The sequence below is a fragment of the Pelecanus crispus genome, chromosome 8 (genome assembly GCF_030463565.1).
Source record: "Pelecanus crispus isolate bPelCri1 chromosome 8, bPelCri1.pri, whole genome shotgun sequence".
NCBI classification, from domain to species: Eukaryota; Metazoa; Chordata; class Aves; order Pelecaniformes; family Pelecanidae; genus Pelecanus; species Pelecanus crispus.
This window is the reverse complement of record NC_134650.1, coordinates 12,732,902-12,864,406: the sequence shown is the minus strand read 5'-3', so window position 1 is coordinate 12,864,406 and position 131,505 is coordinate 12,732,902. Positions and strand designations below refer to the sequence as shown.

General features: G+C 58.5%; 5 protein-coding genes across 5 annotated transcripts; 1 reads left to right on the top strand and 4 right to left on the bottom strand.

Moving 5' to 3' along the window:
- Nucleotides 1-33,383: 33,383 nt before the first annotated feature.
- Nucleotides 33,384-35,182, top strand: IL17B (interleukin 17B). Its single transcript, XM_009485942.2, has 3 exons — nt 33,384-33,404; nt 34,412-34,698; nt 34,924-35,182. The coding sequence occupies exons 1-3, from the start codon at nt 33,384-33,386 to the stop codon at nt 35,180-35,182; spliced, it is 567 nt and encodes a 188-aa protein (XP_009484217.2).
- A 1,327-nt stretch (nt 35,183-36,509) lies between these two features.
- Nucleotides 36,510-39,586, bottom strand: PCYOX1L (prenylcysteine oxidase 1 like). The gene is made up of 6 exons (XM_075715518.1): nt 39,496-39,586; nt 38,969-39,175; nt 38,317-38,491; nt 38,016-38,227; nt 37,777-37,917; nt 36,510-37,168 (listed from the first exon to the last, which is right to left on the bottom strand). The coding sequence occupies exons 1-6, from the start codon at nt 39,584-39,586 to the stop codon at nt 36,510-36,512; spliced, it is 1,485 nt and encodes a 494-aa protein (XP_075571633.1).
- Nucleotides 39,587-42,053: 2,467 nt separating this feature from the next.
- GRPEL2 (GrpE like 2, mitochondrial) lies at nt 42,054-55,067 on the bottom strand. The gene is made up of 4 exons (XM_075715033.1): nt 55,009-55,067; nt 49,350-49,518; nt 48,376-48,457; nt 42,054-46,399 (listed from the first exon to the last, which is right to left on the bottom strand). Exons 1-4 carry the CDS (start codon nt 55,065-55,067, stop codon nt 46,044-46,046), a joined length of 666 nt encoding a protein of 221 aa, XP_075571148.1. The 3' UTR covers nt 42,054-46,043.
- Nucleotides 55,068-57,308: 2,241 nt separating this feature from the next.
- On the bottom strand, nt 57,309-83,089 carry AFAP1L1 (actin filament associated protein 1 like 1). The gene is made up of 19 exons (XM_075715632.1): nt 83,074-83,089; nt 68,174-68,302; nt 67,519-67,602; nt 67,044-67,141; nt 66,775-66,886; nt 66,283-66,381; nt 65,380-65,591; nt 64,842-65,021; nt 64,045-64,131; nt 63,684-63,777; nt 63,384-63,536; nt 62,703-62,914; nt 62,128-62,273; nt 61,658-61,736; nt 61,410-61,524; nt 61,030-61,194; nt 60,624-60,802; nt 60,225-60,353; nt 57,309-57,332 (listed from the first exon to the last, which is right to left on the bottom strand). The coding sequence occupies exons 1-19, from the start codon at nt 83,087-83,089 to the stop codon at nt 57,309-57,311; spliced, it is 2,313 nt and encodes a 770-aa protein (XP_075571747.1).
- A 3,425-nt stretch (nt 83,090-86,514) lies between these two features.
- ABLIM3 (actin binding LIM protein family member 3) lies at nt 86,515-116,165 on the bottom strand. Its single transcript, XM_009482667.2, has 25 exons — nt 116,087-116,165; nt 111,597-111,666; nt 111,217-111,290; nt 110,420-110,557; nt 107,742-107,925; nt 107,224-107,336; nt 104,547-104,673; nt 104,308-104,401; nt 99,167-99,254; nt 97,663-97,721; nt 97,024-97,095; nt 96,458-96,613; nt 95,309-95,338; nt 94,620-94,749; nt 93,636-93,734; nt 92,150-92,200; nt 90,603-90,737; nt 90,283-90,347; nt 89,772-89,919; nt 89,057-89,086; nt 88,574-88,632; nt 87,993-88,053; nt 87,756-87,763; nt 87,105-87,185; nt 86,515-86,628 (listed from the first exon to the last, which is right to left on the bottom strand). The coding sequence occupies exons 1-25, from the start codon at nt 116,163-116,165 to the stop codon at nt 86,515-86,517; spliced, it is 2,265 nt and encodes a 754-aa protein (XP_009480942.2).
- Nucleotides 116,166-131,505: the final 15,340 nt, after the last annotated feature.

Genomic DNA, 131,505 nt, shown 5'->3' with positions numbered 1-131,505 from the left:
AAGTGATATTATCTAATAGCAGATAGAATATAATAATAGAATAATAATAAGTGATGAATTCAAGCCCTGGCTGTGTTGAAAACACTGCCAGTCTCTGAAAGCTAGATATGTTTCTGGTAGGTGTGTCAGGCCTTTCCAGTGTATGCCATCCTAACTTTTTTCTGATTTCTATTGAATTCTGTTTGTATGGGTTTTTTTTTCTCAAGCTTATGTGTTGAATTGCTTTGCTATTGCATTATTCTGCCTGTTCTCGCAGTTGGCTTTTTCAGGTGCGTTGCTTACAACTTGCGGGAACTTGTACGTGCTTTGTGTGCTGTGCTTTTCTTAAAACGGACTGCAGCAGAGGTGAAGGCGCCTAAGTTGTAGCTGCGCTGCTCTGAGCAGGAGGTTGGGCTAGATGCCTCCCTGCAGTCCCTTCCAGTTGGAATTTTTCTGTGATCCCAGGTTGGCTTTTTGCATACGGCTGTCATTTCTCTTGACAGCATTCTCTAATTTAGAAGACTTGTTGTTTAGCCAGTGCCATGAGCCCCGTCTGCTCCTTACTTAATTGCAGTGAAATCATCATCATTTCATATCAGCTTGATGTCATAAGTTTATGAGCATGGCAGGCTCCAGACAAAAAGGAAAAGTGGGCTGGGAGGAAGAGCTGCCTGCTCCGAGCACTAATGGCTCTGGAAACATGAGGCGAGCGACGACACAGAGGAAGTGCCCGCCCCACTAATAGGGCCTGAGTGGAAGGACTGCGTTCATGGCGTGTTCTAATGTGGAAATGGCTCTTTAATGTAATCCTTGTTATCCCGGGCTGAACAGGAAGGGGGGAGGGTGGTACCAGGTCTGGATGCAAGGAATTGAGACTGACTGTTGTGGCAGGACGCAAGGGTGTTCGTTGGTGTCGGCTGCATTAACAAAGCTTTTCAAAATAGACCCAGGACTGTGTTGTCCTTAGCCACAACGGAAAGGTGGTGTGTTAGGGGAAGGCTATGTCCAAGACACAGAACTGCGTCCTTGTTTTTAAAGGAACCACAGCAGGTTCAGCTGCTTTGCAAAGCTCAGGACTAAAGGTGTGAAATCTTTTAGTTTACGACACTGACTTGACTTTTTGTATCGTGTGAGATGTTCTTAGATGTGACTATTGCTAGTGCTGAATTCAGGCAGCTGGAAATTGGGAGGAGCTAGGGAGTATTCTCAGACCAGGCTTGAGTGATTAGGTTTCCAAGTATTTTTGTCCATAAAATAACTGCAGAAGTGATGTAGCTCCATTTTCAGAAAACAGCTTGGCATTTTGGTATCAGGGGCTGCTTCTGGAAGTACCTGAGCACACCTGTTCTGTTTTCCCTCCTCTCCCCAGGAGCCTTTTGTTCCTGTTGATAATGTGGATTGTTTTTTTTGTAAACACAGCTGGTCTTAACTTAATTTCTTTCCTCTGTGAGTTTGAAGGGTAGCATCAATACGCGTAGCTGGCGGAGAAGCTTTTTCAGAGCTGCTGTATGTACTGCTTGTGTCCCAAAGAGCAGGCTCCTGCCTCCCTGCGCTGCTGCCTGTTCTCCACCACCCTTGAAATAATAGTAAGCCTTGAGCTACTTTATAGATGACAGACTTTGAACTTTTTTTTTTTGAATGAAAGCAATCTGAGATTATCGGAAGACCTTGAAGGAGTGTACATGCCTTCATACGGCATCGACTGGCTTTTGAGCTTTGCTTGTTGCAGTCAAAGCCCCTGTGTGTAATGGTAGATCTGGGCCTTATCCTTTACAGCCTTGTAAAAACACAGGGCAGGTGCTTGACTCGGCACAATTCAGGTAACTTGCAGAGGTGGGGCAGTGGTGCTTGGATGACTCAGCTGTGCTTTGCAGGACCTCATGGTCCACAGGACCAGGGGCACAATGAACAAATCTTCCCTTTCCCTTCCTCGTACCTTGGATGAGTCCCTCCTGTGTTGCTGTGGTACACCGATGCCAAAGTAGTGCTGTGGGACTTTTCCAAATGAGGCCATGAGATGTGTTTAACTGAGAACCCCCAGGGTTTAAGGCTGGTCTTCTCGGCATAGCTTACCCTGATGTGTCTGTTTGGCTCGCCCTCTCTGCTGCACACGCTTCTCTCGTGGTTTTTGTACGCCAACTGGTAACTCCGCTTCTTGGCAGCGTGGGTAATTTTAAAGATCCTTGAGCCCATGTCTCCACGACTACAAGGACTGATGTTTCACAAATCCTGCTGTCCCCAAGTAGGTACAGTGGACTTGACCTCAGGACCAGCTTGGGGCTTGCAGCTGGCTCCGGTGTTCAAAAGCAGCTTCTCATTGCTGGCCTGCAGCCGGACCAAGCTGGCTGGCCTCTGCTGGAGGGTTTGCCAGATCTTCATCTGGTGGCAGCTGTAGGTAGGGCTTTGTCCAGGCCAGGCAGAGAGGAGCAAGGAAGCATTTGCCTGCCTTGGCATACAGGCAGGTACAGTCAGGCGGTGGGGGAGGAGAGCAGAAAGGTAAAGCTAGAAACTGGTGCAAGTCCTTTGAGCTGAGAAAAACCACTTAGGCAGCAAATAGATTCATTCTTGTGTGCCAAAGGCTTCCTGCCAGCACAGCTCTGACTTGTGCTGAGCTTGTTCCTCCTCCTCGGTGGCTGCCGGCGTGGCAGCAGCTGGTGTTGGGCCAGGACTGTTTGCAGCAGGCGTGTCTGGATTGGGGTTACCTGGTGGGACAAAGCCTGCAAACAGCATCAGGAGTGTTTGCATGGTGGAGCATGTGTTCATGTTCCTTCGGGGCTGGCACTCGCATTATGTGGGTCGGACCTTGGGTAACTCCTGCTGTATGGCACTGTTTGAACAGCAGGTATGGCCAGAAATTCCTGCTGACTCACATCCTGGAAGTGCTTGCCTTCCTTCCCGAGACCCTGTTCTTCTGGGGGAGGAAAGGCAAGGAACCCAGCTGTGGCCATTCTTCCCTTGGGCTGCCCAGGAAGTGTTAATTGATGGCTTTTATTAGGTGGGCTTGTGTTACAATGGCCCTGCTGTGCTGTTAGTGTCTGGGTAACTGAGGAGCATCAATAAACCCTGTTTGCGTTGCACCCCTGGCGTGGGAAGGTGCTGCTGTGCTAAAGCAGAGGTGACGCGGTCATGGCGAGTTCCTGGCTGGCTAGCCTGGAGCTGCTAACAAATCCCGTAAACTGATTATGGGCGTAAGCCACTGGGCAGTGACCTTCCTCCCTCTCACTGACAGCTTTTTACATTGCACCTCTTGACCTTCCCCCTACCTGCTGGCAGGGGGGCCCCCAGCCGCGGGGCAGCGCAGGTGGGATGTGAGCTGGGCATGGGGCTGTGCTCTGCCTGCTGCCGGCCGGGGCTGGCTCGCGTGCCAGCAAACAGCAGGCTCTGTCAGAGTCTGGCAGCGTGTTCCCGGGGGGCAAAGCACAGGCTTGGGAACTTGATGCTGATTGGAAGTGGCTTGTTTTTGCTTCCCAACATGCAAACAGCTTGCGGGGTCTGATATGTGCTGTGCTCAGCCTTTCCTAGTGAAAGCCTGTTAGGGTTTGTCAGCCTGCTGCTCCCACTCCTCTGTCTCCCAAAATGCCAGCTGCAGGCAGGGGTAGCTGCATGGGCAGGATCCCTTCGGTGGCTGTGGAGAGGTGGAATCACAACACTGGACAGACTGGCTCGGTTGTGGCCAGGCAGCTCTTCCTGGGCTGGCTTTTCCAAGGAAGGAGTTGAACATGGGTGACAAGGGACACCTGGGCGTCCATGGGACGTGCAGTGCGGGTGTATTTAAATGTATTTATGGCCCTTCACAGGGTGGGGAGCAGGGGGAGGAAGCAGTTGCTCTAACACAAGCTGTGTCCCAGTGCCAAGATCGTGCCGGCAGCTGCCTGCTCCTCTTTCCTAGAGGACTCTAGCGTGTCCTCCCCCTCGGAAAGTCCCGGGGGAGCTGCCCAGTCCCCACTCAGGTGCTGCCTGGTCCCTGTCTGCTGTCGAGGGAAAGTCTGGTACTGCCTGCTTGCTGGCCTCCCACCTTTTTCCCTGCCTTGCTGTTCCCAGGGGTTCAGCAGCCAGGCAGGCTGTGAAAGCGGAGCCGGTGCCGCTCTCCTCGGTGAGGTTGCTGGGTGACTGGTAAACACAGCAAAGGCAGTGGCGGGGGGGCCGGCTGCCCTTTGCCCACCCTTCCTGGAAACGGGACACAGCTGTGCCCGGTGGAGCCCAACAGCCGGGGCAGCAGTGAGGGACCTGGCTTGAAGGGCAAATGGCCCCGTGCTTGGGGCATGGTGAGCCCCAGCTTGCGGGCAAGAGCAGCCTGCCTTGCCCCGGCCAGGCGTGCGGCGTATGCTGGTGACCCTCTGCAGGGCTCCTTGCCCAAGGCCAGGGGGCTGTTGGCTGTGGGAGGTGGCTTGTTTCTTACCCCAGCATTCATTTTGGCTGCCCAAAGGAGCTCCACTGCCAGAGCAGCCGTGTGCTGAGCCTCCCTGGGGGCTGGCTGGCCCAACACAGAGGGTCCCGGAGCCCAACACAGAGGGTCCCGGAGCTGCAGCATCCCTTTGGGCCACGGTGTCTATCAAACACCCAGTTCACAACAGCTTCCCCGTAACCTCTAGGAAGAAGTTTAAATACAAGATACTGGAGCAAGCGGGGTACGGACAAGCCTATTGCATGCTTGGCTCTTCCTAGGTGTGACATGGTGGCTTGCATGGAGCATGGTGGCAAGCGTGTGAGGTTCTAGCACATGTGGGGCTGTAGTGGGGCTGTTCCCTCCAGTGCTGGCAGGCTGTGCCTCTGGCAGGTAATGGGAAAGCAAAGCGGTGCAGGGAGCAATACTGCTCCTCTAAATAACTTGCCAGTTGCTGATGTTTGTTAACATGGCTGAGCCGTGGTCCTGCAGGAATGTTGGGTACTCAGGATCAGTGTTGCGAGGGGAGCTTTGTGGGATGAGAAGGAATCCCAAACCCCAGGCAACACTTTCCAGGAAAGAAGTGCTTGTGCCCAAATCCCATTTCTAGAAGGGCAGGGCAGCCTCCTGTGTGGATCTATGGCTGCTTTTATTGTTGCTGTGGTAATTTGAGAGCTGGGGCTGAAGTCCTGATCTCAGCTTCTCTGCCAACATCCTGGTAGCTAGCTGAACCAGCTCCACGTCAGCTCTCTTGACAGCTCTCCAGCTGCCCTGGAGCTGACTGCTGGCATCTTCAGGGTGTTGTCCTGGTTTGGAGACCTGCATGTCTGTTCTGGAGTGGGTTCAGAAGCATTGGCCCAGCCCAGAGCTTGGTCCCATCTGCACCCTGGTCCCCTCCACCACAGCTGAGTCCTCACCCTGGTGCCAGGGAGCAGCTGTGAGCATCCTGGCTGTGTGCAGGCAGCTGCTGCGGAGATGGTACTGAAACTGCTGCGGCAGCTCTGTCTGCTCCCAGCCTGCATGTCAGCATGCTTGGGGGTCAGGAAAGCTGGGAATGTGCTCAGCAGAGCTGGCTCTGCAGGGCTTGCCCTGCTGTCCTTGGACCTGGAGCTGCGTGCCAGCAGCCTCTTCGGAAAAAGCCCTGATTCTGCTAAACCCCCCATGAATGACCTTAGGTGAACACAAAGCAGCTGAAGCCTTAAGATCATCCTTGTGCCTGGCTGCCAGGGCTGTGACAGTCCATGGAGCTGTGTCATAAGTGGGATGGTTGCTGGGGGACCTGCCATATCTCTTTCTCCCCCAAGAAAAAGGTTTTCTGCAGCACTTTGAGTGTGGAGGGGGGTTCAGAGGTGCTGCTTTGCCAGGCTAGCAATGGTGCCGGAGGCTGGCTGAAGTGTTTTAAGAGCTCTGCTGCAAGAGCCCATAAAGGAGACACAGGTGGTCTGGCAGCATGGGGCAGAGCATGGCAGAGCCGGGTCAGGGCTTGCCTCCTCTCTGGGTCTGCCAGGTCAGCTGTGTCTCTGCTAGCTTGGCTAACCTGCTGCTGCCGTTTGGGGCATAGGCAAATGTCTGTGGCGCTTTGCATGTGAGTTCAAAATGAAGTATTGAAAGAGACCATTTTATATCTGCTGGTTAACACAGCTCAGTCTGGCCATCCTCTCAAACCCACCCACCCAGTTCCTGGATCCCCACAGTCCAGCCTGATAAATAACACCGCTTTTCTTTCAGATGGAGAGAGAATAAGCAGCTCATTGCTTCAGCTTGCATCAGGACGAGTGTAAATCCCTAGCGTCTAGTCTGGCTTTGCCTGATAGCTTTCCATCAGCAACACCTCCATACTCCAGCTGAGCGCAGCGTGGGAAGTGCTTTGGCTTAAAACGTGTGAGCTGCCACCCAGTCTCCTTCCTGCAGAGAGGCCCCCAGGTGCAGTGTCTGCTCCTGCCGGGGTTGGTCTGGGGCAGGTGGCTTTCCCAGGCTCTGGAGCAGGAGGGGAGGCTGCCAGCTCGGGCAGCGCTGTCTCTAGAAGGAGAGATACACATCTGACTTGCACATCCTGTTAGATAAGCACTTCTCCTTTTAACACGCTTGCTGGGTAGGACCAACGCCTACCTTTCAAAGCTGCATCGAGTTGAAACACCACTCCTGCTGTCGGCAGGATTTAATCAGGCGAACACGTACTCTGGCTCTTCCACCCACTGGGGAACGTCCACTCCTGCAGTACCAGGAGGCTCCAGCCCCCTGCTCCCACCTCCTAGCTGAGAGCATCAACATGGCCCCTGGCAGCAGAGGAGCTGAGAGGATCCCTACCACTGCCAAATGGGCTGCCCCTGCCCCTGCATCCACCCTGTGCCTTGCTCCTGGTCCCTCTACCCACCTTTGAGGCACCGGGGCTGGCTGAGCCCTGGCTGGTGGCAGGGGATGTCCCCTTGCTGGTGGGCTTGGGAAGTAGGTTGCAGTGTGAGGTTGTTTTCAGACTGGGTTTCTCTTCCCCAGCTATAAAAACTTCTAGGGCGTTTCTTAAAATGCCCTGAACTGGCTTCCCTGTCCCATACAAATCTGGAGCTCCTGGGCTCAGCCTGTTTTGTGCTGTGCCACCCCTAAGCAGCCAGCTCTGGTTCCTTCATCCCACTTAGCCCAGATTTTCTTCTAAATAGGTCACTCATTAATTGAGGGCAAGTACAAAGTTGCTCTGTTTCTCCTAGTCCTACTAGGCTGGACAGACCCACTTGAGCTGAGAGACCCGGGGCAAGGCTGAGTGATGAAATCCTTGTTGGCTGCTGCAGCTCCGGCTGGAGTCTCTGACTCCAGGACTTCGGTTGCTGGGTGTGTGAAGCCAGGGAGGGCAGGTCTGGGCTGCCTCTTTCTCAACAGCCCTGTGAAAGCCTGACCCTTGCTCGTTTGCAGGAAGAAGATAGTAAAAGCAGGAGTCTGGGTTGTGGCTGTTACAAGGGAGAGAGGAGTGCTGGTCTAATGGGGTGGTGTACCTCCATGGTAGAGGGGAAACCAGTGCTGTGTGTATTCCTGCTCTTGAAAACTGCTTGGCATGGGGATGCTGGTGCTGTGCTGGGGGAGGTGACAGCTGGGGTGCAGACCCCAGCAAGGGCTCAGTGCTGGGGAGAGGGGACAGTGTGAGCTTTGCTCTTCAGCTCCCCGTGGTGTGTTTTCGCTGTGCTGTGAAGACCCCACAGGTGCCCCAGCTGTAAGGGGATCCTGGGGCAGCTGGACAGCCCACAGGGCCCAGGCCAGTGGCCTCTGTGTGTGTGTTTAGTTTTTCCCACTCGTCACCATGCAAACGAGGGCGGATAGAGGGAGCCAGCTGCAGCCTCTCATTCCCGGCTCCATGGACCAAAGTCCGTCTAGGAGCGCAGCCATATCCGGCTTGTGGCTGTGGGACCTTTTGCTGCCCAGGGAGGGGCTGCTGTAGCAGGACAAGCCATGGCTCAGGGTCCTGCCACCCTAGTTACGGCACTACCCTGCTCCTGGGTGGTCTGGGGGGGCTGAAGCAGCCCCAAGCTGTTTTATTCTGCGCTGGAGCTGATCCCCAGCCCTGGGGTTGAGGTTAATGCAGCCTCAGGACCCCATGCAAGGGCTTTGGTCCCTTCCCCAGAGGAGGAGGCAGCGAGGTAAAGCCGGAGCCCGGCCAGCGGGGCTGAGGTCAAAGTGTGCCTTGAATGAGTATTGGCTCCCGACAGCCTGCGGGCGATGCCGGTGAGGGGAGCGGGGCACGCAAGTTGCTGCCCACCTGCCCCCAGGGGCTGAGCCAGAGCCTGTGCAGCGAGTTGTGTGCGGTCTCTGCTCTCGGGGCAGGGCCAGCCAGAGGAGGATCAAAGCTGACCCTCATCCCGGGCCCCAAGGGGACTCGGGGAGGAGGGAAAGGTGGTGGGAAACCGCCCTGTCGGCGATCAGCTTGCGCTGCCTCGTCCTTCCCTGGGTGCGTTTTGCTTTCCCAGGGTGCTGGGTGGGAGCGGGGCAGGGCGAGCCCCGCCTGGGTGCCGTGCTGTGCCAAGCAGGTTTGGAGCTGTTGGGCCTGCTCGCCGGGGCGGGGAGGGCCGGGAGCTGCTGACGGAGGGGCTTTCGGGCAGCGCGTCGGTCTGGCGGGTGAGCATGCAGGGCCGTGCCTCCTGCCCCGGGGCTGGGCTGGGCACGCTCTGGGTGCTGGTGGGTCTGCTCCCCGGGCTGGCAGGGCTGTGCCGCGGGGGGCTCCCACCGCGGCCTCTCGTGCTGCCCCTGCGTGCAGCGGGGTGCGTGGAGGCTGGCGGTGCAGGTGCTGGCAGTGCCCTGCCTGCCTATGCTTTGCTCTGCCGGGACGGGGCCGCTGAGCTCATGCCCGGCCACATTTGGCACTGCAGGGGTTCAGGCACGCCGGGCAGGCCTGGCAAGCGCCGGCTGCCGACACGACCTTCCTGGGTGCTGACTCAGCAGGGTGGGTGCCTGCGAGCCTAGGCTGGGAGCCGGGGCAGCCGCAGGTGCCAGGCAGGCCGAGCCCTTTGGCGGGCACAAGCGCCCACATCCCCCAGCCCTGCGTGTGGGCTGGCACCCTCCTCCACGCTTGCACCCTCCTCCGTGACTCCTGCATGCTTGGACTCCTTGCGGCGGGAAGGCCGTACCTGCCCCTTCCTCTCCCCTTCCAGCTTCCCACACAATCCGGTCCTGCTGTGGCAGACAGAGCAGCTCAGCCCCAGTGGGGCTGGGTTTGCAGGTGCGGCTCGTGATCTGGGGGCCCTGGGTTGCTGTGACCCACCCTGGGTGCTGAAGGACACAATCCTGCCTGGATGGAGCTGCCCAAGTCCCCATCCTCGTGTTTCCAGCATAGCTCTGGGGAGCTCAGCAGCATGGCCCTGGGGGGCAGCTCTCTGGGGCTAGGGAGATGGCAGGTGTGGGGCAGGGGGATGTGGTTGTGGAGGGCTCCTGGAAGTGCCATGCAGAGCAGGCAGGACCAGGGGGTGCGTGGGATGGCCCCTGGGGATGCAGATGGGCTCCTCTGCTCCTCCGCCTCTCGCTGGGTGTGTGCGTGTCTGTGCGCGTGTGCACGCACTCTCGCCTCCATCCTAGCCCTGCTGAGCTCTTTGAAAATCTGCGTATGCAAAAAGCCCTAATCCCAGGAGCCTTTCCCTGGCTCAGGGATGTCTTGCCCTTGGCAAGAGATAAGCTGGGGTGCTCCAAACCACCTTGGGGATGAGCGCTGAAGCACAGTGGCATGGTGCTGCAAGGGCTGTGGTGCTGAGTGCGCCAGGCACCCAGGGGTGCCTGCCCCCAGGGCTGGCACTGGGGCACCTTCACGCTGCGCTGGTCTGCAGAAGCCTGGAGAGGGGCAATGGGATGCCCGGCTGCAGGTGCTGGTGAGAGCTGATGGGGTGCGGGCATCCACCACTCCCCTCACTTAAAGTCACCCTGTTTCCTTTCAGGCCCTGGCAGTGGGTGGCATCACCCGGCTCCCCGTGGGGGCCCTGTGCCCGAGGCCAGTGCAGGTCATGGGGATTAGCTTTAAGCCGATTGCTGCTGCCTGTTAGGGAAGCACCGAGAGACTCGGCTGCTGGTCCCCCAGCGGCTGGTGGGTCACGGGGGGAGCGCGGCCACTGTGGGGCTGGCACCACACTCTGGTGGGGTAGGATGAGGTGTTTGCCCCTTCCCCAATCCATTTGTTTTTGCCACCGCAGCTTATAAGGGCTCATCACCCCGATGGCCTCTAGGAGTGATGGCGACCAGCCCTTGTCCTGCCCCAGCTTGGTGGCTTGGTGAGACACCCAAGGGACCCCTCCTGCCCACCTCCACCGTGCTGGGGCAGGGATGGCTGCAGGCACTGGGGTTTGGCTTCCAGCACAGTGCCTCTTCTCTCTTTCGCTAGGCAGTAAGAGACCCTGGATGGTTTTTGGAGGGCTGTGGCACACCATGCATGGCTCTGGGAGGACATGGAGAGGAGGCAGGGAAGCACAAGTGGGCAGCCCCTGTGGGCAGAGGAGGATTTACAGCTGCCGAGTTTCTGCAAAACAGTAACTGTGCAGGGCTCTTGGAGGGGGCGGAGGGGGAAAAGCTGCCCAAAAAAGGGAGTGTGGCAGCTTGGTCTCCCCTCCTGGGCGCTTACCAGAAAGCAGGGAGCATGGTGGGCTTGTCCTGCCAGGAATAAGGGAGGAATGAGCGTGTCTGCTGCGAGCCTGGGGGAAGCAGCCCTGCTCTGCCACCGCTGCCCCATCCCAGCTCCCTCCTCCGTGCTCGGGCACGGGGCTGTGCCGGCAGGGGCTGCTCCCGCTTGGCACCGGCTCTGCCAGCCGACTCAGGGCAACACCCTTCCCGCACAGCGAGGCCTCGCCGCGGCAGCCGGCAGCACGGGAAGGGCTGGTCCTGCGCTGGCCGGAGCGCTGAGCCGGTGGCGGCTGAGCCATGCTGAGGGAGCGCTCCCCAGTGACTCTGTGCCGGTGCTGTCACCAGTGGGGAAACTGAGGCAGGGAACGTGTAACGCCTGTGGCTGATGCCAGGGTGACATCTTGCCCGGGGTGGCGTGACTCCCCTTGCTGTCCTTGCCACAAAGCGGCATGGCTGCCTGCCCCACCCCGGCCCTGGGCTCCGGCGCTGCCCTGCGTCTGCTCTGCCAACCCCGGCGCTGCCCACAGGCCCTGGCTGAGCCCCATGGAGGGACGGGGCTTTGATCCCCCATCCGATATGGCCCGGCCATCCTCACCCTGGCCATCCTGGGACAGGTAGCACAGCCCTGGCTGTGGTGTTCTCTAGGCAAGGGACAGCCAGGAGATGCGTGCCTCAGTTTCCCTATCAGGTAGATGGGGTCAGCGCTCCAAGCTTTATGCCCAGAGCTGTTGGAACTGCTGGTAACCCATGTGTACAGGGCTGGGGGAGACACGGGGTGAGTCCCAAAGGGGACATTTGCCGAGCGTGGGGTCTCTGCTCTCCTCCTGCAGCTGTCAGCACCGGTGCTGCTGCCCAGGTGGGCTCTGCAACCGCCTGGCTGGTAGCGAGGGGTGGGGAGCCAAACCCCAGCCCTGCTTTGGTGAGGAGGAGGAGGCTGGTGCTTCCCTGCAGTGGCTGGGGCAGCTGGTTCATGGGCAGGCTAGGGGCAGGTCAGCAATTCTTCAGTTAAAGGGCTTTTTTTGGCCAGAAATTGCCAATATTGTCCAAACCTAAATCTCTCTCGGGGACAGGGTCAGCCTTGATAAATTTTCTGGCTGAAAAGAAGGGGAGAAAAGAAAGGAGAAAACAGTCAAAGCTCTCTGAGTTGGCATTTCCTGAACTTAAGTGCCGTATTTTTTTAATTTGGGTGTGTGTGAGACACATGGCTTTCCATCCTGCACCAGCATGTCATGTAACCCCCCCAACAACTGAAATCAAAACAAACTGCTTGGAAAGGATTGAAACGGAGTGGCTGGAGCCACAGCAAACCAACAGTGCTGTTGGCGGGGGGGGGGAGGTTGGGTTTGGGTTTTGGCTTATCATTTCCAGAGAGGTTTTGTGATTCCCACTTTTCCTCCTCATGTAGGATAGGAAGGCCTTTCCCCATCCCTGCCCTCTCCTAGCTGGGTTTTGGGGTGGCCCCTCTGGGCAGGATCTCCTTGCCCTTCCAGCCCTGTCCCATCCACCTACCCATCCCAGGCACCCCAAACCCCGCTGGGAGGCTTGGGAAACCAAACAGCAACAGCCCGGTGCCCCTTCCAGCTCCCCAAAAGGCCTGCCAGCCTCCGGGTCCCGGCAGAGCGGGTGGCGAGCACCGCAGACAGCACCAGCTGCTGCATGGTTTGCCTGGCTCTTCCCTGCCAGCCGTGGGGAGGGGACACGGGCACGCGTGGGAGGGTGCCCGTGGGGAGGTGCCGGGCATGGGGAGCGCGGGCGATGCGCGGCTGTGCGTCAGCGGCGAGCCCCACCGGGGTGGGCTGGGTGCTGCCAGCTGCGCCCGGCTGAGTCAGCAGGATGGGCGCGGAGGCGGTTAGCCCTGTGGCATTTCGGCACAGGCTGGGGAGCTGGGAATGGCCGGGTGGGAACAGGGCTGCGTCATGTGTGCCATACCAGCGGCATGGCACGGCATGGCGGCTGTGTCGGCATCACGTGGCTGTCCCTGGGGGCCTGTCCCTGATGTGGGTGTCTGTCCGCTTTGTGGGTGGATGGGTCTGGCTGCGTTTGGGGTTGGGGGTGGCTGGAGGATTAGAGCCTCTCGCCTGTCCTGGCTGGGAGATGGGGACCAGCCCAGCCACCCCACTGTGTCCCCTGGTGCCCAGTGCTGCCCCTCGCCCTGCACTGTTCCTACAGCTGGGGGGGGGGCATCCATTGCTCAGCTGTGAACAGCAACCGGAGCAGGGGCAAGCAGGGTCCCTGTCACCACGGCACCCACCTGGGACAGCCTGTGAATCTCCCACATTCGCAGACAGGGCATGAGCTGGAGAGGGGACACGGGGACAGTGGTGTGTGGGGAAGAAGGGAACATTGGCTGCTTCTCCAGTGGCGTGGGGACAGTTCTGCTGCTGCATGGGATGAGGGTGCCCGGGCGGGCGGAAGTCAGGCAGCCCCAGTCCCTGCAGAGCCTGCCTGCTGCCTGCTCCCCCCCCTCCAGGGCTGGCAGGGGTCCAGGGGTAGGCAAGGCGGGCAGGGGTAGGCAGGGTGGGCAGAGTAGGCAGGGCTGGCAGAGTAGGCAGGGCTGGCAGAATGGGCAGGACTGGCAGCGTGGGCAGCCCAGCCTGCCTGCTCCAGCCTAGGCAGCACTGCCACCTGCCGTCTGCCCTACCCAGCCATGCTGCCCGCCCCTGCCTGCTGCCTGTGCCTGCCTGCTGCCCGCCTCTGCCTGCTGCACCTGTCTTCTTCCTCCACCGCCATCCTGCGCCTGCCTGCGCTTGCCCCTGTGCAGGCAGTCAGGGGCCCCGGGCAGGCAGTGGGGTGCCAGGCAGAGCAGGCAGCTCCTGCTCCCTGCTTGCTGCTCCCAGGCCAGGGGTCGGGTCAGGTCATCAAGCTGGGGGCTCCGGTGCTGGCAGTGCCGAGGGGGTGCCCCTGGGACTACGCTCCACCTTGTCTCTCTGCCCCAAACTGTGCTGGCACCAGACTGTAGGCTCCCACCCTGCTCCCAGCCCCAAAGGACCGGCCAGGACAGAGTCAGTCGCAAGTCGAGACCTTTATTGACCCCAGGTGGCTAGGTGACACGTGCAGGGCAGGAGCAGTGTGCAAGGCCATCTGCCCACCAGCCCACATCCTCTTGCGGTGAGCAGTGACCCATGGGGACATCTGTCACCCCACAGCATGGGGCAGCTGGGGCTGCCTGGGCTGGGTTGCCCACCTCCCCATGTTTGGGGTAGCCAGGGAGCTTCCCCTCCCACTCGCAGCCCCCCCCAAGCAGGCCCATACCTTGGTCACGGGCTCTTCTGCAGGCTGTGGCTCCCCACAGGATGGGCCGTCTCCAGCCGCCGAGCCGTGGCCCCAAGAACAGTATTTCCAGGAATCCCCAATGTAGCGCCTAAGGGATTCCTGGGAAAACTGGACCCTGAGGGCACGGCAACCCGGGGCTCTCCGCCAGCCCCGCGCGTCCTCGCCGCCAGCTGGGCTCCGCATGTGGCTGTTGCAGGGGCTGCCACTGCCGCGTCCCTGCTGTCCCCCACAGCACAAGGCTCCCAGATTTCTGTGCGACCCCTCCCACTGGTGCCCAGCACTGGGCCGGGGGTCCTGAGCAGACACAGGGGTCCCTCTCTGCTGCAAGGAGAAACCTCCCCACCCTCCTCTCCCCCCTTGCTGTCTGCAAGGATCTGGAGCTTTGGGGTGAGCCCTTTCCCGTAGCCAGGGGTCAGCTCTCTTTGTGTCACTCATCCCAGCGGGTGGGGGGTCCCGGAGGTTCCCAGGGTGCGCAGTTCCTCCCTTCCCGAGCTACAGTGCTTCATCTCAGACTCCCAATTGACCAGAGATGCAGCACTGCACCTTGGGCTGGGAGACATGGAGGAGCCCGCGGTCACCCTTGCTGCAGCTGGCGTGCGTCCATGGGTCGTGCCACGGCAAGGCTGTGTGTCTGCCTGCCTGGCTGGGTGCAGGCAAAGAGGTCTCCCCCACCTCCAGAGCCATGTGCCCACATCCCCTGTGCCCAGCCCCAACATGATGGCAGGACAGACCTGGGCTTGGTAGCTCAGCCTGGCCCCAGCTCTGCAGGGGCAGACAGGGATAGGGACAGATCGGGGCGGGGGGGGGAGGTCCTGCCTCCAAATCCGTGCACCCCTCCTGAGAGCTGGTGCAGAGCTGGGCAAGAGGGTGAGGATGACGGGAGTCCCCCCAGGGCCCAGGGCTGCCTTTCAGCAGGGCCAGGATACCCCAGGACAGTATGGGGCTGTGGGTATCACACAGCACATCCCTCCCTGCCCTCTGCCCCTTTCCCGCCCCAGGGGATAAGGAGCGTGTGAAAGCTCCTGCTATCCCTCCCCACCCCTGTCCCAGTCCCAGTCCCCATCAGAGGAGAGCCTGCAGCTGGCCAGCACCTGTGGGAAGGCTTCAGCCTCGCCTTCCCAAGCTCAGACATCAGCCCAGTCTGTTCCCAGGGTGGCAGGGCTGAGCCCAGCCCTTTCCATGGGCAAGGAGCAGGGGCTGTGGGAGGGATGCCCCCTGGACCTTCGCCCTCGGGTCCGGACAGGCTGAAGCCCATCTGGACCCAAGGGCGAGGATGCAGGGGGAAGCAGGAGGAGAAGGAGGATGGAGGGAGCGGCCAAGCCCAAAAATGTCTTTCGCAGGCAAACACTAACATCCTGAGCAGAGCCAAAACATGATAAACAGACCATCTATCACAACCGCATCCCGCTGCCGGGCCCCGGCAGCCGCGGCGCTCCCAGCAGCCTGACGAGAAGCAGATGGCGCATCTCTGGCGTGAGCCCCTGCATCCGGCACCAGCCCCCCCAGCCGGGTGCGCCCAGCTGGGAACCAGGGCAGAAATCACCCTATGTAATGTGCTGGACTCCCCCGTCTGCTGCCCCCGGTTCTTGGTAGGAAAGAGTGCAGAAAAGAGCCCCGTGGTGCCCCAAGCTTGCGGCATCCGTCAGTCAGGGAAGAGGTTTGGGAGTAGCCTTGGCTGGCATGGGGTTATCTCCATACCAGCCACAGCTGGGCCAGCCCTGGGCTCTGCCGTCTCTCACCGCTGGCCGTGTTTCCAGGACTGTACAGTCGTCATGTGCCTTCGGCAGCCTCGATGTCCCCAGGGACAACCATGGCTGAGCCTGTAAGAGACAGAGAGTGGCAGTCAGCATGGCGCTGCGGAGCCATGAGCTCTCGGGTCCTTTGCTGGGCAGCTGCCATGGGGCCCCCCTGGGTGCCCAGCACCCCACGGGACTGAGGACAGCAATGCCAACAGCTCTGTGCATGCAAGAAATCCTACAATAGCCACTCAAAGGCCTTCCTTTGATTGCTCGAAGCCATGTGTGCCCAAAGCCCCAGGGCGCGGGGCATGTTCCCCTCTCCTGCTGGGTGGCTGGCACGTCCCCAGGTGTGTCGGGGGTCCTGCAGTGGGGCCCGGCAATGGCCCACGTCCTCTCCCTGCCACCATTCTGGCCCTGGTGGGAAAAGCTGGGATGGAGCCTTCTCTGCCCCTGCGGCGCAGGGCCAGGAGGCCTCAGCTGCCATCCCTGGGGAGGTGGTGGCGGGGGAAGAAACGCCGAGAAAGGCTGGAGGAATGCGCCGGGCTCCACATCCCGCCGGGCTGGAGGCAAAACATCTGCAGGGACTCGCCCACCCCTGCCCGAGGGGAGATCCTGGGGGGGAGGCACCTCCATCCTCCCTCCAATGTCCCCATCACAGCCTCCCCATCCCAAAATGGGGCAAAAAAGCCAGGGCTGCAGGGCCTGACCTTTCCCCCTTGTCTCCACTCTCAGTTTTAATCCTGGTTTCCCAAGGAAAGGAGGCTGCCGCTAGCGTGCTGTGCGGCTGCCACCCTCTGCTCCCCAGCACACATGTTGCTGCTGCGGGACCTCCGTGTTGGGGGACAGCAGTGTCCCCCAAGCACTGCCTCCCAAGAGGAGAGCTCCAGCCCCAGGTTGCTCATCTCCTCACTCGTGTGGGTGCGAACACGCCACATGGCTTCGGAAGAAGAAAACAGAATAACAAATGGCTGGACTCGTGGTCCTGCCGATGCTGGGGTGACCACCCGCCGCCACAGCATCCCCTGGCCGAGGCTCTCTGGAGGGTGCCCGGGGCATGGCATGCATGCCCAGGACAGTCCCCCGGCTCCTTCTTTGGTCACACCAGCACTGCCTGGCATTGCCCTTGCTCCTACCCGCTGCTCACCTCCAGCCTTCGCCTCTGCCGAGCCGCTTCCCCTGCTCGCCCGCCCTGCCGCTGCCAGTGGGTGCCGGGAGGATGGGAGCAGGCGGGCGAGCGCTCGGTGGCTGCGAGCTGCGTCCCCGGCAGCGCTGGGCTGAGTCAGAGCTCGGCCCTCCCCGCGGTTACAACACAGCGCCCTTTCCCCTCTCCAGGCAGGCCGCCGCTGCAGGAAATGTCCTTTTTTAATAGCAGTTGGGATTTGTTTCCTCCTTGAAATTCCCCAGCCCTGCGAGGCCAGGCGCGAGGCCAGACCTGGGCTTTTGAGGAAAGCCTGAACCCCGCGGCCAGGCGGGCTCTGCCGCGAGCGGCTCCGGGCTGCCCTGCTCTCTGGAGGAGGGCAGAAGGCACTGGGTGAAGCTCGGCCCCACGCGGGCGCCCTTTCCCCTCCTCCTGGCCCCCAAAAGCCTGATCTCCACCAGCAGTTGGGGCTCCATCCCTGCCCTGGCCGAGCTTTGATCCAGTTCTGGTCATCAGCTACCCAAGCAGCCCTGATGCCACCTCCCGCTGGCTGGGGGACTCATTGCTGGGTGACAGGAGGCAGGGTAAATCCTGCCCAAGGACCCCCACAGGTGCCCCCTCCCAGGTGGCGACAGCTGGTGCTATGGTGGGGGGACATGCTCTTGCTGGAAGGACTCACTCAATTCTATAGAAATTTAAGGGACTGACCCCGGGGCAGCTTCTGCTGCCTGTTGGGTGTCCCTCACAGGCAAGCGGTCACACGGGGACACTGCTTGCTGTCGCTTTGCAGCACAAGCTGGTGGCAGGACAGCTCCAACATGCCTTCCCACTGGCGCCTTCCAGCTCTCCCAGCATCTCCCTCCTGTCCCCCAACATCTCCATTCCATCCCCCGTGGACAACGGTGGCCTCCACAGAGGAGAGGTGCCTCCTCCCTCTCTCCCTCCCTCCCTCCCTCGCCAGAGCTGGTATTAAATCAAAGGTTTATGAGAAAATGGAGGGGCCAAGGGAGATCCTAATCTGGTCGCAGGCTGATTAACCCCGAGTTCAGGCTGAGGTCCTGATGCTCAGCTATAAATAGATCTGCCTTCCCTTTCCCATCCTCCCACCGGGGCTGCGGCGTGCCTGTCCTTTTATGGTCAAAAAGGCAGATTTGGAGACCGAGCGGCCCCCATCTCCCATGCTGGGGGAGAGCCAAGGGGGCCCAGGGGGATGCTGCTCTTTCTCGCTGGGTTTTGCTGGGATAAATTATAATGCCAAAAACAAAGGAGCAGGTTTGGGGGGCTGAGAGCAGGGCATGGGTGCAGAGGGGAGAGTGCATCTGGTTTGTGGTCCTTCCTCCTGGGCAGGTGGCCCCTCTCCTGGTGCCAGCGCGAGGGAGAAATCGCCTAATTTGGTGCCTCTGTGGAGAGCTGGGATCCTCCACACCCCGCTTGAGGCGCAGGATGGCGGCACAGTGGGGACAGCAGGAGGGAGCCCAGGGACAGACGAGGCCTCTGCCACCTCCAAGCTGCAAACGCAAGCTTACACCTCCCCATTTGTCACCCCAGGGCAGGGGACAAACCCCACCATACCTGCCTGGCCACCACCATGCCCAGTCCTGTGCCACTATGCAGGACCCACTGGCTCCTGCAAAGCTGTTGGTGATGGCTGCTGCAGCAAGGGGCTGAAACCCTCCAGCAACACCGAAGCCTGGCTTGTGGATGAGAAAGAGCCTCTGGAAGGGCCGGAGTGGTGGGAAGAGCCAAGGCACGCAGCAGCCCGGTCATTGCCTTTCCCACAGCTTCAGCTCTTCCTTGCTGCCCCCAGCCCACCAACCATCACCTCCCCATCTTTAGCGGGTTTCCTCCTCCCAGGGCTGCCTCCCCCTCCACAGGGCAGCGCAGTCCCAGGCCCCCTCCCCAGCCCACGGCTGGAAGGCGTTTTGGGGGCACGGGGAGCCCGCAGACTAGGGCTGACGGCCCCAGTGCCGGCCCCGGGGCACACGGAGCGTGGGAGCGTGAGTCGGCACCAGCCCTCCCGCTCTGTTTACACGTCACATTCCCAGTCCGGAGGAAGTGGTGCAGGGGTGAAGTCCCAGCAGGGACAGGCCGTCACGTCACCGGCCTCCAGCCCTCGCTGGGAAGGGCTGGTGGGAACCCAGAGCACTGCGGGGAGAGCTCCCCACGGACACTGTTCCCAAGCGGTGCGGGGCAGCTGCTCCAGCATCCTCCTTGCTCCCAGGGCTCTAGCTCCTCACCCCCATCTTGCATGGCTCCCAGCCGGAGCTGGCCGGAGGAGCTGGCGGAGAGGACGCTCCTCAGGATGGTGGGCATGCAGGAGCTCACACAAGGCCAGCAAAGAGCCTGGAGCTGGAGCAGGCAGGGAGCACTGAGGCTCCCTCTCCTCTCGTGGAGGCACAGCCATGGTGTGGCTGGAGCTCATTAAGCTGCCAGTGCTCTTGGCTGCTTATCTGGGCTTTATCATCTTATCTCTGCTCCAGCAAGGGAGAGGGGGAGTGGCGGGGGGGGTGTGCAGCATTGCCTGGACATGAGAGGCGCCCAGTTAGTAAATCAGTTCCCCTGCAGGCCCCAGCTTTCCCAGCCCTGCCTGCTGCCCGCCCAGCCAAGCAGTGAAAGATGCTAAAAGAAAATGCCCTAAATGGGTTGAGTTCCCAGCAAGCAGGAGCTGAGATGTGGCAAAAGATCGAGCACAAAAGTTACATCAGGACTGATACTCAGGCGCCGTTTCCCTGCAGCGCCCGTGGAGCCAGGCTCCCCGTGCTGGCAGACCCTCCGGCAGGGCTGGCCAGGGAGTGCCCAGCTGCTGGGCTGAGCGGCGCAGCTCCACTGCTCAGGGGCGGCGGGGCTCATGGGGGTTGGAGGCGGGGAATAAGAAAAATGAAATGTAAAAAATAATGTTGAAAAGGGAGGGGAAAAAAAAGGAAGGGCAAATCTGCAATGAGGGATCCCAGGTAAGAATGCCAGGCTGGAAGAGAGAGATGTTGCCCTATGTACCAGCAACCAGCAAGTTGGTCTCACAGCGAGCACCAGGGTGACCTGTTGGCCACCACAGAGCATCTTCCCCACACGTGGCACGGCGGGTCCCACAGCCTGTCCCCAGGCCCTGTCTGCTGCTGTCCCTTGTCCAAGGGAAGCTGCTTGTCCACCTCCCAGCAGAGCTCACCCCAGGGAGAAGCAGTGCTGTCCTTCACCTCCTGGCCCTGTGTTGCCCACCATGACAGGGATGTCATAGAATCATAGAATTATTTAGGTTGGAAAATACCTTTAAGATCATCCAGTCCAACCATTAACCTAACACTACCAAGTCCACCACTAAACCAATTAAGGGTAGAGTAATAATTTCCTTGCAGAGCAGGGGACATGTGCTCCCTCCCAGCAGTCTCGGAGCGAAGACCTGGCTGCCTGCACACCACTGGCCGGCACCCACAGACCCTGCCGCCCTGGGGTGGGAAGCCTCCAGCATGGCCAGCACATCCCACCTCCCTGCCGCTGCTGGGGAAGGGGCTTAACAGAGCTCTTGCACCCCCCATCCCAACACAGCCTCAGCTGGGGCCAAGCCCCCCGAGATTCACGAGGGGCAGATCGCTGGGACAGGCAGCACTGCCTGCAGCCCGCAGCAGGACGGTACCCGGCAGGGCTGGCCATGCGCCAGGCAGCCCCATCAGCACACCGCCTCCGGCATGCTGACCATCTCCTGCGGCTCTGGCACTGCACGGCACTGTGCTTCCCTGCTTCAGCAATAGCAGGACAGAGAAGACGCTGGTGCTCAGCACCTTCTACTTCAATGTCTCACATCAAACACAGCCTGGGCAGGCTGGCTGCCTCTCGCACAGCCCGGTCGCACACGTGTCTGTTTGCCTGCCTAGCTGACAGCCACACACGGCGTGCACCTAATGTGGCCACAGGGCTGGCTCTACGGGCTTGTCGGCCCTCCAGAAGCCCCCTCCCCATCCCCATGGGCAGCATGACTGCCCCCAGCTTGTCCACCAGCACAAAGCAGCTTCGTCCCTTACCTCCACCCAGCAGCAGGAAGCTGCTCGCTTGCAGCAGCCACAGCCCAGGCGCTGGAGCGTGGCCCTGCTGCACCAGCACTGTGATGGGCTCCTGCCATGCTGCTCTGCAGAGGCCAGCTCTGCCCTGATGTCACTGCTTCTCCCTGCCCCAGAACAGCACTGGCACAGTTTTGCATAGCCCCATGAGCTCCAAGGTCAGCTCTGCTGGCTGCATAGGCCGAGTGTGCAGCGAGAATTTGGCTGGCACTGCTGGGGAGGGTCTCTGTCCATCCCTGGGGCAGCGCAGGGCACCCACCAGACCCTTTCCCTGCCCAGACTGGCGTCGCTGGGGTGTGGGACAGAAAAGCCCGGTTCCCCCGAGGTGACTGTGTCCCTCGCTCCACATGGGGTCTGACTCCAGCCTCTGCCCTTTGTCTCCATGACCGCACCAGATGAGCCTGGCCCCACACCTGCTGTCCCTGCCCTGAGCCAAAGGGAGGGGGCACCCTGAGGGGCTGGGGGAGCACCAGCACCTCCTGGCCAGTGACCCCCTTGGTGGCTGGTCGGGGAGGAGGAGGAGAAGGAGGGGGCCCTACTCCCCTGCGCCCTCCCTGAGCCCGGCTGGCGGGTGCTGCCTGCAGGCAGAAGTGCCCCAGCTCCCCAGGGCATCCCCAGAGCGGGGCAGGCACCATGTCCCCACCGCCTGGGGAGGCCAGAGCCAGGCATGGAGCCAGGGCTGAGACGAACCCTGTGAATGTACACGGTCCCGGGCAGGCAAAGGGGTTTGGGGTTCAGGAGCAGCGAGTGCTCCCCCAGCACCCGCTGGCCTGCAGCCACGGGATGTGTGTTGGGCTTCATCCCCCCTGGCTGGAGCCTCCCCCTGCACAGGATCTGCTCCGCTTGCCTCCTCTGTGTGCTCCCGGCCAAGGTCAAAGGATGGTGAAATGGCTCCAGAGCTCAGATTTCCAGCCTCTTGCCTCATCGTTTGCTGCTCGACTCCAGCTCGCTCATGAAGACAAGCTTTCGCTGCTTCTGCCCCGCACATGTTAAGGCTCTGGGGCTGCCCCGGGGAGCACGCTGGGGTCTGCAGCCCAGCGCTCAGTCCCCTGCACTGCCTGTGCTCCTGCCTGTGGGATGTCTGTGCCACGCCACTGCCCATCACCTTTGCCAAGGCAGGGTGGTGACCGGGGCACCGGCTTTCCCCGGCTCAGCCCCAGGAGAGGAGGAGCAGCAGGATGCTGGGGATGAGCAGAGGCAGGTTTCGCTGGGGGTGCAGAGGAACAAGCCTCAGAAAAGCCTGATCAGGAACAAGGCTGGTTCTTGGATAGAAAAGGAGACCAAGAAAAGAAAAAAAATAAAAAAAGCCCTTAATCATCTCCAGACTGCCTCTTGACAAGTGTGGAGGGAAATGCCACTCTATCCAGCAGCCACCCAGAGCTGCAGCCTGTCTAGACACAGCCTTCCCCAAATTCCTGATGATAACTGCTTGGGAAATCTTTGGCGAAGCCATCTGCCTGTGTTTGTTGGAAATTAACTCCTCTCCCGTTGGCCGGTGGCAGGGAGGCAACAGCGTTGCCCTTCGGCAAGGCACCCTGGCTAGTGCGCGCAGGCCAGGGAGCCGGGGCAGGCGCAGGCAGGATAGCCCCATGCTGGGGACACCGCTGCTGGGACGGGGACTCACGCCATGTCACACCAGTGGCTCCCTATCCCCATGTGCAGCATTCCAGTGCCGAAATGCCGCAACTTCCCTGGGAGCAGCCAGCGACAGCAGGAAGCCCTTGAGGCACAGCGGGAAGGGGACAGACTGGGACCATGGTGGCCACGGCTGCCTCGAGAGGTGACAGTGCCCTGGTTACTGCCACCATCCCTTTGCAGAGGGACACAGAGCCCATACGGGAGCTTGCACCCCAAGGGATGGCATTGCTCCCTGGCTGGACCCACTGTCCTGGTGCTGGACCCAAGTGACAGCTGGTGGTTGTCCCTGTGGCTGTGGGAGATGCCTTGCAGAGGAAAGAGGCAGGGGGACATGGCAGCTTGCTGCCACATGCCTGCCGGGCACGGTGTCCCCAGGTGACCTGCTGGGAGGGGACAGCCACTGCTGGCACCCTGGCAGCAGAGGGACGGTGCAGAGCCAGCCATAACCCAGGCAAAGGCAGTGCTGCGTCCTGCGAGGGACGGGCAGGGAGGAGACATGACCCGAAGAGCCTTGGGGAGCCTTTGCAAGGCCTAAGCTCAAGGCTGTCTAGGAACAAGCCGTGTCCATCCCCTCATGCCCTGTGGGGCCGGCAGCGCTGCCATCACCTGCTGCATGCCCTGTGCCCTCCCCACCAGCCCCATGGCCGGACCAGGGCTCAGCCGCTGGCTCCCACGGGGTGACCACGCTCAGCAGCCGCTGCTGCAACTCTGGGGGGATGAGGACGCAGCAACCATTCACCCAATGAGCGACGGAGCCAGGGAAACACCTGCGGCTGAGAGCACGCCAGTGGTGCCAGCTAGGGGCCGTGGCCAGCGGAGCAGGGCGAGGCAGTGGCACAGGCTGGGCCAGCGTCTGGGTCCCAAGAGCTGCGGGATGTGGGATGCTGTCGGTCAGCACAAGTGCACTGGGGCACTTGCAGCACCCTGCAAGCCTCTGGGGGTGAGCCCCGGCCACATCACCTCCCCAGCCTGTTTTCCCCAAGAAGTGGCAGCAGCATGGCTGCCCAGAGGAGCTGAGTGAGCGGCCCATGGCCCCCGCTGCGCGGGGAGCCCGCCTGCCCGGGCTCGCCTCCGGCTTCCCGTTTTTTTCCGTCCAAGATGTACACAAAGCAGAAAGCAATTCCTCCCCAAGCCCCGGGAGGGCCCTTCCCTGCCTCCAGAAAGCTGGGCAAGCCCCACCAAGCTCCCCTCTCAGGGCCAGGACAAAGCTGTAGGGACAGATTTTGGGGAACCTCTTTGCTCAGGACGGCCTGGCCCCGAGGTGACTCTGGCCACTCCCCGCCAGCTCCGTGCCCAGCAGGTTTCCCTGCCAGCACCCCGTGGCTGTGCTCTGCTCGCCTCCCTCCGTCCTCGGGCACAGCGTCCATGCACCTGGGGCGGGGGCACGCCTGCCCACCTCCCCGCAGCCGGCTGGGCTGAGCATCCCTTGGCTGGCAGAGGCGGATGCTGGAGGAGCCATGCTTTCCCCTGCCTCCTGCCTGCCTGTCCCTGCCCATCCCTGCCCACACCCGGGGCAGGCACCAGGCAGAGCAGGAGCACCCATGCTGCCGGGAAGTCTCAGGACCAGCTGCCCCCCAGCCCTGCCGCCCCACACAGCCAGCTGCCCCACGCACCCAGCACGCCCACCCACGTGCCCGCCTGCTCCCTCCATCCACAGGCACCTACCTGCCGCCCCACACCTGCGGTGGGGCACCGTGGGGACGCGGGCACACGCCCACCACCTCCTCCCGGCACATTATAACCCGCCACTGGGACCCCAGCGCTGCCAGCTGGGGTTTTTTAAGCGGCTGGCATGGGAGCCCTCGGCGAAAAACTCCTTCCAGGCTGCTCAGAAGCTGGAAAATCTTTTTCTTTTTACCTTATATGAGCTGCAGGAGGAGGCCAGGCTGCCGACGGGCACCGCTGTCAGGGGCGCCGAGGGGATCCATTGGCTGGGGTGCCGTCACGTGGCCCCGCTGCTGCGACCCGCCGCCGCGCAGCCGAGTGTTGCTTTTACCCCCTAAGGAAGGGCTGCTTGACAATTTTCATATTTCTTCTAAATTTGGAGATTTCAGACAATGCTGGGAGGCTTGGCTCGGGATGCCAGAGGCCCATGTGGAAGTCATTAAGTCGGAGAGGGGGAGCGAGGGAAGGAGGGCTGGGGGGAGCGGGGGGGAGGAGAGCGGCCAGGGCTGCGCCGGCTGCCAGCGACGCGCCTGGGAACCCAGGCCATCCCGCCCGGAGAAAGTTGTTTGCAATAACTGACTTCCTCCCAGTCCCAGGACCGCGCACGGGGGGGATGCGCATCCCACCCCGGTGGGGCGGGGGTCCAGCGGGGCAGGCTGGCCGTGGGGCCAGGGAGCCGGGGCGGCGCTGGCGTCTGTCCCGCCGGCCGGGGGAAGGAAGCAGAGATGCTCCCTGGCCCGGCTGGAGGTGGCTTGTGATTCCCATTACTTTGAAAAGCTCCATCTGGCCTGGGAAAAAAGGCGTTTTGGTGGCCACGGGGCTCTTGCTGGGCCACCCTGAGTGCTGGTGGGGCTGGGACCCCCATGGAATGGTGGGTGGTGAGGCCAGAGCTGCAGGGCTGGATGGACATGGCACCTTTCCCCAGGTTTTAGCAGCATGGGGAGATGGTGTGGGAGCTCCATCACCACGGGGCTGCGTCGGCCCTGGCTCCTCCCGGCCCCGCGTGGACCATGAGTCCATGTATGGCCTCCAGCCGGCACTGGGGCCCCATTAATGAGCAGCCAGTTGGCAGCTCAGGAGGGAAACACCCGGCACTGAAGCACCTTCATCCTCCTGCACCGGCCGTCAGCCGCCGGCATGGCAAGGAAGGGGGTCGCCTCTGCTCCAGACACCACTGCCCTGCCCCGAGCCCCTCCGGGCGATATGGCTGTTTGCAGGGCTGTGCTGGGCTCCCCCAGGGCAGTGAAGCCAGCAGCAGAGCACGGCTCCGAAGGAGGAGGAAGCAGCCGCTGCGGGGTCCTCTGCAGCAAGCGATGACTGAGGGAGAGCCGGGGAGCAAGGGTGGGGCACCAACAGCTTCTCCTCTGGGTTTTCCAAGGTAGTGCCACTCCCTGGGGGGAACAACGGGCTGGTCTCTGGGGTCTCATGCCCTGACAGGTCCCCTGGCTCGTGGGAAGGAGCCTGATCCTGAGCCATGCACAGGCACAGTGGTGGTGGTGGCTGCTGAGCACTTCTGGTGCCTGGGGATGTGCATGCACTGCCCTAGCCTCTGTGGGGACAAACATGGCGTAAGTCTGATGGGGCAGGATTTCCACCAGCAACACATCCCGCAGGGGCCAGGAAAGGAGAGGGATCCTACCATCCCTGGACTTCCGAGCCTGGGAGCTGGGGACAGCCCCAAAGCCAGGACCAGGGCCCCTCTGCCATTGTGCCGGGCTTTGTACAGGGACGGTGTGGAGTGCTTGGCATCCTTCTTGCTCCCTCCAGACTTACGTACCACCTCAGCACCAAAGCCACTGCTACAGGAGCCGAATGTCCCTGCAGCACCTCTGTCATCGTCCATCCCCCCCCCAGCCCCGGACATCCCTCCCAGGCTGAGCCTGTGGCCAGCCACCAGCCCCCTCCCCCCACTAGCCCCACGCCCCTGCAGACCGGGTGGCCGCCAGCCCCTGCACAGCTCTGGGTGGCTGCAGCCATCTCTGGAGGGTCGGGGCTGGAAATGAAGCCCTGCTGCCTGTGGCTGGCAGGGAGATGGGTGCTCAGAGTCATCCCGCTCACCTGGGGGAGGTGAAAGCAAGCAAGCTGGCAAAGCCAGCTCTGGACCGGCTGGCCTGGTTTTGCTCAGCTGCTGGAGAAACACCCACCACTGGGAAGAGAGAGCATGGGCTCCCTCACTTTGGGAGTTAAATAGGCAAAGAAGAGAGGCAGCGGCTGTCCAGGCTGCTGCGGAGCACCCAGCCACGGCAGCTGGCTCTGGAGATGGTGCCCCAAGGTGTGAGCGGGGGGACAGCGGGGAGCAAAACCAGTGCGGAGGAGTTGCACCAGCAACAGGGTTCAGCAGAGGGAGGGGGCGAGTCATCTGGGAGGTTGCTGCCCTGCCAGCTGCAGTGAAGGAGAAGCAGGGAACCAGACTCTGCTTTTTGCACCACTACACAAACAGAGTCACATCTCCCTCCACCCCAGGCACCCCGCAGCAATGAAGACCACGGCCAGGCCATCACAAAACAGGCAAATGTAGGAACCCCCGTGTGCTCAGCCCTGTTCCCTACTCCGCAATGGGGACCACAGGGCTGGCAGGCCAGAGCTACCTGGTGGGGGTGAGGACAAGACACACAGGAAAGCAGCCACCAGCACAGCCCTGGGGGATGCTCAGCATCTGCCAGGAGAGCCAGGACCGGAGTAGCAGTGCCTGGACCTGCCGGCAGCATGCCCAAACCCAGGGGAGAGAGGCAGCTAGTGTCCGCCAAGGAGCCAGAGCCACCGCTGAGGTACCTTGCCAGGAATATGAAGGACTTCCCTGGGGCTGCTGGCAGCAGACTGGGGAAAAAAAAAAAAACCAACCAACCCTGCTTGTTTCAATCCCTGTGCACACACAAGATCCAGTAGCCCCATGGCAGGACAAGCCTTGATCTTGCCATGTCCCAGGAGCAGCCATCTCCCAGCAGGTCTGCCTGTAGTCACTGGGGCATAGGGCCAAGCATGGGCTAGGCTGGGGGTACAAAGGGAACTGCACAGAGCACAGCCCTGCCGCATGCCACCCCGCAGCAGGGGCATCCCCCTCCCTCCGCTGCAGATAAGCCTTGGTGCCCAGCACAGAGCTAGAACAGCACGTGGTGTGTCCCCAGGACGCGCTGGGGCTCCTCCCTGGAAGAGGGAGCCCTCCCATGCCACATCCAACCCCCACACCCCTTGCTGTGTCGGGCACCCCATGCCCCATGGGTACCGAGCTCATCCCCATCCTGTGCCCTGGGAGCCCAGCAGCCTCCCTGGGAGCTGGCATGGAGCTGGCATCTCCTGGCCCCTACCACCCTCCAGCCCCTCTCCCCTCCACATGGCCACGCAGCCCCTGCTCTCAGTGGGCTGATTTTCAGTGAAGCACAACTAACTGCTGCCGTTAAACAAACCCTATAATTAGAAGCCAGGTTTCCTAAATGAAGTGAAAAATGTAACGTTAGCCTCTGTTTGTTCACTGGATGCTGCTCTCTTGTTCCATGACCCAGAAGGGTCGTGCCCTGTGGTTTCTGAGAAGCCTTAATAAGGTAATGTTTAGGAGGTTACTATCTTTACAACTCTTGTCTTATTACAACTCCATAAGAAAAACATTTGGGGCAAAGCAGGATTCCTTGGCGCGGGTTTGTTTTTGTTACTCCTTCGCTAAGATGCTGCCCAGCGATCCCTCTGCACGGCAGATTCAGTTTCAGTATCTCCACAAAAGTGATTTTTTTTTTTTTTTCCCCACCCCCTGCCGACCTCCAGCCCGCTCGGCTGGGCATGAGGGCCCGGCTGGTCCCGGGCGGCTGGGACAACCCCACTCCTGTCCCAGGCAGGCAGTGAGGGGACTGCTGGCTGCCAGCCACGCACGGGGAGATGCCACAGGGCAGCGATGGAGAGGGAGCCCCCGGGCAGGCTCTGTGGGGCTGCTCCCACCTTCCTGAGAGCCCAGGGAGCGATAAGAGAAACCCCTCTCCCACAAGCCCTGCTAACATCCAAACACGCTGGGTTTACAGCCTTTTCATCTGCTGCCCCACATCAGAGGGGGCTGCTGGGGGGCAGGCGGGCGTTTCTCAGCCTGTATGTCATTACACCCAAGAGCAGGCAGCCCCTGCCTCCCTCGCCCCCATGCATGTGCTGTCTCCATTGCAGGGCAGGATGGCGTGATTGATGGGCGAGCTGGGCTGGAGCCGCTCTGAAGGTGACCTTCAGGACTGGCCTGTGCTGCTTTGTAAATGCCTTGCCTCCACAAACTGCTAAAACAGCAGCGCATAGGGGCAGGGGATGGGAACCAGGGCAGGAGACTTTCTGCCCTGACTTCAAATCACCAGTTCCCACCTGGTGACGACTCCCCAGGAGCTTGGGGGTCCCCGCATGTGCTGCAGTGGCCCCGTGCCCAGGGCCGCAGGGAGGAGACGTATGACTTGAGCAGACGTCAGTGCCACCGCTGAGCTTTCCATTTACCTCCACCCTCTGCCTTGCCCTGGGAAACTGGGAACTTGGATGCCTGCCCACAAGCAAAAGCCACCAAAGCCCTAAAAATAAGAGGCTTTTTCCTCACAGACCTGGAGAGCATGGCTGCCCTGGAAGCACGTCCCTGGGAGCTCCCTCTGGCCCCGTGGCCTCGCAGGGAGGGCAGCGGGGACGGCTCCAGGCTGCTCTGTGTGCCCTGCGTGGGGCTGGAGGGCCAGCCCTTCCCGCGGGCAGGAGCTGGGATGCAGTGGGTGTCCTGGCAGGACCTTTGTAGTCCAGCATAAAATGCAGCCACCCCTCCAAGGTGCTCAGGGGTTCATGTCTGACCACCACGTTCACTGGCTTAGGCTGAAGGGGAAGCAAAACCGAGTTACTTGGAAACTCAGCATTACCTGCCCGTGCTCTGTGCTGGTGGGCAGCGGGGCCGCAAAGGGCTGGGGAAGGCAGGAGGGCAAGCATGGGGGACATCAAAAGAGCAGGGTGCGGGGCCAGATGCCCGTCAGGCTTGGCAGGCCGAGGCGACCCGTGCCCGGTCGGTGCTTCTGCGGTCCCTGCAGCCTCCCTATGTGGAGGAGGCCACAGCTCTGCCCTGCTCTGCCCTACGGGGAGCTGGGGCTACCCTGCGCAGAGCACCCTGAGGTGTCCCGCTGGGACGAGGGTCTGTCCCTGCCATGCCCTCACACCAGCCCCTCCCGTCCCCACCACTGCTGCCACGGGGCCAGCTGGGCACGGGGCAGCGGCCTGCACCGCACCGGGCGCTGTGCCGGGCAGGGGCGGAAGGAAGCGGTGTTTCCAGCGCGGAGAGCAGGAGAGCAGGCTTTTTCCATCAGGTGCTCTGTCTCCAGGAGCAGAAAGCAAAAGAAAACAAAAGGCAGGAGAGGAGCAGGGCAGGAGGAACCTGAGCGTCTGGATCGTGTAACCAGTGACGTGCTGTAAACGCTCGGCGGCTGATGGATGTGCCGGCGGGGCCGCGGCAGGATGTGCCGGACGTGCACCCTCCCTCCCGTTCCGCCGTCCCGGCGCTGACAGCAGCCGCTCTCCCGACGCCTCTGGCCCCCCGTGAGCCTCCTGCCCCAGGGCGGGCAGGCTGGGGTGCTGCGGGCCCCCAGCCCCAAAGGACAACCCTGCACAGCTCTGCTTCCCGACGCCAAAGCCTGGCTGTTATCTCACGCGTGTGATCCAAAGGGCGTGATTTACAGACAGCCCAGAGCATCACCCAGCTCCCTGCCAGAGGAGGCAGAAGGGCCGCCGAGACAGCCGGATTAGGGCTATATAAATAATACTGTCCTTTGATGCAGAACCCAGGCGCAGTGGGACCCCGGGCTGCCTACAGCTCGTCCGGCCCCTCACACAGCCGCCACGGTCGCCCCTCCTGCCTGCGGCACCCTGGCACCTCGGGGCGGCTCCACAGCCGCAGCGCTTGCATCGGGCGATGCTCTTCCCTCCCATGGGAAAACCCTTCTCACCAGGGTGGGGACTCCGGGGGCAGCGCTGGCATTACGGGGGTGCAGGAGGGGACGGGTCTGTGTCCCACGACAGCTGCCCGGGGGAGGGCACCCACCCCGCTTGATGCCAGCGATGAATTCCTGGCCACCCCGGCCAGCCGGGCTGTGGCCCTGTGTTTATGCAACGACAGGAGCCGGCAGAATTAAGCACTTTTTGTTTTTCCCTTTTTTGAGAACGAGGAGCTTTAATTCCCACCAAACAATGTTCTTTTTCCAGCAAGCTTAAAATAAGCCTTTTTGGCCCGGGCGTCTCTGGAGCCGCTCACGCGCTGAGCGGGCCTTTGTGCAAATATGGATGTGAGCGCCGCGCCGCCGGCTCGGCTGGGCGCTACCTGCCGGGGGGTGGCGGGGGGACATGGGAGGGCCCTGTGCTGGACCCCCACACCGGTGGCCCTGGCCCCAGCCCTCCTCCCTGCCACGGCGCGGGGCTGGCTCTGGCGAGGCCTGCTTGCGGGAACACGCTTATGTTTGATGAGTGGAAAATGTTGCTCAGGCAGAGATAGGAGGTGCTGTGGCCGTGCCGAAGGCCGCCGCCAGCCCCGGCCGCCTGGCCCACGGGTGGGTACGTGCTCAGGTGTGCTGGGGCCTCACAAACCCCACAGAGGACCCGGGCTTGGGAGCAGCCTGGTGCCCAAATAAGCGGCCATGCCCTGCAGCGTGGCACCAGCAGTGATGCTGCCCACCGCCTGTCACAGGTGGAGGGGACCACAGACCGCACAGCAGTGGCCACCGCCCTGGCAGGGACATTCCTGCTTGTGAAAAAAGGCAAAAAACTATTTTCTGCCAGCGTGGGAACTGTGGTCTGATCCCCCCCATTCCCTTACATGTGGCCCCCGTCATGTGCTCTGCCACAAGCTCCCAGGCCAGCGCATCCCTCCCACTGAGCCCGGCACGGCACAGCCACCCTGCATCCCTCTACCAGCAGGCTCAGCTGGGGGCACAGCAGCGGGGTCCGTGATAGTTACCCTGGGAAATAAGTGCCTGGGTTTACTCGGGGCAGGTAGAGCCTATCTTCATGGCCCCTCCTGCCCTGTTTGGGCACTTGTTCCCACTCTCCAGGCTCTGCTTTCCACCCAAGTTTCCCGTGGCAGTGGGGCAATACGGTGGAGAGGTAGCAGGGACAAGCACGTACAACAAAACCCGAAAGCATGTCCCCTCTCCCCTCTGGGTAACCCACTCCCAGGGGAGCCGTGAGGGGGTTTCTAGCCCTTCTCGGCCACCCGCTCCCTTGCCTCCTGACGTGGGGCTGACCCCAGCACACCCTGCTCCCGCAGGGGCAGCACCGCGGCTGGCACGGGCACGTGGAGCCCGTCAGCCACCCTGTCCCAGCCAGGCAGGCAGGGGCTGGCCACGACCCAGCCACCCGCGCACCGAGGCCCCTTCCCTCGCGCGAGGCTGGTGGGGAAAAGCCGCCCGCGCCCGCCCCCGCCTCCCCCGGCTTATCAAATTTGGCCATGTCTGAAAAGCCTTGGTTTCCTTTTCACCAAAAAAGATCAAAACTGGGTAATTGGCCGCCGGCGTGGATGCCTCTGAGCCTCTCTCATGTGTAAACAGCATTGCCGAGCGCTGACACAACGCAGGCGGCTGCGGCACACGCAGGCGGCCGGCACCCTCCGGGTGCCCCGGGTCCGGGGCTGCTCACTGGCCCTTCTTGGGGGACCACGGAATAGGGGGTGAAATCTCTGGGGTGCAGGCAGGGGTTGGCTCGGCACCCCAGAAAAGCCTGGTGGCAGAGGGCTGGGCGCTGCCGTACCACCCGGTGCAGCAAAGGCAGGTGGCTGCAGGGCCCCTGCTATGGCCAGGTCCCCTCTGCCAGGTCCCCGAGGTGACAAAAGGAACACACTGGCTCAGTGCACAGCATTAGACCTCACCCAAGAGGCTGGCAAAGCCCCCGACACACTGTGCTGGGGCCGTCCTTGCGGATGTCAACGTGGGCTGGGGCTGCCCTTCGGGTGGGAGCAGCCGGGCTGCGTTCCCTGCTGCATCCCGGGGATGGCGGGGCTGGGAGGGGGCGAGGGGCAGTGTGAGTTGCGGTTGCAGTGAGTTTACCCCGTTTGCAGGCTTTTCTAGAGGCCCAGTTTTCCCAGTGGAAAATTTCCCACTGCCCTACAAAGCACAAGGGCCCTCAAACCCCTGGGGCCGTACAGTGAGCTGGGAGGCAGAGGGAAGCTCAGCATCTAGTGCTGCCACAAAAGCCGGCAGTGCTGGGGAGGTGGCAGGGGGGTAAAGGGGAGGCAGAAAACACGGGAGAGAGGTGGAGCAGCCCCCAGCGCCGCCCGGCCTCCGGGGGCAGCAGCCCTAAGGATGGAGAGGGCCCCTCCAAGGGAGCAGGGCAGACCCTGCTGTCCGTGAGCGTGGGGAACAGCACCGAGCCCCCCCGCCTGCCGCGGCCGGCTGGGCGGGCAGGGGAGGCGGGATGCAGGGAGGAGGAGGATGGAGCGGAGGAGGGCCGGGAGGCCGGAGGGCCGGCGGTGCGCTCCGGTGGAGGACAGCACCATCGTGCGGCACAGCGCTGCCCGGCCGCAGGGACGGGGCCGGCCCCGGGCGGGGGGGCCGCCACGCCGGGCTGCTGCAGCCCCCGGCCCGCGCCCAGGGCCAGCCCCCTCCCGAGAGAGGCCCCTTCGGCCGCCGTCCCTGGGACGGGGCATCACGGCCGGCACCCCCCGTGCCTCAGTTTCCCCCACCGCAGCACCCTGCATCCCAGTGCTTGGCACCGGGAAGCCAGAGCAGGACGGCATGGGGCGGGGGGGGGGGGGACAGCACCCCACGACGACCACCCCGCAGCTCTGGGGCCCAGCCCCAAGGCAGCTGCAAGCAGAGCCGGTGTGTCCCCACTGCCAGGGGTTGAGGACAGGTTTGAGGAGAGCAGGAGGGGAAGGGTCTGGGGACAGAGAGACCAGGGGTGCAGGAGGTGATGGCTGCTGTTGCCTCACTGCTGGGCAGAAGGGTCTGGTGGCTCCTGGGGACAGCGGAGCTGGTGGCACACAGGTGATGGCGGGCCCTCAGCTTTTGCAGCAGGACAGCCCCAGGCTACCTGCACACCTTGCTACCAGCACAGGACGCAGCCCACCCCCGGTCCTCTGGCCAGCTCCTGCTCCCCCAGCCCAGCAGCCGTGTCCCTGTGGGCCCCAACTGGGCTGTGACCATGCCGCTGGCACCACCAGAGCCCACACCCCCTCCCCAGGGCAGGTTATTGCCCAGCGAGCCCCTCCAGGCTGCCCAGTCCAGCGGGGACCCGCCACCAGCCGCAGCTGCAGCCGCAGGTGGAGCCAGCGCCTGGGGAGGCGGCAGGTGGCCAAGTCCCAGACCACGCTGGCCCCCTGCCCTGCCGGCGCCCAGGCTCCCTGGCACCTCGGGGACCGGACACACCTCCGGCGGAGCGGGGGCTGGAGCTTTCCCTTTTTAGCTCCCTGGCTTGCTGGTGCCAGCCACACTGCAGGACGGCGGCCGGCAAGCCCCTCCGTGGCGATGGAGTGGGCTCCAAACCTGGTAGGTGACTGCACGGTGGCTCAGGGCTTGCTCCTTGTTTTCCTTCTTTAATATAATTATTTGCACGCTTGTTTACGGGTGGCTACCCGGGTTTGTTTGCTTTGGAGATGTATGCTGTGGCCTGCCAGGCCCATCATTCCCATGCCTGGCATGGCGAGGATGCAACAGCCTCGGAGAGCAAAGCTGCGACAGTCCAACCAGACAGTCCGGCACCAGAGGGGGAAAACAGCCCCAGCCGAGTGGTTCCTGCCCCGGGGCACTGCACAGCCATGGGAAGGGCTGCAGGATGGCAGGCAGGGCTGCAGGACAGCGGGCAGGGCTGTGGGACAGTGGGTAGGGTGCAGGGCTGCCTGCGGTCAGCTGCAGGGACACGAATAGCAGGGAGCAGGACTACAGAAAGCAACTTTGTTCACTGCCGGGCAGCCTGCCGGGTGTCAGCACACGGGAGCTCGGCCCTGCAAAGCCGGAGGGAGAAGGAAAGGAAAAAGCATCTTTCTTTCTCTCTCACCATCCCTGGAAGAGAGAGGGAGGGAGAGGAGCGTTTGGATAAAGATCACATTATTGACTGTCTCATCTCTAAAGCTCCTTTTAAACTAGAGGCTGCCCAGGTACAGCCTGAGCTAGGGGTGTACCCATCCCTTCCAGCATGCAGCTGGCTCAGGGTGGGGAAGGGATGGGGCACAGCTTGGGGAGCATGGGCAGGGGCACTCTGGGCAACACAGATTGCCAGCTGCAACCAGGGCAAGGGGCTTTGCAGCCACACACGTCAGCTGGGGCTTGGGCTAGGGGCTCACCACGACTGTGTGCCCACCAGCCCTGCAAACTGCCCTCATGTGCTTCCATGGGTCTCACTCACAGGCCAGCATTGCCCTTTGAGGGTTGCATGTGCCACCCCAAAGTCAACATGGCCCTGCTATCACCCGGTGTCCCATGGGAGGTGGGAGAGTTCCCCTTCCCTGCCAGCCCTGCAGCCTGGGCAGCCACGCACCATCCTCCTTCCTCCTCAGCTTCTCCTCTGCATCTTCACCTTTGCCATGGTCCTGCTCCCCGAGGCGAAGGACCAAAGCAAGGCAGCAAAGGGGAGGAGAAAGGGCCTGGCACGGCCCCCCACAGCCACCCCTGCCCTGGCCTGGGCCCCAGATGACTCCTACACCTCCATGGCAGACTACGAGCACAGCATCCAGGACATGGTACGCCAGCTGAGGAACAGCTCCGAACCGGGAGACACCAAGTGCCAGGTCAACCTGAGGCTCTGGAGGTCCAACCGGAGGAGCCTGTCCCCCTGGGCCTACAGGTGAGCTTGGGGCAGGGACCCTGGACACACGTGTGGTGGCTCCGTGCCGGCAGGTGCTGCGGTGGCCACAGCTCCAGCATTGTGGGGCTGCAGCGGCTGCCGGGGCTGCGATGTGATGCAGCACTGCATTTCACCCCACTGAGGCATTGCCCTGCCTGTCCCCAGCCACCCACCACCCCCATCTCACCATTTCTCCAGCCTCGTCTTGCTTTCCTTCTCCTCCAGCATAAACCACGACGCAACGCGGATCCCGGCAGACATCCCCGAGGCCCGATGCCTCTGCACTGGCTGCATCAACCCCTTCACGATGCAGGAGGACCGTACCATGGCCAGCATTCCCATCTACAGCCAGCTGCCCGTCCGCCGGCTGCTCTGCCAGGTGCCGGGCGAGGTGGGGCACAAGCCCTCCGGGAAGAAGAAGTGTCACAAGAAGTACCAGACAGTCATGGAGACCATCGCTGTGGGCTGCACCTGCATCTTCTGAGGTTGCAGAGCTAACCCCTGCAGCCACGCATGGGCATCTAACCAGCTTGCTCTTGCTTCCCGAGCTTGCCCAGCCCTCTGGTAGAGGGTCACCCGGCTGAGCGTCAGGGTGAAGAGAGCCCTTGTGCAATGCGATGGCAGCTCCAAGAGCTCCCCGAAATCCCCCTGCAGACTCCATCAGCCTCAGCCCAAGCAGCCACTTTGGGGACACCCAGCACGGGGGCAGCCCCCACCAGTCACCCAGCTACACAGTCCCGCAGCTGGCCTCGCAGCGACACCCCGCCCCGAGCCCCCTCACCTCCAGGGAGGAGCTCAGCAGAGCGGGCTGGGGGAACGAGGGAGGCAGCTGCCCCTCAGTCCTTCCAGCTGGGCAGGATCAGGCCTCCTCCCTCCCCAAAATCGACATTTGCCTTCGTTCGCTCCACCAGTGCAACAGCTCTGGGAGCGCCCGGTCCTCCCCAGCCCTCCCCCAAGCTCCTCTGTGCTGGGTCAGGCAGCACAGGGAGCGGGGGAAGTGGAGGGTGGTTCGGGTGGCTTCTGAGGTCCTCAATAAAGTGCATCGCTGGCCCCCGTCTGAGCTGCCCCCTGCCTCGGCCTGTCACACTGCCCCTCTGCCCCTGCCCGCCCGGGGGTGGGTGCTGCCCAGCCTTCTCCCAGGGAGGCTCTTCTGCCCCCCAAAACACAGCTGAGCCCCAGGCTCGGGGAAACCTGGACACCCCTGGAAACAGGGAGCACCCAGCAGCAGGCACCTCTCCTTGCAAGCCAGGACCTGCAACAGCCCACCCCGCATGCCCATCCCCGGGGTGCCAGGCCGGTGAGCAGGGCTAGGCTCCACGCACACGCGGCACGGGACAGACCACAGGACCTCCTGCCCCAGCCAGGGCCAGCCCTGCCACCGAGTTTCCCGGGGGCAAAGCCAGGAAGGTGGGAGAGGCACAGCGGGAGGCAGGCAGCTCGCCGGGGGGCAGGACCCTGTTCCTGCCCAGGGCCAGCACCCATCTGCTGCCGATGCCAGCCAGCCTCGTCCTTGAAAGTCCCCCTAGGTCCCTCCAAAAAATCGATGCGTGGCCATCTTTTTTCATAAGAAAAGGCACGGGCTCCTTCCAGCAGAGCCTGGGGAAGGGGAACAGGGAAACTGGGGCACATGGCAAAGACACGCAGCAACACTGGGCAGGGACTGTATTCCTGAAGGCAAAGCACGTTCAAGTCATCCGGGACACAGCCCGTCCCCTCTCCCCCAGCCCCAAACTCCCTGGTGTCCCCAAGGCAATAAATACTCCCCAGGCTACTACACACAGAAGCTCCCAGCCCACCGCCTCCCCTGGGTGTCACAGCTCGGTCTTCACCTTGTGCATCAAGTCCTTCTGGTCAATTTTCTCCAGGTCCTGATGCCAGCGGTTGTAAGCCAGCAGGGCCACGTTTTTGGCCGCCACCGCTATCATCTCCATGGAACTGGCCACCCACTCCACACCGCTGAGGTAGAAGAGGTTTTCGTGGAGCACGATGGGTGGGAGGGACTTGGCAGCATCGTAGCGGGGATATGCCTGCCACTCTGTCACCTGCACCGAGTAGTAGGACCTGAAGAGGGTCTTCAGCTGCTGCTTGTCCAGTGGCTGCTGGGAGAGGACACGCCACACCGCGGCCTCCTGGGGCTGCTTGCGACGGAAAGCTGCTGAGATGTTGACAGGACAGATGTTGTCCATGGCGTTGAAGAAGAGGTCGGGGGTGTCGGTGGTGAGGATGCTGGCAAAGGGGAAGAGCTTGGGGTCGGGGAAGCCGAAGTAGGAGGAATTGAGGTAGCCGTGCACCACGGAGGTGACGGAGGGCTGGAAGGCTCCGGGGAAGTTGGGGATGGGCGGCTCGAAGTTCTCAAAGGTGAAATTGCTCCTGCTGGGGTGCAGGGGAGTTGTCACAACCACCATGTCATAGAAAGCTGAGCCCTGGCCTTCACTGCCCTCGTAGTGCACCTGGTACAGGGCTCTCCCCTCTGAAAAGAGATGGTGGACAGTTAGGAGTAGCCCTGAGCCCCAGATGGTATTGCCCTGGCCCCCTTTTTTCTAGTATGCTCTCCATCCCCTGGTTTTCCAGTGCACACCAGTGCTGGATCATAGCGTCTGATGGTTATGGATGAGTTGCTGATGCTTTATGGCAGCGGAAAGAAGATTTTATCAAGCCTGTGGGAGAAAGTTTCCAGAAAAGCCCAGCCTAGTGGGGCAAGAAGGACTGGGACAGCACAGCCCACCCCCGAAACCCCAGCTATCCAGCCCTTCTGCTGTGCTGGGTGGGGAGCAAGCGAGCCTGCAACAAGGACGGTGCCACAGAAGAGACCTGAGGGACCTCAGGAGGGAGAGAGGGGAACCTCAGGGCCGAGGTCTGTACTGCAGGGCCCCCACTGGATCGGACAAGGGTAGGAGATGGACAGACCCCCAGGCCCTCACCCAAATGCTTTACCAGGACCAGGATACCCTCCAGCCTCCCAGCACCCTCTCTCTGCCCCAGCATGCCCATGCTGCCACCGCCAACCTCCCACCCCAGTGCCCCCAGACCCACGCCCAGGGTGGTGGCACCCAGAGCGGACCCTGTGCCCAGGCTCACCCGAGCTGTGCAGAGAGATGCCCGTCACCCTGGCCGGGATGACGTTGGCTTTGGTCAGCTTCAGCAGGCCTGAACACACCAGCTTGTTGCCTCCTTCCACCGCCCAGGTGCTACCCTGGGCCCCTGCCAGCAACATGGCTCCTGGGAAGAGGAAGAGGAGGGTGGCTCAACAGCCTGCCCACAGAGGGGACGCTGGGAAGGAGAATCACACGGGGAAGAGAGGGGGTCCCCGGTTTCACCTGCGAAGGCGGGCACCAGCACCGACTGCCCATAGCTGGAGCGCAGGACAGCCGCGATGACATCATCCACGAAGCGCTGCGTGACGCCCACCTCCAGCAAGGACTCGGCCACCGAGCGCTGCGTCATGTTGACAAAGGTGTCACCCCCCAGCGAGCGCAGCAGCTCCTCCAGGCTGGAGAAGGCATAGCCGTGTGCCTGGTACTTGTAGATCCTGGAGGGGACAGAAGCACAGGGTGCCTGGTGATGCCCTGGTGTTGAGGGAGACCTCCTGTGTCCCCCCAGCCCCATGGGCTCTCCTACCTCATGAACTTCTCCATCACCTCCTCCACCCACATCTGCAGGCGCAGGAAGCTGATGCCATAGTGCCACCAGAGCCGGAAGAGGTTGAGCAGGTACCAGTCGGTCTCCTCCAGGACGAAGTGCTCCCCGCTGAATATGGCACTCTTCCCTGCCACCTCACGCCGGTGCTTGAGGCCTGCAGGGAGCAGAGGGGCCCCGGCCCCAGCGGTCTGGCACACCTCGCTGGGGCTGGCTGGCCGCTGGGAAAGGCCAGCGCCAAACTCGGCCGCAGTGGGGATGTGGGCAGAGATGCTCTTTGGAGGAGCATCAGGGAGCACGAGACCCCAGGGCCCTGGGACCCCAGACAGACCCTATATGTTGGGCCATCCCGTAGAGTTGTTGTGCTGCTGGCTGGGACAAACCGGTGGGATTTTGCGAACCCCCTCCCACGCGCTAATTCCACCAGGACCCTTCACCCTGATGCTCTGCTGGGCCACCCCGTCCCTTTCTCTTCCAGGGCACAACAGGGCTGGGGCGCAGGGACAGCAAGGGGTCACCGCGTGCCCGGGGGTGCCGAGGTGGACTGGAAGCAGCCCTCCCCATGACCCCAGGGTGCAGCCCCCAGCCCAGGGAGGGCGGCCACGCAAGCAAGCGCTGGGGCGCCCATGCTCACCAAGGATCTTGACGAAGTCCTGCATGTGGAGGCTGAGGGCGTGGATGGAGGCTCCCCTGCTCTCGTACTGCTGCTTGTTGACGGTGACGGTGGCCAGCCGGCCACCCACGCCCACCGGCTCGTACACGTCCAGCTGCACCTGCGGCCCGAAGTGCTGCTGCAGGAAGTAGGCGACGGCCGAGCCGCCCAGCCCGGCGCCCACCACGGCTGCCGGCAGAGAGGGGCGAGGGTGGCCGGGTCAGCAGCGCGCCCCGAGAGAGCGGGGGCGGAGCGGCTGCCCCCCGCCCGGCCCCCCGGCGGGAAGGGAAGGGGCCAGCGCTGCGTGCGAGGGCGGGGCTGCAGCGGGGGGGGCGGCGGGGACGCCGAGGGGCTGCAGCGGGGATGCGCCGCAGCACGCACCGCTCCCGCCGACGACGGGTGCCGGAGCTCCCCTCTCCCACCCTCGGCGGGCAGGAGGCCGGGTGCCGCCGGTAACCGGGATGGGTGCCCCCTCCCCACCCCGCACGCCCCCCCTCCCCCGCTCCTACCGATGCTGCGCGGCGGGGCGCGGGCGGCGGCGGGCGCGGCCAGGAGGGCGGCGAGGGCCGGCAGGAGCAGCGCGGCGGGCGGCGGGGCCATGGCGCGGACGGCGGCGCGGAGAGCGGGTCCCGGCAGCGCCCGCCCCCGCCCGGCCCGCCCCTTACCGCAGGCTCGGCCCCCGCGCCCCCCGCTGCCGCCCCGCCCCGCCCCGCCCGGGCAGCGGCTCGGCCGCGGCACCGAGCCCGCTCCCGGCGAGCGGAGGCAGCCCCGCCCCGGCGCCGGGAGCCCCGAGCCAGCGCGGCTGCCGGCGGCGAGGCGGGGAGGAGCGGGGCGAGCTCGGGGAGGGGAGCGGGCTTTGTGCCCGCGGAGCGGGGGGTGCACGCAGCCTCGCAGCGGCAGCGGCACGAAAGCAGGCCCTGCGGTACCTTATTTCCCAGCGCTCATCCTCGGAGAGGGACACGGAGGCTCAGAGGAGACCCTCAACATCCAAAAGCGCTGGCTGCAGCACATGAACAACCCCAGGCGCAGCCACAGCGAGGATCCTCGGTGCCCTCTGCTCCTCGCACGCCGGCCGCGCATCAGCAGCATCGCACTTGTAGCCAACCCGATGGCGAACCAAGGCCCAAAATCAGGAGCTTCCTCCTGGCACCATCTCTCTCCCGCCGCAAGCGTGCTGGGGGCCGCGCTGTAGGGCAGTACTGGGCCAAGCTGCTGCTGGAGCGCATTTTCCGCGTGCTCAGTCTGCACACGGGCGACGGCATGGTGCTCAGTACCCGGCTGAGGGGAGCAGGCTGGGTCCCGCGTGGATCATGCATCAGCAAGGGCATTTCAAGCTTTTGCTTGCACTTTCTGCCCTGGGCAAAACAAGGTGCCCAAGAGCAAGCAGCTTGTGCCATGGGGAACCTACTTGGGAGCCTGCTGCTGCTCGGATTACAAAGGATAGCAAAGACAGCAAAAACTCTGGAACAGGTAGGACGTGTAATTACAGACTCAGAGTCTGCTGTAGCCCAGGGCTGGCTCCGTACCAAGTGACAAAATTTAGTTTGAGAACCCATCATCTGAACTTTGTCTCAGGAGAAACACAAGCACAGGCCCCTTCCTTTCCTCCAGCCAGGAGCCACTTCAGAGTTCCTGCGTGGAGGAGCAGGCGCAACCCAGAAACTCAGGCATGAACATTTTGGGGGGGCACAGACTAAAACTACCATTGCTCGGCTCACCCAAGTCCTTACAATGGGCGGTATCAACCCACCAGCACAGGGAGACAAAACAGTTTAAAACACAGCACACAAATATCTTTGCAGCATGCCTCAGGTTTTAACAAGCTCTTACTTAACTGGCCTGATTTCACCATGGCTGTGGGCGACAAGAAATCTGGCTGTACACGCAGCAAAGCTCCTAGGAGGCTGGGTGAGCACCGCTCCCGATCGCCCCAGCAGGAACGGCAGACCGTGCCCTGCTTGCAGGCGTTCTGCAATACCGTGCTGCAAGCAAAATGCTCGTCCCCTTGCTCACAAGCTCCGATGCTTTTCTGCAGATGGAGGTGGCTGCGGTTTGAAAATTCCCAGCTCTCACTGTTGCTGCAGAGAAAAACCAGCAGAGCCAGAAATTACTAACATGGCAGCAGTGTTTCCTGGTCTAGTCTGGTTAGCGAACACCGAGCAATGCCCACACATTTTAGGCAAAATGAGGAAGAGCACCTATAATGGGACATGACCTCCGCGATCATAAGGGCACTTTGCTGGCAGATCTTTAGCACAGAAATATAGAACTCACCCCATAAAGGCCTTTCGCAGAAGCTTTTTTTTTCTAGTGAGAAGCGCCCAGGGGCATTCAGAGCTTCAGGAGAACAAGGCAAGCAAGGCCCACTGACATGGCACCACGTGTTACAAGACTAAGGCAAAACCAGGAACGGAGGCCTGGCTATTTTTGCAGAGGACACGCGAAAGGCGAATGCGATCTGTTACAATCACACCCCTACAGGGAAAGCCTGTTCTTCTCTCCAACAAATCCCTGAAATCATATCCTGCCTGCGGATACCACGAGCGTTAATACACACTGTATATTGAGCCATCCTTAATGGAGCTGCCGTACAGTACGCCTGCTACAACACACTGCACACAAAAGGGGAAAAATGCAGCAAAGCGAAGCTGTGAGAGAACTGAATGGCAAAAATAAAACCAGATGTCAAGATTTCAACTGTTAGCAGAGTTCAGCAGAATGAACCACTGCCAAAGGCTGGCAGAGAGCATTCCTCTACACGATGGTCCATGAGTGGACTTACTGGGAACAGACACAAAAGCAGGCACAGAAGTACCAGAGAACGACACGCCTGGGCAGTTTATCAGTGCAGAATTCCCCAACAACTCACCTGCGTGAGGAAAGATGACATGTATGCATGTGGGCATTTCTTGGAGTCCACCTAAAGGACTGTTAATAACATGTTCAACAAAGTTCTCTAATGCCACGGACTATAGCCCTTATTTTAGACAATTGGATCAGGAATAGAGAGAAACCTTTCAATCCGCAGTCCCACCCAATTAAAGTGGCAGTCGGAATAAGCAGCAGTTTGGGGCAAGGGAAAAAAGGGAAAAGAAGCAACTGCAATTCTTCTTTTTATTAGCAAATGGACAGTATCTGGACATCTAAAGGGAATCAGCCCTTTCCAACATTAACTCAAATGTTGTTGTCAATTACTTGCACCTCTCCCACACTTCAGTCTCTGTCTTTCATACAGCCAGAACCTTTGGGTAAATAAAGAGCACAGAAACACAAAAAGATACAATATATACAGGCTTCCCACTGGCTAAATGGACTTAGATTTTTGGAGATTAGCAACGCTTTGTTCATTTGACTTTGCAAGTAATATCAAAACATCTCAAGTTTTAAAATAAAAAAATACTACAATATTCACATATAATACTTAAATACATTTGTTTAAAAATTAAAGGACTTCTAATAGCTATTGATTTATCACAGCTGTCTCTTTCAACAGAAGCTCTGCTGATGAAGCACTGAGAATTTCAGGTTCACGAAGCAACATTCACATTCTGCACTGCTCCTGGTCAGAGTTAAGACGCTGCCACGCTCACGAGACAGTGCCACTGGAGACTCGTCCAGGAGTTCAACTCAAACATGTCCCACTGATGGGGTACGGCAAGGTCACAGAACAAGGCAAACGCCCATGTTCAGTGGGGCTGCCCACTTCCCAAGAGCAGAAATGCAGGTCCACACATCACCATCACATGCATGTCTTATCTAGTTGTCTGCATTCCCAGCTTGAGCTCTTCAGTTCATGGCTGGGCGAACAGAGTGGAAACGAGTAAGAGGTATGTGACACTGCCTCTCCTCTGCTATTCCGTCCCTGCTAACCTACTTCTGTGTTTTATTAAATAGTCATTGAATAAAGTGACTGGAGAGAAAAAGCTCATGGGTCCGTCTCCTCTCTGGTGTAACTCTGCAGAGTGCAACGGAACCGCACCAACGGGGACTCTGCCCCACCGTGCTGAGTGTGCAAGCTTTACACAAACAGGGAAGACAAGGGAGCAAGAATCTACAAAGAAATTAAATCCACCCTTACGCAATCTCATCCACGATAAAAGAGATCATTAAGTGTGCTTGAAAGGCAAGAGAATCAAATTTTGCCTAAGAAATCCAGATTCTGTGATGGAATCCAGGTTTGGTTATTTCACTTTCACTTCACTATTCAAAGGAAGCAGAAATTAGGACAAACAACAGCTACAGTATTTATCTCTTTGGTAACTTCTGTAAAAGAGTCTCTAAGCAATGGGTACATCTTACAGTAATCATCATAAAAGCCCGATAAGATCCTGTAGAAGTTTCATAGACAGAAAAAACTGGGGCATGAACAGGGAAAATCGCTTGTCCAAGCTTAAATGGGGCCTGTAGGAGGGTGAGAAAGACTGCACAGCAACTGGATCCCTCAGATTCCTGCTCTAGCCACACACCAGTGCCTCAGTGAAAGCGGATCCCAGATACACAAGCTGAATCAATAACCTCTTATTACAGACAGAAGGTCTGGAGTGCATTTTAAGGTATTTCTTTAAGGCAAAAATGGGTGCATACTAGCTGAGGAGACAGGCAGGCTTGGCAAATAGTCCGAAGGCAGACCAAGCAGCTGTACTATACTTTCAGAGTCAAGTGGCTCCGTGGGTCAGTTTAAAGAGGGTTTGGATCCCATCACTTCTGTTCACACGCTACTTTTAAATCTGGCTCAGGTAAGCTGCAGCCTTTATGACACAAAACTACCTGTTGTGTAAAATGGCTTTGCTTTTGTTTAGTTCCTTATAAATGAAGTTTCACATTCAAAGTTAGTTTCCATAACCAGCTCTCCCCTCCTATTGCAAAAAGACTCAGCTGACATAGCAGGTGCTGAAGAAGCAGCAGAGAACCCAACTGCTCCTGCCAGCTGAAGACACAGTTTCCTCAGAACAGGCTGCAGGCAGTCTTGAGGCAGAACAGCAAGACTTGCATCGCCACATTTCATATTTTATCTGTTCTTTGTCTTGAGTAACAGCGTAATTTGGTGACCCAGTCAGCATGTAGACCAGCAAAACAACGAACAGGAAGTCCTGTGTATCTCTGAAATTTCCAACAGCATGATAAAACAAGAGCACTGAACAAGAGTTTTGTCCAAAGTGATCTAATGCTGCCATGAAGCACTGTTTCAGGGCTGAAATATGAAGTACCTGCCTGAAAACCTAACTACGCAGAGGCAGAAAACCGCACTTCAGAAAGCATCCACTACCGAGTCACGCACACACGGCTGTCACTAAAGCAGCTTGCATGGAGCATATTAGAAATGTGCATCTTCCTTAAATTTCTGGAATGACAACCAACTAGCTGCACATAGTCTCCCCAGATGAAAGACTGTCGATAGCTGCTACTTGAAGGCTGCAGTAATCTTGAAGTCCACCACAAAAGGATTATGCAACTGAAGCCTGCAAATGAATGGAAGAATAAGCTTTCTTCCAAACCAGTGATAGCATCCACCATAAGTAAAGAGTTTTTGGAAGTGCATCTCAAATAACTGTCAGGCCACAGATCCAATTCCAGAAAGTAGAAAGGCAGGAATTAATGAATCAGTAAGAAACAATCTGAAAACAACCATTCCTGCCTTGGTTTCACATAGTGCAGACCATAGGCTGGTTTATGTAACTCTTCTACCATTATACTGCTTGCTGCTCTGTAGAGGGTTAAATTCTGATCTTACTTGGTGACTGCATCCTTTCAGCTGAGATAAATGGACTCCCAGGCAAAAGGACCACTGGGAAATACATATGCCGTGCTGTGACAACATACCTCCAACTAAGAGGACGGCTTGAGGTCAGCTTTCACTTCCTCAGCCTTCTGCTTCTCTTGCTTTCTTGTCACTGCTGCTAGAATTGGTTCAAGGGCACTTGAGACTTTTAGTAGAAAAGATTTTTCTCCTTGCGTCAAAACCCAAGAGGTTTAATATTTACTATTGCCACACAAAAGTAGAATCTGAATGTGAACTGGAAGTTAGTGTTATCCAGCTACCATTACTGGAGAACTGAGAAAATAAAACAGTCCAGATTTCCTGCTCAAGGGCACATCTCCATTTTGCCAGCAGCTGCAACAAAGAGCATACAGTTTATCATGCTTGAAAGCTGCACAAATACCCATCAGGGAAGAGAGATTACTCTCCTCTAAAATATACTTTTTGGTTGGAGAAAGAGAGATTTGAGAACAGTTTTCTGGCTCCACCAGGAACCACAACTCCCTGTTTTACCTTTAGGAACAAGGAGGCAAGCTGAAGTTTTACCTGGAGAACAAATATTAACACGTTAAAGTCTGACCTAACAACTGAGTTCTCTTTAAAACCTCATCCCTATTCAACTGTAGTACAACCGAGAGTTCATCCATTTGGGATTGTTTTCCTGAAGTGACATGAGAAAAAGCTGCCCCTAAATGTCATTTCAAGTGATCATCTTCATCCCCACCTGAGGGGTCTGGAGACAAGGGAAGACACCAAAACCAGCCTGATAATAATACTCAGCCCTTTGGGCTTTTCCTCTTCTGAGTGCTTTGCAAAGAAAAGGCCTCACCACTTCCCTGTGAGGTAGGTCAGTAAGTATTATTATATTCCCTTAATACAGATATGGAAACTGAGGCAGAGAAGTTACTTTCCTGAAGGCCACTGCAGGAGTCTGTCTCAGAGATGGAACCGGGAGACAAGATTCCTTAGCTCTCAGAGAATTTCCCTTTCTCTCCCATATCTCCCCTCTTCCCCATACAAGCCTCAATGGAGAAATGAGCAATGGAGAAAGGGGCTACAGTGCCACGTTTCTGACAAATAGCAGGATTCCTAGTACTACTCCACATACTCCAAAAAGGATTCTTAAATATACAAGTACCTTAGAATTAATGGCAAAATGACTGCGCACGTTATAAAGAAGCCAACATACAATACAAACCTAGCTTAATAAATAAGTAAAGACATGCAGCTGCAGTTGCGACTGAGTGCTGAGGGACCCTCAGCTCAGTAAGGTCCCAGATGCCAACGGGTAAGCTCACGTCATTCCTGTGACTCTACTGCCACGCCGACGAGTGCGTGTCTGATAGTGCGACCATGGAGTTTATAGCCATCCTGAGTCACCAGTGCTATTGTGCCTGGCTGCATTCCCTCGGCTGGTACATGGCAGACTATTTCATGGTCATATGGATCATATTTGCCACCAACAGGGTTCATCTTCTGAAGGCCATGTTTGGCAAATACACTTTGCAATTTGGCCTCTATGAGAGAGAGGCCTTCATAGATTTTCTTCAGGGTTGGATTTGGATTAGTAGGCTCTGCTTCTTCTGCAGCACTCTCGGCAGTCTTCTCCAAGATATCTGCTACCTCCACAAGGTCCCTGCAGAAACTCTGGATCCCTATGGGCACAAAGAAGCAAGAAGTAAATGAAAGGCAGTTTAGAGAACATAAAGAGCTACAGCACCAATGACAGGCACAAAGTCACAGAAGTTTGAAAGCACCTTTAAAGCTGCTAATTGATTTGAACCATTACTTTAGTGAGAGCAGACAGTGTCTTCTATATCCTGTAGCCAAAGTTTTATCATTACATGGGTAGTAATCTGAAGAATCCCCAAATCAAGGTATATGCAGGAAAGGTACATCTATACACATCAACACACATACATATATGTTAACAAAGCAGAGCATTAGCATTTCACTCCAAAAAGTTCTTGCAACTAAGACGTGTCATTTAGGACACTGTTCCACAGTCCCACAGATATAAATGTTTTGCCACGCAACTCACACAACTGCCTGTGCACACGGAAAACAAACACAATGGGGGGAAGTAAAAATACTACATGACCACTCAAAAGTGCATCCACAATTTTGTTCATAAGTTAAAACCACTGTAGAAGGAATGAGCAAAATGGTCCTTGGGTTGGTCATGAAAAGTCATGCAGTCTTTTTCATTCGAAAAATGGGTTTAGATCAGATACCTTTCCAGAAGCGGTGTACTACACAGTGCAGAAATTTCAGGAAAACCAGCCTCCCTCAATTATATAGATGCCATAACTAACTTACTGGAAAGACACATTAGGAAAACAGAGAAAGAGAAACAATAGTTTGGTGCTGTCTATACCTGTACATACATGTTTAAACATGCACAGAATGAAAAAGCATGAAGAAGCAGCAATAAAGGAACAGACAGAAGCAGACCAATTACCAACCATTTCATAGAATCATAGAATCATTTAGGTTGGCAAAGACCTTTAAGATCGAGTCCAACTGTAAACCTAATACTGGCAAGCCCACCACTACACCATGTCCCTAAGCACCTCATCTACACATCTTTTAAATACCTCCAGGGATGGTGAGGCAACCACTTCCCTGGGCAGCCTGTTCCAATGCTTGATAACCCTTTTAGTGAAGAAATTTTTCCTAATATCCAATCTAAACCTCTCCTGACACAACTTGAGGCCATTTCCTCTTATCCTATCACTTGTTTCCTCTTGCACCAGAGTCTGTTTTAGTGCTCTACAGACCCCCATGCCTCACTCCATCAGCAACTTCTAATAAAGAACCTAATTTTTCTTCAGGTCTGAAGCATACTACATATAAAATTCAAAGAGCTCAAAAAAACCCTCTTAAAACCAACAGTGCTGATTATCCCAGAACTTGACAGCCATTTTACAGCACAATGGGTAGAACGGTAAGAAAAATACAGCAGCTCTAATTTCAAAGCTACTGGAACTAACTAATTTAAAACCTTTTGAGATTCATGCATTGTGGAGAATAACAGTTTCTCATTCTCAGAGATGATGCTGGCAGAGTGCAATGGCTAAACAGCAGTTTCTTCGCCCTTCACCTGCCTCCATTGCCAAAGCTACAAATCCAGCTCACTTCATTGATGCTAAAATAGTTATTATAGAAATTTTAAAGAACATCTGATATAGGAACTGACAACCTTTGTCCCAGGCAGGATCTACCTCCTAAAAGCTAGAGCAGAAGAGAAGAGGCTGTTAATACAGTAAAGGAAATCACAACCTGATGACACAGCTGAGATGAAATACACCCTGCCAGAGCCAATTCACAGCATACAGAAGAACTTGTAATTTCAACCAAGTCAGCAGAACTACACTCAATTGCACCAGGCCTATTTTATTAGAAAAAGATCACAAAACAGTCACTGAGATAAACCTGATAGGACACAGCTGGACGTACAGAAAAAAGAGCAAGTAAGCCCAGATATCAATAGTCCAGGCCAAACATCATGCCAGAGTTTACAATGAACAAGGGCAGGATGAGGGGAGAGAAAAGCTGTTGGTCAGCATTTTATGCTCAGGCAAGCAGGCAGGCCACCGCCGTAACCACAGCTCTGCCTCACTTTTCTTACCAAAGAGCTTGGCATCTTCCACAAACTTTTGCGTTCTTCTCCGGACATTCTCAGAATCTGCCAAGGCTTTCCGGTATCGCTCCTGTAACCACAATAGCAAGGGGAGATATCAAACAAGGAAGTAAACCTATTTTCTGACAAGTTGGCAATCAATCCCTTAGAAATACTTTAAAGAGAATCCACTTCATGTCAGAAGGTTGTGCTGGGCTCCTGCGTTTTCATTCCATGCAAACCTGAGTCCCTCTCCTACTGATTAATCAGCACAACTTCGACTCCCTCAAAAGACCCAAGTGAAGGCCAGAAGCCTTCAGGGCGCAAGCTCAATTGAACACCGCATTGTCAGGCTGATGCTTTTTGCATGACTCACTGTGGCTATTGAGACACTCTTTTCTCTAGCAGGCAAGTTGGCAGTCTCAGCAACAGATCTGCAACTAGCTGATTTATTGCTTGGTGCAGTAGTACTCTCAGGTCGACAATCTCCAGAATTGCCTGCCCAGTGCTGTGGTATTTAATCCTCTCCTTAGTCACATCTGTTCTTCAAAGTCCCTATTAACAGCATCCCTACCATTTCCATGGCATCACTGTCGCTAAAGAGGACTTTCCTTCTCGGACAATCTGGATCCGGTGTGACACAATATGCGATGCTAATCGGAATGAAGCTACTGCCATTCCCTCTGTATAATGCTGTGAAAGAATTGACCAGACCATCTCCAACACACAGGTTTGCCTGCCAGGATCATGCTATCAGTGTCTTGCTCCTAGGTACTACTGACAGATAGCATTTCTGGGGAAGGCAGCCTGTACTTTCACAGTGCACCCTCTCACACTTAGAGCACAGCTGCTTTGAAGGCTGCCATAGCACAGCGGCATTGTGTGCGTGTTATAGGGCTTACAGAAACAGCTAGGGCCGAGAGACAGACCAAGTCAAGGGGACTGAGCAAAAGACATCGTGATGCCACCAGCAGCATACTCACAGTTAAATCCCGGACTTGTTCTTCCAATTTGATGGCTTTGTGCTGTAAGGCACAGTCAGAAAGGGGATGCTTGGGCTCATCACGGGGATCTTCTGGGCCACACTCGTCTCCTGTACTTCTCTGCTGAGCTGCAGTGCTGAAAACACATGGGGACCCCCTGAAATACAAACTAGTGACAAAGAAGGATAGTTAAGTAACAACAGGGTCAAAAAGAAGAATTCTAGTTTAGAGTCATTACTAAAAGCAGGCTCTCTTAAAAAAGGTACGTAGGATTCTAGATAAAATTTTAGCTCTTTTCAGAAAATATGGACAACTAGCAAAGAAACACAGAGACACAGATGTTTTGAAAAATTCTTTTATTTTAGACTCACATGTCACTACAGAGGCTGACGCCACTTCTTCGACATACCTTGAAAAGAGTCATATTTTCACAGAAAAACAAGATGTGGGTTGCATTTTGGTGACCTCCTAGTACTGGACAACAAACTTCAGAAACATTTTTGCAAGGTAGTCTTGAAAAGGAGGCAAGTTTTTACAGTTATTTAAAAAACCCCAAATGTTCTGAGCAAAATTCAGTAAGATCCGCAAACACATGGCACTTAATAAGATAGGCAGGCAGAGCCTAGCCTGCTACCTAAGATGGTACGGTGACCGCAAAAGGGCAAGTCACACCAGTGGAATGGCTGTGAATTTCTGCGGAGCAATTCAACAAGCAAGGAAAGACATACACATTTCAAACTGCTGGCTAATGGAGGATCCAGTTCTCAGATGCTCTGACCCGTTTGTTCTCCTGGGTGCAAAAAGACATAGTATTTGGTGCATTCAGTTTTCCTCCTACTGAGTGAGAAAGAGGAAAGTTTGAACCTTTTGCCAATCAGTTCTTCTTACAAAGTAGCAATGCTAGACTGTACCCAGCTTTCACGTCCACAGCACAAACAAGTTAAGAAACCAAAGAGAACTGTCAGAGACGTGACCAAGTTGTGTGCAGCCCAAATATTCTGAGGCCTTCCGCCAGGACCTTCACAGCACCATTAGCTGTGTTTGGAAAAGGGACTGAACATGCCGACTAAACATGCCAACTGAAAATTGTCCCTAATATTCCCCAACTGTTCTAAGCACTTCAACTGTTTTTATCTCTGCTGGCAATGAAAGAGTCCCAAAGGCAAAAAAACTCAAAACAAGCCCAAGCCTCAAGTGCTGAAGCCTACCTTATTTCCAATGACTTTTTCATCTTAAATACGCTTTTCAACTAAAAAGCACACCCATCGCTGGTTCGTGTTGGTACAGCAGGTGGAGCTCATCCAGGAGGCTTACACCACAACTTGCAGATGAAAGAGTCAGATAATTGGATTGAGCTGTATAAACACCGCCTAGGTGCTTAGCAGCCTGTTCTATACTGTAACAATCTCACAGGTTTCCCAAAAACTAGATAATAGAAGTCTGGCTGAAAACAGTTTGGCCAGAAGATGATCAAACCCAGCATGCTAGACACTTTGAAAAATAAAGTAAATATTTTTCACTTCGTTCTGTTCTTTTCCAGAAAGCCCTTCACCTGTGGTAACAATGCTGTCACTCCAAGAGTGAAACCAAGAGTTTTCACTCCCCTTCCCACACCACTTGCTTTTACGAACCGACCTAGACAGGACCCATTCCCGCCAGCATGAGGCCAAAGCGTCAGTCCACCTTCCTCTCACACCTTACACCAGGAACAGAGTGCAGAAGAAAGTTCAATTTGCTCCCAAACCAGCTCCATTCAGGAAACATTTTAGTATGCACTTAACAAGGAAGGGTGTCTCCTTTTTTGGGAACACCTGGGCTCTTCCTCTGAGCAGGGCTTTCAACATCCCCTTTAATAGAGGGTTTTGCATATACTAAGTGCGCATCTACCGAGTGAAATGCAGCATGGCACAGAAATCACTGCACTGGCACAGACTCAAACTTCTGTGTTTATACAGCACAATTCAACACTGCACAGAGATGCTAATTTTCGCCCCAGAATCGATATAGCTGAGTTCATGTTACCAGGCCTGCACCATTAAGCTTTCTTACTTTTCAGCAAGGCTATATTGCTCGGGTACAATGTCACAGAAGTGCACAGCTTTTGTTTCTGGGTCTATCAAATAGGTCATGCAATGTAAGTGTTGTTCAGCAATCCAGCTAAGCTCAGCTTACAGTGGCAACTGGGAGGGACAGGTTTGCTCCCCTTATTCCAGTACTGGAGCTGTGCAGAACGAAGGTTCAGGGAGTTAAACCAGCTGAAAGCTAACCCTACAAAACAAAAAGACTTTTCTGTCTGTGTCCCTGAATAGGTTTGCTGACAGATCAGATGAGTGCAAGTGCCAGTACAAAAGAGAAGACAAACACGTGAAGTCTGGTGAGATGTGGGAGGGAGACTGTGGGGAAGGGAAGAGGTGTCCCCCTTTGGGTGGCAGCCAGGGCTTAGACTGGCTCAGCTCCATGACCAAAGCAGAGTTTAAGAGATTTATATCTGCCCAAAGACCTCCAAGCATCTCCTATCACTCCCTGCTTAGCAGCCCAGACGTTCCCTCATTTTGTCTTTAATACAAGGTTGCTACATGTCCCACAACTAATGACAAATTTCCTTTCCCCACCTGAAGACATTTGCATACGAAATTTTTTATGAAGTGGGTACTTCAAACAAAATCTGTATGTCAGACTGCTCCTTTTCAACACATTACATGCCAAATACAAGTCGGAAAGTGCTCTTGCTACATACACTTGCTCTGGAGTAGGACATTCCTCGCACTAACAGTTAAAGAACCAGGCGAGGGGCTGCCACCAGGCTCTTTTCAAAAAGCTGCCCAGCCACTGCAGTTCTGGGTACCAGGAACGCCAACACAGAAGAAACCCCTGCATTTTAACCCTGGTTGCAGAAAGATCTGTTTGGGGCATGAGACCCCATCTTGAATGATTTTTAAGATGCTTGTCACATTTGTGTTGTTGGCTGATTAACACAGCACTTTTTCAAAGTCAGACTAAACTGGAGGTGGGGACAGAGAAGTACCCCCTTCAACAAGCCTTCAAAAATCAATCCATGAAGCTTTTACCAACTGTAAAACTTTCTTTGTAAATAAAAGGTGTGTCTGTGGCAAGCACCAACTACAAGCTTTGTCCTTTAACACCTCACATTTCATTTACAGAGCTGCAGGGATGGAAATTAGCCATGCTACAGATGAACAGAAGAACCTGAAAGGCAGCTGAGAAAGCAGCCTTGCTAGGCACCTCACAGGTTAGATTCCTTGTGTCTTAGAAAAGCTATACAAATGAGTTAACTCTTTTGCATCCAAGAAGCAAAGGTTAGTGAGTCACTTCCCTCTGCAAGTGCTTTACACTACACGAATGGGTGTGTTTCGATGTGTAGGAAGGAGAGGGGCATGAATGAGCTGGTGCCTCAGCTACAGGGACCTGCCTACGTGAAGCAGAGAGCTGCCTGCATGGACTCCTTTCTCCAGCCTGTGAAACCAAGTCACAGAACACTCCCCCGTGCAGTGAAATGCCCCAGGTATCACGTGCTGTTCAGACAAGCCTGCCTTAAACGTTGTAGGCAAGAAACAAGAACCACATACTGACTCCAAAGGGAATTCTTAAGAAGGACTATTACGCAGAATTGAAAATGCCGCTCAATTTACTTCTTTCTCCCAGATGAAAGAAATACTCCACTAAAAAGGGCAAGTGCTATTTACAGTCCGTCCACTGCACTGTGCTCCATCTTCTAAACACAGTTGTGATCACAGCTGCCCTAAAAATAGCAGAAATCCCACTGGAGGAAGTTGACACATCCTGAAGTGACAGACACGTGGAAGTCCCAGAGCGTGTCAAGGGATTATACAACTAACTGGTTATACAAAAAGATTTACAAACTGATGTCACAGAAAGCCAAACAGACAGATGTAGCCGAGAAGTTGATTGTATCCATATGGCTTAAGCCAGTTGTCCTTGAAGATGAGAATTTAAATTATGAGAACAGGTCTCTGTGGTCAGACCAACAGTATCACCTCTTTCTGGAGCACAGGCACAATACCCCACCACCCCAAACTGCATCTGTCATGTTCCTTCTGAACACAAGGGTCCTACCCCACCTCTCCTTAAACACTTCCTCCTCCTCCTCCCAAATCAGCATGACAAAGAACACAAGTGCTGAGACACACAGAAACACCTGCATCAGTGTTTTAGCTCTGATGAGCGTGCCTTGGAAGGAAATCTCCTAATTACCCCCAATTACTGCACTCTGTTTCATCAGAGAGTGATACCAGAGATTAATACCATATGGATTCCTCTTTGATGAAACTGCAGAACAAACTTGCGCAGCGCACCTTAACACAGGATGGCTGTAAACCGGGCAGTAGGCTCCCAGACTACAGCTAGTCCAGGGTAAGAAGTCCCCGAGATGCGTACAGCGTGGGTGTCTGGGCCCCACCACCCAGCTGTACGGAGCCGCTCCTGTTGGCTGCGACGCAGGCACGGCTACGCAGAACTCGCCTACAAAGAGGAGTTTCACACTGACGGTCGGTTCTGGTGATCCTCCACAAAGGAAGCCTGTGCAGCTCCCATCAGGCAAAGGCACCTCTTTCGAGCTTGGCACACATTTTGAGAGGAGCAAAGCAGTTTTTGCACATATAAGAGCATATGAGAAAGGAAGGACTTTCAGACATGTATCTTTACATTTAGTCCCAAACACAGTTGCTTCTATTATGTGCCGCAGAATTATTTTATTGCACTTAAGCGGTCTTTTCAGGCTTTTTCCCAGGGGAAAAAAACCCTCTAGAATAAGCTAACATGAACTTTGATTTTTTTTTTTTGTTTCACCTGGCCACAAACACAGATGCTTCTATTATGTGATGCAGAATTACTTTATTGCATTTAAATGGTCTTTTGGGGTTTTTTTTTGTCCAGAGAAAAAACTCTAGGATAAACTAACATGCATTTTGACATTTTCTCTTTTCGCCTGCCCACATTTCACTCAAATAACCAAAGGACCTCTTATGGATTTCACTTTTATAAACCATACTCCACAACATCCAAAACTATGACTGGACAGCATTTTTCTGGCTAAATATTGACACAATTAAATGGACCCTCTTCCCTCGACTATCCAAAACACGCTGAAAGTACAGGTGCTGCACAGCTACCAAAAATCAAACCTGAGGAGCACGTTAAACATACAGCCCACAAATAAATGGTTGAGACGGGCAAGAAGAGGCGCAGAAATCACCCCTGGATACGTGTAACGGCAGGAAACGGCGTCGCAACGTGACTTAAGACTGACCACAGAAACGCTTTTCCCTGAAAACGAAAATGACTTTTTCCTCAAAACGTCACTTTTCCAGGGAAGAGCTGGCTTATCGAGAGCCTAGTTGCATTCCAGGCCTTCTGAGGAGCTAAGGGCCGGTAGAGACCTCCGGGGGGGATGGCGGCCTACGCCTCCACGGGCGCCCCGAGCCCGGGCCCGCCGCGGCGCCTCGTCGCCGCCGCCGCTCTACGGCGGCGGCGGCGGCGACGAGGCGCCGCGGCGGGCCCGGGCCCGGGGCGCTGCCACGTCTCGCACCGAGCCCGCCACAGGAGGGGAGGGGTCAGCGCCGCGGCCGTTGGCGACCGTTAACGGCTGAGGCGAGGGGACGACACAGCCCCCCTCACGTACCTGCCGCGCCCCGGCGCGCCGAGGACGGTCCCGAAGCGCCGCAGGGAGCGGGCGGCCATCGCCCCGCAGACCGACCGACGGACTGACTGACGGACGGAGGGGAGCGACGCGCCGGCGCCGCCCGCCAACTACAGCTCCCAGAAGCCCCTGCGCGGACTACGAGTCCCGGCAGGCAGCGCGGCCTCGGCGGGGGCCTGGTTCGGTGCTGCGGGCATGGCGGGCCCGGGACGCGGGGCTGGGGCTGGGAACTGCTCATGGTGAATAAACATTAAAAAAAACCTCAAAGCCTGTGCCAAGCGTGCCTTTTAACTGAGGACTAACTCCACGGGGGCCCTACGGGAAGGATGGGGAGGGACTCTTCGTCAGGGGGCGTAGTGATAGGATGAGGGATAACGGCTTTCAACTGAAAGACCGTCGATTCAGATCAGATAGAAGGAATAAATTCTTCACTATGAGGGTGGTGAGGCACTGGAACAGGTTGCCCAGAGCAGCCCCCTCCCTGGAAGTGTTCAAGGCCGGGTTGGATGGGGCTTTGAGCACCCTGGTCTAGTGGAAGGTGTCCCTGCCCATGGCAGGGGGGCTGGTACTGGATGGTCTTTAAGGTCCTTTCCAACCCAAACATTCTATGCTTCTATGATGTGCTTTCGTGCACTGTGGTGGTCCAGCTCCATTTCTTCCCACTGTGGGCACAGGCTCCTCATTTCTTTAGCAGGAGAGGTGATACTTTGAGGAGAGGCTTTTTACCCATTTCTGAAAAGTGACAGAGGACAGTGCGGCTCCAGGTCCCAGAGGGGACAGAAGCAGTGACAACCGCCATGGGGAAGCTGCTACTAAGAAGAGGACAAGTACCATCAGGAACGGAGCCTTCCTGCACCTCGTCCCTGGGAGATGGGGAGCCCCTTCAGCCTGGGCAGCAGGCAATTAAGCTCACGGCTCTGAGCCTAACTGCAGTCACTAACGTGGCATACGAGATTCACCCAGCCTGCCTGCCCCAGCAGCCACTGCCGCAGGGGTGCCGAGCCCACCCTGGCCCATTCCACTACGAGCAGGAGTAATTTACCCACTGTGCTCCCTACAGTCAGTGGAAGGGGCATGCCAGTGCCAGCGTTTTTATTAAAAGCTGCTTACCTAGTTACTAACAAGAGGGCTTTGAAAGAGTGAGCTCCAAAGGTTAATTGTGGCAGTTGTTAGCATGAGTGGGCGACGGGCCTGCTCCCTTGTTCCCGGCACAAAAGCCTGGGCCTTTCCTTTTTATTCCTGTCCCTTGTTTCTGCCTGTGCTAAATGACCTTCCTCTATTTCTCTTTTCTGTTCCAGTCCCCTCATTTGAAAGCACCTTTTTTTTTTTTTAATTTTTAAACTTCCCTTCACTCCATTTTGACCACATGCCTTGGCAAACCGTGTCTGACTGCAGCAGCAATAGTGAGAATGCGCTGTTGGCCAGGAGACAACCCCCTGCTTTCCCTGCTCCCCCGAAAGCTGGCATGGGGCTAGGGCAGAGAGAGCCAGGCTGCCTCCAGCCTCAGCCCTTTGCAGCACTTCTAAGCTGTTTAGCAAGGTTGAAAGGTATTCACTGTTAATTTGCTTTCAAATGCTGACACTCGAGCTTAGTTCATTCCCAAGGGAAGCCAGCGTGCCTTCACCCTTACTGCCTGGAGGACAAGAAGGAAACATTGGACAAGGGCACTTCGTCGAAGCACAGCGAGCTCAAGACGTGAGGAACCCTGAGATGAGGCCCTGCGGAGCTGGGAGCAGTGAGCAGGGCGAATGATCGGTGTCTCCAAAGTGTCTGGTCCTGAGCAGCTCATGAACCCCAACACCGAGGCAGCCAAAAATCCCCAACGAGTCCACGGTCACTTTGGAAAGTGTTAGCCTGGCCTCCAGCGTCCCCAGGGTGGCACACACTGATCCTGGTAAGTCGGAGCGCCTGCTGGGCAGCACCAACTGCCAGCCCCTGGCCTCTCCCCTCCTTCCTTATGCACCACCACGGGCACACACACCTTGTATCGAACTCCCGGCCCTGTGGGAGGCTTCCCCCAGAGATGGGTTTCCCAGTAGTATGCGACCCTGATCCACAAAGGACTCCCCCACCCGCCTCCCAAATCTCCCCCCCGCCCCCTTCCCCATGGTTTATAGAGTTGCCCACGAGGCAGACGGTGCCACAGTGGCGGGGCGTGGGAGGGTGTCTCTCCCCCCATGCCTTCCCAGCACCCTCCCGGCGCCTTGGAGAAAGGGGGCTTGTAGCTCCTCCGTGAGCCCCAGTGTCCGGTGGGGGCTTGGCAGGCATTCCTGCAGCCCGGCTTAAGTCTGCTTCTTTTCCCATTCCTGCAGAGAAAGGAAAAAAAGGGGGGGATGAGGAGACATCGCTGGAGAAGCGAGTGCTGAGCCCTTCAAGGACCTCCCTCCCTACTGGGGGCTTTGGACCACCCCAGCATCTTCAAAGCCTGAGGTCACTGCTGCCCCGGGCACTGTAGATGGATCAAGGGGAGCCTGTTGACGAAGCCTTCTTACTCCAGCTACAGGAGGCATTGCGCTCACAGGCTCTCGTCCTGCTTGGGGGATTTCAACCACCCTGACAACTGCTGGAAAAGTAGCATGGTGAGCTGCAGGCAATCCAGGAGACTCCTGGAGTGCACTGAGGATAACTTCTTAAGCCAGGTAATAGACAGCCCTGCCAGAGGGGATGCAATACTGGACCTGATGGTCACCAACACAAGTGAGCTAATTGGTGACGTCAGGATTGGAGGCAGCCTGGGCTGTGGTGATCACACACTGGTGGAGTTCACAGTCCTGAGGGGTATGGGTCATGCAAAGAATAAAGTCAGGACCCTGAATTTTAGGAAAGCAAATTTACAGCTGTTCAAGGAATTAGTCAGTAGGACCCCCTGGGAAACTGCCCTCAGGGACAAGGGAGCACAACAGAGCTGGCAGATCTTTAAGGATGCTTTCTATAGAGCACAAGAGTTCTTGATACCGAGGTGTAAGAAATCAGGAAAGGAAGGCAAGAGACTGGCATGGCTGAGTCGAGACCTGCTGGTCAAACTAAAGGGCAAGAAGGAACTGCACAGGCAGTGGAAGCAGGGACAGGTATCCTGGGAGGAGTATAGGGACACTGCCCAGTTGTGTAGGGATGGGGTCAGGAAGGCCAAGGCGCAGATGGAGCTGAACTTGGCAAGGGATGCAAAGAATAATAATAAGGGCTTCTACAGGTATGTCAGCCAGAAAAGGAAGGTCAAAGAAAGCGTACCCCCCCTGATGAGCAAGACTGGCAAACTGGGAACAACAGATGAGGAGGAGGCTGAGGTACTCAACAACTTTTTGCCTCAGTCTTCACTGGCAGCCTCTCTTCCCACACCTCTCGGGTGGGTGGACAGCAAGACAGTGACTGGGGGAGTAAAGCCCCTCCCACTGTAAGAGACGATCAGGTTTGTGACCACCTGAGGAACCTGAACATACATAAGTCTATGGGACCTGACGAGATGCATCCCAGAGTCCTGAGGGATTGGCCGATGTAGTTGCCAAGCCACTCTCCATGATATTTGAAAAGTCATGGCAGTCAAGTGAAGTCCCTGGTGACTGGAAAAAGGGAAACATTGTGCCATTTTTAAAAAGGGTAGAAAGGAGGACCCTGGGAACTACCAACCTGTCAGCCTCACCTCTGCGCCTGGGAAGATCATGGAACAGATCCTCCTAGAAGCTATGCTAAGGCACATGGAGAACAGGGAGGTGATTCAAGAAAGCCAGCATGGATTCACCAAAGGCAAGTCCTGCCTAATGGCTTTCTATGATGGAGTGACTACATCAGTGGACAAGGGAAGAGCTATGGATGTGGTCTACCTGGACTTCTGTAAGGCCTTTGACACAGTCCCCCACAACATCCTTCTCTCTAAATTGGGGGGATATGGATTTGGTGGGTGGACTGTTCTGTGGATAAGGAATTGGCTGGATGGTCACATCCAGAGGGTAGTGGTCAACAGCTCAATGTCCACATGGAGACCGGTGACAAGTGGAATCCCTCAGGGGTCCATACTGGGACCGGTGCTGTTTAACATCTTCATCAATGACACAGACAGTGGGATTGAGTGCACCCTCAGCAAGTTTGCAGACGACACCAAGCTGAGTGGTGCGGTTGACACGCCAGAAGGACGAGATGTCATCCAAAGGGACCTGGACAAACTGGAGAGGTGGGCCTGTGTGACCCTCATGAGGTTCAACAGGGCCAAGTGCAAGGTCCTGCACCTGGGACAGGGCAACCCCCGATATCAGTACAGGCTGGGGGATGAAGAGATTGAGAGCAGCCCTGTGGAGAAGGACTTGGGGGTACTGGTGGATGAAAAGCTGGACATGAGCCAACAATGTGCGCTTGCAGCCCAGAAAGCCAACCGTATCCTGGGCTGCATCAGAAGAAGTGTGGCCAGCAGGTCGAGGGAGGGGATTCTGCCCCTCTGCTCTGCTCTGGTGAGACCTCACCTGGAGTGCTGCGTCCAGCTCTGGAGCCCTCAGCACAAGAAGGACATGGACCTGTTGGAGCGGGTCCAGAGGAGGCCCACAAAAATGATCCGAGGGCTGGAGCACCTCTCCTACGAGGCCAGGCTGAGGGAGCTGGGGTTGTTCAGCCTGGAGAAGAGAAGGCTGCGAGGAGACCTTATTGCGGCCTTTCAGTACTTAAAGGGGGCCTATAAGAAAGTGGGGACAAACTTTTTAGCAGGGCCTGTTGTGACAGGACAAGGGGTAATGGTTTTAAAGTAAAAAGAGGGTAGATTTAGACTAGACATAAGGAAGAAATTTTTTACAATGAGAGTGGTGAAACACTGGAACAGGTTGCCCAGAGAGGTGGTAGATGCCCCATCCCTGGAAACATTCAAGGTCAGGTTGGATGGGGCTCTGAGCAACCTCATCCAGTTAAAGCTGTCCCTGGTCATTGCAGGGGGGTTGGACTGGATGACCTTTAAAGGTCCCTTCCAACCCAAAGCATTCTATGATTCTGTGATGCTCTCCCCTCTGCCCACCCAGCCCTGCACCTTCCAAATTTCCCTGCATTCTGGGCTCATGCCAGCAGTGAGTGCCACTGAGCTGGGCCAGCCTAGCTGCAGGGAACCCTTGCTTTTGGGGTAGGGAGCATCCCCGGTCCCCAAATTTCATGGTCAAGGAAGGGAGGCGAGACAGAGGATGAGATTTCACATGGGGCCGGGGAGGAGAGGAGGAGTGAAGCAGGACCTTGGCCTTCCGCAGCACGTTTCCCTTGTTGGCAGGGAGGATGGAGGGACTTCTCTTCCTCAGTTCGGCTGCACAGTTAACGGGGACCAAGTGCTCAGGGGGGCTCCCGTTTGGCTTGTTTGTAGCTTCCTGTGGAAAAGGGGGAGTAAGAAGCAAGAGGATTTAGAAGACCCAGGGAGCAGGGACAGACAAGGGGGGAAAAAAAAAGCACAAACTGTCATGAGGTCAAAACTGATGTGGCCAAACCTAATTGACACTTTGCTTCCCACCTCTGTCCACAGTGGGACAAAGCAGCAGGGATGTCCCTTCTTCCCCAAGTGCTGCTGTTCCCCCCGCCACCCCAAGCACCACTGCTGGGGGAAGCCGGAGCCACGAGAGCGAGGAAGAAGGGGTGCATACCCCATTCTCAGCCTTGCCAGTCACAGCCAGCCCCAGGGCCGGCCCTCCCGCCAGTGACTGCTTCAGCCGCTCCTTCACTTCGGTCAGCTTGAGCTCCAGGTCAACGCGGCACTCCTCCTTCTGCCGGCACTGCTCCTCCAGCACCGCCACCCGCTGCTCCAGGTCCTGCAGCTTCGACCCTGCTTGCACAAGTGTGCCCAGCTCAGCACAAAGCTACCCATCCTCCTGGGTAGGGACGCTAGATGGGGCTGCCAGCCCGGCAGCGCGCTGCAGCCAGCCCCGCTCACGGCCACAATGCCACCGCCAGCCCAGCGTCCCCATCCCAACCCAGCTCCGCAGCCTTCCCCCCCGTAGCGGAGTGCCTTTGAGCATCCTCAGCTGCAGCCCTCAGATGGCAGCAACCTACCTGTGCTGCTCTTCATGGCTTCCCGCAGCTCTCGTTTCTCTTTCCGCAGCAACACCAGCTCACTGCGGATCGACGCTTTCTCCTTCTCCAGCTTCTCCTTCTCCGTCAGAAATCGCCTGGCATCCTCCTCGGCCCGGTTCTTCCCGTACCTGTACTGGTTGGCATCTGCATGCACAAGGAGAGCCTGTCATGAAGGCTCTGGCCCCGGCTGCACCGATGCCACCCACTGTGCAGCTGAGTTGGCACATTAGAAACCATCACCCGTGTGCCAGAGCCAGCCAGCCCCAGCCTGGCCGCAGACCCCCAGGGGGGAGAACAGCGTCCTCCCATGCTGGCCAGGGTCCCTCCACTGTGGTTTGTGGCTGAGGGCCCCCACTCACTCGATGCGTGCCTCTTCACTTTGACTTGTGGGTCCACCCGCCGCGACTTCTCGCTGCAGGAGGAGGCATGGCGCTTCACCTGGGCTCCTGCTGGCCGCCCTGGCTCCTCCTCAGCCTGTGGCATGGATGGGAGGGAGAGCGTGCTGAAACACCCGTGGGGCCATCGCGGCCCAGCCAAGGCTCCCCGGGGCATCTTCTGTAGCCTGGCCACAGTGATGGGAGAGGGTGAGCCCCTGAGCCACACTCACCTGAACCTTCTCATAGGGGACGTCATCGTACACCACGCGGGAGGAGTCTGGCCGGTGGTCCTGGGAGGAGCTGGCCCACCTGTGGGAGGAGGGATGGGGTCTTCCTTTCCAGGACATCCCTGCCAGCCCCCCAGTGAGCCCTTCCATCTCAGAGGGCTTTCTGCATTGCTCTCCCAGCTTCACTCACAAGCACCCTACCCTACCCTACCCTACCATGCATATCCCTTAAGTCCTTCATCAGTGTTGATGAAACACCTTCTGCTTTCTATCCTGCCCGAGGGAAACTGCCCTGCTTCAGGAACCGCCAACCCCTGGGACACCAGCTGTCCCCGAGATCACAGCACAAACCATGTCCCAGCCCATGCCTTTTCTAGGGAACACACGGGGCTGAGGATCACCATCCCCAGCTGAACACTCTGCCCCCAGCACAGCCCCTTCCCAGCCGTGGCACAGCGGGGGTACAGCCTTACAGGTAGGAGTGCCTCACAGCCGTCACTATGTTAGCAATCGTCTCCACATCCACATAGTCGTAGTGCAAGGCCTCCGGTGCCGTCTGTGAGCCTGTCTCCACCAAGAGGAGACCCAGCCAGCGGCCCAGGTCTTCGGAGCAGCTTGCCTGCAGGAGAGAGAAAGGGTTGGGGTGCATGCCCAGCTCCCGGCCTTTCACCCTCGCTCCTGCCTCCTAGTACAAAGCCCCGCTGTGGAGAAGGACCCTCTGACACGAACTGTGTGTGCAAGACTTAGGAGGGTCCAAGAGAAAGTACACAGGCACATGCAGGAGGTCCCAGTCCCAAACCCCCAACCACCCCCTGCAACCTGCCCGCTTTAGCCCTGCCAGCTTCCTCCCTGCCTCCAGCCTGCAAATACCTGCACGGCTGCCCCCAGCTCACCCAAACGATGCCCTGGGCTTCCTTAATGTGCAGGGCAGGGGAAAACAAGGCACCACTTGCATGCAAGTGTTGATCATCACAGGAGATGCTCCCCCAGCTTGGCAACCCCCTCCTCACAGGACCGGCGCACCCTGCCCACCCCACTGCCCGCTCACCTCCAGTGCTGCCACCTCCTGCCCATTGCGAAGGATGCGGAAGGCAAAGGGGTGTTTGGGGCCCAGCCCCGGGACCAGCTCGCAGCCCCGGAGGACGATGGCGTTCACGTGGGTCCGCAGGTCGGTGCGGTCCTTGTGGAAGTAGAGGGTGTTGCCCTTCAGGCGACACCAGCGCTCCTTCCAGCACTGGTTAACCAGGACGCTGAGGTAGCCTGGGGGGCGGCAGGGCCGAGGGAAGGGTCTCAGTGCCTGCGGAGCCAGACCTCGGGCAGGCTTTAATGAGACAGAGCTGCCCAGAGATTACAGCATGGCTCCCTACTTGTTTGGTCCTTCTGTGCCTCAGTTTCCCCACAGAGAGCCAGCTGGGACCCCCCAGACCCAGGTGAGGTGCCAGCTCAGTGCCACACAGTCACCCAGGCCCATTTTCTGGGAGGACATGGGTGGCCTCTTACCCCCTCCCCACACACCACGGGAATTTGCAGGGATGGGACTGGGTACCATTTCATAGCCTGACGCAGTGTCGCAGCCCTCCAGCAGCTCGGTGAGCTTGCCCCCACTCCACTGCCCCCTTACCCCCTGCCTGCCCCCCATATGGCCCGGCTGGGGGCAAGGATACCAGCTCCCCACCACTCCTGGCCCCGCGCGAGCTGAGCCCCATCTCTGCCCCTGGCCCACACGAACCACAACAGGGGATGTCCTCCTCGGTGGAGGAGGTCTGTGTGTCTTCGGGGAAAGGCTTCTTCTTGGAGAAGCTGATGATCCTGGTGATCTTCTTCCCCGCTGCCCGGCTCATCGAGCCCTTCAGGTCAGCCAAGCCACTCTTTTTGCCTTTCCCTGGAAGGAGGACAGGGTAGCTGTGTGCCCCCGGCACATGTCACAGCATCCCCCCTTACAGGGAGAGGATGCTCCTCAGCTGTGGTGCACACAGCTGGACCCCCCGGCCGGGGGGACAGCCTGCCTGGCTGGGGGCAGGGGCTGTACCGTGCTCGCCGGGCTCTCTGCGGGCCACCGGAGAGCTGGTCTCGCCCGTCGCCATGCTGTCCGAGTCGGAGGTGTGCTTCTCCTGCGATAGCCGCTGCGGGGGGAGCAGAGCAGGCACCCTGTCAGCAGTGTCCCCCTGCGCAGGCCCCAGCAATGGCCACTATCAACCCTTCGTCCCTCCCGCGCAGGGCAGGGACATTCCCCAGCACCAGGGGAGCCCCGTTCCCCATCCCCAGCAGCGGGAAGCCCCATGAGCCCCGTAGAGCTGCTGCGAGGATGGGAAGGACTCCTCACACAGCTCCAGGAGCTCGGCTGCAGCAGCCCCACGCAGCACCTCGGCAGGGCGGTTAGAAACCATCACCTTATCCAGGTCCATCTTGCACGGCATCACGGGGGAGGTGGGTGCTTCCACTCCGCCTGCTGCCAGACTGCTGGCTTCCTTTATCACCTGCAGAGACAGCCCCAGGCAGCCACTTGAAATGGACCCGAGGGCCAGGGCTACTTTCCCTGGCTCAGCATGCTCCTGTCTTGCTGCCAGAGCCAGGCTGAACCATGGGGAGAGGTCCTGGTCTCTGCAGGACAGGACGGCGAGCTCTGCTTGGGGCACAAGCCCGCCTTGCCTGGGGGATTACACACACCCTGACCCCTTCAAAACCGCAACCAGTTTTGCCGATTTTGTCAGAGATTTTGGAAATCTCAGAGGTGAGGGACTTGGGTGCCAAGCTGCACAGTCACCCTGCCAGCACAGGACACCTCATGACCCCCTGCTTTACAGGCAGGCACAGCGTGGCTTGCCCAGGCCATGTAAAATGACCCCGTTCTCCCACGTTTGGGGTGACAGCTGGGTCTGTGGTGTGCGCACAGGCTCCTTTCCCACCCGTGGCCCCTTCCCCGCAGCCCCCGCCTCCCACCCCGAACAAAGGCAGGAAAGGGCCATGGGGAAGAGGAGGGGGAGAGCAAACATCCCCACCCCGCAGGGGCTATCAGCGCCGGAGATGCCCAGGCCCTGGGAAGTGGCTGGCCAGCGCTCCCCAGCCGATAAGAGACAGGCGCAAAGCCCCCTTCCCTTTCCATGGGGGCAAGACCTTTCCCAGGGCAGCCCCCTCCCCACCTGAGCCAGGGAGGATGTCAGGGAGGGTCTGCGGCCCCCCACAGTACCTTCAGCCACTCTTCAGCCTGCTCCTTGCTCTGCACGGCCAGTACCAGCGCCTCGGCCCCCGGCAATGAGAACCGCAACTCGTGCTTCTTGCGCCGCCCGTCCTTGGGGACATAGATGACATTGCAGGTCCCCAGGGCCACCTCCACATGTGGCTGCCGGTCCTTGGAGCTTTTGTAGCACTAGGGGAAGCAAAGGGTACCACTCAGGGCTCGGCCAAAACCTGCCTGTCCCGCTACTGTGCCGGGCAGAGCTGGGGTGCCTCTCAGGGTCCCTCACAGGCGGCACAGATGGAGGTGGCTCAGTCTCTGCAACAGCCTTGGTGGCGGAGGGCTGCGGGGTGCCCTCTCACTCTGTGGGGTCCCAGAAGAAGGGAGCCCTCCGTTCGCTTGCAAGGGAAGTGAGGGCAGCCCCTGCATGTGCTCTGCACAGCCTTGGGGTAGGGTCTTGGCTTGGATAGTGCTGGTTTTTCTCAGCCTGGACCCAACCTCCCTCCCAGCCCGCCAGTGGGTTTCTGTTCCCCACCAGCTCTGGGCTCACCAGCAGTTTGCTGTCCCGTATGATGGTGAGCTGCTTGGCCCACTGTCCAAAGCGCTTCTTGCGCAACAGGAAAGCGCAAATCCTACAATCCTTCACCAGGTTCATGGAGGCTTCCTCCGACGGCCACTGGTGTGTCAGCTGCTGGCCCTTCCCTTCCTCCTCCTCCTCATCGTACGACTCGTAAGAGCTGCTCATCGCATCCGAGTCATTGTCTGGAAGGAAGCAGGCGAGTCACCCCAAACGGCACCCCGGGGCCCTGCCTGCCAGGCATACTCATGTGCTGCCAGGGCTCCCTGTGCCCGGCGGGCTCCAGCACAAAGCCTGGGCTGGGCGCCACGATGGACGGACTCCATGTCAGCCTCTGAAAACAGCAGCGTTTTGACCCCAGCCATCTCCATTTCCCTTCTGAACCAGGCAGGATGCTCGCGGGCCAAATGCCAGTCCCAGGTGCATCTATCCAAACTCCTGGGCTGGCTTATTTCTTTGCAAGCCTCAAACTTTGATAGCCTGGATTAAACCTTCTACCTGCAACAGAGGGTCACATGCTGGCCCTCTGTCCCACACCTTCTGCTTAGGGCTCCACAGTGGTGTCCCTGCCCCAGCTCTACTCCACCGTGACAGAGGCAGCTCACGCAGGGCGCAAGAGCTGCGTAGGCAGGGACACCCCTTCCCCATGCTGGTGACAGACACGGCACTGATTACATCCCTTCTGCAGCAGGAGGGCTCTAGCTTGCATGACAAACAGCGCTCCACGCTCCTTGCTTTTTGCCCAGCAGCCTCTGACATGAGAGAGGTCCTCCAGCCTCAACCCCAATGGCCCCCAGCCCAGCCCTCAAGCCCCCATCTCGGGGCTGGACTTTGCCAAAGCTCTCCCCTCCCTGGCGAGGGCACCCGGCTACCTACAGGAGTTTTTTTGCTCCCCGTTCATCCTGGTGACGGGGTAGTTGCTGTCTGCATCTTCATAATAGCCATCCTCGATGGAGTTGGGGGGGCTGGAGCTGTCTGTGGAGGAAGCAGAGGGCAGCTGGGGCTGTTACACCTGGTTTCCCCCCAGGGATGCTCCGAGCAGCGAGCCTGCGAGCTAGGGCAGAGCAAAGCACACCCTCCCAGGGCATCTCAGCATCGGTCCCCCCACAGCTCCGACCTCTCCCCATCACCCCCTTCCCAGTCAAGCCAGAGCAAACAACTCCTTGCAATAACAGTGCAGCGGGATGGGAAGGAAGCAGGACAGGGGTGATGCTGGTGGGAGCAGCAACGTTTCCTTCCCTGGGATGAGCCATCACACTTGCCGAGGGCTGCCTGCTTTGCCAAGGCAGCAGGCAGGTGGGGCATGCAGCGGGCAGCTTGCGGGGCTCCCCCCTGCCTCTGGCCACCCCAGTGCAGAGCAGGACTCACTGCGGGAGGTGATGTACTCGGGGGCTTTGCCGGGGCCCAGGGGCAGGGCTTCCTCATAGTAGTCCTCAGGCGGGGGAGTGGTGGGCAGCGGTGGAGCAGGGTCCACAGGAATCTACAGCAGAAACACCACAGGCATTAGCCAGGCAGCAGAGAGGGTCATGAGTCTCAGCAGCTACCGCTGTGGCAAGGGACAGGAAGGGGTCCCAGCCCTGGTCACCACCACCTCCCCAGGCAGAGCAGACCTCGCAGGTGGGCATTCAGGGACTTACGCTTTTTGCCGTCTGGCTCCTTGCCAGTTCCAAGCCAATGCCATCACCCGTGTCCCCCTCCTCCTCCTGCATGTCCTGGAGATCCCGCAGGTCACAGTCTGCACGGGGGTAAGCAGAGAAGGTGAAGGAAGCAGGAAACCCCAGAGCTGGGCTCCCCAAACATGTCCTCCAGGGACCCCCAAGGCAAGCACCCATGGCCCTTCACTGGGAAGGTGCTGGGAGATGGGCGCTGCTGGTAAATGCAGCTGGGCCAGGGCATGCATGGACCCCCACCGTGTCCAACCCCCAAGCAGCTTCAGGGGAATGGGAGCAACCGCCGGGGGTGACGGTGCCCACCGCAGGCACAAGGATGCAACTTTCACCCTCCTTTCCCAGGGTGCTCCGAGAGCCCCCGTGGTCAGCAGTGACCCCAGGGTCAGCACTGCACCCACCCAGCGTGACCCCTGGCATGTCCCTCTGGGTCATCCACACGTACCAAACTCCTCAAAGAGAGACTCCACGAAGCTGGTGCCATTGCCCAGGGATGCCGTGTTGACGTACATGTAGTCCACATCCTTCCCTGGGAGCGAAGGGATGTTCTCAGCCCAGGGGTGGCCAGGGCGAGCACCGGTACCCCTCCTCCCCACAAACACCAACCCAAGGACACAGGCCAGCCCACCCCACTGTGCCATGGGGCGCTCCTCCGGAGCACGCACCCGGGGAGTGGAGGAGCCCCCCAGGGATGCTGCTGCCTGCCCCCTCTGCCAGGAGGGCAGGAAAGTGGGAAGGCTGTGAAGCCCCAGGTGCACGGCGCTCCTGGCCTTCCCGCGGAAACCCCTGTGCTCAGCAGAAACTGGAGGCAGGAAGACCTCTGCGAAGCGGCGTTTCCGCAGGGAACAGCCCCCCCGCAGCCACGGCAGGGCTGAAGCCAGCCCTCACGCCCAGGGCGGGGAAAAGCTGGGAAGCAAGAGTGCGGAGCAAAGCACCCCAAGGGGGCTGAGCAGGTGCTGGGTGCTGGGCACAGAGGCAGCTCATCCCTGCCCTGCAGATGCTTTTCCCTACGCCACTGGGGTTTTGGCCCGGGGCAGTTACTGGGGACACCCACTGTCCCTAGGGACAGCCACTGGGCACCGCGGGAGCAGGACACAGACCTGTGGGAGGCTGCAGCTTCTGCAGGATAGTGGAGACAGCCAGCTTCTTCTCCTGCGTGGTGGCACTCAGGTACTCGTGGTCCAGCAGCTTGAGCAAGATGCTGAGCTCTGGCAGGAGCTGGTCCAGCACTGGGGGGAGCAGAAAAAAGCCCGTCAGCCAGGGTGGTGTTGGGGTGCTGGGGTTGAGACAAAGCAGAAGGGGCTGGAATGTGTGGAAGACTCCAGGATGGGGGTCTTCCCCAGCTGGCCCAGTATGACTCAGGCGGTGTTTGCTAAGCACACACGTGCTCCTTCCACGCACAAGCCCTTCCACCTGCACGTAGATGCCAGGATGCAGCCCGCTGAGCCCGTGAACGGAAACACCAGCTCTGCAGGACTACTGGACTGCTATCAAAGAGCTCAGCACACATGTTTTTCCACACAGATAAAACTACACCTCTGCCTGACAGCGTATCCTTGCTGCCGGTGCCCCCTCGCTGTAACGGGCACTGGGTGGTGACAGAGGGAAGGAAGGAAGGAAAGGAAACCCAGATGCCATCTCCAGAGCCACCTGGCAATACTGCCTAGGGAGACGTCCTCCCACCCCTTGCCTGCTGGGGGACATTCATATTCCCCTGCTGTCCTTAGATGACCCGTGACCTCCCAGCCCAGTGCCACCTCCACAGAGTCCCCATACACAGGCTAGAGCCTTCCTCCCCACACTCACCGACAGCAGCTCCTCTGCCCTGCTGACACTCCTCCCCTGTACCACCCAGCTCATCCACACCGCTCCAAGGCCACCCCACTCTTCCCTCCAGGCATGGAGTCACTGTCCCAAGGGACAGTCCCTGCCCCACACAGGTGGCTGAAAGGTGCCCAGGGAGGGGACAGGGACTGCAGCACAGGACGGGCTCTCTCCACTTGGCTGAGCTGAGCCTTAGTCCCAACACACATGGCCCTAGAGGCAGCCAAGAGGATCAGAGCAGCTGAAGTCCTGGCAAAGCGGAACCACACCAGAAGCCACCACTCATCCGTTTTCCTGCCGCTCTGTGAGATCCCAGCACCTGCCAGCTCCTGGGCTGCCACTGCACCTGAGCACAACACCAGCCCGGCAGACAGAACCAGGCAGGAGAGATGGAGAGAGCCCAGCAAAAAGCAGGAAAAGAGAATTTGCTGCAAATCACCGTTACAGGCACAACGCATAAAAGTGTGGGTCTTCTCTTTGACATGGTGATTCATGGCCTAGTTATTACGAAGCAAAAGCACGCTGCAGCTGTGGGGTTACCCATGCAACAAGACTCCAGAAAACACTTGGGTGTTTCCATATCAGAGCAGGGCTACAAAAAAAAAAAATTCATCACTGAAAGCAGTATTTACAGTGCTGGCAGCAGCTGACTGACAGCTTTGGGAAAACGTGTTGGCCAGGGATGGGAAGGACGGGGAGGACTTGAATAAGGCGAGCTCTGGACTCCAAATCTCTCATGAGCTCCCACACCCCCAATTCCGCACGTGCACCGACATCCTCATCCCAGGTCTCTTCCGGTGCCTTATCTCCTCTGAGCAGGATAAGACAAAACTGAGCTGGATCCAAAGCCAAGCTCCCGTTTTACCCAGGACCACGCACCCGGCCAGCTCCACTGGCATCCAGGGTAGCTCCTGCAGGGTTCAGTGCCTGCAGGAGACAGCCTGCATTGGAGAGCCCAAGCTCAGGGACAGCAGCAAACCTGCAGCTCTGGAAGCTACAGAGGGTGGGAGAAAAAAAGCTACTGTTTCTTCCAGCACAAGCGTGAGCAGGATCCCTTCTCTTGGCAGCAACCGAAAGTCATCGCGGCACAGCTGGGGCAGCATGCAGCTGGCTTTGGGTCTCCAGGGACAGGAGGAGAGGCCAGAGGTGACCGCAGAGGCAGCTCGGACGTGCTGACTGATGGGGATGGTTTGCAAGGAGGGAAGAACATGTGCCCTGGCAGCACGGAGCATCGGGGACACCCTGCCCGGCCTGCACCCGTCCCCACTGCTGCCCCTCCAGGCTCTGCCAGGGTAAGGACCCCAGCGGAGCAGAGCTGGGCGGCAGCAAGGGCTGGCACGGGGCGTCTTTCCCAGGGGAAGGGCAGGATGCTGTGCTGCTGCTGCTGGGATCCTTGTTACTCATGTTCTTTAACAAGCTTCTGCTGGGCGCTATCCAAACAAAGCATCCACTCTGCCCAACACCCATCAAAAAATAGGCTGCTACAGGTTTGACCCAGGATTTTGGGTGCCCACCTTCCACCCCCATGACCCACAGCCCAGAGCACAGAGTGAGTCCCCCGGGACCAGGCTGGCACTGCCGCCCAAAGCAGGGACAGTGCAGTAAAACCAGCTGCTGTTTCAAAGCTTTTCAGCTGAAGGGGAACCCAACTCAAGCAGGTTGATGCTGATCAGTGCCTGGCCAAGACGAGCCCTTGGGCAAGGAGACAGAGTGCCCGGCCCCAAATCCCCTCCTCCCCAGGACACAAGGCAGGATGCGGCTCACAAGCCTCTTCCTGCCGCCCTGGCCGATGGGCTTCTATCTCCGCAGACCTTCTGCTTCCTCCTCCCTCCCCAGTGCCAAGCTAAACAGCAGCCTCAGCCCTTTCGGCAAGGGCGGCTTTGCCAGCGCCCATCTCCCATGGGCAGGCCAAACCGGGACAGGTAGCCCCCAGGCAAGGGGAGAAGCCTCAGCAGAGCTCCAGAAGGAGGAAGCAAGCCTGGGGAGCCGGCAGCAGCAGGAGAGGGCAACCACAGGGGGAGCGGCTCCTGCTCCCGGAGCTAGAAAAACACCCCACAGCAGACAGGCAGCCACAGGACCCAGGTCCTGCTGATGCTCCACTCGCTGCTCCCCTCCAGCACGCACCTTCCGGGCCTGCTCCAGCCATGAGAGCGCCTCATGCATGGGATGAGCGAGGGTAAGCACTCGACCCCATGGCCCTCTCCCTGCCCCTCTGCAGAGGCAGGAAGGGAGGGAAGAGGGGCAAATCCTCCCTGGGGTGTTTGCGGAGCGCTGCACAGGCAGGATGGAGCAGGCTCCTGCTCAGCCATGTCATGGTGGTCTCCAGGTGAGACATCCTCCCCTGCCTTGCCCAGGAGGTAGCTGCAGGGCTTGGTGGAGCATGGGGCTAGCAAGGAAGCAGCTGGGACAAAAAGCAAGATGTCCCCTGTCCACCCAGCACCTGCAAGCATCTAGGGAGACACCCATCTTCCTGCTGCCCCAGCTCAGGCGGCTCTCAGCTGGCCATGAGCTCCCACAGAGGAGATGGGGACCATGCACACACCCTACATCAGCTTCCCACAGCACACTGAAGCCTAGGCCACGGTGCTCACCAGCATCCCCGTCCCCTGCCGTGTGTGGGACAACTTCCATCACAGCCACCAGCTCCTGTGTCAAGGCTTCGGACCAGCCGAGGGCAAAAGGGCAAGCAGGTTTCTGCTAATAGTGACAAAGCAGGCAGCGTACGCGGCAAGGGGTGCAAGGAGACCCCCCCTGCGCAGGAGAAGCGAGAGCAGACGATAAGTGAGGTCTGTCGCCCGACGTGGCAGGCGGGTGAGCTCATCGGCAACGCCCCGAGCGCCAGCGCTGAGCCGGGGCGCACGAAGCACGACGCAGGGCGAGCACTGAAGGCGCCTTTGTTTCCCCCCAGCTGAGCTGTCCCCTCCGTCTCCCTTGTTAAACATCCTCCAAAATACAAGGCGGGGGGAGGGGAGCCGTCAAAGAGGCCTGTGATCCCAGGAGGGTGTGCGGCCTGCTGAGCTGAGGAAGGGAAAGAATTAATTTCCTACGCTCATTAGGCTCCCAGCCTAAATAAGGTTAATGGGGTGGCTGCAGGAAGCAAGGGGAGATGGCTCCAGGGTTGCTGTGTGGAGGGCAGCGGGTGCTGATGTGACCGACCCAAGGTCACCCCTTGAGCAAGGGCTTTACTTCTGCAACAGCCAGCAGGAGCAAGCACAGATCCCACACAGCCTGCATTCGTGCCCCCGCCACAGCGGGCAGGGGACCGGGCTCACGTGCTGGGGGTGGGTGCGTGGGTGCTGGTGTCGGTGCACACCTCTGCCCTTGGGGGCTCTGACAACCGTGGCATGAAACCGCAGAGCCTGGGGACAGAGGCGGAGGCAGGACATCAAAGGGCTCCTGGGGGGAAGGCGGCACAACATCAGAGCGGCCACGGGTGCTAAGCAGGTGACGCAGCCGGAAAGGAAACCTGCATCCCCCACCCACCGAGCCACCACCTCACTCGTGGGACATCTCCAGCCTTGCGCCTGCCTCTGGCACTGACAAATGGCTCCCACCTGCTGCTTTCTTCTGGAGCTTCTCTCGCAACCGAAATCCTGTGGGATTGCACCGCTTTGCTGGGCTCAGGCTTTGGACACAGGCATCCCAGGACAGGGAGCGATGCCAGCCTCCCCTCCTGCGAACTCACTCCTCTCCACATTTGCAGCCTGATGGGGAGACATCAGCAAGGTCTCAGCCTGGGAAGGCCGGGAACTGCGGCAGCAGATGGCTTTAGCATTAGCTAACTCAGGCTGGGTGGGCGGAGGGGACCTAGGGCAGATCTGCCGGGACGGGTGAGCCAGGGCACCAGCACCAGGATGCTGCTGCTGTTCAGTACAACGGGGCAGTATTTCTTCTGCTGCTAAAGCCTGCCCTAGAAGCAGCACCAAGCACGATGCTGGCAGAGGAGCTGCATCCCCTCCAGCACCTCTCTCCACCATGCTCCCAGGCCAACTCTATTTTCAGACCCCACGAGCACTCCCCCCCTCAGGGACCTGCTTCCACAGTGCAGAGATAAGGGTCCAGGCGCAGCTTGCAGCTGCAGAGCCCGTCTCCTCCTCCCCGGCCTCTGCTCTGTCACAAGAGCAAAAATCAGGTCTTGCTCCATCAACCTGCAGAGAGAAGGAAGAGGAGGAGGAGGAGGAAGAGGCTCTGGCCAAGCCAAAGCAGGAGTTTCCTGGTGTACAGACCCAGCTTTTGCAGGGGGAGAGATAAGACAACACACATGGGGTTGTCACCCCAAGCAAAGACAGTCCACAGCGCAACAGAGAGCCCGGGGAGGGGAGATGCTGTTTTGCAGCACTAACGCTGCAAGGCTGCTGCAAGTGGGACATGCACAGAGACCCCAGGTGCCAGCAGCCCCGCAGCCACGGCTCTCCCGTGTCCTCCGCCTGCCCCTGGCCATGCTTCCTCCCATGCCAGGTGAAGCCTGGAGGCGAGGGGGACTGGGGGGGAAATCGGATGCTGGGAGTGACGGCCATTGTTTGTAGCTAAAATAAAAACCAAGCAAAAATAAATCCTTCCTGTTGGCGCAGGCAGGGCCCTGGGACACTCTGCCTGCCTGCCTGCGCAGGGCTGCTTAGAGCCGCCACCGGCAGTAAACAAACGTTTATAGCTCCTGGGATGCCATAAATAGGTGGGGTGCGGGCCAGGGAGGAGGGCACAGCCAAGGGCTACCCCAGCAGCCGGTGACAGCAGCAGAGATGGCCCAGCCCCACGAGGGGCCCTGCAGGGAGGTCGCCCACCCTGCAAGACAAACAGACCCAGCGCTGCTGGAGCAGCCAATAAACCTCTCTGCTCTCTGCATGGGCTGATGTTGAGCCGCCTGCAAGAGACACCCGGGCGCCGGGATGTGCCTCCATACCTCGCTGCCTGCCCCCAGCCTCCTCCTGCCCCAGCACGGGCTGCAGGCATCGCTGCAAGGGTGATGCCCCAAGTGGGTGTCGGCAGGCCCCTCCGGCTCCAGCACGCTGCTTCCCGCCCCGGCGGGGCCAACTTTCCCCTGCTGCTGCTCCTTGAGGAAGGCCATGGCCTCCTGAGCTCTTTGCTGAGCTCCCGGGGCAGTTCCTGTTCCCATTCCCATTCCCAAGGAGGTTTCTTTCTGATGGGGAGGAGGCAGGCGTGCAGCCGGCGAGGAAGCGCCTTGGCGGGGGCAGTGCAGCGCTCCCAGAATTGTTCTTTTGTGCAGAAGACAGGAGGACAGACCGCTGCCTGCCTGCACCCTGCCTGCGGCCACGGCTCCTCCGGTGCGGGCAGGAGGAACGCCTTGCCAAGCAGGCAGGAGAAGGGCAGCGCTCAGCCCCAGGGAGGCGGCAGGGGCGAGCAGGACATCCCTGCCAGCCAGGCTCAGCTTCCCGGCCAGCCATCACCAGCTGGGCCTGGGGCAAACTGGGATGACTGGGACGGGCTGGTGGGGCCAGGAATGCCAGCCTGGAAAGTACCTCCTCCTCCCAGTGCGGCTGTCTGTACAGCTACAGAGCAACTTGGTGTGCTCCAGCCCGGAGGGTTTTTAGAGAAAAGCCAACCATTAATGATCACACTTGAGCTCTGACAACATCCCATAACAGTGGAAGATTTGCTAAGGGGCCACTCGATGCACATGAATCATCTCCTCCCTGGAAACAAGGGCCCCTTGAGTGGGGCGGATGGGGGGAGCGCCTCTGACTCGGCATCCAACAATGTCAGCAGGAGCTTGAGCGCTTGGCGCCGGCTCCTGCGTGGCCAGGAGACCCCCATCCTTCGCGGCTCTCCCACTGCCCCAGCTGGTGCCTCTTCCCACCCCTTGCTGTGATTAACCCCCTTGCCATTAGCCCCAGGACCCCGGCAGCCGTCCCTGCTCCCCCAGCGGCCCCCAGCTCAGGCACCGCAGCATCCCCAAGCGTTGCCAAGCACAAGGTAACCTCAAACCTTTTGACCAACTGTCCCCCAAACTCCTGGCACCTCCCTGCTGCCTCTCCACCACCCCACGGTACACCCCACGCCCCGCCAAGCCAGGCTGCAGCAGGCAGGGCAGGGACGCACATCTCCGGGGGATCTCATCTTCTTGACCTTACGGTAACTAATATCCTTAGCTGATAACCTTGGAAAATCAGTCCCAGGAGGTGAACTTGAAAACTGCTTGCTGAAGGGGGCAGGAGGTCCCCCACCAGCTCTCCCTCCCAGCGCAGTCGCCCACTGGCTTCTCTCCTTACACGAAGGAGCCCGCAGGGTTTGCAGGGCCCCTCCGTCCCACTCCAGCCCTGGGAGAGGGGGAGATGAGCAATCAGAGAGGTTAAATAGCAAGAAGGCTGCCCTGGCTGTGCCTGCTGAGCCTCCTTCATCTGTGGCCCCATCTGCTCCAGACACACACCCCAATGCTGACAGCAGCTCGGGGGGGGATTCCTTTCCCAGCACGTCCCCAGTGGCATGGCCAGCTCAGCCGCTTTCAGCAGTGCTCGTGTGAAGGGTCCTGCGTCCGGCCCAGTGCCTTTGCCAGCAGCGGCTCATCTCCCTGGTAAAAATAGCTCTGCAGAAAGCCTTATCGCACAGCCTGGCTCTCAGCCGCTTGCCTGCCCCAGCAGAGACCAGCTGAGCAGCAAGTCCAACCTGGGGCCGAGCGGCAGAGCTGCCCTCTCAGCCGCCCTCCCCCCAAGTCCTCCTGCTTCAGCCTGGCCCTCTGTGCCGAAGCAGTTTCTCAGAGTCCTTACCACCCGCCAAAACGCCAAGAAGAGCAAGGGGAGCTGCGGCGCACGCCCAGGGCTGGTGCTCTGCCCAGTGCACCCAGCCAGTGCTGAGAGTGTGGGCACAGGGAATTCAGCTGCAGGAGCAGGACCCCAAACATCCCCATCCCAGTGCACTCTTTTCTGGAGGAGAGACAGTTTCACATCCTCCCCACAGTCTTACACATGATAACAGAAGTCCTGAATAGAGAGAAGTGTAATTACAAGCTGACAGAGCTTGCATAGGGCAAAGATTATCACCTGTGTTCACGCCCCTGCCAGCTCACACGCTGCAGAAACCATTGCTCACTGCTGTGGGGCCAGTCAAGCCTCTTCTCTGTATAACTGGATTAAAGGAGAAACCGGAGAACAAGGGGATCACGGTGGTTCCCTTCCCACCCAGCTCGGTGCTGGCAGCACACCCCTCGCAGCATGGCCCAGAGGGAGGGGTGCTGCCCTGCAGTGAAGCCCCAAGCTGGGTCAAGGCTCTCCTGGCAATGCCCATGCTCACAGCATGGCTGCGGGTGGAGAATCTCCCCCTCGGTGCCAGCAACCACATGCCCAGAGCTGCAGCCTTCTCCCAGGGCTGCAGCACCCTCACCCTGCCTGCTCCGCTTGGCGCCCCAGCCCCCTTGGGCGGTGACCCATGGAGGGGTGTCACCTCCTCAGGGAGCCCCCAACAGAGCCATGGGGCATCAGAGGGTCTGAGGCTCTCTGAATTGGCATTGCTGCTGGAAGAAACCCCCGGGGCAGCCCTTGTTGGGCTGCAGGGTATGTCCTTCCTTGTAGCAGCTTGCATTGAAGCTTCACAAGCGGCACAGGTAATAATTAACAGGCTGATTAAATCACCCACAAACACCTCCTGTGACCCAGGCAGATAAGGACCCCCCAGTGCCCCGTGCTGCAGCAGGACTCCTTCTCCAGGGGCTGCTGGGGCTGTTCCCCCTCTGCTGATGGCTTCGCAGTCCTTTCTCTGCCTCCTGGAGAAGACTGGGGAGACCTTATCGCTCTCTACAACTACCTGAAAGGAGGTTGTAGTGAGGTGGGTGTTGGTCTCTTCTCCCAAGTAGTTAGTGATAGGACGAGAGGAAATGGGCTTAAGCTGCGCCAGGGGAGGTTTAGGTTGGAAATTAGGAAAAATTTCTTTACGGAAAGGGTGGTCAAGAATTGGAACAGGCTGCCCAGAGAGGTGGTGGAGTCACCATCCCTGGAAGTGTTCAAAAAACGGGTAGATGCGGCACTTTGGGACATGGTTTAGTCTAGTCTACCCTTAATTGGTTTAGTGTGGACTTGGTAGTGTAGGTTAATGGTTGGACTGGATGATCTTAAAGGTCTTTTCCAACCTAAACGATTCTATGATTCTATGACTGGTGGTTTGCTTTAGCTCACCAAAAGCAAACTTTATCCCTCTAACCCAATGAGGTTACAGCTGCCCCCACCCCAGAGGAGGAGGGGATGGTTTCTGGATCACCCTTTCTTGCTGCTGAGCACAGCAAGAAGTCGAGCAAATAAAAGCACCCAGGTGAGGTATCACTGAGTGACCCTGCTCATGCCCCCAGGCAGGGCACGGGCAGCCTCCTCCCTCTGCCCCTGACTCCTGAACCCCGGGGGGCTCCCAACCCCAGGTACAAGTTGTTTCCAGCCACAGCTCAGCCCAGTCAGTGCAATTAGCTCTGCGTGGACCAGATTCAGCGCTTCCAGGTGACATTTCAAAACTTGGTGCGAGCCTCAGTGGGTGTGTGGCAGGATGTTCTGCCGGGCCAGCCTGGGAGCAGGGCTCAGAGGCTGCTGGCTGGAGAACACATTTAAATAATGAATGAAAAAGAGAGGTTTGAGATGCCCTTTAAAGGAATAGTCAGGCAGGGGTGAGACCTGCTGAGTAATGCATAAAAAACAAGCTTCAGGCAGAGGGGAGATGTTAGGATTAGTCAGAACCCATAATAAACTGTATTTTCTCCAACAAAAATTTTGGCGTTGGCCTTTTCCAAACTAACTCCACAGTGCAGGGAGCAGCAGGTTGGCCTGGGCTCCCTTCTGACACCAGGAGAGGGCCTGGGACCAGTGCCACAGCCATTTGCCCACCCCTGAGATGGGCAGAGCACCGGGAAGCCTCCCCAGCTCACACCTTCCTGCCTGCAGCTAACTTGGAGCTGGGGGGACCTGAAGCTCTCACCTCTCTGTAGGCCTTGGTCTCCACCAAACCTCAGCCTTCAGGACAGCCGGAATTACAGCTAATTGCAGGCACTGTGGTGGGAAACCTGCTGGCTCAGCATCCTGGTGCTGATGACGGCTCTTCCGCGGGCATGCCCTTCCCACCACCCTGCGCCCAGGCAGGCACAGCCACGTTACCACCCAGCCCCCAAATCTCCAAAATGGACACCTGATGGGGGCGGAAAGCTCTCTGCATCCCAAAAGGCTGCTCTCTGTGTCCCATATATCCCCCTTCCCTGAAGCCAAGATCCAGACCATCTCAGATGCAACACCCGACCCACAGGAGTGAGATGGGGGGAGGCTGGCAGGGCTGACACATCTTTCTAGGAGGAAGAGTCACACAAGGCGGTTGTGCCAGGACCTTCAGAAGCAGAGGAGGGTACAGGACCCTCACCTAGCAGGGTGTGGACAAGGAGGGCATGGGATTTGCAGGAAGGAGCTGGTGGATTAGCCACCAGCCAGCTCTGCTTTCCCAAACGCTTTCCGCCACGTTGCACAACACGGAACCCTCTTTTCAGAGGCAGTGGGTGGAAAAAACACAGACCCCCCCACGAGAGAAATATCCCCATGGAGTCAGGGGGAGGGAGACAAGTGCCCAGCACCCAGCCTCCTGTGTTAGAAGGCATCTGTGGGCATCCCTGCCTTGACCCCAGCAATGCGCAGGAGCTCTGGAGCTGTGCCGGGCATGAGCCCCTCTGGCCTGGCAGGGAAATTGGGACGCTCTCAGTGGCCACGTCAGCCCTGTCCCTGCAGGAAAGCAATATTCCCAGGCCAGGCACAGCAGAGGGTCTCTGCGTTCGGGGGCCGGGGCTGTACTGCCCCGGAGGACCCTCGGAGGGCAGGATAAGCGTATTTTCTCAGCTGAGAACAGCCCTTCCGTTTCCTTCCCTTGCCCAGCTCTGCTGAGCATCAGGTGCAGAGGCAAGGCCACCGGCAGACAGCGTTTCCTACCCGCTTAACCCCTGCGGGGCAGGGGTGGAGAGGCAGGAAAGCCAGTTTATCCCAGCGGGAAAGCTGACAAGCTTGAGCACAGGGGAAGATGCGTCTGCTCTGGTTACTGCCAATGGCTCTGTCAGTGCCGGGACTGGTTCACCGTATCTGCTTTTAACCAGGACACAAAAGCCAGCTATCAAACCTGTTCCTGTGTAACTTCTATTCCTGGCTCTGTCCTTTACAACCTTGGTTTCCCAAAGTGTAAGATGACAGTGGGACCACATGAAAATGGGAGGCTGAACCCACCAGACAAAGAGCCAAACAGGGGCTGTTTCCCCATCACCAAGTTGGGTGGGTTTAATGTTCAAAAAAACCCAGAAGAAAGCCGAAGCCATTCTTCAAGCTGCTCCATGCACATCTCTTGCTAATTGCCAGCAATCAGAGCATACCAGTGTCTCCCAGAGCTCCCTATCACTTCCAGGATCGCATGCACATGAAACCCACTTCAATTAAAAAAAAAGTACTTTGAGTATGGAAACCCCTTGCAGCAAAGATCTGTTTTCGTTCCAAACTGTTACGAAATGTCAGTGTTTTCCCTTGCCTGCCAAAGAGCCTGCCTTTGATGCGATGGGAGGCATATCAGGAGCAAAAATGGAAGGGGCTGCAGCAGCCGTGCCTGGGGGAGGGAGGGCCAAAGAAGTTATTTTCATCCTTCCCCTCTGCGGAGGCTGCAGATCATCAGCACAGCGTCTGCGGAGGGACCTGAGCTCCCCAAATGCTGCCGCTTTTAGCGCTGCGGGGTGATGAAAGGCAGGCTGTTGGTGGCTGCGCAGGTGCTCTCCCCGCGGGTGGCAGGGCCTGCTCTATCCATCCCGCGGGTGCCCTGGCAAGGGGTGCCAGCCCCTTGTTTGGGCGGCAGCGGGGCAGGGCTGGCAGGGACAATGCAGAGCTCCTTGGGAGGTTTCCAACCAAACTGTCCTGCTGCTGCCCTGGAAGAGTGACATTTAATAGATGTTTTGCAGGACTGACGGGGTGCCATTAATTTTCACTGGAAGAAGGTTCCTTATATGCAGGAGGAGATGTGTGTTCCTCAGGAGAGAGCTTTAGCTGTGTCAGACTAGACAGTAGCTGGTGTAGGGAAGGGTTAAGGGGTTAGGACATGGGTCTGGGATACCAGAAATCACTTCAAGCCTCCAGTCTGCTAAATCGTTATCTCCTGTCCCCAGCAAGCTATTTGGCTACTGAACAACAGGCAGATCTCTGGTCAAGCCTAGCTGTCACTCCCTGTCCTGCTCTGAAAAGCCTTCCCACTGTTTGGGATGAGACAACTTCTTCAAAACCTTAAACGAAGTTTTCCTGGGCTGGGGTAAGCCAGCCGCAGGCGAGAGGATTTAAGACACATCGGCCCTCAGTGCTGCTCCATAGCAGAGGGTGCGTCAGCCTCGCAGCTCAGCACATTTACACCGGAAAGCAGCATTTCCAGGTCAAGAGCAAACGCGGGAAAGAGGCAGGTTTTCCAGACAGCCCAGGCAGATACGACAGTCCCCAGGGTCCCTGGCTGGAGGACACTACCCCCGCAGCAGTCAGTAAGGGCACCAGCCTGCTCCTTCCCCTCTCCAGCAGCCCCTGCCGCAGTGGGCACCCGTGATGTGCAGGGCAGGGCAGGGCTGTGCCCCTCTGGCGCAGCCAGGCTGGCTTCAACAGGGATCCAATACCCACAGCGAGGCCCATTTCCCCCGGTTAAGGGTAGCATTGCACCCAGAAGGATATCAGAAGATACAGAGGGGCAAATTACTCCATTGCCTCCCTGCTCCACTCAGCATCGGCATCCCCAGTGCTGCCCTCCTGCCCCTCTCTGCCTCGCGTGGTGGGGCTGAAGCAGCCCGCAGTGGGCTCAGCCCCCTTCCCTGCACGCTCCCTGGCTATAAACAGGCGGTGGCCCTGGGCAGCTGAATTTCCAGCGGAAGGAATGGCTGCAATGCGGGGGAAGGCTCGGCACTTGCCTGGCGTGCTAACAGCTGGCCCGATCTGTGTTTCTCACCCGCTCTGCACCCCCTTCCACCAGGCTACGTGCGCGGGGCAGGCAGGATTCCTGCTGCCAGCTTGCAGGCGGCAGGTCAGGAATGATCCGGGCTCCCTCCCACCAACCCCATGGCCTCCCCATTCCTGTGGGCGATCTGGAGCCAAGTTTATCCCTGACACATCTCTGCCGGCTTTGCCGGATTTAGACCCCAGATAACTTTGGTGCAGGACCTAAATTCTGGTGGCACAAAAGGTCAGGGAAGAGTCACTAATGAGGAGAAGCCGATGTGTGAGCACAGCCCAGCTAGAGCAAAGGCTCGTGGCACAGATCACCTCCCAAATCACGCACACATGCACTTCTCCATCAGCACAACCTGAAACAACTCCGCAAACAGTCCAGAGCACCGACTCCCCAGGTTAGGTGCTGGTGTAGAGCTAAGCCCTGCACCGGGTGCTGCCCAGCCTGCCAGGGAAGGCAGCAGGCTCAGCTGGAGCATGGAAAGCAATGAAGAAGCTGGTGGATCATAAAGCAAGAGCAAATCAGGGGCTGAGCGGAGCTCCAGGTGAAGAAAGGGGCTGCCAGAGAGCAGGCAGAGGCTGGGAACAGGGCACAGAACTCCTACCCACCACTGGACCCAGCACTCCTTGCACTAGGGAAGGGAGCCTGGCAAGACCCCACACCTTCCCTCCATGAGCCCCAGCCCCCAGTGGAATCCAGCAGCTCTGGGTGATGGGCAGGAGGGTCTGGAGGAGGTTTACATTAGCAAAGAGCCATCCAGGTGCCAACAGCGATTCATTACACGCACTCAAAACAAAGCAGGCAGGCACTGCTGCTGCTACCACAGAAGGCACAGAAGGGGGATAGAAGGGCAGAGCGGCTCTCCCCGGCAGGGCCCACACGCGGAGTGGCCGCACTATGCCTGGGCCCGTCTCCGCAGTGCTCCAGAAAGGTTTCTGCAGAGTGCTGGGTACCCCCTACCCTTCCCTGTGATGAGGTCCCAGGTTTGATTTTTGGGGTGGGCTGGGATGCAAACAGGGTAGCCTCCCACCAGCTCACACAGCAAAAGAATGGGGAAGTCGAGACCCTCTGCTCTCCCCTCTCCCCATCGGTGAGGTCCTCTGGGACCTTGAAGGACAGCTCTGGCATCATGTGTCATTTGACAACACTCTCCTTCCCACAACAGCACCCTCCTTCAGAGCCAGCAAAGCCACCCTGTCTGGCTGGCAGGCAGGGCAAACTGCAGCCATGGGGTAAGGCTGTCCCTGTCACCGTCCCTGTCCCCTCCCAGGCTGCTGGGCACTGACACTGCTGTCTGAGCACCGAAACTGTGAGGTGCAGCCCAAAAGTCAAAATCTTCATACTGTGTTTCCACTGCGGAAACACCACCCCATCCTTTTACATTGGGAAGGGGAACTCTTGACCCTCAGGTCTTTCTGGTGCTGACCCAGAGCTGCAGACGCAGCACTGCCTGAACTGCCCTGGGACTTCAGCGTGGTCCCAGCCCACAGAGCTGGAGCAATGCCCCTGACCCACCCTGTTATCATTTTTAGCTGGTGCTGCTGCAGCACCTCCCTCCGAGGACCAGCCAAGGGCCAGGACCCCCGTGCTACACCATGTCACCACCTGCTTCTCCTCTGCAGCCCTAGGCCACCATTCTGCAGCAGCAAGCAGCAATCCCCCTGAAATCCTCCCTCTGCTCCCATCCAGGGACCTGCCAGCCCCAGCAGAAAGCCAGGACCTTCTCTGCAAAATTGGCCCGAAGCCCCGGCAGGTTTATTCATATTCCAGATCAAAGCCTAACAGCTACGTGAGCCTGATGCCACAAGCTGCAGGCGGGAATCACACACGTGTGGGAACGCAGCCGCTTCCCAGAAGGGTGGGGATCAGGCCCTCCATGGCTTTACGAGACCACCAGCATCTTCCCCAGCTGGGGAAACTCTCTGGATCCGATCAGCTCCATCTGGAAACACCAGTCACCTCCCTTTCTACGACCATAACTTCCCCTAACAAGTGCTTTACACCCCACAGGCTTGCTTGCAAGCCGCCGGCTTTTCTCCCATCTGACCAGCAAAGGCAAACTGGTACCAGTTTGTGTCCCAACCCGGCCCTGCCACAGGGCTGGGGGGCCCACATCGATCCGGTGAGGTGCACCCAGCTTGGTTGGGAAGGGATGCGCGACCCCCAGCCCCACGGGACCGGGACGGGCATCCCCTCTCCCCGCCGGAACGGCGGGGAGAGGGGATGCCCGTCCCGGTCCCGTCCCGTCCCCCCTTACCGCTGAGCCGGTCCATGGTCCCGGAGCCGCGGGCAGCACCGGCCGCCCCGGGAGGCGCGGGCGGGCGAGTGTCACCGGTAGCAGCCGCCCGGCGGGGCCGGGTCTCGGTTTCGGAGCGCCCAATCGCTTCCTCCGCCCCTCCCTCGGTGCACGGCAGCGCCGAGCACCGGCACGGCCCGGCACGGCACCGAGAGATCTCCCGGAGGTGTCCCCGCCGGCTGCGGGGGCCGAAAGTTTGGCCCCATCTCTGGTGACCCCCTCCCCGCCATGTGCAGCCCTGCAGCACCCACCTCCCTCCACCCCCCCTTGCATGGCCAAGCTGGGGTTCCCCCCCACCCCGTGCATCTCCCCCAGGTGCTCCCCCACAGCAGGCTTTGAGCATCCCCAGCAGTGGCAGCGCCCGGAGATCCCCCCGCCAAGGGTGGGGGTCCAGAGTGGGCCACGTCCACCTGCCCACTGCCTGCCCACGGGGGTTGCTGGTTTGGGCGACTTCAGTTTGGGCAAAGATCCAGAACTTCTATTCCCCCACCCAAACGCGCGCCCAGTGAGCCAGCTCACCACCTCACTCCCTGCTTCACCCGTGCTATCCCTACGCCCCCCCACCCACCCCAAAACCCTTCGTATCTGCTCCCTCCTGGTGTCCCTCATGCGCCCAGCCTCTGCCTGGCCATGGTGCTCATGCCACCGTCACTGTCCCTCCCCAGCAAAGACCTCAGGGGAGACCTGGGCTTGGGAGACTTGTGGGGTGTGCGAGGGAGTGTCCCGCGCGTGGAGAGCGTGCGTGGCAGCAGGGACGGTGACTCCAGGCACCCCCAGGACAATTTCTCCCGGCCTCAGGACTGCAGCTGAGCCCTCTTCTGGGGACAGCAGGCTGTGACAGAAACGTGATTTGGTTTCACACGGGTACCCAATTTGGAAAACACTTGGGAAAGCAGTAATTGAAATATTAGACGTGCATTAGCAACTGGCCTCCAGGGCTTCCCCATTTGGGGTACTCTTAGCCCAGGGCAGGGTGGAGGCAGCGCTCCCCCCTCGCCCCCCTGTGCCCAGCCGGGAGCCAGCCCTGCCCCGCTCGCCCCCAGCAGCTCCTGCCCGGACGCTGCTCCCTGCCTGGCCGGTGTTCGCTGGTCCCTCCCTTCTGGATCAAGCCCCACTTTCTCTCCTGGTGCGGGGTCACCTCCGGGGCTGTGGTCGAGGCACAGGGCGCTTGCAGGCCAAAGCCGCCGACGCCGCAGCCCACCGGGCTCTGGCTGCTTTGTGGCTGGGACTTGCAAAGCAGCCAAATGAGAGCGGGCTCAGTCAGTGCCGGCTTCCAGGGCAGGCGCTAACACCCCCACTGCTGCTCGCCGGGGTGCAGATGGGTGCCCTCTGTGCACCCCGGGCAGTGGGAGCCCACGAGGGTCTCACGGGGTGTCTGCTGCCCCTGAGCAGCATGGGCTGGAGAGGCTTCCTTGGCTCTGAGAGATAGCACTGAGCCCTGCCTCGGTTTCCCCATCTTTGCCATGCAGGTAGTTGCAGGGAACTGTTAGTTATTGTCCATAAAATGCTTTGAAAATTAAAAGACTCCCACTGTTGTGTTATTATTATTAATAATAATATCCTCCAGGCTTTATCACTGAAACTGCTGCTGGAGATGGAAGTTTCTTACAGCCACAAACGGTTGAGCTTGATTTAGGGAGCTGTAGTTATTATATGAGTGAAATCATTATAAATACAATTGGTTCATTTACTGCTGCACTAAAGCAGACAGAAGCAATTACCAGTGCAATATTGCCATCCCCACCTCAGGCCCCAGCCCCTTCCATGCCAGCACAAAGCTCCTGGAGCTGGGGCTGCTGCTGACGGGAGACCCCCTGCCCCAAGCACCCTGCACCCTGGCAGACCCCTGCAAGGGGCCCTGCATGTCTCTCCTGCCTCACACAGGAACCCGATGATGGCTTTTTTTGGGCAACAAGCTATGTGGCGTCAGCACCCAGCGGTGGTGGTGCTGATGGCAGGGAGGGCATTTGATCCACCTCATGGGAGACACCACGACAGGAGGGTTTCAAAGAGGACCAGAACAGGCAGAAGCAGAGCTGGCCCATGGCACAGTGAAGGTGAGACCCTTGCTGTCCCCTCGGAGGAACTCTGCTGACCCAGCTCTTGCAGAGGTGCCCTGTGGCTTGCTGGACTGTTTGGGACTGCTCAGTCCTGCGGTGTGCCTGAAAATTGTGCCAGATGAGCAAATAGGAAACCAGAGCACCACAGACACCAGAAAAGATGTTTGTGTGGAAATAACCCTATTAGTTTGAAGAAAAAATAACCAAAGGCAAAAAAACCCCATCCCAATAGTTTGCAGTGGAGTGAATGCTGAATGGCCCTGGTAATGGCCTTCATTCCTGGAGGCTTGCAGAGGCATTCATCTGGGACTCAGGCATCAGTGATGGGGTAATTCAGGAAAACCCCCATGAAAAGCTCCAGCAGTTAGTGGGACTGGCACCCCCAGCTCTGGGCCGGACTGCTCCCACCACTGCTCACGTGGGTGCCGAGACCCCGGAGTGTCAGGGCTGGGTGCTCACACCACCTCTGGGCCCAATGCATGGTGGCCCAGGATGGGGTGGCATTGCAGCTTGCCTGCTCTCAGGCCTTGCCAGCCCTGGAAAAACCTGAAGAGCAGCAAGAAACTGCACAAGGGAGGAGGCGGCTTTGGCTGTTTCATTTAAGAAGGGCTTGGTTTTGGGATGGCCTAGAAAGCTGCCATACCGGCACTCTGGGAGGAAAAACTGGTTCTGTAGCAATACAGGGTTTGCAGGGAAAGCCAACAGCTCAGGACGCATTGGGGCTCAGGCTTGCACCCCTTGACCCGTGGGGCTGCACCCTGCTCCCCGTGGCATCCCCACCACTTCTCCTCCTTGTCCCCTGCCTCAAGCTCTGTATTTCTGATCCTGAGGGCGAGGTTGAAGGTGCCCCCAGTGCGTGGCCATGTTAAAGGCAGGGAGGGCATTAAGGAGCCCATGGTGAGACCGTGCTTTCCTGCAATTGTACCCAGGGCCTTTTGCAACCCATAAGTAAATACACAGACCAGCTGCGCAGAGGGGGATGGGACACCCCCATCCCACCCCCCCATCCCAGAGCCCCGCTCTCCCCCAGGCCTGGGTGCCGTGGCTGCAGCAGGAAAATCGTCCCCCCCTGTGCCCCCGTGGAGCAGCAATGACAGATGCCAAGTGCTTCAGGGCCCACGTGGCTTTAGCCCCTGGGAGAACCCAAGGATCGATACAGAAACAGGGTTGGACAAGAAAAGGAAACAAAGAGCATAAAATGATCTGTGAGACTCCAATTCACTCTCAGGGGTGCAGAGGGCGCCTCTGCCACGTACAGCACTGAGAATCATACAGAGCTGCAATATAGAGATCTTTCTATGTATATATTTATAGGTATGTATATATTTATAGTGCACTGCATTTAAAACAGCCGGGCCTGCTTCTTCAGCTCGTTCCTCTTCCACAGGGCCAGGCGGTCGAACTCGGCGATGGTCATGCCGAAGATCTGGTAGAACTCCTCCTGGGAGAGGTGGCGCTGGGGAGAGACGGGATGCTGGGCCAGGGCTGGGGACCGCAGCCACCACCCAGGGCCAACAGCCACCACATGGGGCCGTATGGCTGCAACCATATGGGGCCATATGGCTGCAGCAGGGCGGGAGGGCATGTGAGGGGGTCTGATGGCATTCCCTGCCCATCTGGGTGCAATGGGGTGCTACAACCCCCAGCAGTGCTCACTCGGGAGAGGGGGAGCACCTGGCTCCCTCCTGCTCCTGCCAAAAGCACTCATGCTGTGGGCATGGGGAACAGCTCTGCCCAGCCAGTGGAGCAGCAGGACCACTGTGACAGCGTGCTGGCACGCGTGCGCTCCTGGGGAGCTGTGGAGATGCTCCTCACGCATCCCTGAGCTCCTCACAGCTTCATGCCGCCTGCCTGGGCTAAGGGGACACCCCGTGGAATCGGGTCCCTCTGAGCCCCAAGGAGATTGTCCTCAGTGGAAAAGGCTTTCCTCACCTCTAACCGAGTCCTGTCCACATCTTTGGGCAGCTGGTTCCTCCCCCTTGTCTTCACCAGGAGCAGCTCGTAGGGGTATATCTGCACAGGGACAGGAAGACCATGGGGTAGCTCCGGAGCCAGAAGAGGACAGTTGGGGCACGCCTGGGCATGAGGCCGTGGGGGCCACGAGGGCAAAGCCTCCTCCTGCCATGTTTAGCAGGGTTTGGGTGGCACAGCTGCCTCCAGGGCTTGGACGAGACAAGGTGGAGGGGGGACTTACTCTCAGGGTGACCCTAATCCACCTTGAATCACCTTGGTGGCTCTGGAATAGCCTGCTCACTCTGTGAAACCAGGAGTGACCCAGGGATGAGTGTGAGTAGGGAACCACCAGCACAACCACCCTTCTCTGTTCCTCACCCAGGAGACACTTCTGCTCAGCCAAGTGCTTGGGACCCTGGCAGGAGCGGAAGGACTCTGGTCTGAGCCCTACAGTCCCAGGATGGGGCTGTCAGGTGGGGGATGGAGGGGGATGAAGGTAGGGCATTGTGGGCAGAGGGCAAAGCTTCCTCCTGAAGGGCCTGGGGACACACGGTCATGTCTCTGGGACTCCCTCCGGGTGGTAGTTCCACCTCTGGCTGGTAGCGGCTCCTTGGAGCGGGAGCATCTTACCTTGTACTCTGTGGTGAGAGAGAAAAGACAAGAGAGACATGAGCCACGCTGACCCCTCTGCCGCCAGGATCCTCCCCCTGAGGCTGTGGGGACCCCTGCCTGTCTCCCCCCTACTCCCTCCAGCCTGGACCTCATTTTCCAGAGCTGCCTGCGGTGAGGTAGGCAGCACCATGGCATCTGGATCTGTGCCTACAGTGTCCCCTGCCCACGCTGCTCCCCAGCCCCATGGTGCCTTACCTCGCATCCCCCAGTTGACGGCATTCGTGCTGTCGTAGTGGAAAAGCTCAGCACTGGGAGGCTGCGGGAGGGATACAGGAAAGAAGGATTAAGAGGAGGTCCCCTCCAGACGCTCAGCATGGCACCTCCCATGTGCCCAGCGGGGGAAGGCACCCACCAACCCCAAAGAAGGTCCCACTCCCCACGCCTGGCAGTGGAGAAACTGAGGAACGAGGTGGTGAAGTGACAAGCCCAGGTCACATGGAGGCAGGACCAGGTCTCCCAACGCCCAGCAATTGCTGCCCCAGGGTATAAAGCAAAGCTCTTGTCCTGGGAAGCAACACCAGTGTCCCTCTGAAATGTGCCCTGCAAGATGTTCAGGGCAGGCACCTCTGCCCTGCAGTGCCTGGACAGGGCACTTTGGTCCCCAGTATCATTTTGGATTGGCACAGACCAGCAGTGACAGCAGGGGTGCAGAGAAGGGGGGAGCAGGACACCCTAGTCATGAAAGTGGAGCACCAGGAGCTTTGAGGAGCCTGGAGAGAATGACACCGGGTGCCGAGATGCCTGGCAGCAGCAGGATGCAGGCAGGAGGCACTTACCCTGTGCAGCCCGTTCCTCCTGTAGGCAGGAAGGGAGGCTGACTTAGAAATAAGGGGATCTGCAAAGAAGCCACCAAGGTGCATAAGGGAAAATGCAGGGGTGAGCCCTACACCCTAGGAAAGCACCCGCTGGGCCACCCTACCCCTGTGCTCCCACATCGCTACCCAGCTCCACATTCACCCAGCTCTGTCTCCTTCCAGCTCCAACTCATTTCCAGCCTGGCTTCCTCCCGTGCTGATATTCCTCTCCCTAAAATCCCCTTCCCGCGGCAGCCCTCCCGCCTCACCCTTCAGCACAACACAATCTCCTCTCTCAGTTTCTCTGACTCGTCCTCTCCCAGCTCTGCCCTGGCCCAGCCTTTCAAGGGTTCCTTCTTCTCTCCCCTTCTTCCCTCCCTGGTCCCAGCATCTCCTCCAGCTCAGGCTCTGGACCCCACAGCCGCAGGGGACCAGGCACGGAGGGCTGCAGGCTCACACACTCACCGCTGTCGGCCAGGTAGTGCGTCCGGGGAGCTGCGGGGAGAGCAGAGCAGAGCTGGGCGTCAGGGAGGACCGAGTGCCCCATGCCATGCAGAGCTGCCCGGCTGCTAGCCCTGTGGGTGTTCCTCGGGGCTCCCTGAGCATCTCTGAACAGCCCCAGCTCCGTGAGGGCAGATGCGCAGTGATGAAGGAGAGCATGGAGCGGGCAGGTGCCGTCAGCCTCCCCAATGCCCCCAGCCCCCCCTGCACCCCCAAGGGGAGAGGGGCTGGGTGCCCAGGGTGCTGTGCAGTGAGAGCAGTGCCAGCAAGGAAGGCAACCCTGGGGCCAGCCAGCAGGTCTGGGGTGCCAGGAGGTCCCAGATGTGCCATTAATGAGGAGGTACACATGCAGCGAGCCCAAAACAGGCAGGTGCAAATCCAGTATGGCTGTGCTGTGAGGTTCCCAAGGGACCCTTCAACCACCCCATGAGGCACTTCACCAGGCTGCCCAGACAGCCTGCAAACATCTGCCAGGCGATGTCCCATGCCAGCTGGGGCAGAGGGAATGGATGGAGCCCTCCAGAGAGGAAAAGAGCCTCCCAAATCCAACCCTAGTGCCCAGCACCTCTCCCACCACCCCTTCCCAGTCCCCCGTTCTTCCCTCTCCACCTCAGCAAGCTTCCCACAGGGGCTGGGGCCCTGCCAGGTGGGACGGACAGACAGACGTGGTTGTCCTTACAGCCATTGAGGGAGCCCTCGTAGCCAGCTGTGTGCAGGGCTTCTCTGCTGCTGGCCGAGCTGCGAGGGGGTGTCCAGGGGTCTGCATAGGAGTTGGACCGAGCCTTCATCTCCTCCCTCAGGATCAGCCTGCCGATGCCGCTCTGGATCTGGGCAGGCAGGAAAAGCCGCTTTGCACCCCTCCTTTCCCTGCCTGGCCCTCCCCGACAGCTGGCACATCGTGGCAGGGCATGGCACCTCCCAGCACGAGCTCGGCATCTCCCATCTGCTCCCCTGTTCCTGGGGACGAGCTGCTGGGGTGGGGTGCCTCGGCAAGGGGATGCACTCCCCCTCCTTCAGATCCCATGCTGGGGGTGGCCAAGGTGGGGGAGATGGCAGAGGGCAGCAGGGACAGTAGTGGTCCCTTCTTGGGTGGCAGAGCTGGGCTGGGCCTCCTCCCCAAAGCCAACCGCCACGGGGGCAGCTTGCTGCCAGCTCCTCCCTGCCAGGCTGCAGGCAGGGAGATCACTCACCTTGTGCATGCCCCGGTCGTACCCGTCCTCCTCGCCTCCTGATGAGAACCTCCGGGCCCGGGGGGCTACAAGGAGACACGTGGGGAGGGTCAGATGGGGACAACGGTGGAGGCAGGTAGGGAGAAGACAGTCCCCAGCTGCATGCGGACAGCTGAGTCCCAAGCACTGCGAGCATTTTGGGGTCACTTTTGCAGGTTTCTTGGCCCAACCCCGCCTTCGGGTCCAGACCCAACTCGGGGCAGGGGGTCCCTCCCAGGGAATGGCTGGTTTGGGGGCAGGAATGGGTTTCCCTTTCCCCCAGCCCAATGGGAGGCTGTTACCTTTGGGGGAGCCTTGGAAGGACCAGTACTCCGACTCGGAGTGGTAGTATGGGTCCGGGGAGTAGGCAGGGCTATACTTGGATGACTGTGCAATGTCTTCACTGGTTTTGCTTTTTGTGGCTGCAGGGAGGTTGTCTGCAAAAGGAGCAGGCAGAGCTGTAATGAGGACCCCCAGTCCCGCCAGCAGGACTTGCAAAGATCCACCCCAGGATGAAGACAAATCCTCTTCCCTCCCCTCTCCCCAGTGACCGCCAGCATTTTATGTCTGGGACAGCATGGAGCAGCGCTGGGAATAATCTATTTTCAAACTGCTGACACCTCCTGGAAACAAGGGTGCAGAGGCAGATGGTGGGGACGGTGACAAGCAGAGGGGCTGTCGCTGATGCGGCTGGGAAGGGACCCAAATGGCTCATAGCCCACAGCACCATGACAAGCTCTGGCTCCTGCATAGTGCTCACCCCAGCCCCAGTACCACCAACCTCCCCGTGCCCCTGCGCGCCAGGCTGTCCCGTCACCCAGAGGGCTGTAACCGCACAGGCAGGAGGGGATGGAGGAAGGGACAGAAAGGGCTCTCGGGGGGTTACTGCCAGGGGAAGGTGGCAGTGGGCTGTGCAGTGCGGATGAGCAGAGGGGTGACCCCAGCAGCTCCGGCTCTGGCAGGGGCTCGACCCCCCAAGGCAGGGCCACACAGAGAGCTCTGCGTAGGCTGGGGACTGAGCCTCAGCAGCACACATGAGAAACCCAAGGGTGAGCCCTGCTCCTTTCCCCCAGAGGCCAGGAGACTCGCAGGGGAAGGAGCACCAAGGACAGGCTGTGTGGCAGAGCCATCCCACCACCTCAAGTGGGTGCAGGGGACCCTGCCAACCGCAGCTACTTACAGCAGTGGGTGCAGCCAGCAGCGGGGCGGCGGGAGTTGGGCAGGTGGGAAGGGAGAGCCCAGGGAGAGAGAGGAGACACAGTTACTGCTCGGGGGGAGCTGATGTCCCTCTACGCGCAGAAGCAAGCAGGGACAGTGCAAGCCAGCCCTGCTGAGAGACACCAAACCCCTGTGCCTCCCTCCTCCCCACCTCAACACCCCCCAGGCCCATTTAATCCTGGAGCATCCATCCAGGATGAGCTGTGATTCTTCTCCAGGGCTCCATGTGAAACTGCAAATTAACTTCATCCTTTTCCCAAGGCTGCTCTGGCTCCTGGCATCAGCAAGCAATGCCCACCCTCATCCCCTCTGCCACCCCTCCATGGCCTCACTCCCCCTCCCACAGCTATCCCTGTCCCCAGCGCTGCTGACAGCCTTCGCCTCCATTCCTCAAAACAGGGATGTGGTTCAAAGCTGCCTTTTACTTGCACCAAACCCTGCGCTCTGCTGGCTGCAGGGGAGGCAGGAGCATCAGCCCACCAAAGCCCAGTGCCCCAACATCTCACTTTGATGCCTGCTCCCATCTCCTGCCCTGCCCCTAAATGCAACTCAGCCAGACCAGGCCCCGCACTGGTACCCTGCCCCGCTTCCCCCGCGGAGCAGAGCCCGGTGCACAGCAGGCAGACCGTACCGTGTCGCTTATAGATGGGGGGTTTCCGGTAGATGTTACTCTCGCCGGCAGCTGGTAGCAGAAAGAAAGAAAGGAAGGGAAGAAAGAAGGAAAGAAGGGAGGAAGGGGAGGTCAGCGTGGGTGTGCTGAGAACGGACAGGACAGAGGTCCTGCAGGAGATGTTATCCCCACGCTACATTTCCATCACACAACCGCCTCCGGGTCCATGTGTCCCACGGGAGTGCAGTGCCAGGCCAGGGCCAGGCAGGCTCCAGGATGGGCAGCGGAGGCGCGGTCCCGGGGCTGCCCTCGGGCAGCGGTGCGCACAGAGGCCATGCAGTGAGCCCCAGCGTCAGCATGCACTGTGGAGCAGCGGGCACTGCCGGCCCCAGGAGGGAGCGGCACAGCCAGGAACCACCGGCCACCCCTGCCAGCCGGCAGCAACGCACCACGGCTCACACTGGTGCAGTTTCTTGGGGGTGCCAGCGCCTGGAAGAACCACCTGCAATCTACCTGGGGGCGAAACACCATCAGCCAAAGCCTCTTTCCGCAGCAGAGAGAGAAAAGAGCGAGCTGGGAGGGAAAGCGAGCTGGAGCCTGGCGCTGAGAGCTACGGTCCCCGCGCAGGGGCCAGGCAGCAGAGCTGGCGGAGCAGGGAGGGGGCCATCCATAAACCACCGACCGTCAGCGGGAGGGCAGGGCAGGGCAGGCAGTGGGGCCGAACCCTGGCAGGGATGGGATGGAAGCAGGGGACAATGGTGGGGAGCCTCTGGGTGTCCTCATGGTGCTGTCCCAGGGCATGAGCTATAGCTTTGTGGAGGGTTCCATGTTCTGGAGGAGGGCGAGGACAGCGGGAGATGCCTATAGCTGAGCAGGGTGGTCTGGGGCTCTGGCCCCCCTGCGCATGCTGAAGGATGGATGGGCAGCTCTGCCTGCTTCCCTCCCCACTCTCCCATTCTGCCCGCTCTGTCCCCGTCCCCATGGGCTCTGAGTGGCTGGGAGCGGGTGGTGGCCCTTACCTGGTGGCCCCCTGCAATCCCTGCAGAAGGGGAGCAGGCATCTGGCAAGCCCAGAAGACTCTGGGGGGAGGGAGCAGCGGGCCCTAGGGGGAGTATAAAATAGTCATCTGTAGCGGATGGGTGCGGAAAAGCCTCCGGCAGACACGCTTCAGCTCGTGATCCTGGGGAGGAGGCAGGGGAGGGGGCAGGCTCTCCACAGGGGACTCGTCTTTGTGTGAGGGGTGGAGGAAGGTCAGGGAAGAGGAAGAGGGATGTTGCAAGGATCAAGTACACTCCGGGTGGCTCTGGGACGTCCGCGTAGTGATGGGAAGGGACGAGGGTTCAAGCTGCAGGTCCTGTTTATGGATGGCCTCTACCAGGGGTAGATCCTGCTGCCAGCTGGCTCTAGGCAGGCGGTGGAGCTATGCATGCGACACAGGAGGGATGGTACATGCGGGCATGCCACAGACACGGCGCTTCCCTGGGAACTGGGGCGCTCCAGAGCCTACCTGGGATGTGGAAATGCTTGGGCGCTTGGTATGAGGTTGGAGTGGAGGACCTCACATCTAACTGGCTATAGTAGGGGGAGCTGCGCCCGCTCTCGGTGCCTACGCGGTGCCGAGCAGAAGCAGCCGTAAGTGACCGAGAGAGAGAACAAGAGGCAAAAGAAAACGGGTGTTAAATGCAGAGGTGTTAGAAGAGCCGGGGGCGACCCATGTGGTGGGGGTGACGGGGATGTGCGCCAGGCTGTGGTCCAGGATGGGGCGTGATGGAGCAGGGGAAGACTTCCTGCATCTCTGGAAGAAGGCGGGATGCAGAGGAAACCCTGTGTGCAGGTGCAGTTACAGGGCAGCAGGTTGCCCTGCCACTGGTGAGAGGAAAGCCGAGCGTGCTGCAGAGGCAAACGGTGATGGGCCCTTGGCGGTGCAGCGTGCAGGTAGCTTGGAAATGTGGGACCTCTGGAATTACTGACCTCAGATTTTCCTAGTCATTCCTCCCCAGCTCCGAAGGACAGGAGACATGGCACAGACACACTCTGCTTCCCCCTCAACACGCTCCAGGGCGTACACATGTGTGTGTGTTAAGGACCCCCCTTGCAGCACTGGCTGGGCACAAGCACTCTCATGCACACCCCTCCCAGAGCTACCAAGCCAGCTGAGGGCTTTTCACTGGACCTGGGGGTCACCTCTCTCCCCACCCCATCCTCCATGAGCCCCAGCTCAGGTCTGAGCCAGGACAAAGCCCCCTTGGCCTCTCCTCACTGCTCGCGAGACAAGAGTCAGGGGAACCAGGGGATACACACAGCAGAGTTGGTCACTGCCCCACAGCTCCTGTTGCTGTCAGCCCCCCGCGGACCCCCCAGGCCTCCTGCTTGCTTGCCAGAGGAGAGACCACTGAGGTTCCCTGGGAGAAGCAGGGGACAGTTTGGTGATCGCTGTTCCACTCGGGGGTCTGAGCTTAGCCCAGCCTGGGGTTGCAGCTGAAATCCTCACCTGAGCGGTAGAAATGGTGGGGGGACCTTGGGATGGTGGGGGACATGCCCTGGCGGCTGTAGGTGGGGGAGTCAATGTAGCCAGGGCTGGAGGCTCGCCTCTGCCGCATGTCAAAGCTCTCATAGATGTCCTGGGGACGAGGAAAGGCATGGAGAGAAGCGGCGTTAGAGCTGGTGGGATGAGGCAGGTCAGTGCCTCAGCAGCCCTGCAGAGAGGTGTCCCCCCGACGGGGGTCCTCATGCTCGAGGCAGCCTGGGAGGATGCATGCCGGGCAGCGTGCGTGTCCTCTGCGGCTGGAGGGGGCCCCCAGGCTGCTCTGCCTCCCTGCTGCCAAAGTGCAGGCAGCGAAGCCCAGGGTTTGGGGCTAGGTGACAGTGTCCGGCCAGAGGCTTTCACCCCCTTGCCTGGAGATCGCTCCCTTCCCCTGATCTTGTTCCCAATTACTGGCATCACCCTCCACAGGGCAGAAGCTGCACCCTGGGTCTGCTCTGCCAGGGAGGGCTTGCACACTGCTCTCCCCAAGGCCCGACGGACAGGACCCTGCTGGACAGGGCCCCCCTGTCTCCCCCCACCTCGGGGCAGCACCCAGGCCAGGGCACGTTCAGCAGAGACCCAGCAGTCCCTGGGCAGAGGGATGCCCTGCGGCAGCAGCAGGTGACAGACCCCCCGGTGCCCGCTGGGGGCATTACCTGCGAGTACGGGGAGAGGGTCCCCAGGGACTGGAGGCAGCAGAAGGCAAAGGGGGAGGAGAGAGAGAGAGACAGCACATGGTTAAGGGGAGCAGTGACAGAGTGGGGTCCCACAGCAGCTCATTTTCCCCATGTTACAACCTCATCACAGCTGCCAGGCAGCAAGGGCGGCTGGTGGCACAGCCAGAGCTGAACTGGCAGGAGACCAGGCAGGGAGCCCCCGGCCAGGAGGGGAGCTGGTGTGAGGATGGCACCTCCTGAATCAGCAGCTTGCACCCCTTCTCAGAGACCTCGGTGGAGAGGCTGCAAGGGGGGAAGGCAGCTGCTGGCCCCACAGTGCTGCACAGCGGGGCCATGGCCATGCTGCCTGCACCATCACCGGGTGGGCTGGAGGAAACCAGACTTGTGACAAGCCTTGGGACTGGAGATGTAAGAGGTGCTGCTGCTGGCCATTACAAAGTCCTCTTCCAGGACCACCTCAGGTCCCGCATCTCTGTGTGAGCTGTTCAGACCCTCTTCTTCCATGGACTTACTGAAATCACCCAGCAGCCCCAGCCTGCCTGGGGGAGCAGGGCAGGACAGTCCTGTGCCATGTGCTGCTTGGGCATCATCTCATCACACGCTTGCAAAAACGCATGGACCAAGCCCTCTTCCCCTGGCTGCGGGGTCAGCACCCAACAGGGGCAGCCCTGCTGTGCTCCAGAGACACCATGCTGGGGCTGGGTGCCCAGGAGGATTGCCTGCCAGGGGCCAGGCTTTGGGCTGAGCCTGCTGGCCATCTGTCCCTCCACCCCAGAGGCTGCGATGAGTGAGCTCCCTGCCACATCACTCCCAAGGGTGACGTCTCCTCACACGCAGCGCTGTCTGTCCCTGCACATCAGGTCGGCGGCACAGTGTGGGCAGGGCGCTGCCATCAGCTGATAAGATCACTGGTTTCTTTCTTACTCTACAGCAGCAGCACCAAGATTTCCCTTCCAGCCCAGGCCCTCTTCTTCACAGGGAGCCTCTGGGAGAGGTCTTACCCCTGCTCCTGCCTCCCTGCAGTATTCCCGCTGGAGTGAGAGAACCCACATGCAGTTTCCCCCATTGCCCCAAACCACGGTCTGTCTCCCTGCGCAGCCTGGCATTGGGCGTATCAAGACTCAATACCTCCCCATAGCTATATCTCTCCAGCGTCTCATCCGACGTGTATCTGTGATAGGGCTCGTAGGAAATGAGGTCAGGACGCTGCACTTCATAGATGGCTTTAATCTTGGGGAGAGCTGCCAGGTCTTTGTAATTAAGGATCTCATTATCCACTTTAGCCTAGGGAGAGGGAGAGACAGAGACAGAGAGACAGAAAGGAAGAGGAAGAGAGAAGGAAGCAGAGGCTGGAGCGCACAGTGCGGAGCCAGCACAGAGCAGACAGAGCCCACCATCACCCCAGCAGGAGGAACTGGTAAGAGGAGATGCCTGAGGCAGCAGCAGGAAGGGGCAGAGGAGCTGGGAGGGTGGGACTATGCGCCTCCAAGTGCTCCTGGTCTGTGCCAACGGCACTGGTGGCACAGCGTGCCGCTGGGGCAAGGGGGCACGGCTTGTCCGTGCTGTCCCCAAACGCTGGGCTTGTCCCCAGGGGATGCCTCGCACTGCACAGCAGCACTGGGAACTGCGGCTCCCTTCCCTGGGGCCGGAGCATCTGCTCTCCCTGTGCAGATGAGGGGCAGAGCTGTACTTACGCAGATGACACGGTTCGGGGAGCCGATGCTGGAACCAGGGGGTGAGATGGAGGTTTCTGACGTCCTTCTGTGCTGTGGAGGCAGAAAAGCGGAGGACAGGTGAGAGCACAGTGAGGAGGGACCACTGAGCAGGCACAATACTGGGCGCAACAAGCAAATCGTTGGTTTTGGAGCTGAATTTCACTTAAGGTTCCTCTGCCCTTTCATCTGCTTGCTGCTGGTTCCCATAGCCGTTGCAGGCTGCCCTGCTGCCCAGCTTTGCGCCCTGGCCTCTCTCGGGGCCAGATCCGGAGTCAGGCGAGTGGCCTGGCAAGACCCAGCGGGCAGCTGTCCCCATGGCCAGACGGGCGCAAAGAGGGAGCAATAGCTCGAGGGGTGCAGGGGGTTGGTGAGGGGACTGCTATGCCCCCTCCCCGGCTGTGCCATGGGCTGGTGCCAGCCAGCAGGCAGGCCCCTGACAACAGCCCTGGCCACGGCCACCCGCCGTCCTCCGGGCAGCGGGGACAGAGCTTGTGCCAGCCTCGGGAAGCCACCCCGGGCTCGGACACTGCCACAGCAGCTCACCTGCAGCAGGGACTCAGGGGCAACATCACCTGGGACGTGCCACCTCTCAGAGATGCCCCTCACCCTGCTGCCTACCTTTAGCTTCTTCTCTGCTCTGGCTGCCTGCTTGCAGATTGGGTGCCACACTTCAGAGCCTGCAATGCAGCAAAAGGAAAGTGTTTCAGCTCCATGCACAGCTCACCCCTGCTGCTAGGGATCATCCAGCTCCCCCTGCCATGGGGGAGTCCTGTCCTGTCCCTGCTGCCTCCAGCACTGACCTGCAGCCCACGGTCCCCCGGGGACCACATATCAGTGCTCTCCCTAGCAGCAGCTGCACTGAGCAACCGGTGTTATAGAAGTGCAGCCCCCGCATGCTGGGGGGGCAGATCCTGGGGGGCCCTGCAGGGGCAGGAGGTAGGAACCGGAGTCTCTCCATGGGGAGCAAAGCAGGAGGGAGGTGGTGAGCCCCGAGGATGCACAGGAGTGGGGGGGTCACCGGCTGGGTCCCACCGGCTTTCCCAGGTGCCTTCTCCACTACAGCGTGGCCATAGGCATGCGCCCATTGGGAAGGCAGGGCAGTGGGGACTGGGTGTTCGTACTAAGAAACTAAACAGCTCCCAAGCACTGAGATGTAGTGGCCAACTAAACTGTGACAGCAAACCCAGGTGTGTTTTTGGTGCAGCCCAACCAGTGCTCAGCCAGGCAGCTCCTGCTGGTTGAACTCGGGGTAACACTGAGCCCGGGCATGCACAGCCCCTTGCACGCCTTCTGGGCTGGAACCAGCAAAGCTGCTGAGCTTTGCCCAGGCGTGCCCTGGGATGGATGCTGAGCGCACCCATCCTGCTGCCCATGACGGGCCTTGCTGGGACCCCCACTCTGGCTCTCTCAGTGCACAATTCCCCCTTTGCCACCCACGGGGTCATTAGTGACTCAGGGTGACCGGCAAGTGCAGGTTACAAAGAGAAAACAAACCCTCCCTCTGCACTGTAAATAGCCCCTAAGGCAGCTTCAGGCAGGGATGAGCTTGCCAAAACCAAACCCAAACCATCCAGCTGTGCCAAGCGAAAGCCTTACCCCTCCAGTGTTGCTCACAGTGTCACCTGGACAGGGGGAGTTGGGGGCAGCAGGGAAGGGGTCCTCGACCACCTCCCCTGGTGCTGGAGAGAGCCGGAAGCCGGTCACCCTGCAGCCATCCCAGCCTCTATTTGCTGGGCGCAGGCCAGGGACACATCCAGGCATGCCCAACAGCACTCCCCAGCTGTGCAGGGAGACTCACAGGGAGCAAAAAGCTGCCGACAAGGAACAAAGTCTCCTCCAGCTCAGCAGCAGGGAAGTTTTCATGGAGAGAAATGATTGCCACATGGCCCAGGAAGAGCACAGGGGCTGAAGAGCAGTGGAGAGGGGTCTCTGGCATTGCTGGTGGGTACTGGGACTCTGCTGTGCAGAGAGACCCTTTTGGCTTTGATGGTCATAAGGACCCGAACCCCAAACGCCCCCACAGGCAGCACACCTCCACACAAGTCATGCTGGTCTGCCCCACTCGAGTCCATGCTCCAATGTGGGACAGGGGAGTCCCTCCTCACCACAGCAGGATCCCTACCTGTGAGGTACATCTCCTCCCCTTCCGTGAACATCTGGTGGCAGCGGACACATCTGGCACAGGTGGGGTGGTAGTGCTTCCCTCCTGCCTGCAAGGGCGAGCAGAGAAGAAGGGCCCCTGAGCAAGGCAGGACATGGCGACCTGCTCACACCCACAGCAGCCCTCTCTGCTGCAGACAATGACGAGGTCAATGTGACAAAACTGCTCAGAGCGGCCTTGGAGACCACTGCAGTGTACAGGGAAAACCAGAGACCACTTTGCTAATGTTTCTGCAGGACTACAAGCTGGACTGGGACCCTTCTGCTCTCCCTGAACTGTCCAACACACAGGAAAGCAGAGCTAGGAGGTCCCAAACAAGGTACCCCTACAAACCTCACCCCTAATAAATTGTCCTTGGACTCTGGAAATAACCAAGACCCCCTTCAGCAACGCTCAGCCAAGCAGCCATGCTTTACACCAGCTCTTTCCCTCTACAGGTGTGAAGAGAAACAGTAAATCTGTCCCAGGATGTCACAGCAAGGAAACAGTAAAGAGAGAAGAAAGGCCCAACATACAAACCTTGCAAAGCACAGGCTTCCTCTTGCTGTCAGATCTCCCTGACTACCATTGCCAGCCCATCTCCCTAAAGAAACTTTTCTCCTTCTGTGAAGCTGTGCCCAAACTTCAGTGCTAGCGACATGCTATTCCCCAGCTGAGCAGAAGCCGGGCTGCTCCCTTTACTCTTTGGCAGGGATAATAGCTTTAACTGGTAGCTTGTTTCCACTCAAAGTGTCTGCTAGCATTTCAATTATAGGCTTGTTTTCTGGCCTGGGAGCTGGTAGGCAGGGGCTGGCTCAGGGCAGGAATCTGGGCTGCACTGTTAGAGCTCGACCCCAAAGGACATTTTACTCCCATAATAATTCAAGAGAAGAGGAAGGATAATTCAAGGCAGCAGAAGGAAGATGAGGCTCTGACTGACAAAGGAGAGGGTTATGATAGAGGGGGCTGGAGCCGGTTTGAAACAGGGAGGATCAACAGGAAAATTTGCTGCAAGGATAACTGAGATCTGCCAGTTGATTGCCCATAAAAATCAACCTGGAACTCAATGTCTTTGGGGTGCAGACAGCAGCCAGTGGCTTTTTCCCTTCAGTTTACGCCAAAAATTAATGGAGGTTTTAGGGCAGGCCAGGGGAGATGAGTGTGAGAGTTTGTACCCCTCTTCCTTTCACTGTAGTGCACTTCAATCCAGGGAGGGGACAGCCCTGCGCCTCAGACACCTCCTCATGCCAGCTGGCAGCAGCACAACGTACTCCTGGGCTGGCCCAAGTGAGCCCACAGCCCAAACATCCCCAGTTCACACCCAAAAGCTTGGTAACATGGCAGGAAGGTCCCCAGTGGGAGGGCTGCAGACTCAAACACACTGTGAATGCAGATGAGCAGCAAGGAAGGCCCCAGCCCTGGTCCCCCAAGCCCTCCGGTGGGACGGGAAAGGTCCCCACGGCAGCCCCAACAAGCAGCCACCCTGAGCCCTGGCCCACCCGCAGCGCCCCATGGCAGGGGCTTGCATTGAACACTTTGCCAGCCGGTTCCAGGCTATACAGATCCTAAACCAACTTTACCCCTAAAAGCCTTGTCCAGAGCCCTCGGTATCAAATCATGCCCATGGGCTCATTGAGTCTCATGCCCGTTGCTCCAGGGAGGCGGCCCACCAGTCCTGCCAAGGCAGAGGCTCCCTAAGGATGGCCGGTTCCTCCTGCTCTGCCCGAGCCTGGGGCACAAAGCCCTGCCTGGGCAGCTGCCCGCTGCAGCACCACGCCAGCACCCCCCACAGCAGGCACCCACCAGCCAGCACTGCGCACCCAGGGCAGGCACGCTGAGCTGCGTCAGTCAGAGGAGACGGCTGTAAACACAGGGAAAAGAGATGAAAAACAACCCAGCTCCTAAACACTTCAGGCTAGTGTGCCTGCAGTTCCCCTCACTTGATTTCCAGCTGACTAGAGACAGCTAACGCTGGGGACACGGGGCCCTGATGACCGATGTGCCGCCTCCCCCAGTCCTCTGAATCTGGGATGGGTTTGGTTCTCTTAGACCCTCTTAGTACCACCCCCAATGGCTTGGTGTGCTGACAGTAAGGAAAAGAAAAAAAAAAAAAAAAACAACCTTTTCCTATCTAGACTATATGGGCTGCTGTCACAGGTCAGACCATGCTGGAAGGGGACGCTTTGCAGATCTGGGGGCGTAGGCGTGGAAGGAGGCTGGCTGCTCCCCCGGGGGCATGTACCAGCTCAGTCCCGACTTTAATTTCAACACAGATCTTCTCCAAAAACACCCAACACCTCAACACCCCCACTCCCCCTTGAGGAGCAACTCTCCAAACTGTGCACAAACCTTGCTCCTTTTATATTGGTTAAAATTACAGCTTGTAAAAGGCCGGTAGAGGCTGCAAGGGAAGAGACCTGCTCATTATCACTTGCAGTCCCTTAAAGACTCATTAATCATCCAAGCCTGGCTGCACAGCTTGGAGTGGTTGGGAAAGCCCGGAGGCTGCCGGGATAGCACAAGAAAACTCCTTAAGGCCTAAAATTATTTAAAGGCGCCCTTTCCATTTTGCGCTCCACTGGAGAAGACAATTAAAGCCTCTGCTTTCACAAGAGATCATTCCATACTGCAAGCAGGCACGTGCCCAGGGAGGGTGGGGAGCACAGGCTGAGCCCTGGCTGCGGGGAGGCAAGGGGTGCTCTGACGTCCTCGAGCGGCACAGCCCCCCGGCACCCAAACCCTATGCTCCTCGTGGCTCCATGACAGTGCCTGTGAGGAGGCGGCACCTCAGCTCTGCCTGCGGGCACCCCAGCACTGAGGCACATTACTTCCAGCCCACCAGAGTCTCGTCACGCAAGGGCTCCTGTGCCCAGGCATGGGCGCGGCAGGCAAGGTGCTAATGCAAGATGATGGCCCTTCAGAGCATCTGGTGGGATTCAGCCAGCATCTTCCCACGGCCCAGCAGAGCTGGCCAGCCACTGCAGCCAGGGAGAGCTGATGCTGGGAGCAGAGCCTAGGGTGGAGGACAAAGCAGGAGGGAAGGTAGAGCTAATGCTGGGAGAACAGCTGGGGGAGATAGAGGCGAGGGAGAGCAGGGAAGGCTGCCTCCTTGCCACGGCCCCGGCTTGCAGGCCGGCTGCCACCACCCGCACACCTGTCACGCCTGGCAGAACTGCTCTTTGTCCGTCCCCTCAGACATGCAGCAGCAGCAACATCCTGTGCTCATCCTGACTCCACTGTGGTTGCGCCAAATAAAGAAACCTCCGAGAGTGGTGCAGTGAGGAGGCAGCGGTGCCTGAGGGTGCTGGCTGGCAACACAGCCTCTGAGCTCAGGGCAGGGGTCCCAAATCCTCTCTGGCTCCTCTCACCTGCCTTCATACACTGAACATCCCACACCACCAACGCCCAGCCTGCTTGCCCTGCTGGGGTGGCTGAGGATGCTCATGTCCTGGCAGGGGGTTATCAGGGACCAGACTGCCCAGGGAAGGAACAGCAGGGATTTGACCTCAGGGGACCCTCTGGCTTCACCCTGCTCTGCTCAGACATTTGCTAATGAAGTGGCCCCGTGATGGGCAGCCAGCCTGTGGCAGCCGCTGCAGCGCTGAGCTCATGCTCACAGCAGCCAGCACTGGGACTGCTGCCGAAGTCTGGAGTCAGCAGAAAGCCTTCCAGGCACAGGCAGCTCCCTGAAGAGGGAGAAGATGCTGGAGGGCTCCTGGCACCTGGCTCCAGCTTCAGGAGAGGTTCCCTGGCCACGCTGGGTGCTCTCAGGCCAGCCCAGCCAGCAGGACCAGAGGGGGTGACCACTTCTTGGTAGGCTCTGAGTGAAACAGGCTGGAGATATCCTGGAAGAGTTCTCAGCAGGCTGGAGACCTACACGGCCACTGCCACTCCAGCCCACAGCACCTGCAGCCTGACTCACTGTGGAGCCACAGTACGTCTGATTTTGGGATACAGCTTCCTATCGTTACTGTCTGGAGATGGAAAGAGGTGTGGGTGCCAATGCCACCCACATCTTCCCTTCTCACGAAGGGAAGGTCTCAGGAGTGACTGAGCACACTTTCAGCATTGCTGCCTCTTTACACCACCACAGCCCCAGCCCCACAGCATCACCAGGGGGTCTAAAAATCACAACAGATTTCATTCTGACATCTTTCTCTCTGCCTCCTGGCTCCTGAGTCTTTAGTTTACCCTCAGACCAGATTTTCCTGCTTTTTCTTTTCCCCTGCAAATGTTGGGGTAGAAACAGAAAGCATGACAGGACATCTCACCTCCAGGAGCAGGGACCGCAGGAAGGACTTGCTGCCTGCCTGCCTGATGAGAAAGACCAGCCCTGATGGACCTCTGTGTCCCTCCCCAACAGCAAACCCCACTCCCCCCACCTTTGCTGGCTATGCAGCTCCATCATTGCCCAAAACATCCCTCCACGTCCACCTGCATCCATGCCTTGCTGTGGGATCCCTGTGTGACCTCTGCATCCCCCAATGGCTCTGCCAGAGGAGCTCCTGCTGGCCAGCAAGGTAATGAGCAAAGCCCCCTCTGGATTTGGCCCAGGGCAGGGGACCCCCTGCTCCAGTGGCTGTCCTGCAAAGGGGTGTGCTGTGGGGACAGCTGCCTACTGGCGGGGTGCTGCAGCCCCTCGCCCAGGCTCCGCAGCAGGCAGCTGTGCTGGATGTGTTTCCAAGGCAACAGGCAGGCTGCCTGCACAGGGATGCGCTCAGAAGTTGGGCTGAGGTGAGCACAGTGGGGACACTCCAGAGATGGGCATGGTAGCAGCCAGTTAAGGCTAGTGTCCCCACATCTTGGGCTCCGGACGCATCCCAGCACACCCAGGCCACCGCGTGCTCTGGCTGCTTTCTGGAGCTCCAGTACCCAAGCCACCACTCCGAAGGTTTGCAGTGTGGCGTTGCTCCTTCCTCCACTTCCACCCTCCAGAGAAGGTGGTCAGACTGTGTCCACACACCTGCCGCAGGAAGAGCCATGGCCCCAAGAGACCAAGGGTAGCATGACAAGGGTGTAGGATGATGAAACTCCCACGCCTCCCCAAGGCACGCACCTCGGGGCAGGACGCACGTGGTCCCTATTACAGACCAGGATGGGGTGGCCATGGCCCCAGGACTCACCTCCAGGACCCTGCCGCTGATGTACCGGTCACAGGTCTCGCACTTGATGCCAAACTGAGCATGGTAGTCGGACTCACAGTATGGGACGCCATCCCTTTGGGAAAGGGAGGAGAAGGGGGTGAGCAGCGGGGTGAGCCAGGCTGGGCACCCCCTCGCTGCAGCCCCAGCCCCAGCCCTGGGGGGTGCAGCCCAGCAATGGCCAGCACGGCCAAGCCTGCCACCAGCACAGTGGCACTCACTTGCTGATGTACTCGCCGGTGAGGATGATCCCACACGTTTGGCACTTGAAGCAGCTGACGTGCCACTGCTTCTCCAGGGCCAGAAGGGACTGGCCTTGCTTGATCTCCTCCTTGCAGCCTGCGCAGTCTGGGGGGACAGAAGATGGGGAAAGCGCATAGGAGTCCCACAGCTCCCTGGTAGGGGGCTCAGCAGCGCGGCAGGAACATGCACATCGGCTGGCCCATGCCGAGGCACCCTGGCTGTTTAACCTGGTGCACCCTTCGCACTCAGAGGAAGCCCCGTGCCAGAGGACCTCCTTCTCTAGGGGCAGCTGCTGTTATAAAAACCCTGCTCCTGAGACCACTCCAGGGGCAGACCCTTGGGGATCATTTCTTTATGGGGAATCATTTCTTTACAGGAACATACCAGCTCTACTTGTTCCTAGCACAGGAGCCAAGAGGAAAGCCTCTTGCTGGAGCTGGGACCTCTGAGGCACCACTGGCACCCAGCAACCCTGGCCAAGTACCCATGGCAGCACAGAGCCGTGTCTCCCTCCTGGGCGGCAAGCTCGAGCCAGGGCGAGTGCGTGGGCTGCTGGGCCGTGCTGCCTTGGCAGGTCCCTGGGGTCTCCCCTCAGGGGCAGGAGCGGTGAAGTGTCCGGCAGCGAGCGCAGCAGAGGAAGGGCTGTGCTCTCCGGCAGCCGCGTCCGGCCCCACTGCAGTGTTTACAAGACTCCCTTCCTTCCCTGCTTCCCCTGGCTCTTGTCAAGGCTGGGAGCAGGAAGCACATGGGCCTCGGACCCCTGACCTTGACTCCTCCTTGTCCTCTTCTCCCCCCTGGGCAGCAGGTTTGCCCGGACAGGGTTTCTCCTTAACTCCCTCCCTGCCGCAGCACCGCACGGGCAGCCCGAGCAGTCAGGCTTTCCCACTGAGCCCATCCCCAGGCAGCTCTGCACCAAGTCCCTGCCCGCTGGGCAAAGCTAAGGGCGGGTGGATTTTTGACCCCTGTCAAAAAGCAGGCTGGTCAGCTCAGCCAAGCCAGGATCCATTCCCTCTTGCACACAAGCGCTGCTGGATTTTTTGTTGCTGGCAGGGCTGGGGCTGCAGGGAGAGGCTCAGCATCCTTCTAGGGATGTCCTCCCTCCAGACTGCACCAGTGTGAGCTCCAGCAGGCAAACCTCCTCTGCCACCCTGTCTGGGTGGCACTGCCAGGGCACCTGGGCTGCAAGGCGCACGTGCAGGCAGCAGGCTTCATCTGGCTGCTGCCTGCAGCTGCCTATGAATAAGGCATGGTGCCCTCAGGTAACCCCGCTCTGCAGGCCAGGGAGGAGCGCTGGCGGGAAGAGGATGGGAAGGGAGAGGAAGGCAGGCGAGAGGCAGGGCGTGCGGCTGCCCTTCCCCTGCCCGCTGCCCCGGCCCTGCTATGGGAGACAGTGGGGTGCTGTGGGCTGGCCACAGCCTGCCTCTGGGCAGCTCAGGGTGCTGCTGGAGGAAGATGGGGGAAGCCCTGTCCTCTGGCTGGGGCTCACTCAAACCCCGCCACGTCCCCTAACTGCACCAAGGCCATGGTGAGAGCTGGGGGGAGGCAGCTTGGGGGAGCTCCCAGGGACCCATCAGGACCAACTCATAACTCAATCCAAGCCACCACCAGTGCCACCACAGCAACGGGCTGACAAGGACCATGGGTGACACCACAGTCCTGGGTCCGGCCCTGGCTGCAGGGCTCAGCTCCAGGCACTGATGCTCCAAGGTCTGCCCAGCTGCAGCAGCAAGGGCCCCCACCTGGCCTCCCCGTGGCTCAGCCTGCTGATGTGGCAGGGTCTGGGCACCATGGTGTGACACAGGTCCCAGCTCTCCCTGCCTTCTGCCACCTGTCCATGCACTGCACTGAGACAGCTCCCCTGGGACTTGACAGCAGCAAACACGGGGCATATGGGAGACAGGGAAGCATGGACATTAATGCTGCAGTCCCCTTGCTCTGGACATGGGCTGAAGCATGCCCTGCATGCAGCAGCTCCACGCCACAGGGATGCTCTACCAACCCCCAAGCGCAGCACCCATGGGATGCTCCGCAGCAGCCCGGGGCAGAGCGCCAGCAGCAAGGAAAGACTGGGGGGGCAAAGCCCCATGACAGGGGAATGGCATGAAGAGAGGGTATCCCAAGGAACAACCTGAGGTCAAAACTGTGGCCAAATCCACCCAAAAGAGCCTGTCCATTGCTCTTTATGAGTTTTAGCTTAGTTTCATCAGCGTGAGGGAGTGAGCATAAGAAGCCCTTTCAGTGCTTGTAGAGGCAGCGAGTAACGCCACTGTGAAAGCTGGGCGAACAGTCCTGGTGCTGGCATTCGGACAAAGACATTGCTGCAGCTGGACACAAAGCAACATCTGGGCCCCGCCTCAGAGCAAACCCAGCTCCAAAACCTTCCCACTGCCCCAGACATCACCCACCAGCGTGGCGGCATCTGCCCAGGTCACAAACAGGCCAAGGGAGTTTCCGAAACCAGTGGTGACCTGCAGTCCCAGGTGGAGCCATGGGACTACCCTGCTCCTCCTCCAAAAACTCCACGAATGCCCGTGGCTCCGTGCAGTGCTGCATGCTGGCCCCAAAGGCCATCCTGTCACCTCCCTGAGCACTGGTCCAGGGGCAGGTGGTCCCTCTCCTTGCAGCCATCACATAACACAAGAGCAGTCAACTTACGGCTGGGCCCATGGATCTTGATGGGTTTGGTGCTGATGAGAGAATGGGAGCAGTTTTGGCAGACACAGTCCTTCCCACTGAATGTGACCTTGTCTCCGATAGGGAATGGCTTCCTGTGACCAAAGAAAAGGTGGGGAGACATGAGCAGCTCGCTCCTCTCCACACAGTGTTTGGGGCTGCCTGTGAGCTCCTTCCCCAGGAGCCAGCAAGACCCATGGTGCTGGGGAGCAGAGGGGCTCCAGGTAACAGCTACAAGGGAGTGTGCAATGCATGGTGGGGCAGGAGGACCAATGCAGGTGTTAAGGCAGGTCTCCAGGCTGCAAAGGGAAGGGTCGGAGCCATTTCATTGCTTCCCAAGGGTTTCCACTAAGAAAACGCAGAGGAGGCTCCTGCTGAGGTGCTGAGCAGGGAATAAGGGGCTGTGGGCTAACAAACACCCCTCTCCCTGGTGCATGGCCAAGGGCTGCATGGGGCTTCTGCAGGGGTGTTGCGTGCTCTCAGAAACGTCTTCAGCTCACCTGCAGGTGCTGCAGACAAAGCACTTGGGGTGGTAGGTCCTCCCCAGGGCGGAGATGACCTCTCCGGTGATGAAGTCCCCGCAGCTGTCACAGCGAGTCCCGTAGAGCTGCTGGTAGTCGTGGGTGCAGATGTACTCCTGGTTCTTAAAGAAGAAGCCCGACTGGGCCAGGTCGCAGCCGCACACTGCGGGGGGAGGACACGCACCGGTCAAGGGGCCAGCAGGTAGGTGGCCCCCGGGCGCCGGGCGTGATCTCTGAGCCCACCTCTGCTGCACCTCAAGAGGGTTTCCCTTCCCACCAGCCGTACTGGGGCCTTCCCCCAGCACCACAAGATGTCAGTGTTGGGCTGTGGTGGGGTGCAGGATGGTGCTGCCCAAGCAGCCAGGGCTGGGCACTCCCGGAGGAAACCCCAGTGCAGGGACGGGAACCCCTGCAGCCCCAACCCGCCTTGCACAAACAGCCCAGGAGGGTCCGTGACATCCCCTCCTGGACCCACGGCACCTGGATGGGGCTCAGCCCCTCCATTTGACACTCACAGGGTGTTGGGAAGCCAAGAACAAGACTGCAAAGAGTTGGGCACACCCTAGGGACAGTTGGGGAGAGGTCTTCACATCCTGGGGCTTGGCCTTCTCCATGATGAGCCATCTCCACTCCCTGGCCTGGACATGAAGCTGTGCCCTAATGGGAACAGGTCCTGGGACACACTGGGGTTGGTGCTCTCACTGCTTGTTTTTCCATAGGTGTCCAGCCCAACCTCGCTTCCGTCCCTGCTGTGGGAACCGTGGGTGGTGCACAGCCTGTCAGAGTAATCCAAGGAGACGTGGCAAGCCCTTGCCCTTAGTGTCATTTCCCTCCTACGTCACCTCCACCCACAGAGAGACCTCGAGAGTATCAGACCCTGGAAGGCACCTCAGGAACGGCACAGGGACCAGGTCCTGGGGCCTTCGCACGACGCCCATCACCTGTCCTGCAAGGTGACAGGGTAGAAGGGGAAACTACAGAGAAACTGAGCATCTACGGGCACAGCCCATCTTGGTATCTGCTTTACCCTTCACCCCCAAGCACCCCTCTGTCCTGTCCTCACACACCTCACTTGCACTTGTGGGCCAGCCCGCAGAGCAGCCACCCTCCCAAGGGCACAGCTGGACCCGCTGGCTGCAGCGCCTGCAGGGGCAGAGATGCAGCTCCTCTCCCGCAGAGCATCTCCTGCGAAGCTGCCCCCTGGAGCTGTGGGCAGGCAGCTGGGGTATAGGGCCAGCACCCGCTGCTCTCTGAAACATCCTGCCAGCATTTCCTCATCAGTGACGAGGGACAGGCCACCAGCTCCTGGACAGTATCAAGAAGCAGAAGCAAGAAAAACCGAGGCAGGTCTGGGCCCCGTTTGGTGTGTGACCCGGAGCACATCCCCAGGGGCTGCACCAGCTGTGCCAGGCTCCCGGGGACAAGTCGGGATGGGAGCTGGCAGCAGCCAGCCTGAAGTGGCAGGGGACAAGAGCTGCGAGGGAAGGTGAGACAGGAGGATTTCCTCTCATTATTTATTCCCTTTCACTTGGAAATCAGGCAGCGAGCACTGCCAAGCTCTCCCTGCCGGCTCCTGGCCCCTTTGAAGCCAGCGGCTGTCTGAGCTCTTTGTCTGGATGCGCAGCTCCCACTCGCTCCTGTACACGTGGAGCCGGGAAGGTGCTCGGCACAGTGCCCTGAACTTGCAGGTCAGCCCTGAGGTAAACCCGGGGCCCACACCCCCTCCCAGAGATCCGGGGCTGCCCATGTCATGGGGGACAGGGCTACAGCAGGGGTGGTGACAGCCCAGGGGAAGAGTCCCCTCCAGCCAAACCCTCTGTCCCCAGGGGAGGAGCAGCAAAGCACGGCCAAGGGGACAGGGATTTATGTCCTGCTTAGCACAAGGTGCTGGGAGCTTGGAAGACCAGAGACCTTTAAAAAGCTGTGGTAATGGGATGCTTTACAACCTACAGAAGTGGCCACTGCCCTGGTTCAGAGCAGCTGCTTTAATAAATGCATTCAGGAGCCCTTCAGTGTCAGCTCTGGGCTGTTAGCTTTTACAGCTCCACAGCTCTCCTCTTGTGTTCAGGGAGGATTCAAGCAACCTCTCTCCTCTATTTCTGCCAGACCCCGGGGGCTGCCGAGCCCCAGCTGCAGCACACGGCGTCCCACGGCACCTCGGTTGCATCCCACGTGTGGGTGGCAGCTATCTGTCACCCACCCCCAGCCCCATCAGGAGCTGCTCCGGGCATCTCCCCCACCCTGCTGCCTCTCCACCAGGCTGCCTCCTCCTCCTCCTCCTGATTTGGGGGCAGGCAGGTGGCTCAAGGTGGCCCCCCCATACATGGGCCATGGGTATGTTTGTGACTGGTGCAGTGCGAGCTATTGGCATTCGGGCAGCTCGAGGGTAGTGACGGTGCCCAGGTCTCAGCCACCCCTGTTCACAGCCCACCAGCTCTGGCATCATGCAGGGGCATTGCCTGCACCGTGCCAGCCCTGTGCCATTACCTCCCCGCCTGCACCACGCCACAACCACCCCTGCGGGAAGCTGCCACCCCCAGGTGTGTGACCACATCTCAGTGGGCCAGGTAGGTCTGTCCCCAGCCTTTTGCTTTCCAGACTGCACCGAGGGCTGTGGGGCAACCTGGTCACCAGCTCTTCAGGCAGCACTGTCCTACCTTGGCAGGTGAAGCAGCGGATGTGGAAGTGATTGCTCTGGACACGCACCACCTCTCCCTTGCAGGTGTCCCCGCAGCGGTAGCACTGGATGACGGTGGAGCTGCTCCCAGGGGTGTAGGGGTTTTGCTGATAGGGAACTGCTGGCAGAAAGGAGGGAGGGAAAAGTGAGACGGGAAGGGTCCGTTAGAATTCAGGACACAGCTGGGCGTCACGGCACTCACCTCAGCCCAGCGGCTGCAGAAGAGCCCTCCGGTGGCTGTGACACAGCAGCCGGACATCAGGTCATCACTAAGGGCAAACAACAACCGAGACCGTGCTGGTGCCCAGTGACTCTGAGCTGGGTGCATCTCCCTTTCTGGATTTGGGGTTTCCCTGTCCCTACAAAAGAGCCACTACCCATGCTTGGCTCACAGGTCTGCAGTCCTAAGGGCTGTGCATTGCAAGTGCCTGGGCACTGCTCTCTGTCCCTGCATGGACAACCAGGTCACCTTCACCATCTCCCCAAAGCCATGCAGAGCCCCCTGGATGCTCTCCTATCTCCTAAGCAGGTGCAAAGGGACAACGCAGGGACTAGTTACCGACTGGCTCTACTCCGCTCAGCCCTCGGGCAGTCCTGGCTTGCTGCTGACCCGCTCAGAAACACGCCAGCGAGCACTGATTTGGCAGCAGCATGGGAAGGAACTATTGTTTTTTGGAGCTTCCACTTGTTTGATTAGGAACTGGATGAAGAAGTCATTTTTCAAGGAGCTTTCAAACATCACAGCAATTGAGTGTTTGGCCTTGGTGGGACTCTCACCTCCTCGACGAGGAGCAGCATCCCAGCCCCGCTGCTCCTTCCGGATCAGCACCACGGCGCGTGGAGGCTCTGTGCTGAGCCAGGGGCCACAGGGGAGGGGAGGGCAACACGCCTCCCCCAGAGCTGTGGGCAAGAGCCAACCTTCTCCTGCTGCAGATGGTCCTGGGACTCAGCTCTGCTCCTCATCCCCCTCCAGCAGCTCTGCAGACTACCACAAAGGGCTGATGCTCTGCAGCCTCGCCCCACACTCCAGGGGAGGAATCATACAGAGCAGGGGGTCTTTCTGCTGTCTCAGCACAATCCCCAAACACACACAGAAAACATTTTAAAGAGCAGCTCCTGCTTTCCCTGCCCCACCTGCAAGCGCATGGGCTGCTCACAGGAGCTCCAGGCTGGCTGAGACCATGCTAACTGCTACAGACAGGTGCCAAGCAGCAAAGGACTTGTTTGCTGTAAGATTTCAGAGAGGGAGTTGCAATTTAGGCAACTCAAGCAGCAAAGGGCAGGATTTCAATGGACCAGAGACTTTCTGACCCAGTGCTGAACTACATTCCCAGGAACAAGAGAAGCAGCTGATTGAAACCTGGTATGCGAACTCCCTCCAGAGCAGGGAGGAAGGGACACAGGACAGAGATCACTCATCAGAGAGTCTCCTCATTCACCACGGGGCAGATCATGTGACAGGGAATAGAAACAGCCCATTATTGCCTTCAAAAGCAAAGAAAGAAAAGTCAAAATGACATTAACACTGTCTCACAGTAAAATGCCGCCACATACGCCAAGTGTCCAGAGACACGCTCTGTGGAGGTGCAGCACTGCTCACCACTGGGAAGACGGGCTGACCCTCCCTCACCGCTGCTCCATCCCTTGGGGCTGTGGAGCTGCTGGGGACTGGCTGCCTTGCCAAGTCTGACCTGAGGGCTGCAAGGAAAGCCGAGGTGTTTTCCTATGAGTGTCCCCCAGCAAAGCTCAGGCTCCAGCCTTGATGTGAACTTCCAAGAGTTGCTGGGACTTCCCTCCTGCTCGTGCTCTTGCAGGCCAAGAGCTCTCAGAGGCCAACAGAGGTACTAAAGGGCACCAAAGGGTACTGCAGTGCCTGCAGAGGAGCTGTACAACGGGAGTCAGGCCTGGAGCTCAGACCAGCAGAGACACTAACTAGTCTAGATCTCAATCACTTTGAGGTCCCAAATACAAAGAAGGACACCTGTAAAGGGAGCAGGGCACCCCCACCCATGCTCCTCCAGGCATGTTTTGCAGGGAGGCACAAGCCCTGGAAAGAGGGGTCCAGGACCTCCTGCGGCAGCTGCTGCTGGTGGGCGCCCATGAACTCTGCAGCAGCCCGGGGGAACCCAGGCCTGACCCCAACAGCATCTCCCAAGGCTGCAATAAATGGGGGATCTCTTCTGTAGGGGTCTCCAGCAGAGCAAGGGTTACAGCACTGAAACTTCCTCCCACACACCCAGTGCTCGCACCCTTGCGGAGAATGAAGCAGAAGCCAAGCCCTGGGACGCAGCCACGGCAATCCACAAAGCTTGGAGAGAAAAGCGGGAGGGAGGTGGGGTGAGAGGCTGGAAATTAATCAACACTTAAACAAACATTAATAATAAAAAAAAGGGAAGAAAAAAAATAATCAATGTCAAAAAATGCAGGCATCACTTATTTCAGGCTTCTGGTCTCTAGGGGAAACTTCTTGGTGTCCATAGCAACACATTGCCAAGCCCCTGCACTGGCAAGTCTGATGGGAGGGAAGGCAGAGGAAAAGAAGTCAAGGATGGAGGAGATGCTTATAGCTGTATTACACTGCTGGCAGAGATGAAACTGATACAGTCACTCCTATTTGTACCCACGGAGATGTGTCAGGACCCGGCTTAGGGCACCGCCACCCTCCTGCCTGCTGGCTTTGTTCAGCACTAAGCCAAAAGCTCCCCAATTCGCGATTAACCTCCGGCCCATGCTGGAATTTTGCTCTAGGAACATTAATGCATTGTTTTGCTGGGACTCTGCTTGTTTTTGAGCAGGCAGCTGCCCGCCTCGTGGCCTTGCGCAGGAAGTATTACACATCACAACACCCCTGAGCAGGGGACAGCTGAGCAGGGCAAAGCTCATTACACCAAAATAATCCAGTAATAATATAAGTAGCATTAGTGGCCTCGCAGGCCAAGACACAGCAATTGGAGTGAGGGGGTGGGAGCTGCCCAAGAAATGCCTTAATCTCACCCCAGTTTGCTCCCGCTTTTGCTGGTAGAGCGGGAAATTAAGCTGGCTTCGCTCAGCGATTAATGCATTTGTGCTCCACAAAAGGCTGCCCAGGGCCGGGCTCCTGCAGGGTTGCCCCCATGTTCCGGCCAGCGCCTGATCTGCAGAGTCCGAGGAGCTGCTGCAGCCACAGCCAGGCAGCGAGCTGCCACACAGGGTTGCCTGGGCACACAACAGATTTCCCACTGATCCAGATTAAGGTGGCACCTCTGGTCAGGGATCGGTGCTCTGCACAGTCTTAGGGACAGACAGTGGCAGCCATATGTGAGCAAGGGAGCTTGCAACCTGGTGGGTGGAGGGGGAGATGGTGCCCCCAAACAACACCTAAGGATGTGTAGAGGAGCTTTGACCCCCGGGAGGACAGAAGGACCTTACCCAAGAGATCCTCCAAGCCATGCTGCAGTGAGCACCTGCAGGTTCCTGCTGTGCATCCCCAGGCAATCCCTCTCCTTCCTTCCCAGAGCACCCACCTGCCACTTCAGGAGGGTCAACAACCTTGTTTGCCTTCCTGTCCTCTTCCTGCACAGCATCCCAGCTGAGGAGCAGCAGGACAGGGGAGCGCTGAACTGTTACACTGCCTCTGAAATGCTTTAAGCCCTTTAGGAGGGGTGCGCTGATGGGAAATGATCCCTGTCTACCTTGGAGGGATGGCAGCTCAACACCAACGCAGGTAACAGGGCACAGCCCCCCAGGGCAGGCTCAGGGCTGAAAGGCTGACACAAAGCAAGCTCCACCAGCTGCTTGGGACCCTCACCCAGGCAGCCCCATGTACCACAGCCACATAACCCAGAACAAAGTTTCCAGGAGCACAAGCTGCAAGGAACAGACCACCCAGGGCAGTTATAAAGATCCATCCATCCATCATCCCTTACTGGGATCAGACCAGGTCCTTCTGGTTTCCCACCTATCTCCCTCTACCAGCCCACTAGCCCTCCAGGAAGGTCAATTAGGTAGAAACTGCTGCAGATGGGGTTTGCATCATTAGCAACAGGTAATTGGAAGCTCCCACCCAGCTCAGAAAGCCTGCCCTGACACTGTGTTTGCTATCAGCATGTTTATGAGACAGCATCTCCACAGGCGGATGGGGAGGCCTGATTTAATTAATTACCAGTAATTAATATTTGCACAATGCACAGAGAGCCACAGGTGAAGGGGACTGTGGAAAAGCAAAGCATTTACCCTTTAATTAATAACGAGAGGCGGTGCCACCATGGGAAGCTGAGGTGGGTGGGTGCCAGGGGGTGGGAGGGGTGTTGCTGGGGCTGAGCGCTGGCATGTGCAGTGAGGTGTGAGCAAGAGGGTGCTGGCTGTGTGCAGGGGAGATGTCCCCACTGGGTGCTGTGGGTGTCAGCATGGGGTCCAGCTCCAGGCGGTGCTGGGGGTGTGCCTTGGTGAGACCTGAGCTGGAGTGGATGCTGGTGGGCGAGGGGAAGCAGCAGTGGTGTGTCAGCGAAGATGATGCTGTCAGGAGTCCTCACACCTCCATGGGGCTGAGGCCCCTTCCAGCAGCCACTGCCTCCCACTCCTCCCTGCTGCCTCGCAGTGAGCGATTCACACCGCAACCATCCTCTGCACGCTCCCTGTGCTAATGAGGGCTGTAAATCACCTTCTCTCAAAAACTCACTGCGGGTGGTGGGACCAGCAGGGCATGGGGGGCTCACAGGATGCAGCTCCCCCGGGGAGGGCGGGGGGAACTGGGCACTCCTGCTGAGCCCCCGAACCCCGAGGTGGGCTCAGGTGGCAGACCCCGTGCCCTCACGTCCCTAGGGAAGGGCCGATGCCACGGCACTGGACGAAGGCAAGGAGGGGGCTGGGAACACAGCGGGGGCTGGAGCGGCTCAGGAAGAGGAAGCCCGGCCCCGCCAGCACGCCAGCCCTAGAGGCGTCGAGGCCAAGGGGAGGCAATGACTGGCCAGAAAGGAATTTTGCTGGAAGCGCTGGAGGCTGCGGGATAGGCTGGGGTGAAGCACTGACAATAGGACACAATGTCCTGGGCTGGGGGCAGAGAGCGAGGGGGTGCAGAAGAAATCCTCACTGGGATGCGGGGAGAAAGAGATGGCGCTCTGGGAGCCTGCACCCCGAATCCTCTTGCCACAGCAGGGATGCAGGGTGAGCTGGCCGGCTCTGAGCCCCGCAGGAGGCGAGGGGGAGGATTTCCCCTCCAGGCGGGAGCTGTGCTGTGTCCCAAGGGTGGCCGGGGAGGAAGGGTGGGAGCTCCAGTGGCCGCGGTATATGGGTTTCTCGTCAGCAGCGGGGCTGAGGGCTCCTGCCTGCCATCCCGCAGCGGCCAAAGAGCTCGTCCATGGCTGTAAAAGTGCCTTTGGGGAGGAAGGGAAAGACGGGCTCGGAGCCAAATGATGCTGGTGCCGCAGGCAGCATGGGGAGAGCTGCGGCCGGCCATCCTGCAAAGGCTGCCTCCGACCCCGGGGCGCAGGAATGAGCTGCTCTGGCCACCACGGCTGCTTGCCCCCTCCAGCTCCCTGCCAAGAAGGTGACGGTGGAGAAAGGTGCTGGGGGCTGTTGGCAGCAGACAGCTGGGTAGGGAGCACAATGTGGGCATGTGCACCCTGCCGTGCCGGTGCTGGTGGCCCAGCTGAAAGATCAGCTGAATTACCTCTGAAATAGAGGAAGGGGCCAGCAGTTGGGGTGCTCAGCTCCAGTGGCAAATCTGACACCTGCCGTGACATCTGCATGGCTATCTCAGTGCTCAGGCAGCCGGCCACTGCTTTCCATCGAGCTTCTGCAGCCAAAAGTAATTTTGACCAAGAAAATTATATATTTACCTTTGGTCAAAGTATTTTCTCTTCTGATATTTCCTCTAAGCAAAATCCAGAAGTGTCGCATGATTCCTTACTTAATATTTAGGTTTTTAGGCTGGGACAGGCCAGGTGCTCCCAATAAAGGAATGGGTTGAAGACAGGTACCACAGATCTGCTGTGGGATAGTTTGAACCTGGAGCAGCTCTGGCTGCTTCTCCCAATATCTGCCTTGCATACATTGCTGTCCCCACGCGTGCAGCGCAGGAGTGGGCTGTGATGGGCGCTGGCAGGGAAGGTGGGCAGGGAGTGGGGCAGCGTAGGGAGCGTGGGCTGGGAGCAACAGGGACCACTTGCCTTACGCAAACCAGGCACTGAGGTATTTCCAAACCATCGGAAAACAGTCCTGTTAGTCAGCACAGAGCATCGTGCAGGCAGATTATGAACCCCAGCCAAGTCCACTCCAGCCTCTCCTCTCCCAGCTCGCAGGCAGAGCCATCTGCGGCTTACGGCTAAAAACCCTCCACTGTGTCACAGCTCCTAATCTAGCCCTAGGCTTCCCTAATTAGATCACGACCAATTATTGCTTCCACCTGCCTCACGCTGTCCCCTTGCCCCCACGAGCATCACTCCCACACCGCATCACCTCCCTCGGCGTGACACAGGACATAAACAAGACGTGGGTGTCACAAGGACGGCAGCCAGCGGAGCTGCGGTGGCAGATGCCAGCACAGGCGAGGGCATGTGTGTGCCCGCAGCAGGATGGGGCTGGGACGGGGACGCTGGGCCAGCACCAGCATTGCACAGGGGAGGGAGTCCTCTTTAGCTGGATATCATGGGGAGGACCTGAATGAGCATGGCTCATCACAGAGGATAACGGCAGCTCAATCCTTCCCAGCTAAGCTCTGTGCAAGTCCTTTCTTCCCAGAGGTAGGTCAAGGATGCAGGGTAGGGGTGCCAGTCCCATGCTCCCACCCTGCAGCACCCTTGCTGCTCCCCATCCACTGTGTGCCACCACCTGGCCCGCCTGTGCTTCCCCCCGCCCGCTGCCTCTCCTGGGAGGGCTGGCAGCTGGGCAAAACCACTGCAACAGGCTCCTAATGAGCTCAAATGCATGCTCTGGCCCCGCTCCAGACCCTGACCGGGGCGTTCGCTGCAGATTTGAACCTCGGGATGCTCAAAGGCTCACGTCCTGCCTTGGCAGGACAGCAGGCGGGAAGGATGGGGGCCAGGGGTGTGGGCACAGCCCAGAGAACCAGCAGCACCCTGCTTTGCACCACATGGGCGATGCTGCCCATGCAGAGGGGTGCAGCAGGCAGAACCAGCCTCTCTCGCTCTGCTCCCCAGGCTCCCAGCACTGTGCTGGGAAGCAAAGCAGCCAGTGCTGGGGGCGTTCCCCAGTGCTGAGGGGGGTTCCTCAAAGCTCATGTCAAGCTAGAGCTGGGAGGAGGCAGCAAACTGTTGCTGTCACACAGACTCGAGTAGTGGCAGCCGCTGTGGCTGGCCAAGTGACATGGGAAGGTGCCCAAATGGGTGCTAAAGACTCGTGCTAACAGCAAAGGCATGGCAGGACCAGGTGCTGGGGTGGGAGCTGGTCTGTGGGGACTGCTGACTGCTGGACTGCTACCACTCCCGAAAGAGAGAGGAGGGAGGTCAAAAACACAGTTGGAGGAGACAAAGGAGAAGGGGAAAAGAGGGAAGAAGAGAAGGAGAAAAAGAAAGAGGATAGAAGAAAAAAGCAACAAAAGATGGAGCGGTGAATAGCGAGGGCCCTGCCCGCACAGCAGAGTTAATTTCTGGCTGCGTTCATGGAAATTATTCTCCAAACGTGAGTGCTGAGGAAGCGGCCGCTTGTCTCCCTGCACTGACCCGGCTGCCGGCAGCTGCCCATGCCTGCCTGCAGGATGTTTACTTCCCCAGCATGGGCAGCCCAGGCAGGGCCTTAACGTGGTGGGGAAGCCCAAAGACCCCACTGCTGCTGCTGGCTGAGGCTGCAACAAGTTTTACTTCCTTCCCTGCAGAAACCTGCAACCCCCTGGGGAGCCCCCCTGCCGCCACCCAGCCCCACTGCCAGCTGGGCTGTGGGGTGTGCTGGGTGAGGGGCCCCAGGATGTCCCTGGTTTGCTGAAAGCATCGACTGCTGCCATTGTGATTTTTCCAGATTCTCAAGAAAATGAGGAAAAAGTTGCTCTTCTAGTTCTTGCAGCTGCAGGGAAATTTGAAGACCTCAGAGCAGAGCAGCATGACAACAGAAAGCCTTGTGCAGTGCTCGTGAGCTTCCCCAGCCTGATGGCTATTCCCTGGGCTGCCAGGAGCTGCTGAGCCAGGGAGCACGCTGTCCCAACAGCCCCCGGCCAGCCAGCCCAGCAGCAGCCAGGGAGCACCACAGGGAACACGCCTGCGCTGGCTGCGTGGCACCCTCGCTTGCAGGATCGCAGCAACGCAGTCGCACCTGGAGCACCACTCATGCAAGTGTCATCGTCTGGGGAAAGAGATCCTTTCCTCACTCACAAGGCAATGGAAGGAGGACAAGCACGGCACCCTGCCGCAGCCTGAACACTATTCCCAGCCCCATGCTGATCTGTGCCATGGGGTGGGTGCCCAGAGCTGGGCCCACTCAGAGGCACCGGGGATTTTAACAAGTGTTCGCTTCCCAGTGCAGAACCACCCTTTACAGCTTGACACTCACCAGCCCTTGCTACTAAACAAATGAAGAAGCAGAGAGCTTGGTAGGCATGAGCTTCCACCGCCGGGCAAGCGCTGCGGCATGAGGCCAGCATCTCTTGAGAGCTTCACTAACACCTTCCCTTTCCTGCAAGGGCCTTGCCAGGATGGCTGCACAGGGACTGGAGGGGGGCGAGGGGACAGGAGCATAGCTGTGCACCCCTGTGCGTGGGAGCCTGGGGGGCATGGAGCTCGGGAGGGGGCTGGAGCAAGGCAGGAGGTCTTCGGGGTGTAACACTGGAAGATAACGCATGTTAGAAGGACTTTAACGCGTGCAGTTGAACACATGTGCTTGCAGCCACATTCGCGCATGGCTTGCGTGGTATGTATGTGCCCTCCATGCTGGCTGCTTGTCTCTCATCTCCAAACAAGCGCTGCCAGGGTCTCTTTTTCCCAGATAATACTTGTACAGCTTGTCATGGCAACAAGATCTCCTTGAACTGCAATTGCAGCCAGGACGCCTGGTGCTAGCACGTTTGCCTGTCTGCAGACATTACGGAAGCCCCTTCCAGCAGAGCTCTGGGCTCCACAGACCCCCAAACTGAGTGCAAATGGGACCCCCAAGGGAGGGTGGCAGGCTGCCTCCCCACGCCAGGCCTAAGCTGCCCCCCAACCCGGATGCAACCAGGATTTGGGGATTTTTTGCAATGACTGACAGACAGCACCATGCAGTTCCTCCCATTTCAATCCCTCCCAGAAGGGTCTATGAGATGCTCAACCCTCCTGAACTGGGCCAGCTGCTCCCCACCTTGTGCATGCCTCCCCCCCCCAGCAGCAATTTGCAGGAGGAATGGAAGAAGTGGGCAACGTGGGAGAAAGAAGCCTGTGCATTCAGCACCCCTCTCCTCACAGGCAAGGCAGGGGCTGCTCCTCCCATGGTCACCCTCCTGGGCACATCACTCAGAGCTGCAGGCAAAATCTTCCTGGCAGCTCCCCACCTCTGCTCCCAGCACCGCGAGCCACTCTCAAGCAATATTGTTCTCATCCTAACATGGGTATTCACACCCAGAGTGCCTGTCCCATCGGGGCACCGGGCTGCATCCCAGAACTGACACCATGTGCTGCAGATAACCACACAGGTCAGAGATGAGGAGTTCAGCCCCTCCGACAGCTCGCAGAAAAGAGATCCCCCAGCACCTGGTGTACTATATCTGCATGCAGGCTGAATGCGTCGCAGCTGCCTGTATATCTTACATGGCGTGCCCAGTCTCCCAGGCAGGCATGGTATTTCCACTGAGCGTGGGGCTGGAGACGTAGTACTCAACGGGGAATTGCAGGCTCTAGGAATGGCAACAAATCTCCAAAAGGCACAGCTCGAATTTCACAGTAACTATTTAATTCCCCTCCCTATTATCCCTGAGAATATTTTAGCAGTTCTTGGGGAGAGGAAGAGAAAGGATAGATTGCATTTTAATTAATAATGGCTGAAATGCACGGCTGCCCAGGGCAGGAGCTGTGGTGAGCCCAGAGCAGGGAGTTTTGCTGAACAGGAGGGGACAGCTTGGCAGTCCCCATGTGCCCGAGGGCTGGTGCCGGGTCCTGCCCTGGGGTGGCTCCGGCAGGACAGCTGTGAGCAGCCCCCTCTGCCCTGTTCCCAGGAAGGAGCAAAGATACTCCACACCTCTGCAAGCCAGGCAGCTACTTTCCTTCTTCCTCTTAAAATCTTTGTGAGGACATTACCTAGTCATAGCCCTGAAGCTCATGCCCTGCTCTGACACAAGTTCAGGCTCATGAAGGAGCCCCAAAATAGCCCAATGAAGTGGGAGCTGCCCGGATGGTGAAGCTGGGGAGTGGCAGCCCTCCGCCTGGCCAGCCCCAGCTGCAGCACCTGGAGGTGGTTGAGACTCTTGGTTGCCAGAGCCCGGGTTCAGCAGGACACCAGTGAGGACCATGGCAGTCCCAAGCATGCTTTTGGGGTGAGCAGGCCTGCTCCTTGCTGGTGCAGCTCCCCACTGTTTGGCTATCCAACTGCTATCCAGATCCACTGCAGTGGTATGAAGCCCCCACCTGCAACTTGGGACTAACAGTGCTGGGAAGTGAGATGCTTCCCCCAGCATGCGGGATACGCATCTCCATCCTCTGACAGCTATGAGGTGACTTGTGCTGCCAGCTCTGCCAGAGCAGCCTGGCTGGGAAAGCACCCTGGCTTGCACAGTATCAGGTGCAGCAGGGGTGGAAGGGACCGGGTCAGAGCTCTCTGGCCCCACGAGCATACCTCCAGAGCCCAAGGGCATCACTGCAGCACAGCTGGACCAGATCCCAGTTCCACTGGGCTCCCCCACAGCCACACTGAGGTCCCTGCACAAGGCACTTTCACCCCAAGTTTGGATGCCGGGTGGCTTTTGTGCCACAAGCCACTCCTCACAGGATGTTCAGGGCTGAGAAGCGCTTGATTCAGACACCCCAAAGCACCCTGCAGCTCCCACGGCCGGGATCAGGAGCCCAAGGGCCACCCATGGTCTGGGAGCTGGCCAAACTGTGCAGGGTCTGCCACCGAGCCAGTGCAGAGCCAGCAGCTGGGCAGGGCACCGTGGTGGCACACCAGGCTGCACGGCCCAAGCTAGCGTAGGGCTGGGGAGCTGTGCGGAGCTGCCTGGGAGTGCAGGCAACTATCGCTTTGCTTTTGAGAAAAAATGGAGCAGTGAAGCCATGGGGGAGAGGAGGTGAGAGGATGTGTGTGCGAGCTGAAGGAGATAAGGAGGATGCAGACAGCAAACAGGCAGCCCCAGAGGCTGAATCTAGAGCCCGCACGCTGCCCAGAACTCTTCTCTCTCCTCCTCACCCCAGCAGGAGAGGTACCCCACCACCACAGGGCGCACACGCACGCACATCAGTTCTTCTCTCAGGAGGCTGCTAAGATGCTGGATCTGGGCCCAGAAAGCCAGAACAGGTCCCTCAAGGGACTGCCTCTCAATTCAGAGGGTCAGCCACAATTTAGGAGGTTTGATGAAGCAATAAGCAGCAGGAGTGAAGCCCAGAGTGACACAGAGATGCAGGAGCCAGCGTGGAGCTGCCGAGAGCCCCCGGCCTCATGCTGTGCATCCCAGCCCAGCACTGGGCGGGGGGGTGCGGTCACAGCCCTCCGGGTCCAGAGCCATCATGGCACCTGCTGGGAGAGGCAAGACCGGGCTCCTACAGCGCTGCACAAAACCCACCCTTTTACGCACAAAACCAACAACAATCTGGCCAGGGACACAGCGAGAGCTGACAAACATGCTCCTGCCCTCTCACCCCCGCACACATCTCTCTGCAGCATCCCAGCCCTGACCCATGGCCAGAGGCATCCCCTGCCTGCTGTAGGCAGACAGGGCACCGTGCCGGAGCCACTCCTGCTGCCGGCGTTCGCTGCCGCTCCCACTGGCCTCCGCCTCCCCGGCAGATGTGCAGCATTCTCTGAGATCAGCATTTTGGGCTGCAGAAAGGTTTATTTGAGGCGGGTGAGGAGGGATCCCTGCTGAGAGGCTGAAGATGGGATTTCATCCTTACATCTGGTTCAGCTTAAAAAATCTTGCCTGAGCTGCTATAGATACAAATCAATTGTGTATGAGCGAGGGGGTGTGAGGCAGATGAGTGCATCCTGCACACAGACACATCGCACATCAATGGCTTGAGGTCTGCCTGGGTCCAAAAGCAGGGCTGGGGACTACCCTGGGACAGGGATCTGGGAGAACACAAACCCATCTGAGCAATCACAGAGACACATGGCTGCTCTTGGTGGTCCTCTGTGGATCCCAGATGCAGAAGGACCACCTGAGGGCATGTTCTCTGGAGGACATCATGCTGCAGCATACAGCCAAATTCTTGCTCCCTCTGCCTTGCTGCTGGACCCTGCCATCCCCAGGGCATGCACGCCCCATGGGGTGACACACACTCCCAACCCCGAATCTCCAATGCAATGGGATGCTAGAGAGCAAGAGGAAATATGAAAGCCTTCCTCATGTCCCCTCCTCCACTGCAGCCATCCCATGACATCCCCTTCCCTCAGTACACATGGCCACTGCATCCCACGCACCCACCAAGTGCAGGGCCAAACCAGAGCTGTCATCCCCACAGGACCTTTGGGCCACCCAATGGCCACATGGGTCCCACTGCTGCCCCAGCCTCTCCTGCTCACCTGGGGTGATGCTGGCTGGGAAGAGGACCTGGCACTGGGGCCTCAAGGGAGGCCACCTGCTTGGCATCTGGGCACTGGCTGGAGCCCGTCTCCTCCCCCGGATTTTATTCATGAGGCATGACAAGCGGGTGAGCTACAGCCAGCCAAACAGCTCACCCAGCAGCCTCAGACAGTGAGAACACGGGAGGAGCTCGCTTTGGCTGGGGGTTGGACCCAGCCCCAGCCCACACAATGCTATTCTCTGTTCTAACCAGGCTGGACAGGTCTGGGGGGTCCATGCAAGAGGATGCCCTTGGGTCCTAGTGTCAAGGGGTGCCAGATGTGCATGACAGAAGAGACTAAACTTGAGGTCCTGGCCAAAAGACGAAAACCTTAGCTCATCATTTTGCTGAGGCCAAATTTCCTGCTAAATAGAGTCTGTGTTCAATGCTGGGAGGCAGTCCGTACTGTGTGGGAGTGCAGGGAGCCCAGGGGGACTCTCTCCTCTGCTGCCAGAGCCCACCCGCCGCCGCCGCCAGCCAGGGATGCAGCAGCCTGGGCAAGCTTTACCATCCCAGTGAAAAAGACAAAAATCAAAACAAACCAACCCCCCCCAAAAAATCCCCCAAAACCCAGAAAGCAGCAAAAGGGCTTTCTGAGGAAGGGAAAGGAGCTGTCAGATGGTCTCTGACACGGTGGCATCTCCCGCTGGGCCTTGGAGGGGGCTGTGGAGTCAGTGCCAGGGTGTCCAGGACAGGAGCTGACACAATGGAAACATTCAGGCTGGTTCCTCGCACGCACATGAACGCACTGGAGACAGCCAGGACAGAAAGGAGCTTATTTCTGGCTGATGCATGGAGGGATTTTCTGTTTGCTGCTGTGTTTTGTATTTGTGGCTTCCCGTATGGAAATGCTTTTTCCCTTTAACCTCCACCCACAAGCCCAATGGATTTTGTTGCAGTTTTCAAAACATATGGTGCATACATCAAAAACATAAAGGATGCTATATTTAAAATATTACAAAGCAAGCCAGGAGCCAACATTTTTAAACTAGGGCAGTGTCTGAGAGTGAAAAAATGTGGAGATTTAGGATTTTCTATACCAGACCAGAGAAACAGCCCCAATAGATGAGGCAGAGCCAGGTTGGCAACCTGCCACCTTGCAGCAGACTGTTGCTTACATAGTCTGGTACCCACTTCTGGGAGAGGATCCACCCAGTTAGCCGATGCGTCTGCACCCTGCTATTTCAGAGGGACCGCAGTGCTGCCGAGTCCAGCACCTCTCTGCCCTGATTGTTCAGTTTAGCATCCAGCCGATACTTGGCAAGGTGGTCTGCATGTGATGCTCTAGAATGACAGCCCCAAACCATAATGCACTGAGCTAATTTCTTCCTGGTTTCTTCTGCAATCAGTTGATTCCCTGATGGGCTGAACACCTCCTGTATTACTCCACTAATCGCTCTGTGCATAGCACTATTTATCTGGCCAATACAAGCACTGCAAGGAAGAGAAATTCTTGCCTTTTGCAGGCACAGGTTAGAAGACCAGAGACTCCTCCACGTCATTTCTCCAGGCTGGAGCTTGTTCTCCTATTCTGCAGAGTGCAGTACACTCACTTGTTTTATTTTAAACCATATTCATGCTGGCATTGTAACTCCAACCTGGGAGACTGCGTCATAGCCAGGGAATGAGGGGTGTTGGATTTGCTATTTTTAACTCCTTCTTCTCCAGGGAGGGAACTGAAATCAAATCTTTATCCAGAGACACTGTATAGATATTAATGCAATGAAATGGGAATTTGGACTGGAGGCAACAGCTGGCAAAGTGAGCCCTGGCGTCACAGAGGGGACAATCTCCCCATAAATAGGATGCATGGAAGGGGTACATGTTACAGAGCAATCTCAATGCCATCAGCGTGTGCTCAGAGGGACAGGAGGTTCAAGATCAGCTGCCCCCCAGCCAGTCCCATTCCAGGGGATGAATTATAGCTCAGGGCCGGCAGCAAAGCACCATCAGGAGCTTCCCTGCCAGGCTCCAAATTCCTCTGTCCACTCTTATATCCTGGGAAGGTGCTTTCTAAAACAACTGCAGTCTCATCAGCTGTGCTCCTGGGAAGGGGGCAACACAGCCCAGGGCTGCAGTGTGAAAGGCACTGCCATATCCCCTTGGAGCCCTGCAGAACCATCAAACTGCCTGCAAACTGTGGGGTCAGAAGAGACAAAACATACACCTGCAGTCAATTAATACAGACCATCTCACAAAAACTGTGCAAACCCTCTTTCAGAGAAGGGCTCAGCAGAGCCCCAGCCCTCCTGACCCCAGCAGGGTCCCTGCAGTCGAGAGCCATGCAGCACAGAGGGTGTTTACTGCTTTTCTTAATCTACTGTGATCCCCACTCTAATTCCCTTAAAGGTAGCAAATGGAGCTTTTAAGTGGTCATAAAAAGATTGTACCCACCCCCCACAGAGCTTATTTGAGACACCTGGCCATGCATATGGGTGGCAGAGAGGGGAGTGCAGCAGGCACCAGGACTATGCAGGTGGCAGGGGTGCAGTGGGGGACAGCACCATGCCAGGGAGAGCCCCATGGCCACCAACAGGTTTCAGGCACCACAAGCACTGCAGGATTGCGCAAGACATCAGACAGGCACACTGACCCACAGGCTCCTCAGGACAGTGCTAGAAAACATGTCACCAGTCCCTTGCTGCCCGATGCCCATCTCACCCACCCCATCCTTAGTGCCTGCAGTTAGGGTAAAACCCTATGGGACAGCGCATCTTTCACACGCTATGAAGAGCACAGCTCCGTGGCACTGCAAGTGTCAACAGAAAGATACCCAGGAGGGGACACTCCCCTACCAGCAGCACCCCTGAGCACCATGATGAGGGGCTGGCCAACAGTGGTGACAAGTGCCCGATGGCAGCATCCGAAGCCTCTCTACAAGCCACTGCCCCAACCCATCTAGCAGAGGCAAAGGGTGGGTTCAGAGGGAGGAAGCTCCCTCCCTGTAATGCAGGCGTGCACTAAGGAGTCCCTGGAACAGAGCAGGCTGGCGTGGTCACAGGCCACCGCTGGTGCAGAGCCAGCGTGGGGCTCTTGGCAGCCTGCAGCTGCAAGCCCTGCCTGCAGCTGCCTCCTAGCACACATAGGTGTGCGCTCATGCAGGCATGCATGGTCAGCCACCACCGCAGCCTAGCCTCCCCGCTCCTCCGCTGGCAGCTGCTGTGGGCTCAGGTCCATCCCACTGCCCTGGGAGAGGCAGACCCCTCTCTGAGCCCTTGCAGAGCCCAAAGAGCTCCTGTGCAGGCTGGTGAGGTGCTCTGGTCTCACCCAGAGCTGTTAGCCTTTAGCTTCTACCATGTGTTGGTTTCAGTTGGCCAGAAACTGAGCTTGTGATATTAAAAGACAGCAGTTTTTGTTCTTCTTGCCATCTGTATGTTTGTGTATTTCCCCTACCACCATAATTAACAGGCTGGGCTCCAGCCAGGCTCAGGAGGAAATCTTAATAGACGTCTTCCCAGCAATTTGAACAGCTTCATCATTTCTTTTATGGCTCCCCTAGTACGGTCCCCATCACCAAGATCATCACAGCCCAAGCTGTCACTCCCGGCACCCCAGCAGAGGCAGCAGGGATAGGGAGGCTGTGCTTCAAAGAGCATCAGCCCCTGCAGCTGTGGGGGCCAGCACCCAAGCAGCACAGGTGAGGGCCAAATCCCCAGAAGGCTTGCCATGCTCCTGCCAGGTTCCCCAGCAGGGACTCAAGTCACCAGCCCCTCCAGAGCTCTGCCAGAACAAACCCAACTCTCTCTGCCCTCTCTGGAGCGTGCATCACTGCAGCTAGCTGTCTACTATTTGCAAAAACAAGAGTATAAAATAAATCAATGAGGCCCCAACAACAAAAAGAGCCCAGATAATGCCTGGAATCTCCCTCCAGCTCTGAAGGAAGCTAGCAGTACCACGTCCTGCCAGTCCAGAGCCAGCTGCTTCCTCCCCGCAGCATGCCTCCACCTTCCTCCCACTCTCACCCATCTGCCAGCACTAAGGCTTGAAAAGTCACTGCAGCTGGCCCAAGGGCGGTCAGGGCCCAATGAAGCCCAACAAGACCTCAGGTTCCATCCCAGGCTAGCACTGCTGGAAGCCTCTGCATGGGTTTCAGCAACTGCATCTCTCCACCCTGCCCCTCCCCAAGCACACCCGCACCCATGCACCTTGGGCAATCCTGGGTTGCTCCAGGTGCAGTCTTCTACAGTTGCTCTTGCTCCCCTCCCTGCAAACCCCAGCACACAGACAATGGCCAGGGAAGGGCCGTGCACAGCAATGCTTGCAAAGCACTTGTGTTTGAGCAGCTCTGGCAGCAGGAATCCGTGATGTGCTGGGTTCTCCATGTAGGACCACAGGAGAGGAGTGTTGCTGTTAACTGTAACTGCTCCGCCTTGGCAAACCATATTCTTGTTTCAGGCTGTCTGATAAACAGACTTGAGATAGCACATACAGAGACATCTGCCTGAGGCAAACAGCAGGACAGAAATGTACAAGCAAATTTGGCAACTTTATGGGAAATAAATGTGCCTTTAATTGAGATTTATGGGGGGGTTGCAATAGCAATTGATTATCAAAATCAGATTATTTATGGGGGTTTAGCAACTATACAGGAGATTAACGTTGTTTCCAGAATAAATCGTCAGTAAATATATGTTTCCCCAGTAATCAGCTAATAACACGTCATCCTAATTATCTCATGAAAGGGGCACAGAAGCTCTGACAAATACTGACAAGATATATTGTCTGTAAAACAGCACCAGAAAGCCACAAGCCACACTCTGCCTCCAAACCATGACTCCACTTGTGTCCTCCAACACCAGACCATGGCCAGGGGATGCATCCAAGAGTCTGCTGCCAGCCTTAGTCCTCCACATGTCATGTGCAAAGACTACATCTAGGATTCAGATGACACTTGGCCCAAAGACACGGGATGGTTTGCATCCTGGGGCCCTGAACCTGGCCAAGGCAAGGTCTAGTCCCCGCAGTCACTTGCATGGCAACAGATGATGATATCAAGAGAAGAAAAAGCAAAGCTTTATATTCCTCTCTGCTAGCAGGTGGTGGTGCCCCATTAAACCTAAAGGTACTGCCTGGGCTGCAACAGCTCGTCTATTTTCCTTAAGTAGCACTTGCTCATTAAAACCATATTTATTGAAGATGAACAGTTCTGGCAGCAAGAGGCAGATAAAGCTGTGCCATGCAGCCAGCCCTGCCAGTGCCTCCCCAAGTCCCCTGCACAAGGTGCTGCACGGCCCCATCCGGAGCTGGCAAGGGCCACCCTGTGCCCTGACCCGTCCTCTCCCTGGACACCAGGGTGTGTTGCTGGGATGCCCCCAGGGACCTCCAATCCCTGGGAGGAGGGGGGCAGCTGGTCCCTCTGAGGGGCAGGAGGGTGCCCGGCCACTCCCCATGGCCAGGGCAGGCGCAGGACCACTACTCCAGGATGCAGAGATGCTCTAGCAGTCACCATGGCAACCCCTGTACACAGCCAGGGCGAACAAAGCTGACAGGAGAGAAACAGAGAAGAGAGAGGAAAGGGGGGAGGGAAGGCAAAAAAAGAAGGAAAGGGAAACAGCCTAAAGTCATGGAGCAAAGGCTGGGGCAGGAGGGAACAATGAGGTGGGAAAGCACAGGCGTTGTGGAAGAGGAAGAGAAGGAGAGCTGCCTTTAGGCTGCTCACCTTGGGATGACCTTCAGCAAGGTGACCCAGGGCGTATGCTGAGTACACCAAGACACTGTCTGTCAGCCCTGCTGTGACTGTCCCAGCAAAGGGTCCTTTCGGGACATGGCATGTCCCCCCTTGCCAGTTCTCAGTCTGGCAGCCCGAGGCTGCGCTGTGGGACATCCCACTGCGGCGCAAGCAGGCAGCACCCTGCTAGAGACCCAGGAGACTGCAAGGAGTCCTGCCCACGCCCTGAGGTGGCTCTCAAACCCCAAACTGAAGAGACCCTTAAGGCAATGGATAGACAGGTGTCTGGGGCCAGGTTATTCAGCACCTTCCTTCTTCCACTAGCACAGATGGATTGGCCCAGCCTTTGGATCACATCACACACAGCATGCTAGGTCAGGGCTGCCCATGCTCCTAACTCCCCACTGCACCCCAGTTCTGGGGTCCAGGCCCATTTCTCAGCCCAGCTGTGCCAGCTGTTTGTCCTGCTACTTCCCAAGTGGAGCAGGGTTGCCTGCATCCCCTGAGCCCCCAAGAAGGCACTTCAGATGCCAGACCGGCAAGACACCCAAATGGGGCACAGGGCTCTTCAGAGCAATAGCCAGTCCCAACCCCACAACGGTGGGCCATCTCCATGGCTGGTTGTGAAAGGAGCCCGGAGGCAATGGGGGACAAAGTATGCTTTGTCACAGTTTGGGGCTCACCTGAACCCCTAACCCAAGGTCAGAGCAGGAGGCAGAGATGCAACCACAAATACATTAACATAAGCCCTTGTACTGCAAGAACACAAGCTGCATCTACTGCCAAAGCATGCTGCACTCTCACTTCTCCGTCCCACTTCATTAAAGGCAGAGAGTTAAAAAACACATCAGGGTTTGGGTCAGAAAGCAGCAACTACAACCTCTCACAGCTGGAATGGAAAATAACATCCCACTTGGCTGTTTATTCTAATGAAATAACAAATCCCAAAGGGAAGCTCCCCCTCTGCTGAGCCACCCTCACGATAGCTGAATGGTAGACACAGAAACAGCCTTTTGCAGGCAGATCATGAGTGCTGGGGTGGTGCCTCAGCCCACTGATCACAGCGACAAGAGCAGGTACCCAGGGAGCAGGAGGTGGTCAGCAGGGCTAGCTGTACATGAAAGCCTAGCGGGAATGGGAGAAAAAATGAGAAAACTCCCAGGAAAAGCACTCGGTGAAACAGCTCAACCATTTTAGCAAAGAGAAGATAAGGGAAACCACTGAAGTAATTAGTACAGATGCTACAGGAGCAGCTGGAGCAGGGCAGCAGGCAATGGGCACCCAGAAAGCTGCTGCAGGAGAGGAGCACCCATCCCTGCTGCTGCACAGGGCTGTCTCAGCAGAGCACACCTCTGCACCCATGCTCACACAGCACGACACTCTCTAAGGGGACTTAATATCCCTCCCAGCCACATCCTGAGCCTCTGCTAGTAGGACATGGGGTGGCCCAGCAATGGGGCCTAGAGGCACCAAGCAGGGCTTGGTGCTGGGCAAGGACAAACCAACCTGGGGATGGTGGGGGACGTGGCAGAACGAGGCACATCTAGAACAATAAACTCCCATCAGCATATGAGGGGTTTTGGCACAGACGTAATCCTCTCCCCTCCTCCTTCCCGCACTCATGCTCTCCTCAGCTCCTGCGTACGCCCAGAAACCCAACTTCAAAAGGAGGGGGGGGCTGCCAGCGCGGGAAGCGGCAGGCAGGCAGACACGGCTGTCTCCTGCTAAAAGCCTTTGGTGCCTTTCATCAGGGCTGGGGGAAAAACAGCCTTCAACCATCAGGCTGGAGGCGAATGGCCAAGCCCTGGCATCAGGTCCTGCTGCCCAGCAGCCCTCTGTCCCTGACATGGGCCAGCCACAGAGATTTAACCCTCCCTCCCAGACAGGGTGGGTTTAGCCCTCCCCATCCCATGTCCCTGCTATATATATGTAAATAAATCCATCTGTGTACAGTAAGCACCAGAGATCCTCTTAACCCTCCACGCTCTCTGCTCTGGAGTCGGGGCTAAGTGCTGCTGCCCCGTGCTGTAGGCACAGGAATTGGGGCATTCTCCAGTAACAAACCCATTCATGCAGCTCAATTCGCCCGCACCGAGGTCACGGCTCCCTTTCCTGCTGAGACGTCCCTCCCAAGCCAAAGCGATGGTCTGTCCCCAACAGCCTCTGGAAGCCACATCGCCCAGCTCCTCATTAGTGACAATTAACAGGCAATCAACAGGCCCAGCAGAGCTGGCATTTTCCAGGGAATGAGTCCCCTGGGGGGGGGGAAGGAAGGGGGGAGGGCAGAATGAACATGTGCTTTGTTGTGCATGCTTTTGGCCTAAATGAGCCAAAAACTCCGTGCCAAGGAACAGAGTTATTTCCCAAACCAGAGCCTTTGTGCCACCTGACCAGCCAAGCAGGGAGCAAGGGCTGGGGCAGCCGCAGATGACCTCTCTTGGCAAGCCCTTGCTCTGCCACACGCCTGCGGGATGCTCTCGCCACAGCCCAGCAAAGGGCAGGCAAGGTGGGACTGGGGGCACCGCCTGCCTTGCGGAGGGTAATGGGCACACACCAGCAAGGACTGTGCTGCTGGCTCGGCCCCCACACCGCTCCTCCAGAAGTTAGTTGAGACCAGGTGAGAAGCTCCTCAGTCAGCAGAGGCCAGCCAGGGCAGGAGGCACCTCTTCACCCTCCCCAGGCTAAGGGTTGCCCCAGGGTTTGGCAAAGGAGGTAGGGGAGAGACCTCAG

Bases quoted from the DNA above. Each gene is read 5' to 3' on its own strand.
- ABLIM3 (XM_009482667.2), bottom strand. From the start codon at position 116,165: ATGCAGATGTCACGGCAGGTGTCAGATTTGCCACTGGAGCTGAGCACC. The intron at 94,750-95,308 runs GTAATGCCCCCA...CCTCGTCCCCAG, and splicing joins CCCTCTCCCCGTACTCGCAG to GACATCTATGAGAGCTTTGA. The intron at 92,201-93,635 runs GTAGGCTCTGGA...TTCTGCTACCAG, and splicing joins CAAGCATTTCCACATCCCAG to CTGCCGGCGAGAGTAACATC.
- AFAP1L1 (XM_075715632.1), bottom strand. The intron at 64,132-64,841 runs GTACTGTGGGGG...CTGTCTCTGCAG, and splicing joins AGGCTGAAGAGTGGCTGAAG to GTGATAAAGGAAGCCAGCAG. The intron at 57,333-60,224 runs GTCCTGCTTCAC...CTTTCTCTGCAG, and splicing joins ACGTGCTGCGGAAGGCCAAG to GAATGGGAAAAGAAGCAGAC.
- PCYOX1L (XM_075715518.1), bottom strand. From the start codon at position 39,586: ATGGCCCCGCCGCCCGCCGCGCTGCTCCTGCCGGCCCTCGCCGCCCTC. The intron at 38,492-38,968 runs GTGAGCATGGGC...TGCTCCCTGCAG, and splicing joins GGACTTCGTCAAGATCCTTG to GCCTCAAGCACCGGCGTGAG. The intron at 37,169-37,776 runs GTGAGCCTGGGC...ATCTCTTTTCAG, and splicing joins CATCTCTCTGCACAGCTCGG to AGGGGAGAGCCCTGTACCAG.
- GRPEL2 (XM_075715033.1), bottom strand. From the start codon at position 55,067: ATGGCCGCCCGCTCCCTGCGGCGCTTCGGGACCGTCCTCGGCGCGCCG. The intron at 49,519-55,008 runs GTACGTGAGGGG...CTTTGTCACTAG, and splicing joins GGCGCGCCGGGGCGCGGCAG to TTTGTATTTCAGGGGGTCCC. The intron at 48,458-49,349 runs GTGAGTATGCTG...TTGTGGTTACAG, and splicing joins AACAAGTCCGGGATTTAACT to GAGCGATACCGGAAAGCCTT.
- IL17B (XM_009485942.2), top strand. From the start codon at position 33,384: ATGGAGTGGGCTCCAAACCTG. The intron at 33,405-34,411 runs GTAGGTGACTGC...CTTCCTCCTCAG, and splicing joins TGGAGTGGGCTCCAAACCTG to CTTCTCCTCTGCATCTTCAC. The intron at 34,699-34,923 runs GTGAGCTTGGGG...CTTCTCCTCCAG, and splicing joins CTGTCCCCCTGGGCCTACAG to CATAAACCACGACGCAACGC.